This window comes from Phoenix dactylifera, chromosome 11 (assembly GCF_051530095.1).
Source record: "Phoenix dactylifera cultivar Ajwa chromosome 11, Ajwa_hap1_PhDact_Kaust_v1.1, whole genome shotgun sequence".
NCBI classification, from domain to species: Eukaryota; Viridiplantae; Streptophyta; class Magnoliopsida; order Arecales; family Arecaceae; genus Phoenix; species Phoenix dactylifera.
In genome coordinates, this window is record NC_143200.1 from 21149823 (window position 1) to 21290730 (window position 140908).

General features: G+C 41.5%; 10 protein-coding genes across 33 annotated transcripts; 3 read left to right on the plus strand and 7 right to left on the minus strand.

Annotated features, from left to right (window-relative positions):
• Positions 1-7179: 7179 nt before the first annotated feature.
• LOC103711388 (histone H3.2) lies at positions 7180-7780 on the minus strand. The gene has a single exon (XM_008797512.6). It carries the CDS (start codon positions 7778-7780, stop codon positions 7370-7372), a length of 411 nt encoding a protein of 136 aa, XP_008795734.1. The 3' UTR covers positions 7180-7369.
• A 190-nt stretch (positions 7781-7970) lies between these two features.
• LOC103711409 (IRK-interacting protein) lies at positions 7971-13998 on the minus strand. 4 transcript variants are annotated; one of them, XM_088707201.2, is made up of 3 exons: positions 13571-13990; positions 9595-11093; positions 7971-8098 (listed from the first exon to the last, which is right to left on the minus strand). In XM_088707201.2, exons 1-3 carry the CDS (start codon positions 13784-13786, stop codon positions 8053-8055), a joined length of 1761 nt encoding a protein of 586 aa, XP_088563327.2. In that variant the 5' UTR covers positions 13787-13990; the 3' UTR covers positions 7971-8052. The 4 variants fall into 4 exon arrangements, with proteins under 4 accessions (XP_088563327.2, XP_088563326.2, XP_088563328.2 ...); XM_088707200.2 differs by lacking the exon at positions 7971-8098 and adding an exon at positions 8838-9253; XM_088707202.2 differs by lacking the exon at positions 7971-8098 and adding an exon at positions 8846-8998.
• Positions 13999-19222: 5224 nt separating this feature from the next.
• On the minus strand, positions 19223-26224 carry JMJD5 (2-oxoglutarate (2OG) and Fe(II)-dependent oxygenase superfamily protein). Of its 4 annotated transcripts, none has more exons than XM_008797514.6 (7): positions 25671-26224; positions 24747-24956; positions 23416-23547; positions 23167-23310; positions 20086-20178; positions 19706-19796; positions 19223-19620 (listed from the first exon to the last, which is right to left on the minus strand). In XM_008797514.6, exons 1-7 carry the CDS (start codon positions 26163-26165, stop codon positions 19610-19612), a joined length of 1176 nt encoding a protein of 391 aa, XP_008795736.3. In that variant the 5' UTR covers positions 26166-26224; the 3' UTR covers positions 19223-19609. The 4 variants fall into 4 exon arrangements, with proteins under 4 accessions (XP_008795736.3, XP_008795738.3, XP_008795735.3 ...); XM_008797516.5 differs by having other exon boundaries at positions 19729-19796; positions 25671-26223; XM_008797513.5 differs by lacking the exon at positions 19706-19796 and having other exon boundaries at positions 25671-26223.
• Positions 26225-33302: 7078 nt separating this feature from the next.
• LOC103711390 (clustered mitochondria protein-like) lies at positions 33303-62161 on the plus strand. 6 transcript variants are annotated; one of them, XM_088707217.2, is made up of 31 exons: positions 33330-33523; positions 34210-34474; positions 38478-38539; positions 38656-38785; positions 40663-40852; positions 40947-41078; positions 41308-41455; positions 41952-42145; positions 42221-42322; positions 43411-43546; positions 43739-43867; positions 44664-44818; positions 44902-45077; positions 46262-46366; positions 47352-47470; positions 49857-49965; positions 50051-50143; positions 51029-51163; positions 51286-51456; positions 51536-51622; positions 52344-52478; positions 55339-55494; positions 56388-56456; positions 57230-57388; positions 57585-57641; positions 57724-57764; positions 58774-58893; positions 58989-59298; positions 59387-59494; positions 60370-60441; positions 61175-62161. In XM_088707217.2, the coding sequence occupies exons 4-31, from the start codon at positions 38693-38695 to the stop codon at positions 61628-61630; spliced, it is 3957 nt and encodes a 1318-aa protein (XP_088563343.2). In that variant the 5' UTR covers positions 33330-33523; positions 34210-34474; positions 38478-38539; positions 38656-38692; the 3' UTR covers positions 61631-62161. The 6 variants fall into 6 exon arrangements, with proteins under 6 accessions (XP_008795739.4, XP_088563341.2, XP_088563343.2 ...); XM_088707218.2 differs by having other exon boundaries at positions 33426-33523; positions 34219-34474; XM_008797517.5 differs by lacking the exon at positions 38656-38785 and having other exon boundaries at positions 33303-33523.
• Positions 62162-63623: 1462 nt separating this feature from the next.
• On the plus strand, positions 63624-67527 carry LOC103711391 (FT-interacting protein 1). The gene has a single exon (XM_017843860.5). The coding sequence runs from the start codon at positions 64158-64160 to the stop codon at positions 67236-67238; it is 3081 nt and encodes a 1026-aa protein (XP_017699349.4). The 5' UTR covers positions 63624-64157; the 3' UTR covers positions 67239-67527.
• A 761-nt stretch (positions 67528-68288) lies between these two features.
• Positions 68289-72940, minus strand: LOC103711393 (large ribosomal subunit protein eL6-like). Its single transcript, XM_088707220.2, has 4 exons — positions 72461-72940; positions 72280-72386; positions 68732-68913; positions 68289-68647 (listed from the first exon to the last, which is right to left on the minus strand). Exons 1-4 carry the CDS (start codon positions 72712-72714, stop codon positions 68492-68494), a joined length of 699 nt encoding a protein of 232 aa, XP_088563346.2. The 5' UTR covers positions 72715-72940; the 3' UTR covers positions 68289-68491.
• A 1225-nt stretch (positions 72941-74165) lies between these two features.
• Positions 74166-82034, minus strand: LOC103711394 (ribosome biogenesis protein BRX1 homolog 1-like). 5 transcript variants are annotated; one of them, XM_008797522.6, is made up of 9 exons: positions 81868-82034; positions 81195-81381; positions 80960-81101; positions 80460-80538; positions 80112-80236; positions 77542-77643; positions 76407-76475; positions 76220-76318; positions 74166-74452 (listed from the first exon to the last, which is right to left on the minus strand). In XM_008797522.6, the coding sequence occupies exons 2-9, from the start codon at positions 81374-81376 to the stop codon at positions 74321-74323; spliced, it is 930 nt and encodes a 309-aa protein (XP_008795744.3). In that variant the 5' UTR covers positions 81377-81381; positions 81868-82034; the 3' UTR covers positions 74166-74320. The 5 variants fall into 5 exon arrangements, with proteins under 5 accessions (XP_008795744.3, XP_008795743.3, XP_017699361.3 ...); XM_008797521.5 differs by having other exon boundaries at positions 81195-81387; positions 81868-82014; XM_017843872.3 differs by having other exon boundaries at positions 81195-81409; positions 81868-82003.
• A 3170-nt stretch (positions 82035-85204) lies between these two features.
• On the minus strand, positions 85205-91704 carry LOC103711410 (bZIP transcription factor TGA10). 8 transcript variants are annotated; one of them, XM_026806327.4, is made up of 11 exons: positions 91173-91704; positions 90348-90445; positions 89499-89551; positions 89245-89379; positions 88968-89033; positions 88787-88846; positions 88540-88617; positions 88334-88406; positions 87967-88238; positions 86703-86942; positions 85205-85940 (listed from the first exon to the last, which is right to left on the minus strand). In XM_026806327.4, exons 1-11 carry the CDS (start codon positions 91268-91270, stop codon positions 85794-85796), a joined length of 1320 nt encoding a protein of 439 aa, XP_026662128.4. In that variant the 5' UTR covers positions 91271-91704; the 3' UTR covers positions 85205-85793. The 8 variants fall into 8 exon arrangements, with proteins under 8 accessions (XP_026662128.4, XP_088563347.2, XP_088563349.2 ...); XM_088707221.2 differs by having other exon boundaries at positions 90348-90448; positions 91173-91542; XM_088707223.2 differs by having other exon boundaries at positions 88968-89030; positions 91173-91464.
• An 18488-nt stretch (positions 91705-110192) lies between these two features.
• LOC103698146 (uncharacterized) lies at positions 110193-125402 on the plus strand. 2 transcript variants are annotated; one of them, XR_015971325.1, is made up of 10 exons: positions 110196-110817; positions 111790-111930; positions 115523-115945; positions 120097-120201; positions 121878-122018; positions 122981-123184; positions 123501-123593; positions 123838-123949; positions 124788-124882; positions 125162-125402. XR_015971325.1 is itself a non-coding variant. In XM_039118031.2 (9 exons), the coding sequence occupies exons 1-9, from the start codon at positions 110350-110352 to the stop codon at positions 124829-124831; spliced, it is 1731 nt and encodes a 576-aa protein (XP_038973959.2). In that variant the 5' UTR covers positions 110193-110349; the 3' UTR covers positions 124832-125130. The 2 variants fall into 2 exon arrangements, 1 of the variants encoding a protein (XP_038973959.2); XM_039118031.2 differs by lacking the exon at positions 125162-125402 and having other exon boundaries at positions 110193-110817; positions 124788-125130.
• A 1041-nt stretch (positions 125403-126443) lies between these two features.
• LOC103711396 (Thioredoxin superfamily protein) lies at positions 126444-129834 on the minus strand. Its single transcript, XM_008797525.6, has 2 exons — positions 129580-129834; positions 126444-126866 (listed from the first exon to the last, which is right to left on the minus strand). The coding sequence occupies exons 1-2, from the start codon at positions 129722-129724 to the stop codon at positions 126613-126615; spliced, it is 399 nt and encodes a 132-aa protein (XP_008795747.1). The 5' UTR covers positions 129725-129834; the 3' UTR covers positions 126444-126612.
• Positions 129835-140908: the final 11074 nt, after the last annotated feature.

Here is a 140908-nt window from a genome sequence, read left to right on the forward strand (position 1 = left end):
GTCGACCGTAGAGAACCAGACTCCCTCGACCTCGGGAAGGCGCCGTGAGGGGTGGAAAGGGTGGCTCCACCCGGGGCGCCACAAAGTGGACCCCCGGGAGCGGTCGACGATCCCCGATCCCCGAAGCGAGCGATCCCTCGACTAAGGTCGGGATGCCCCGAGGGTCGACCGTAGAGAACCGGACTCCCTCGACCTCGGGAAGCGTCGCCGGTCGGTAGAGCGTGCCCAGACCAGCCGACCTGACGAACGATCCCTCGACTAAGGTCGGGATGCCCCGAGGGTCGACCGTAGAGAACCAGACTCCCTCGACCTCGGAAAGGCGCCATGAGGGGTGGAAAGGCTGGCTCCACCCGGGGCGCCACAAAGTGGACCCCCGGGAGCGGTCGACGATCCCCGATCCCCGAAGCGAGCGATCCCTCGACTAAGGTCGGGATGCCCCGAGGGTCGACCGTAGAGAACCAGACTCCCTCGACCTCGGGAAGCGTTGCCGGTCGGTAGAGCGTGCCCAGACCAGCCGACCTGACGAACGATCCCTCGACTAGGGTCGGGATGCCCCGAGGGTCGACCGTAGAGAACCAGACTCCCTCGACCTCGGGAAGGCGCCGTGAGGGGTGGAAAGGGTGGCTCCACCCGGGGCGCCACAAAGTGGACCCCCGGGAGCGGTCGACGATCCCCGATCCCCGAAGCGAGCGATCCCTCGACTAAGGTCGGGATGCCCCGAGGGTCGACCGTAGAGAACCGGACTCCCTCGACTTCGGGAAGCGTCGCCGGTCGGTAGAGCGTGCCCAGACCAGCCGACCTGACGAACGATCCCTCGACTAAGGTCGGGATGCCCCGAGGGTCGACCGTAAAGAACCAGACTCCCTCGACCTCGGGAAGGCGCCATGAGGGGTGGAAAGGGTGGCTCCACCCGGGGCGCCGCAAAGTGGACCCCCGGGAGCGGTCGACGATCCCCGATCCCCGAAGCGAACGATCCCTCGACTAAGGTCGGGATGCCCCGAGGGTCGACCGTAGCGAACCAGACTCCCTCGATCTCGGGAAGCGCCGCCGGTCGGTAGAGCGTGCCCAGACCAGCCGACCTGACGAACGATCCCTCGACTAAGGTCGGGATGCCCCGAGGGTCGACCGTAGAGAACCAGACTCCCTCGACCTCGGAAGGTATCACAGGTCAGCAAAGCGTCCACGAACCCGCCGACCTGACGTGAGATCCCTCGACCAAGGTTGAGGCGCTCCGAGGTCCGACCATAGGGTCTTAAGCCCCCTCGATCTCAAAAAGGGCTACAAATCAACAGAGCCTCCCCAGATCCTCTCAACTCCGGCAGGAGTCGCCGGGTCCATGGGAAGCCCGAGCCCCTTTTACAAGTCAAAAATGACTCCGGAGGTCGACGAGGAAGGGAAGCGACCTACTCCACCATGCGAAGCATGACCCCGAGAATGCAAGAGGTACACCCAACTAGACGCCCTCCTTGTCAAATTTTATCTACATATTGCCGAGCGGGATCTCGTCCAATGTTGGAGTCTTATTTTGCCCCAAAGCCGGGCTTCTTCGCTGGGTCGGCTTAAGACCGACCTCCCAACTTCATTATGCCTGCTCTGTTCGTCAAGTCTCCGCAATCCGTACTAAGGCTTCATAAAGTAGGGCCCAACTCGGCTCTTCTAAGTAAACTCCGACGTCCAGCTGAGAAAGTGGTCCCGGCCACGAATGTACCAGCCAAGCACAGGTACCAAGGCAATCTTTGGGAATCCCAGCCTTGTTCACCGAAATCTCGGCAGGGTCCGAGAACGATAACTATGAAAACCTTCGGCAATAACTTGTTTATTAGCCCGCGCTCCCTATGAGAGGTTCGGAGTTGAGTTCGGAAACCCGACTAAACTCCCCGAATAGCGGCACGAATAGACCTATTCCGGTCCCACTTGAAGGGCTAAGGCCCGACCTCGGTGCCTTAAGATTTTCCTAAAGGCCAAACGTGGCAACTCCCACGACTCTAAGATCCGAGTTATAGGACTTAGAGAAATTTTCTAGAAACCTAAGCTCAGAGCTCTCTTTGGTCGAGACGACTGGAATCCGAGAAGGCTAAGATATAGCCAGGAAAAAGGGCAGCTTCGTTAAGCAGCCCAAAGATTAAAATGTGAAGTTAGAGGTCGTCGAGGCGGTTAGCTAAGGTTCTAGCCTCATCCACGACAACAGAGGGAAAGATGAACACAGAATGACAAAAACATTTCTTCATTAACAAAGGGCCGGAAGGCCAATTACAAAATTGGAAGTCGGCCACTCAAGGGCCGACCCCGGATACAATGAAAAAGAAAAGAAAAATATGCTAAGTCCTAAGCGGCGGAAGCCACATCCGGGGGGTCATCCGGCACATTGATGACCTCATGATCTTCCTCCGGAACAGGCTCGGGGCCGGGAGCAGGAGCTTCGGGCGCCGCCTCCGGGACAGCGTCGATCTCGGCCGCCGGAGCCGCCTCCATGACACCGTCCGCCTCAACTACCCCCGTCGAAGGCTCGGCGGGGTCCTGCTCGTATATTCCCGCCTCGGACGTCAGGATGGCAGGAAGGGCTTGCACGTCGGACCCCCAGCCCCGGTCCTCCCTCGGACGGACCGTCGAGAAGTCGTACTGAGGGCAGTACCGGTGCACCTGCTCCCGGAAGTTCTCGAAGCCTCGAAGGAAACCGTCGACCGTCTCCTCCTCCAACATGTCGCGGAACTCTTGCGACTCTTTGAAGAGTTCCACAGCATGCTCGGCTCGTTCGAGGGCCCTCCTCTCCCGGGCCTCAAGTTGCCCGAGTCGGAGGCGGAAGACCCCCTCCTCATACTCGAGGGCCGCGACCCTGGCCTGGACCTCCCCTAAGCGCGCCTCCGTGCCGCGCATGGTTGCCCTGGTCAGGGCATGAGCCGCCTTCTCCTCCTCGAGCGCCCCCACCATGGCAAGGCGCTCAGCCTCGGTGGCTGTCCACCGAGCCTCGGCCGCGGCCAACGCCGCCTCCAGCTCGGCGACTCTTTTCTTGGCCGGCTCCAGTTGCTGGCCGAGCTGTTGAACTTCTTCCCGATACCCATGGGCGATGAACGCCATGGTGTCGAGCTCGAGAATATGCTGAAAAGAAAGAAACGAGGGTATTGTGAGTTGAAAAGCACATATGTACGCTAAAAACTCGGGAAAATTAAGAAGGAAGCTTACACGGGCGGTGTTGCAGTAAGCACTGCCGACGACTTCCTCCAGCGAAATACCCCGGAACACGGCCCGGTCCGCTGGAAGCACCGCACGCCGCAACATGGAGCGTGCGACCTCGGCATCTTGAAAGGCCGAGCGCTCCTCGGGAATAGAAGAGTCCGGCTCGACCGACTCTTCTCGGAAAGCCCGGGAAGAGCTCGGCACGATCGAACCCGAGGTCCCGGAGCCGCTTGCCTTGGTGCCTCGGGTAAGCCCGGGTCCTGGCTGCTGCGGCCGGACCACGGACGGCTCCCCCCGCTGGGCAAGGGGGGTAGGGCAAGGAGGGGCCGACGGGCCCGCATCACCAACAACCCGCTCCCGCCTCGGGTCGGCTGCAGGGGCCCCCGCCTCGGGGCCACTCGTCCCGGCCGACGAAGAAGCACCGTCCGTCCTCGCCCTCTTCCGAGGCTGGGGCGCAGCACCCCCGGCCTCGGCCTCTCGCCTCCTCAGGCGAGAGAAAAGTGATGTGTTGCTGGTCGGCATGCGTGGAATATCTGAAATCAAGAATTTTGTTAAGAGTCAGACCAGTGACCGTAAAGACGGAGACAAGAAATAAATAAATAGAATAATGCAACCGCCCTTACCCTCGGGGCGCGCCGAGCTCAGACCCACGCTCGCCAGGGCGTCCTCCCGCAGGAGCTCGGTCAGGTCGTTGCCCCTCCCGAGGGCTCGCAAAGAGTCCAGGGTCCTCAGCTCCCTCTCCGTGGGCTCGGAGAGTTTGTTGAGGGCCTTCAGCCGAGGGTGTCCCCACCTTGGCTCGAACCCCCAAGGCGCCGCAGACGCCAGAAAGAAAAACTTCCTCTTCCACTCGTGAATCGAAGAAGGGGCGCCCCGGAAGAGTGACATACCGCCCCGAAAGGCGAAATATAACCACCCTACGTCCGCCGGGTTTTTCTTTAACAGAAAACACCGGCGAAAAAGGCCTACCGAAATCGGGATCCCGTGCCCGAGGCACAGGGATAAAAACCCGATTATGGTCCTCCATGAGTTCGGAGCCAACTGCGCCGGGACGAGCTGGTACTCGGCCAGCAAGTTGCTCACGAACTCATGGGCGGGAAAACGCAGGCCCGCCCAAAGTGTCTCGCGGTAAACCGCGATCCGACCTGGGGGCGGCTGCGTCACCCTGTCTTCCGGCCCTGCGGTTTCAAGGCGAAACCCGGGCTGGAAGAAGAAACGGGAGCGGATTAACTCCAGCTCCTCTTCCGACAGACTCGACCCAACCTCTTCGAGACCGGAACCCATTCTCACGGAAGAGTGGAGCAAAAGTTAAGAGTAGAAAATGGAAGTTGACGAGGAGGAGAAAAGAGGAAACCCTAGTGAAAACAGGAAGAAAACCTACTGGACATTGCCGGAAATCGCTCCGGGCACCACCAGCAAGATTCAGCTGAGGGAGGAAACAGGGGGGAAAGACGACGAAAATAAGAGGCAGCCAAACAAGACCTTTAGGGCAGACTCGTGGGGTTTATATAGACCCCCCTGACGGCTCAGATCGACGGGGTCGGTTCCCATCCTCCCGACCGGGTTGCGCCACGTGTCGACCTCGGAAGCCGAGGCACCGTATTCACTCCGGTTTGATAAATCGGATACGAAATCGAAGCGTTGTCCCATCGGATCTCGGGGCCTCATCATGGGTCCACAGAATCAAATCGTCTTGAGGAACGAGCGGACGTAACCCCCGCTCCCCTCGTTTAATAAGATCTGGGACACGTGGAGCCCCGATGAGGCCTCCACTTCTTCGGAATTATGATCCAGTAACATGAAATCGAAAGCGTCCGACCTCGGGTCGCGCCGCGTGTCCGTTTCAAACCCCGTAACGGCACACTCATTAATGAGCCAGAAACGTCGATTACGGAATCGAGACACCGCCTCGACGAGCTCGAGGTCCCCCATCATTAATCCGCCGTAAAATGATCCTGGCGATTCAAGAAGCATGATAATACGAGCTCCATCATTAGCTCACCGAATAAAGCAGCCTCGAGACGCCAAAGGGCGCATATCTCACCATGAAAGCTCCGGAAAGCACAAGGGGGCGGGCGAGACCTTCCCCCCAACCTTAGTGACAGACTTTACTTCCCACGTCCGAGCCCCACAAGCCGCTCGAACTCGGAAGTCGGGGGGTAGTGTTGGGGGGAATAAAGTTTCCCCCCAAATGACATAAATGCCCCTAAGAAGCCGTACAACCTCCGACCCCGGACAGCCGAAGTCAGCGTCCGACCTCGGAACGCTCGACCACAAGACGACCGACCCCGAAACCTCCGACCTAAGAGAAACCCCGATGTCCGAGGACCGTACTCTAACACCCCTCCGGCATTTATTGCGCATGGCCGCTGTAATCTTCCGGCACACTCAACAATAAATGCGGATCTCCGGCTTACTCCACCATTAATGCGGATCTCCGGCTTACTCCACCATTAATGCGGATCTCCGACTTACTCCACAATAAATGCGCATGGCTCCTGACATCTACGGATCCCCAGCTCTCCACGGCAAATCGACCCAGCAGGGTCTAGTCGACTATGATAAGTCTCTGATCTCGGCCATACCGCCGACATCAGTGCAATGATTCGCCTGACCGAGCGCCGACCTGAACAACATGCCAAGCCGTACTACGGCCTCGCCCTGTTACATCACAGGTAAACCGACCCCCGCATATAAAAGGGAGCCTTGGCCTTTCAAGAGGGAATTGGAACATTCATACACCCAAAAATCACTGTTTATCTCCTTCTCCCCACTATTTGCCCCCTCCCTGACTTGAGCGTCGGAGGGCCGGCGCCGGAGAACCCGGCCACCGGTTCGTGTGCAGGCACCCGGACGGAGGACGCCGCCAGCCAACGGATCGCCGCCCCGCTGCGAGGACCTGCTGTTCCTTCTCTCCGACCGCCCCGGACGGAGGACGCCGCCCGCCGACAGACCGCCGCCCCGCCGTGAGGACTAACAGTCGCTCCCTCTCCTCAACCGAAGATTGCCCCCGGGTCCAATTTCCAGCAACATAATTAATGCTTACACATCTGGTTGATGCAATAGGTGAAAACATGTGATGGATAGTTCTAATTTTATTAATTAATTAGCAGTTTTACTTAAATAAATTGATAAATTTACTTAATTAATATACTCCCCACTTTCATGAATATCACATATAACAACATTTGAGGAGAGGATCAAACTCATGGTGTCTTTGAAAATAAACTTGTTGAAACAACGTAATGTTTGAGGGTAGGAGGGCCATCTTGAGGGCTGTTGTTGAGCGGGCTCTCCATCAGACTGTGGAGGTCATTGAGTCGACTGTGTTGGATTCATCGGTGATGGTTAGGGACATCTAAGACCCCTCTTTGCTTCCATAGCGCCTAAGTTTATTTTCGTCTCTTGGAAGCTCCCATCCTTTAGCTATCTTAAGGTGAATTTTGATGAAATCCTGCTTGCCAGTAGAGATTGGACAAGTGTGGCATTTGTCATCAGATACCATGGTGCTAGGTTGATTGTTGCGGGAGGACGTCATTCCACTGAGGCCTCGATGTTTGGGGCAAAGCTCAAGGTTGTCTGGGAGAGGCTATCTTATGCGTGACATATGATGGAGGTTGACAGGATCATTCTGAAGGGTGATTCCATTGTTTTGATTGAAAACCTTCAGTCGGAGAGATAGAAGAAGATGGAACATCTGCTACTGTACAACATGCATCAGATGATACGGAAATATCGGGCCATCTAGGTCAAACACGTTCTTCGGAAGACAAACCAAGCTACTAATTGAGTCGCCTCCTTCACTGCTCACCATTTCGAAGAGTTTTTATAGATCCAACAATTCTTAGTTCCTCCTGTCTTTTGTAGCCTCCTAATTAGTGATGTAGCTAGCTGTACTCATATGAGAGCCCGTTTAAGCAGCCGACCCACCTAAAAAAAAAAGAAAAACAACATAGAACCAATCTTTTGGAAAAGCAAATGTGATTTGGGTAGTAACAAGAAGATGAATGCCATATGAACCCAATTTTTCATGGAAAGCCTCGTCTCACCCCTAGACAAAGCGGAGGGGCTAAAACGAAAAAGAAAAAACAAGAAAGAGAAAAAAGAAAATCTCGTCCGAAATAGAACACATGGATCGGACGGCACTCCATCCATTCCCCATTCATTCATTCATCAAAGACAAGCGATCTCAGAATATCTAGGCGCGCTCGCCGCGGATGCGACGGGCGAGCTGCATGTCCTTGGGCATGATGGTGACACGCTTGGCGTGGATGGCGCAGAGGTTGGTGTCCTCAAAGAGACCTACCAAATAGGCCTCGGCGGCCTCCTGAAGGGCGGCGACGGCGGAGCTCTGAAAGCGGAGGTCAGTCTTGAAGTCCTGGGCAATCTCGCGGACGAGGCGCTGGAAGGGGAGTTTCCGGATGAGGAGCTCCGTGCTCTTCTGGTACTTGCGGATCTCTCGCAGAGCCACAGTCCCTGGCCGGAACCTGTGCGGCTTCTTCACTCCTCCCGTCGCCGGCGCCGACTTCCGGGCCGCCTTCGTCGCAAGCTGCTTCCGCGGCGCCTTCCCGCCCGTCGACTTCCGCGCCGTCTGCTTCGTCCGTGCCATCTCAAAGTATCTCTGTCTCGACCTCGATCGAAGATAAAAGCTGAGATTGAAGAGAACTAAGTGCAGGAAGAAAGGGGAATGGGGATTTGGTCAGGGTTTCTTCAATTGCTATGCAGGAGAGAGGAAGGGAATGGGGCTTTATTTGCAGCGCTCGGCGAGGGAGAAATTAAAAAGAGGACTGGAAGCGGGAATTTTGCCGATCACCTTTTCGGGCAGCTGGGTTTCGAGTTTGGGAATGGTTTCTGTACGTCCGATTCAGGTAAATTGACGGACTACATTTGTTCTAGCGAGAGCACGCGGATCGCGATCCGGGTTCCGCTGTATGACACGTGGTCGGGAAGAAGAACCTTTTAGAATCAACACGGAAATTCATATCTTTATCATACACAATTACATACAAGTGATAGAATAATAGCGGCATTGGTGCACGTTCTTTACACCATGACACGGGGATTAAAAATATTATTATATATATATATGATTAAGTTTACTATTATCATGCTATAATAGAAAAGTAAACGATTCATCTGCAATTCTAATTGTAAGATTTGACACCTTTTTTTTATAGTTCCACCACGTCTGCATTCATAATTGTATTCATTTAAGTAGTTTTAGATATATATACTTCGGTTGCGAGATTTGTAAGTGTAACAATAACATGTCCAGTTGCAGATAAATAAACAATTTCTTAGACCGTTCCCTTAATTAATTTTTTGTTGCACAATAAGCAATGAACCTTAAGGATGGTCAAGCACATTAATGGCAGCATCATAGATATATATCTCATATTAATAAATAAACTTTAATGATGGCTAAGCACATATATTAATACCAGCATCACATGATAAATAGAAAACTTTGTACAATATATATATATATATATATATATAGAGAGAGAGAGAGAGAGAGAGAGAGAGAGAGAGTAGCAATTGGGTAGTTATTCCTCCCGTCAACGAATGTCAAGGTAAAAAGAGGCAGGGTTTCATTGGAGGAGGCTTAATGCTAGAATAACCATATGAACACAGCTCTTCTACAATCCATGTGAGGAATCCGACCAACAACATACATACGTTTCAATTAGTCATACCACTGTACTTCTTTTACTTTTCCTAGTGCTGGTTGTCATCCTCTGTGTTACTTGTCCCACCATTTTCATTCCTTTCATTTCACTAGCAAGTTGAAATCTCAGGGCTTTTATAATAGAAGAACATTGGTCACCTGTTTGTCAAAAAAGTTGCTCAAATTTGTTTTAGAGGTTTCATAATTTGCCACCAATTAAAATATGGTTTTGTAAACTTTCGTTAAGCATCAATTTCATTTGAATAACTTAATTTAGAGCAACATCCATGTCACCAGTAAATAATACCAGATGACTTGCATAATATTTTAACAATGGCTTTCTACTGTAACGTGAAAAAAAATTATTGTACTTTCCTCAGTAAATGGATCCCCCTGCTCATTTGTCTGATAAACCTGCAAACATGCCAGCTCTAAATCTTAGGGGTTTCATCAACATAGGAAGTAGTAGACACAAGGTACTTTCAGTTGCTCAGTTTGATCATCAGCTAAATCATTAACAGTTTGCCCTAAATTTTAGTAGAATCAGTCACACAAAGCAAAATCCTACTGAACATATTATCTTGTTCATATTCATTTCAACTGGTACACGAAATGCTCTTTAACATTAGTCAAATGAAAATTACAATCTTCCCTCACTGAGATGAGAGGCTGATTCAGATATGACAGTCTGTTAAAAGCCTAAATTTACTATAAAAAAAAGCATCAGAATGAATGGTTATGCTACAGATCTGTACCTGCACAGAACTCTGCATCTGAGAACCTTCTCCTGAACATAAAATCCTGGCATTACCATGATCTTGACTTGAGCTGGGGCTCGTGCTCTGTGCCGGTCAAAGAGGATATCCTCCATATAAAGGTGATCAAAACTTCTATTCTCCCCAACCCGCAAGATCGCCAGGGGTGGGCTGAAGGAGAAGGCCAGCAGATGAAGCAACCAAATGCACTTGGCAGCAACAAAGAATGACTGGAGCAGCTGTTCAGGCCATGGCCTTGACCAATTCAGTATAGAAATGATGCAACTCATTTTTTGATCACAGAACTTGCTGAATTCTTCACTGTAGTACTTAGTTCCCTTCTGCAAGACCTCATTCCAGCTCAAGTTCCGCAGCGCAACAAAAGCTGAGAAGTTCTCCTGGTGATCTTGCTGGGGATCCAGAAATTTTCGTGATCCATTCTTCTGGAACACACAGTTCTCAAAGTCCTCATATAGGGATTGATTTATGAGAGCTTCCAAATGATACAGTACTCCTTTTGAGTACTTATTGCTTAATGTCACATGATGAGGTTGGAGAAGCAAGTTTAGCTTCTCCATCAGATCACTATCAGTTTCTTCAATCTGGTGGATGAGTGTCTTGCAGAGTTGTTTGACAGAGAGCCTTGCTTCGGATACTATCTGTAAGAAACCTTCTACCATTACTTCAAGACTGACAGGAATTAAATTGTCTCTGCTGCCACTGATGGATTTTGCTCTCTTTGACAAATTTGGCACGCCCAGAACCTGAGTGTCCTTTGCTTGTACTGCCTGTTTTAGAGCCTTCTTCATCTCTTCACAGTATGTTTCTAAGCTTGCTAGCTTCTGTCTCAGTTCTCCTAAAGAAGATTTCATCTCTGCAACTTCTGCCAATGCAGCATCCCTTTTCTCATTGGCCTCAAGCAGCTCTTTCTTCAATGACACGAGGGAAAACAACCCCCAGTCTTTTAAACACTGGGACATATCCTCAGATTCTATCATGTTTGGGGACATCTCTGACTTGGTTTTCTTCTTAGATTTGGGAAACAACCATGAAAGTATTGGCCCTCTCTGCTTTCTATGCAACTGTATGGACGGCTGTGTGTCAGGCACCGGTGCTGTGCTAGTAATGTTCTTATGGTTCTTGCGATCATTTTCAGATTCCCTGTTGCTAGTAGCAGGCTTGCATGTATTGGATGTTGCAACGGTTTTGAATTCTCCTGAACTGGTTCTCCTACTCGCAGATTTATCAGCTCCAGGAGCAATTTGCAGAAGGGACATGTGGTTTAAATATGGGCTTCCGTTGGATAAATAGTTATTCGAAGAGCAAATATGTTGTTCGCTGTTTGAGGAAGAAAATTTATTTACACTTTTATTATCGGAGGAAATGGCTTCATCATCTCTGTCTTCTCCTCCCAGCACAATTCCGCTCCAGATTTCTGATAAGCTTTGGTTCTCTGGACAAATGTAGTGATTCCCAGGTAAGGTTTCTGCTTCATAACTCTGCAAGAAAAAATAAATCACAAAGCCGTCTTTACAAACCCAATAAATAAATAAATATACTACTTAGGAGATACTTCTTCTATCCGCGTAGATTTTAATAATGAATGATATCTCTCCATTAGAATCTGTAAAACTTAATATTTTGTCTGCTGACAATATTACTCATTGGGAAGTTCAATTATTGACAGCTCTAGTAATATAAAGATCTCAGAATCCACAGCAACATAATCTCACCGAGAATTCTACTTAAAGACTAAACCGGAAAATGATATTTCAATGGATATTTTGCTCAACTACTATCTTCCAGTAAAAATGAAATGTTGACAAAATATATAGAGATCTTTGTTTTTCACTGCACCATGCTCATTGTTCTAATAATAGTCATTCAATTGCCAAGACAGTGTAGTTAGAAAATATTAAAAACGCATAGGCATACAAAACTATGCAGCCGTACTGGACAAATATCAGAAGCTGATGCCAAGCCTTAACAAACAAAGAAGTGAACCCATGTCACCACCACTGCCCAACAAAAATGATTAGGACTACCCCGTCACCCATGAAAAAGCAGCAAGAGTAAGGGAAGCTGAAATCCTGAAAGAGCTTAGCTCTTTCGACTTATCAATCCCATTCTTTCTATTCAACATTTAGAAAATTTTGTTTCAAACACAGATAACATCGACGCAATATGCAAGGCCAATTCAATATGGATAAATCAACAGAACAAAAAAATACATTTCACTAATAAAACTAACAGCTTTGGCAATTAATCTTCATTATAAATATTCAAGCGCCACAAACACATGCACAGAAGAGCAAGAACCAAGTTGAAAGCAATGTCCAAGCCTTCAATATTTCTGGGTACATATAGGAGCTAAAAGTTAGTATAAATCTTTACTTTGAGAATGCAGTTTTCAAAGGAGTACTGATAGCCCTTGATGAAATTTTAGGTTCTAGAATTACCAATAAGAACACTCAATTAGGCCAAGTAGAGCCACTTCATAAAGATTTATAACTAGAGGGCTTTACTCACAAGAAGGCTAGGGTAATCTGCTTGGGCCGGCACAACCCTATTCCACGAGGAAAATTAACAAATATGTGCACCATTGAGATTCATGAGGAATGATCTCGCCCATATGCTTGGACAGTTCAACAATTGATTCAGCTTTTCTGAGTTATTGAGGGATCTAAATGATGGTAGTCAGCTCGGAGTAATGGCTTACAATGAACAAGTCCTGATTTTTATAAAATTTGGCTAATATTTAAATCATATTATTATCTGAAAACACCCAGGAAGGGGATGGAAAAATGAGGGAAAAAAACATTCTAACAAGGTTGAGGACCAAGCAGAAGCAAATGTAGAGAATGCTAGGAAGTTAGTACCCGCCTTATTAGAAAGTGGACATTATGTTTAAGTCTAATCAGGATACCCAAATTTTCCAAGAAAGAAAAGTCTAGCATGGTTGTTTATGAGAGCAAGGTACAAAATCGAGCATTGTTTTCTCACAGTTTTGTGCAAACCGTCCTTGCCAGTTGCCACTAAGAAGGTAAGCTTCATAAAGGAAGAGAATGAAGAAAAAAAGAAAAGGGGTATTAGTGGGTTTTTAGAAGAGAAAATCACCATACATAAGAAGAACTATGGAGAAGCATCAGAAAAGTAGGGTCCTTTTATTTGTATGGAAGAAAATAAACAACCGGGTGGTTAATTTATACTTGCGGATTGCTTTCCATAACTGAATCATCTCCTTCTTGTTGATCATGGGTGTAGTCCTCTTTTCATAGCACACAAATCAAAAGTTTCCTACTTGCGTTCGTTTTTCTTTACATAGAGCAAGCTTCTTTATAATCTTCTTCAAATCTCGTCTTACAAGTTGCATAAAGGATACCAAAAACAACAGAGACATCTAGAGGTTTTATTAAAAAAAAAAAAAGCAGCTTGGATAAACATAGAACTACTTAACACTTCATGAAAGATGCCACAAATACCCATCTCACAAAAGTGCCAAAGGCAGCTATAACACACTCGAGAACACATGATGAATGCGAAGGTATCAATTGAAGGAACCAAAACACCGTAGTAACATGCACCCGTTGAATTAAAATATATATCAGTTTAAAGAGCCTGAGGAACTCTATTTATATAGATTACGAACTATCCACGAACCTTACATGAAATTCCAATGCCAAACCAAGATAACCAAATAAAAAGAGAAATTCCACTGCACCACAACATCAGAAATCCATCAAAATCCAGAGAATGACTAAGAAACACACCTCCACCCAATCATAAAGACATAAACCAACACTATGAACCCATCAAACTCAACCGAAAAAAAAAGAGATTCATGCAATAATATCCACCAAAAACTACCTTTCTGGAAAACCAACTTTCTCAGCTCAAAACCAAAATAACGCACAGAAAAAAGAAGAAGAAGAAGAAGAAGATGGGAACAACTTGAGCAAGAGCCGCAAGAACTCACCGGCGCGAAGACGGGGTAATCGTCGGCGGAGCATTGGTTAGGACCCCTGGAAAGAGAAGGGGAAGCGCCAGGCTGGAGCCTCTGGACGGCGGGGCTGCCGCCGCTTCCCTGGAGCAGCGCCGCATGGAGGGCCCTGAGCTCGACGGCCTTGGCCATGGCGGCCTGGACGTCACGCCTCTGGATCCCCTGCGCCTGCGTAGCAGTAGAAGAAGCCATGGAGCTCGGAAGCGCTCGGAGGGTGGGGATTGAGCTCCAGAGGCGATACTAGTTTGACCATATCCGTAGAAACTACCTGGGAGCCAGAGAAAATGAGAGAGAGTGTGCGTACGTGTTGGGATTCTGGAAATCTAAGGTCTGCGGTAAAAGGGTAAGACCCCCAAGAGGCGGGGTGACGAGTGGAGAGTGAAAGCAGCTGCCTTTTTTTAGTGCCCAATGGAATGAATGGCAGCAATATAATAGCATGGAGCATGCCTTGTGAGGCGTCACTTTGGTCAGAATTACTCCAAAGCCTTTGCTATCTACTTATCAGCATATAATTATTTGGATTTTTCAAATTTTAATTATAGTTGTAATGTTAATAAAAATGATAAAAAGTTGAGTACCTCTCTCTCTCTCTCTCTCTCTCTGTCCCTCTCTTCTTGTGTTTTTGTTGTTGTTGTTGTTGTTGAGAAGGTTCCTTTATTTTGAGATGAGAAGACACCGACTCTATTTATTGTTTGGATTAGATTATGTAAGCATTAGGTGTGGAGGACCTTTGATTAGATTAATGTAAACTGCACATGACAAGTGGATATCAATTTCATCTTTATTCAAATGATGAGAATGAACTTGATTAATGATGCAATTAGTCCTTGAGATGGACAGCATTATTAGCTTTTGCCAGGCTGCTGTTTGTTTTAGCTGCTAACAGGATGGATCTTATGTTAGAAAATATGGTGGATATTATTGCTAACCAACCACGCAATAAGCTCTAAATTGGAGCTTTGGTTCTCGTAATGGACAAAATTATTAGTACGTGACAGAGTTTCAATTTTCTACTATATTATATTATATATATATATATATATTGTAGCAATATGCAAGATGGATTTTATGCAAGAAAAGGTTGAAGATATCATGATCAACCAACTAAACTATAGGCCCTAAATTAAATTTTGTGTGTTTCAATTGTTGAACAGCTAGCTTTGATGGATTAGAGGACCTTTTGGCTTATTATGCTAATAATGCACTCCATTTCATGAGTAGCAGAGTAGCCTTTTCCCAAGAAAGAGGCCAAGAGGCAAGAAGATGGTGATTCCCTTGGAGTTCTGTCTGCACGCGAATGTTAAAAACCGTCTCTTGAAAGGCCAAAACATAAAAAACTAGCTTCATGCGGCCAGCAAGAGCAAAGTCTTGCTTCCTGGCTGTACAGGTGTTATTTAATCAAGAATTTAAGTGGTATCAAGCATCATTCTAGAAAAGAAAGAATTCTGGGTTCATGTGCAAGAATTAGAATATTTAGAAAATCAGGCATAGTTTGAATCACATCATACTTGAGATATCTGAATAACACTTAAATTCTCAAGAAAAAAAACTAGATGTCTTAGAATCTGGGAACTTCAAAAAAAAGGTTCTATAAGAACAGAGTGTTTCAAAACAAATAGTTCTAAATCTCGAGAAAGTAGAGAAGGAAATGATTCAAAACCTAAATTTAGCATATCAAATTCTTGGCTTTAGTAACATTGTCCACTGGATGGTAAAGAGGAATAGATGCCATCAGGGGAATGCATACGTTTCTCATGCACAATTAAGCTTCTCCAGGAAAGCGAAGGATAATAATTTTAATGGAATATACAAAAGAAAATTAAGAAGCCACTGTAACTATCCATTTCTGATATTTGTGCATGTTCTCCTAATATTTGCTTCTATATGTATAATGTTATCACAATCATTTTCAATCAGTATTATTATTATTTTAACATTAAAATCTTAAAAGCATGAAGGGATTATAATGTAATGTTGGCATATTTTTCTAGTATACGCGGTCCTAGCACCCACTATTCTATGACATTGAGCTTGGTACCGGCCCAGTCTCTGAGAGCAATTTGGTCTGATAAAAGCATGGCCAAAAGGTAAAAGCCGAAGTGTGGATGAAGGTGAGGAAGATGGAAAAACTCTTACTTTTGGCCCCTTGGCCCCCTCCACATAGGTCACCTTTTCTCTTCAAAGATTGTTTTATTCTGTCCATATGGATGGTAATTTATGATCTGACCCGTCAATTCGACCCATAAACGACTCGCTTTAAGGAGGTTTGAATTTGAGATAAACGAGTTTAGATCGTAAATGGGTTAATCCGTCTAAATCTATATATCAAATAGGTTGGGTTCAGATTTAAATCTTTAACCCATTTCACCCATTTTGACCTTTTTTAATAATTAGGTCCAGTTATGATCCGACCTGTTTAACCTGTTTAAAACCTGTTTAATTTTTTTTAAAACCTGTTTGAAACTTACTTAATCTGTTTTTGATCTGTTTAACCCGATCCGCTTAATCTATTCAATCTATTTAAATCTATTTGATCCGTCTAACCCATTTAATCTGTTTAATAAATAGATTATGTGGGTCGGATCAAGTTATCTGTTTAATAAATAGGTCGAATCTAGATTTAAAATTTTAATCTATTTAATAAATAGATTAGGTTTGGGTTAATAAATTTTTGATCTGACTCGTATCCAATCCAATCTATATAAAAAATTCATCCGATCCTATTGCCACCCTTATCTGTCTTAGAAATTTTTTTGAAAGAGCAGGCCTTGTTTTGGGGAGGAGGCCATTATATTATTTAGGAAGGTGGGGTTTGCTTTATTCCCCCGCTGTCATGAGATCTAATGAAGGGCGTGGTTGTCGGAGGGAGTTGGGGAGAGTACAGTGGCGAATTAGTGTTCCAATAACCGCTTTTCCCTTTTTTATAGGTAAGGTTTCGTTGCACGGCCAACCACCCAATACGACGCACTGCCAACCTCCGCATGAATGGAAAGATCCAATTTTTATCAGGTTTCCTCCACATTAAACCTAAGGAACACTTATGTATATTTTCGCAGCCACCGAACACCCAAGCCTATTAGGAATCTGGGAATATACACCTTGAAAATTTCATTCAGAAACGTATAAATTTTGCATAGAAATAATTACATCGCAGATAGGTAATTAACCCAGATAACAAATGAGTTACTAGAAATAAATGACACACAGTGGTTGAGAGACATTCATTTTCTTAATAAATGACAGCACTTCTAACAGCAGAACCTACGTAAAAGTGCAGGACTCACAGCAAAACCCTCCCATTTGCTTTCCTGTTTCTCGCCAATTGCCATCATGTGCTCCTCTTAACTTTTTGTTCTTCTCGGTATATGAGGGATAAGGTTTTCGGTACACTAGCCTTTGTTTGGATCCTTCAATGGCCTTTGTGGTTGTAACTCAATGGCTGTCTTTCAAGCTTCTTAATTCTTATCACCACCTTGGATGGATACAGAGAACAAAAGCATACAAGGACATATTGGCATGGACCTCAAAAGAGGAATCAATGGGCTCCCAGAAAGAGCCAACTACTACCCATCCGAGCCCTCCAATTTTAAAGAACCAGAAAAGTTTACTGAACTTAGATGGATCGCTTTACTTTATTCACTGGAAGGCATGACACCTGGTACAGACATCTCTCAAGACCATGCAGGATTAAGCAAGCACACAGAGCATGACAAATTTGATGCTCTGGTTGCAAATTTAGGAGAAGTCGTTGCTAACACATACAAAATTCATATTTTTTTGGAAAAAGAGAAACTAGATAAAGATAAATATAGGAAAGTTAATTCAATTATTGGACACACTTTTGCTAGTTCTTACACAAAATAATGGTCGTTGGCGTATTTTCATTAAATGAAGGCTCCCTTAAAAAAATTTAACTACTGCATTCTTACTTGGTTAAGGTTTGTGACTAAGCTTGTCTGCACAAACTAAAAGCTAACTATGGATGCTCAAAGTGAGGTTACTAACCCAAGCTAACCTTGTTATATTTGCGGATTGCTTCATTTTTTTTTGTTGGTAATGGGTAACTTTAATTAGCACAGCACATCTTGGAAACTTATGCAAGTGGGATCCACAAACATGGGTCACTCCCTCTGCCCCGAAGGTGGTAGTACTTTGGCCCTTCAAAGCTGAAGTGAGACTGAGGAAAGAAGCAGGGGATCGAAGAGTTTGTACCCATGAGGATGGCAACAAGGCTTGCAAAGAATTACCTCTACTCCTGTGCACTTGCTTCTCCTAGCTCTCTAGCTTGGATCCTTCCATATGCCCGTTTGAGATAACAAAATATGGTGATCGGACAATTTTAGAAAACTTCCTTTCAATAACAAATAATGATGATGGTGATGATAGTAATAGTTATAATAAGAATACTAAGAAAGGAGCTTTAAGGTACTATAAAACAGGGGAAGGTCATTCCTACCCCAAAAAATAACGAGTGGTCCCTCCTATCGTGAAAAACAGCCCAAATTAACAGACTCGTAAAATTTCTTTTCCTGAAGAAAGAGTGTATGATCCTTAATCAGCAAGTGAGTTAGTAGATTTAGTTGCTAATTATTTTACTAACCGATTACAAGTGGCCATGGTGCAAGGAACACCAGCATGATAGTTTAATACGTAAATAGTCAACTAGGAAATGAAAAAAATAAGATCGAATCAAACACGGATTGAGCGGGTCAACAAAAGTCACAGGTCGAGCCAATGGATGGAGGGGTCGATGAATGGGTTGAAATAAGGCAACGGCCCAAGTGCGTGACCAAAAATGGCCCATCTTGGGCCAGAGTGTTAAAAGAGTTCATGGCACGTCTCATGAAGTAGGAATGCATAGATCAGTTCTTACTCACTAGCAAATCCTTGCTCTCAAATTGAATTCTACATTGAACAAAAACTAAAGAGGCAGACCAGGAAGGCTACGTTTCATAAAACCAGAGTACCTTCTTCAGTTCCCACCACTCAAAGTTATATATATATATATAAAAAGAGAGAATCCATCTCCAGATCGTTGCTCTTCCCGAGTAGAAGTGAAGAGGGCTAATGCAATTCATATTAGTGGAGGAAGTAAAGAGAGGCGTCGGCCAGTTTAAAAGGAACAATAGACCCTGCTGTGATGATAGTCACCTTTGGTTTTCTTGGATGTTTCACTTCTTCTGTTGCAGGCCAATGTAGCTGTTCTTTTGCGATCTCCGTTAGCTGCTTCTCCAACCATCTTTTTTACTTGTTTGGCTGTAAACTAGCAGTTTCCTTCTTCCGTTCTTTGCTTCAATTTAGACTGATTTTATAATTGTTGGGGGGAGTGCAAGAATATTTCTGAACAAAACGACTTCACCTGAATGACTGCACATTAACGAACAACAGCACGCACTAACGGCTGGTCTATACTTTGTTTTTAAAAACAACTACCGGACGCAAATAATTTTTTTCTCATATCTAGTGAAGATAAATTTCTCTTGTCGGATGTATGGATTTTTTTTTCTCCCGTCAGATGCATCGTTCATCTTAGTAAATAAGTTTGAAATGGGTTAATGCAGATTGAACTGGTTAAAGGAAGCAATTCTCTTGCCTTGGTAAGTCACGGCAACAAAGCTTCGCCAAATGTTAGCAGAGTAGAAGAAATATTTGATTACGAGAAAGTTTGCTATGGTATATTTTCTTTGATCAGTAGACAAAAACAACCATGTACAAGAGAACATGACATTTTCTGTGATGATGGATCGCAAATAGTGGGTAGAATGACGTTTTAAATTTCTTTCATTGGATGTCCAATACCCATAAGACAAACGGTATGGAAAATTATAGGACTACTACTGTAAACCCTTTGATGGCCCTGTAGCACTCCACCAAAAACTAACAGAGAAGCTCGGGGAAAGCGACCTCACGTAATGCCACCACTTGGGTGGAATGTAGAGCATATCACCTTCCTCTAAGATACAATCCATGAAGTCCAGATCTTCTACCTTAGGAAACTCTTTCACGTCAATGTTGTCAAGGTCTACCTGCAAGTATAATTTCATCAGAAATCAGAACACTATAAAAAAACTTGGAAACAATCTTTAGATATGGTATATAAACTGATTTTACAAAGAGATGAGAGCAGTCTGCACATCATAAGTAATGTTTGATGGGGAAAAAATCTTCGAAAGATAGTCCTCAGAATAGTGCCGAGTTCAAACTACACAAGCATCAAACACTATATATCAGCACTACTAACACAGTTCTTATCTGAAAAATACAAAAACTAGATTTTGCCTGTTCGTATCTATGTTAACACATGTAAATGCTTCATCTGTATTGGAGCAGTAGAGCATTGTGCACTGGAAATGTTCACAATGGAACAAAGCCATGCCCCCTATTGGGTTTCAAAGACAAAAATCATATGGGGATAACTGCCATTCTTGTTTGAAGATCAACACCATCATCCCTGGTTCTTTCTAAGAGATTCTAAGAGAAATTGCATGTACCTGGCTGGAATTGCTCAGCATGGACTCACTATGAGGGTACAAGTCCTCCGAAACCGAATCTGGATAGAGTCTTATGTACTTTCTGCCAACAACCTATAAATATATCAGGAAAAAAAAGAGAATAATAAGCCTCGTGACTGTTGATGTGCCTACCTTCCAACAATTTATATGAAGAGAAAATACAAAAACACAAATCAGATTGCCCACATGTTACCTCTTTAAGGGCTTCGGGGGTTAGTTGCACCAGCACAAATTATGATCTAACAATTCGTAGCACCTTTAGATCAGATTTTTGTTAACATGTTAGGAACTGAGATAAAGCTCACATGGGCTCGGTATTTCTTGATCAGCTAGTTGCGTGGATGGACTGAGACATGTCTTAGGCTATGATGACCATTATGCTTGGATTACCAATTTATGAAATTTTGAACTGCATGCTATGAAAACATGTGTTTGACAACTTTCATCTAAACTTATGACGAGCATTGCCAATCAAATTATCCAGGATAGAATTTTGGTGGGATTAACTCAGATGTTGCCGTTCAAACTGACCAGAACAAATCCACTATACAATATGTATACTGAATTTTCAAGGGATCCATAAATTGTCGTATAGTCTTGAGGTACTACTTGACCATTAACATAGAGGATTAATTGTCACTGAATTATTCTTGGAGAAATTTTTTAAAGGATGTTGCTAAAAATTTAGTGGATGTCACCTACTTGTGGGGCTCTCAACTATGCATTACACATGCATCATTTCAAGGGAATGTACACAATGCAAGGGACCAAGATGGGAATCTCTTCCCAAAATATATTAATCCAAATGTCTCCTTCCAAGATAAGGACATGATGATAAACTCTTTTGGACATTAAGGAGGTCCTACGATGTCTAAACCTGTGCTTTGTTCTTGCTAGACATTGTGAACTTGGCAAGAGGAAGAGAAGCTAAAGGAAGATTTTTAAAAAAGAAAGAGAAAAAGAAAGAAGAGCGAGAGTGATAATCGAATAAGAAAAAGTTCTAAAGATACAAAATGAATAGTGAAAGAGAAGAAAACAATTGAAAAAGAATGTGGAAGCAAAAGAAAACGAGGAAGGAGACAAGGGACTACTGAAAGATGATTTTATGATAAACATGCAAGTGTAAGTGAAAAACCACTCTTTCTTTTCCTTTGCTAACAAGCCACGGCTTGGTTTCAGCTTCATTTGCACATAACATTGATGATTACCAGTAGTCAAAATATAAATTTAAAAATAGCATTTTATATTATATACAACTGTGAGCATAGCCAGCGCCCCAGTTGAAACACCAGGGCATCACTTGCTCATATTAAATAGGCAGCCGCAGCAGGTTAATCATTTGTGGTAAAAATACATCTCAATGGCAACTCCATCCGCAATCTATAGAATGCTCGACAACTCAGTAGCAAACCTAAGCAACCCTCTGGCAAGACACCAGACATGCTGTACCTTCTCCAACACAAACCAGATTATCAAAAGGATCCATACTAAAGAGTGTAATTTTTTGAAATTCCTTTTACACAAATGATCAGAATAAACTAGCAAATGCTTGACAGAATATTTCAAAGTAGTTTGCTGCATACACAACATCGTTTTGGATCCGATCACAGAACATAGTTCCATTTGGTTGATGAAAGACAAAAAGCATCTTTCTACTGGATTCACAGGAACAAAGGCTTTATATAATTTTTTTATAGCAAGTATCAAATATAAAATATCATTCTAATTCAGGAAAAATTTAAAAAACAAAAACACAGAGGGCATGTCTAGCACCCTCATAAGAACATAAACAATGTTGTCATAATCATTCTCAAGTATTGGCATGTGAGCTTGGGGAAAAATGATGCAATGAGACCCTCAAAGAGATTCTACAGAGCTTAGATGTTGAACTTCAGGAGAATCATGGATAAGAATGATTGGCTTACAAGTGTTGCAAGAACTGTGAACACTGAAAGCAAATCAGAATTGAAAAAATTATGGAAGCAAATCCATGGTAGAAACATGTGCATCAGATTTCCTACATTTGCAATGCTCTTGGGTGCTACAAAATTGCAAGTCTTCAGTTAGAAGAACCTTTGCAACTCTTCAGTTAGATGAACCAGCGCAAAGGCTATAGTTTTGTTATACTTTAACAGCTGGAAAAAACAATCAGCACCTAATTTGAGGCTAATATGAATGATGCAGAGGCATATAACCAAAAAATGTCCATATTTACAAAGTCTTAATTATGGTAGTTGGCGACAATATGGAGATGGACTAGAAGAAATATAAGCAAGAAATGATAATAGAATGAATATACCTGAACATCAACTTATTACTTTCCATGATGAGTCATGCAATAACTTGTTGTATAGCAAATGCATATTTTTGGCCTCCCTAATGGGAAAAACTCTGTTTCCAACTTCCAATTCAAATCTAGGGTGGTAAGCAAAACATATGGCTGAACCAAGAGTTTCATATAGCATACATTAGTAACCTAAAGCTTGCAATATTTGAAGCGTGATTTCCAATGAGAACAATAGAAAAGGATTGATCAAGTCGATCCCAATTCCCAAACAGACGAGATCCACGTTGCTTTTGCAACGGTCACAGTAAACAAAAGCATATGCAAATCCCAGCTTCCTTAAGTGAATTCTAAATGTTCCTTAATAAAAAAAATCATAAATTAGAGTTGAATTCAGAATGAATGCAATAGAAATGAGGGAGATGCCTTCTGCATTATTGTGCACAAATGTGTGATCCTGTGCCTTTCCATCAAGAATCACGATGATAAAGATCATTTCACTGTTACTGCTGTCTAAAATTCTACACAATGCAAGATTAATGATCATGACTCAGGAAATCATTTTTATTTGACAATTTACTAAATCTAGAAGAAGGTTGCATGTACTAGGAAGAACCCTTTATAAAAGTAAAAAAGAAAATTTTCAATGGAATCACTCTAATGGCAATAAGTACCAGGAGCAATCTATTGGGTCTAACAATATAAATATAAAGCATTTAAAGTTATAACATTGTCAAATATCAGCTACCATGTTTAGCATGGTTCTCTCAATATACCTGTGCAAAAAGATTATGGTGTGGATCATGGTGCAGTGGTGTCACTGTTCCAAGTGGACCAAACCAAGCATTTAGAGACTGGAGTTCCCCGCCACCAGCAAAACAGTAGTCTGGAATCATTATGTCATTGTGCAGCTCTTGTATCTAAAATTAAATAGTTAGTAGTGACAAAAATAAAAAATCACCATTTTACTACTATATAATCCTAACATGGTGCAGAAATTTAGCATTAGAACATGACTAAGAAACCTGATCGAATAAGGGATGCTGAGCTAGGTATGTCAGGTTGGCAGGACTGTCAGCAGACCAGATCCTCTCAAGAAACTGAGAGAAGGTGATTAGCTCTTGCTTCCACTCAGAGCAGAGATAGTTCTTTCCAACCTGAAAATGTTATCAACTTTACCAGACTTCAGCTCAAATATTAAACATAAGCCAAAAGCAATTCCCTTTCAAGTAAGAAGCATGAAACCTGAATGAACAAGCAAACGAGAGCATGCATGCAGACAAATGCATACAGATATAAGCATCAAAATAAAGTAGCACTTAGTCAACGGAACAAATGTAAAATAGAACAGAGAGAGGTACATATAAATTTTAACTGATATATCTTCCCATGTATCAACCAGATAAAGATTACCTAATGAAGAAAACTTGTTGATTAGTTATATTACCGCATTACCAAAACCAAGTTGAAAAACCTCAGACTTGTTTGATTGTTTGACTCAGGCTATTCAGAGTTGGACAAGTCATGATTATTTTATGAACTATTGAAAACATAAAGAAATTTTCCAAATATCATATAAAAAATGCTATCATGTAAGTATTTATGTTTTTGATTCAACTGAAGAATATGTAGAACCCAAACTAAGACAAAACACTTATGATTTATCTAAAAGCATGCGTGCATACATGCATGTATGTATTTATACATATATAACCTCATATCACAAAACAATCATCTTAGCTACCTTTAAAAATCAATAATTTGAGGGTAAATAGTTCACTTTTGATCTGCCAACAACAACACATTCCAAAGTTCGTTATCTCTAAAAAACATAGTATCATAATTCATAAGACTTAATAAATTTATGAAAACCAAAGAGTGAAGGATGTAAAATTACTAATATCTTAAACAGGTACATTTGAATAAAACCACAAAGACTAATATCCAAAAGCATGAGCCCTAAAATATAAACACAATATCCATTGGAGAGGTCACATCAAAATCTGCATTTTTATCCACATCATGCTTGATTTGATTGATTACATCAGTTTCACACACCAAGTGATTGGTCCAAGATAACTGAGTCATGAGTCAACTTGGTGGATTTCCCAACTTTGTCTTCAATCATAAGCCTTGCTTATTGGATATGATGATAGGTTTTATTTTTGTCAACAAAGAGCATTTGCTTGAGGAAAGGTGCATAGATCATGTTCACAAATTCTGTGTTTAAGTTCAGAATTCTCAAGTATATAGATCCAACATAAACAACTGATCGACAATAAGCAACTTGCTCTCCAAATATCATGCCACGATGTGTGAAGATCAAATATCACCTACAAAGAGAAAGGCTATTCACCTCAACAGGGATAGTTCGATCTCCTGCAATCCTTTTCAAATACTCAAGGTCTTTCCATTTTGTCCTTGCAGGCCAATGATCAATGTAGCCACTGATTATAACCGGAGAATCACGTAAAAAATAATCACGTACAAATGTCTCCAAAGAAAGGGATGACCGTTTCTCGATTATTTTGCAGGATAATGATCTGCTTGGCAGAACTCGAAGCACCTACAAGATGAGAATCAATAGACAATAGCATAAACTCATTTACTTTCCAATCTGTTCTGCATCATCTATAAAATAATAAAAGCGCAAGAAGGTTCTTGAGTTAACTAATAGTACAGAACTTTAAAATTGTACATGTAAAATCTAATTGTTTTGATATAAAAGATTGCCAATATTGAAATTTAACGAAATGGATTGGCCATTAAATAAAACACAAATTCACGATGATGATAATATAATAAGCCAATTTTAAATCCGCAAACCCAGAATTATTTTTTAAAAAATCCAACTCTACAAAGATATAAAACTAAAGAACTTGCATTTCAATGAAATTGCACAAATGGTAGGATAATTCATAAATACTTCACATGCTTGTAAATAAATCTGGAAATTGCAACAAGAAAGCAAGCAAACAAACAAATAAATAAATGCCAGGGCTATATCATATTCAAGCAATGGCCTATCTAAGCTTGATGAGCTCAGTTGTACGGTCGAGATCGACCATGTCCAAACAAATTAGACAAGGAGGAGCATTAGGTAACAAATCAAGATTAAATTTCCAGCGTAAGTATAACGCTAATCTAAACCCTATCAGTCTATCAGTCCCACCAAAAGTTCATTACAATCGCATTGCAATGAATTCTTCCCAATAAATTAAAGATAATAGTAATAAATGAAAAATACAAATCTACTCGGAAAAGAAATACAAATCTAAACCTCTGTCAAGTTCCAGTTCTTGGAGAACTCCTCCTTCCACCTCTCCACAGAATCCCCACCGTCGGATCCATCAACCTCCCCTTCGCCCATCCTCGCCATGATTCTCTCCACCGCGGCGTGGAGGTCGCAGCGGAGGAGCGAGCCGCCCATGATCAGCCCCATGTCGAGCGCCCGGAGGGCCTCCCGGCGATCGCCGGCGCCGGCCCGGAGCTCCGCCACCTGGAGGCAAGCCATGGCGTACGCGTCCCGCCATGCAGGGACGACCTCGTGCCAAGGCCCGGAGTGGAGCTGCTCCCACGCCATCTCCTTTGCCGCTTCCGCCGCCCGGAGGTCCCCGCCGGCCGCCAGCTCCGCCGAGCTCACGTACGCGAAACCCCCCTCCACCGTTATTTTCCGCAGCAGCGCCGCCCGTGTCTCCTCGTCCACCACCACCGTCATCGCCTCCTCCGCCGCCCGCGGGGCCGCGTCGGCGCCGCCACCGGGTTCGCCTCCCATGGGGCGCGAGCCGGAAACGGATTTGGAATCACGAGCTCCGGACTAGAAATCTTCAAAAAGAGCAGACGAAGATCTTTTAGACCAAGGAACTAGAGTGTCCCGTTACCTCCCTTTAAGTTACCTCCTTCGGTAACGGGTATTTAATCAATCCCATGGTCCTAGTTCTGAGACGCAGGCCGGTATTCAACTTAGAATACGCCGCTAGTCCGACCGGTGGTGACGGTAGTCGCATTCGTGGGTATGGGAAGAGTTGAAGACCTGTTGACGTGGGGTCGCGTTTCCAACCCGAGCTCGCTGGTGTCTTATCTACATGGTGGGTGAGAAAGTTGCGGTCACCTCCCAGTCAAACGGGCCCCGTGCACTAATACTAGATTACTATCCGTCCACATATGTGACATGTGGAAGCGGTAAGCATTATGGTGGTGCTCGGAATTTTACCACGTCGCGGTTTTGGGGCCCGATCCGGTTCAGCTTTTGGGAGTCCGAGTTCCGGCGGGGGTCACACCAAAGTCTACAGAAGATGGCAATCAATGTACGATTAAAGCTCATATATATGAAACGCTTGATTATTGCAAAAGGTTTTGCACGTCGCATTAATGTTCACGTGACTCGGGGGGCACCCTGGCACTTTTCATGTATATATGATACTTCTGCGACCTTAAATGCTTGAGTGCTTAAATCTGACACTTTGTTAATTAACAACTCGTGATGTTGCTTAGATTTGTTTGAAGGGAGTACAGATAAGTACCGCGCTTTGGAGTAATGGGCCCCATGACCGTCAAGGTATCTAGCTAGGGCATCATTATGCAGCCTTGCAAATTTTCTCAAGAAACATCGTGGGCTTGTTTGATTCGCGTGAACAGAAGGAAAAAAAAAAGTGGTCCAAAAAATAATGAGATGCCTCTTATTTGGTTGGAATTTTTAAAGAAGAAAGAAGAAAAAGTTATATTTCTATGGAAATATGATTCTCACATTTCATGAGAAAGTTTTTTTCATTAGAAATATGGAAAAGTTACTTTCCCATGAGACGAAAATCACTCCATTTTTACTTTTTTCTAAAAAATCCCTTTAGCATTAAAAAAGCATTAAAGAGTCATTAAAAATTTAATTTTTGTTAAGGGCATAATAGGAATTATACATAACTTTTCTAGAAAAGTGGATGGCCAACCAAACATAAGCACTTTGAAAATTTGTCACTTTCTCATAGTCAACCAAATATTCCAAAAATACTTTCCTAGGCATTCTCTTCCTAGGAATTTGTTTTCCAGAAATCATATTCCTAGGAGGGAAAATGCTTCCCGCGAACCAAACGAGCCCCGCAGGTTTTTTGAGAGCCTCCATCCCCGACTACCTCAAAATGAACTTTTTTTTTTTTTGTTAAAAACGGCAGTTCATATAACTCTAATTTGAGTACATCCAGCCATATCAAAAGAAAGTAAAGATAACAACGGAGTGGGACTATCAGCTGCTGAAGTCCAAAGAAACTCTCCGGAATGCCTAGCTACGTAAGAGGCGACCCAGTCAGCAGCTCTGTTCGCCTCCCGATACACATGTGTAGCATGAGAATCACCCATCTCCTGAACCAGCCTTCTAATCTCAAAATGAACTTTGACTATCATATTTTAACAAGCAAATATAGTAGAGACGAAATTGGTAATCCGAGACTACATCTCCAGGCTAGTTGTGGCAGACCGGCAATGCATTTGTAATATGATTATTATTGGAGTCGAGCTTAGGGCAACATAAGAGAAGATCACTTATGCGATGAGTGTCTTAGGGCCTGACTACATTATCTTGGAGGCAGGCTCTACTATGGTGATTGATTGGAATCGGCAGGATGAGCGACAAGACGATGGCCATCCATTACTTAGAGACACTTGGAGATTGGTGTCCGAATGTCGTCCTATCCAGATTGCTCATGTTTATCTAAAAGTGAATAGGGTTGCCGACTGGGTCGCCTCCTTTACTGCTCATCACTCAGGAGAGGTCCTGTGGACAGTGTCCGACCCTACCCCTTCACCCCTATGTTACCTCATTTTTCTTGACTCCACTGGTAGTACTCATGCTAGTTGACATGAACTACTGTTGTACCAAAAAAAATTAGTTAATTATTAAAAAAATAGTACATTCCATAGTGATTTATATTTAATTGAACATCTATTTTTGTAAAAAAATTATGTGAAATATAATTTATATTTTTAATAATAAAAAAAGATCTTGATTTGATGACTTGAGGGTAGTTTTTGAAGAAAAAAAAAATCAATTCCTAACCAGTAAAAAAGTAGTTTTCTATGTTTTCCATAAATTTTTTGTTTCTATGAAGCATGAAAATTTTATTATCATAAAAATACTATTTTTTTAAAAAAAAATCTAATTAAATAAATAAATTATTTTTTTGTTGACCATATTTTTTTTCTTTTTTTGGGTTAACCAACTACATAGCCACAAGTATCCCTCTTATAAGTCATAAACAACCTCACGTGAATAAGTTTGAAAAATACCATTTTAACGCTATGCCACATCTGGCGTGCTACATCTTGTTGACATGACATTAGCATATTTGCCTTCTATGATCTTTGATTATCAAAAAAAAAAACAACCTATGAACTCACAACATAAAATTAATAGGTTGCTTCCATAATACTTATTTATTCTAATAATTATGCTCTTACTAGGCTTTTTTCGTGTATGCTGTCCCCGGCTAAGTTAGAGATCCATATAACACATCAAAAAAAAAAGTTAAGTGTTTAGAGCGGTACAAAGATCACAATAAAAAGGCAGTCTCGTTGAACATGCTTCAGAGTTCAAGTTTACTGGTTGAATAGAGATTTTGTAGAAAGAAACAAGCTTCTATTGATGCACAAATTTTGTCCGACTATGGAAGTCTAGAGAGCACCAGTCAATTCACGGAGAGATGTTGATCTGCAAACAAAAAGAAGAAAAAGACTTGTTGAATTGGCTTTGGCCGGACCCTCCGATACCTAAGTCGGGAAGGGCTTTCAAATAATAATAGAAAAATAGAAAATATAAGAGAAAAAATCAATGTAGAATATTGCTTTCTTCTTGTTGGCCTTCTCGCCCTGGCCTTTTCACCTTGATCTTCTTAGGTTGGTCGTCTCACCTCGGCCTTTTTACTTCAGCTTTATCAAGTTGGCCTTCTCACCTTGGCCTTTTCACCTCTATCTTTTCTCCTCGGCTTTCTCAAGTCAGCCTTCTCATCTTGGCCTTCTTATATCGGCCTTCTGGTTCTAAATAACCTTTTGGTCAACTTTGGGAGCTCGACCTCATTCTCCTCGCTTCAACCTCGGCCTTCTCATCTCGGCCTCGATCTTCACCTCGGCCATAGCCTTCTCACCTTAGGTCCTTAGCTACAACCGTCTTAGGTAGGCCTTCTCAAGTCGGCCTTCTCACCCCAGCCTTTTGATGTTGGTCGGCCTTCTTGTCAACTTTAGGAGCTCTACCTCAAGCTCCTCGCCTCGGCCTCGGTCTCCTCACCTAAGCCACGAGCGTCACCTTAGCCTTCTCATCTCGGCCTCGGCCTCGGTATTCACTTTGGCCTTAGAGTTCACCTCAGCATTGGTTTTCGCCTCGATCTTAGTCTTCACCTCAGCCTTTCTCCTCGGCTACAGTTTCTCACCTCGACCTTGGAAGCTCATAGACCTATTGACCTGCCAAAAAAGAAGAGCAAAATAATGGATGAAGGCTTGAGAGCCTCACACCATGAGAGCTTTGAGCTATAAGTGCCTTTGACTATGAGAGCTTCTAGCTAATAAAACTCCTCTCTTTGGGAACACTTAGCCTTATTTATATAGGCATGAGAGCAAGGATCCGTTACAATTGAAGGCAAAAATTAAGAGATAAGCCATAACTCCTCTACGAGCCATAACGATTCATCCTTATGAGCCATAACCATCCATCCATTTTGGATTCTCTTAATTTTAAAGTTGTAACCACTTAGAATTCAAATCTTTTCAAACTTGCCTGCCATGTGTCCATTCACAATAGGGAGGCAGTTTTATACCATATCACCTCCCATTGCAGCTGATACAAGCTGCTCGGATGGCATTCTTTTAATAAGGGGCATCAAACCATATGTAGCAATCTGCACCTTGTGACTAGAAGGAATATTCTTTTTTTTCCTAACATATTGCACCTAGAAAAAACCAAATCTTTTCTGAGACTAGACATGCTATTTCTAACCCTTGACCATCTACCCACTTTATCCCACCTGGGATGGCATTTGGATTAGACCTATTGAGTTAGATATAGGTTGGGTCGGATGTAGGTTAGGCCAAAAAGTTGGTCAAGCCATGCTCGACTTGTTCATCCAATATTTTAAAAATTCAAATTTGAACCTAAACCTTTTTTATTAAATTGATATCTTGATCCGACCCGCATAGCCCATTTATTTAATGGGTTAAATAATGTTAAACATGTTAAATATGTTAAGTAATTTTTTTTTGGTACAGTAAGGGATGCTAGGAGAATTAAGAGCAAATAGAGCAACAATCCATGTAACCAAATTGAGCCAAGATGTCAAATTCAGTAGGAAGACTTAAATATGCAATGAAGTCACAATTTAGATACCTCTCAGCTAGCCAATCTACTAGGGCCCTAGCTTCTCTAAATGTATGCAATATTTGGAAGGAAGCCGGCCTCGACATAATAACCTAAGTATCTTGAAGAAGTGGATGCAAAGAACCTAAAAAAACATCATTTCTAATCCTGTTGATGACAACGGGGGAGTTGCCTTCCAAGACACTCATCGTGCGCTTTAGAATATAAAAAACAATTGGAATATCCTTCCAAATAGCCTGTAGTCTAGCAAATGCAGCCATAGTAACTGGAAAAACTCTAGCCCCTACATGAATGTCACGCCAAGATGATCCTTAAAAATGAAACCAACCCTTGCAAGTCCTTCATTAAGTGGGCTTTTAATAGATTAAATAGGTAGAAATAGGGTAAACAAGTTAAACTTGTCGTGTTAAATAGATTTGAAATGGGTTAAATAGGTTTGCTAGAACGTGACTTAATTATTAAATGGGTCAAAAAATATTAACTAGGTTGAAGGTCTAAATTTGAACCTAACCTGTTTAATAAATAGGTCAAAGCAGGTTGACACATTTATCAATTAGAACTCATTTATACCAAACCCAAATATGCTTAAAGTGGGTCCATTATGGACCAACTTGAAGGGCCAATTCATAAGTTTTTGTCCTTAACTCCAATAAGGCGGAGGTTGTAGGATGGATCAAGCTACTCCTTGGCAAACCAAAACTTAGTATAATGGGGCGTTGAAGCAAGGGTTGACATCTACCAAAGAGAACTCCTCATCCCATGTCTAAAGTGGCAAAGATCGTATTTTTGAATCACATTTGGTTTAAAAGGACCTTACATCCCATTCACCTTTCAGCATGGGCGAGATATAAACAGGTTTGAGGCCACGCATAGCCATGTGGGCGCCACAAATTACACAGACCATTTTTGAAAAAAAAGTAAATTATAAAAATCTCCAAAGAGATTAGGGATAAATTATACTTGTATTCAATAATATGAAAAATCTATGTTTACCTTTTTGAGATTTCTTTTTCTCCAATACTTCAAGTCTTCAACCATAACCTAATAGAATGTTAGTTAAACTGTTAACTTTTTATAGGACCCAAATGCCATATCTGGAAAAAAATAAAAATATCCAAAATAACCTTACAAAAACCTTCTTGAGGTTTACGTTTATTATACTTACACCAGCATGTTGTAAAAACCTATACTTACACCCATTTAAATTGGCAGTGTTAGTAAAACTGCTTATCTATTATAAAAAGTCAAAATTATCTCTATAAGAAAATAAGGCTCCTCTTTTACTTTACAACTCTTGAAACTCTTCAAAGTATTACATCTTTAAGAGTTTTCTTCTCTTGGAGATTAAGCGACTAAAGTTTTTTTCCCACTTTGCCAATCCACACGAGCGTTCCTTTATGACGAGCGACCAATGATAAGCTTTCTTCCGAACCGATATCCGATGACAAGCATCTTTTCCAATCAGCCTTTGTTCTTTATAATCAGATTTTATTCTCGCTTTTTCACTCACCACATCATAAAGATCGGAGATGCTTGTATATTATTTGCTGATTTTGAGTTTTACTTGTCAAATACTGTAGACATGATTTTTTAATATTGTTGCTGCGAGTAAGAATTCCTATATCTACATAGCTCTGGCAACTTATCATCAAAAAGATCTAAATCAATACATACATGAAAACTCTTCGTTTTGGAGGGTGCATCAATTGCGGTTCCATAGCTTGGTTTGGACTTTGGACAAGCTGGCTCAAGTGATAAAACTCTTGGTGTTAATTTCTTGCAACAGAAAATTTTAAAGGTATCAACTTATTTGAGAAATCTAAATTGCTTTTTTCTTTGTATATGACTATTTTCTAATAACTTATTGAGATCAAGTTCAAAAGCTTTCTTGGTTGATCTTCTCTTTGAATTGATATTATATCACTTAAGGCTAGTTTGGTCATTTTTTATATTTTTTATGAACGTGGCATTTAGGTCCCATTTAAGTTAATAGTTTGGCTAACATTCTGCTAAGTTATGGGTTAAAGTGTTAGATAAAAACAAATTTCATGGATAAGCGTAGATTTTTCAAACTATTGGATGCAAGTATAATTTATCTCTAATTGTAGAGGTTTTTTGTAATTTACTTATCACATACGAGTAATTTTGACTTTTTATATGATGTAAGTGAATACCATTAATTTAATTGGATAAAAGTATATATTCAATAAATTAGTGGGTATAAGTATAATAAAAGTAAACCTGAGAAAGATTTATATAATTTATTTTTTAAAAAAAAATCAAAGTTTTCCTTGCTCTGCAAGGGGCGAATCATGGAATGCAGGAAGGCCAAACATATTCTCCATGGTGTTTCCTGTTCCTTGCGGACAAGCAAATCCCCGGCACAAATATTTTACAGTAGTTTAAAGTAAAAACCAAATTGGAGGAAGTTGATTCATCCGGGCCAATGGCATCTCAGCCCTCAGGACCCAATGAAGCGCTAATATGCCAAAACCCAACCAAAACCCTAACTAGTAAGTATCGCACACTTATATATCATCACACATTTTTGTATCTTTTAATCCCCTCACCATACATCAAAAAGTCAGCCGAAAATAAAAACAATCTCCGGTCATCTCCCTGTCCGTGTGAACTTTTTTCCAAAAAATATATAAAAGGGAATAAAGGCCTATTTCCAAGAACGCCTTCCAAGGAGAAGGGCTCCAATCATCATCTCCTTGGGCGCCGCCGTCTCCTCCTCATTGCTGTCTCTCCCTCAACGCCTGTTCACTTTCTCTCAGGTTTTTCTCTACCATTTCCCTCCCAATCTCGCTCCCTCGGCGCTCTTTAATTTTCCGCTACGTCCTGTAGTTCTCTTGCGCCTCCCCGTCCGAAGAACTCGATTGATTTCATCCGCTCCGGATCGTCTTGTCGTTGAGGTTTCGATCATAATGATGTTTTGAATTTATTATTTTTTTTAAATTTTAATTTGGTGTTAAAGTCGCGTTCTATGCGGACCAGAAAGCAGCAAGCAGTTATTATCAATGCGCAGTTTGAGCTTCTTTTTTGATGAAAAGAGCGTTGGTTTTAGTGAGCAACATATTTTTTTTAGGTTTAGGGTTTTTCTCCCGCTGATGGAATTTATTTATCTGTTGTTCTTTTATCTTTGTTTTTACGTTGACTGTTGGGTGTTTGACATGGGGAAGGATGATGAGTAAGGATGCCATTTCTAGCATATTTGAATGAATAAAAGTGTATAATTTTGTCATTTTAAGAAAATGTTTTTTGTTTTTATACTAATTTACGGTAGTTTTAGTTTTCAAAACACAAAAAGTGCTGTGCCGACTGATTAGTACTGCTCGCTGGATATTACTTGTCTTCTATCTAGTACATTAAACTTGTAGTAAAAGGATATTTCGTTAAGTAATGTGGTAGGGGTAACTATATTTCTTTTGAGGATACGCTGATTTATTATTACTGGCTTAAGGATCAAAAGATGGCTGGAAAATCTAACAAGGCCAAAAACAAGGGGAGGGCCTTCAAGTCCAATCTTGCTGATTCTTGGGAATCAGAATCAAAGCCACTTGATTCATCTCCATCCTTGAATGGTGGTGCTCGTGCTGTGGTAGCATCTAACGGTGATGCCAATGGGGTTGGAGACACAAGCAGTAAGTCTCCTGCAGCAAATGGGGTTATCAGTGATAAGGTAGAGATGGAAAATCTTTCGGCAACAACATCCAAGCAGGCTGAAGGTGAACTCTCTGTTCTTCATTTGATGTTATGTTACCCTCAGGCTGTTTATTTTACAGCTAAAAGACGAGTCCATTTCATGCTTGTTTGCTGTGTAACTTGTTATTGTTCATGGCCCAATTGACCGAAAAGAATACTGGAACTTTGAGATCTTACAATCAAATCCTGGTTACTCATTAAGAGAAAATTTGTTTTGATTTTCTAGCTAGGATTTTGTGCTTCAAAGTGGTTTTGTTGATCTTTTAATCTCTATGTATCTTGAACTTATTAATACATATAATTGTGCAAGGGAGGTCGACTCTCAACAGTGGCTTTTGTCTTTTCTTTTGATTCTACGATCTCTAAGGTCCTTTCACCCTGTGTAAAGAATATTGAATCGTGACTTTCTAATGTTCTGTTCATTGTCATGTAGATGACCATAGGGTTTGGGTGAGATTCATTGTTACTATATGTGTATGCATGACATGTAGACTGATATGCTGTCTAATATTCTGTTTTGAGCTCCTGAACTGCTGTACCATGGTGAAGGCAAACTAAACTCTCTGGGCTCGTTTGGTTCGCGGGAAGCATTTTTTCTCTTAGGAATATGATTTCTGGGAAGCAGAGGATGCCTAGGAAAGTACTTTTGGCATGTTTGGTTGACCATGGGAAAGTGACAAATTTCCAAAGTGCTTATGTTTGGTTGACCATCCACTTTCCTAGGAAAGTTATGTATAATCCCTATTATACCCTTAATAAAAATTAGATCTTTAATGCCTCTTTAATGCTTCTTTAATACTGAAGGGCCTTTTTGGGAAAAAATAAAAATGGAGTGATTCCCGCCTCATGGGAAAGACTTTCCCATGAAATGTGGGAATCATATTCCCATGGGAATATAATTTTTCCATCTCTCTTCTTTGAAAACTCCAACCAAACAAGAGGCATCTCATTACTTTCCCGTTGACCACATTTTTCCTTCTTCTTTTCCCGCGAACCGAACGAGCCCTCAATTGCTCAGTGTCATGTTGCCCTGCGGACAACCATCGAACTTATTACTAATCAGTGAATGGGGAAATCTGTCCTAAAGTGTCAGCTAATAAATGTTCTTTCAAAAGCATACATATTCTAGCAACAATCATAAAACAACTTTCCATTTTGGCCAACTCCTTTTTAAGTACTGTTTCAATCGATACATCTATATCTCGTGTTTAGGTAATGCTATCATCAGCTTTCCATATTTTATAAATTTGTTATCCTAGAAGAATTTCAAGAGGTAATCCATTGACCACATCTACTAAAGTGCTGACAGATTGGCGGTTCAGCTTGCAAAATAAGGAGAAATTGGCCTTTTTTTACTTGAATCTTTCCTTTCATGTCAGAAAAATATGCCTGGAATTTAAATATTCCCCTTGTGAACCCTGTGGAGCCCTTCCCTTTTCCTTTTTTCTACCTTTCATGATCTTCTCAACCCATCTTTCTTTCATGTATTCTTTAACTCATTGTTTTGAAGGTCTGATTGATGAGGAAACATAGGTGTGTAGGTGCTTGATGGTATGTGTAGTTTTACCAAGTCCACCAAATAAGTTTCATCTGTTGAGGTTCAACTTTTGAAGTTTCAGTTTAATTTCAAAAAAGATAAAAAATATCATAAAATTTTAAAAATAAAAAAGTGTTTACAGTTTTGAGACAGACAAATATTATAATTTAAAAAGAATAACGAAAAGCCATTTTTACATCATTTTATTGTGCGACATGTCATTAATTATTTGAGGACAATCTGTTTGAGATTTGATCTCTAGGATAGCTAATTCTGTCGACAATAATTCAATAAACTTATCTCTCTCTCTCTCTCTATATATATATATGTATTATTTGATGTCAAAATGCACCTAATTCTTCTCAAATTCTAATTAAGTTTGACTCTTTATAAGTGTTTCAAAAATCAAGAAAAACATGTATAAAAGGCAAAATAGCTTTACAATTTGCCCATACATATATACACATCCGCACATACATATATACTCATCCATATATATATATATATACACACACACATATACACATGTATGATTGCAAGTATGCAGTCCCTTAGTTTTGGAGTGGTTCCAGCCAAAGCCAAAACATCTTGGTTACTGAGTTTTGGTCGAAACATCAAATTCATCACTATACTTTCCTATTTTTGCAATCCCAAAGACGCATTTCCATAAATAGGATCCATCTATTGTCCAGAATCCTCAATTCTGAATGCCCATTACTTATTGGGCAAAAAATGTATAGGAAAGAGGCCTTCAAAATGTAGTATTTTGGATTTATTGGTACTTTAACTATTTAGATCCTCTATTTGGAATGCCCACGATCAATATCCGATTAGTAAAATTGAGATTTTAATCCTATTAGAAGGATGTTAGTTGAACTCTCTCTCTCTCTATATATATATGTATGCGTGTTCGCATGCATATGTGTTTGCTAGTAGAAAAGTTTCTTGTATGTTGGGTTTAGTAATCTCCATGGATGCAACTTGGCATTTGTTGAAAATGGTTTGAAAAAGAAGGAAAGTAGCTGTTGAGGTTGCACAGAAGTGGAAAAGAAGGAAAATCCAAAGGTCTAGCTGTTGAGAAAGAAGATAGAAAATGCTAAAAGATGATCAGAAAGTGAGAAAAAGGAAAACCTAAAACTAATTTTTATTTCATTTCTGATTTTCTGGTTAAAAAGGTCCCAGGTTTTGCATTTCTAATCACTTTGTTTAAATCCTACTTTCTATTGAGAACTTAATATAAACAAGAACTTCCCATAATGGCCAATGCTTTATCCTCCTAAGAACACTCAGGAAACATGAAAAATCTATATACCCCCTGAATAAACATGGAACATACTCATTTTTGGCACTTTTTGTCCTTGAAACCCTTCATTTTTCCTTCATTTCCTTTTCGTTGGCTCCTCTTATTGTAACTTAATATTAGACCATAACTAGAAGGTTCACAACCTTAACCATCATACCATGTTCCAACTCCTAACTATTGCTGTCTACTTTCTTAGTCCTTATTTGCCCAGCATTCCTATTTAAAGCTAGATTTAACTGTTATTTCACGCTTTCTCATATCCTCTCACAATTTTAGTCTGTGTTAGCTCTCGTCTTTTCCTCCTACATCGACAAAAATTGAAATACTTTCCTACTGGAACCCCCTCAAATCTTTGTTGGACATATCCATACCATCTCGTTTGAGTCTCTATTATTTTAACTTGTGCAACTCCCACTCCTTTGATAAACTTGTTTCTCACTTTCTCACTTCAGCCTTTTGTTTTCACATCCAACTCAACATTTTTCTAGTACATTTAATTTATTTTCTTGGATCCACTTTATTGTGCAATAATTTCAACCACACAACATGGCATGCATTATTTCTATTTCATAGAATTTTCCTTCAAGACGCCAAAGTATGCATTGATCACATAGTACACTAGAAATACCCCTCCATATCATCCAGTCAGCTCCAACTTTTTTACGTGTTTTCATTATCACCCCATTATTTTCATGATAACTTTTCTCCCCATGTTTTTGTAGATAAACACAAAAAAAAGCCTTATGGATGAGACAAGAATAAATAAGGCAAGATTTGTTCGTTGCCATCATAGTCCTTTGTTCACTTTGCTGTAATAACTTTTTTATCTACTAACAATCATAACTATGGGCTATCATATTTGTGGGTTTGCTACTGATTTTTCTGACTGTATTGGAAAAGTCAGTAGCTTCATTATAACAGCAAAGTTTATGATCCATTTGAATTTTCCATGCATAGATTGGAACTCCTGGTTGGGTTCCTTTCACTTGTTGGTTTGTTTTTTATGCACTTTTTTCTACTAATCATCTTTACTAATGGCAATTCTAATATGATATCGGCTTTGGATCAGCTTAATGTGATTTAGGGGCATTTAAAAACTGGCCATCTCTCTCTCTCTCTCTCTCTCATGAACCAATCAAAATTCGAGCTAGCAATTTTAAGAAACTGTGCGCTTTTTGGTGGGCAGGTGAGATTCATCTTTACCCTGTTTCTGTGAAGACACAATCTGGGGAAAAGCTAGAGTTGCAGGTAAGTTGTTCATAAACAAATATGGGATGTATTTTTAGGCAATGGGAGTCTTCTTTTGTGTTTTTTTTTAAAAATTTTTAGTGCGCTAGACTGATGAGGTGGCCCTTCCTCCATAGCCTTAAACCCCTTAACCTTGATGATGGTGAGGTTCACATGTATTGGGCGCAACCACGAAGGGATGTCACCAGCAGGCTAGCTGGCACCTTCAGTGAAAGGGGACATGTAGCTATCAAGAATTTGCTTCTAGTAAGAGCAATCCAATGGTTCTGTCCCATGCATTTTATGAGGCACATATATGCACACTTGCGTATGCTTGTTTCATATGCAGAGGTCCATCTTCACATGTCTGCAGGCATACATAACTTTTTTTAGCAATTTATTAATGGAAGTTTAGGTTTGTTGTTTTTGTGAGCGTTCAAAGATTCTTTATACATTTTCTAGTGTTCTATCTTTTGAATTAGTTCACACGCAGTTACTTTTGTACTTTGCTTTTTCATGTGGAATTTTAGTGGCTGTTTTCTTTTTTTGTTAGTTATTTTTACTTTTCCTGATGATCTGTAAATCATTGGGGAAACTGGCATCTGTCTACAATAGAATTTACTCGAGCTCATGCTAGCTTGGTGCGAGAAATCACCATGCTCCCTTAATATTTATAAAGCCTATTATCAGTGACTGGGGTATTGAAAGGTGAAATCATGCCACTTTCTTGAGTGTATACAGAAGTTTAATACAGTATAGCAATGTATAGGGAGATAATAATTGTTTTTGTTTGTAAAATGGTATCATGCCCTGTATGTTTTTCAAAAAAATCAAACACCATGAGAAAATAGTAATTTGTTGAGGTCTGCCATATGAGTTGGGTCTACTTCTAGTAATGCATATGATAAAAGGCACGCAGCCACTGTTGAGGGACCTAAGGGATTTCTTTTTCTAGATTCAGGACTCATGATTTGGAGGTCTACATACATCTATACAATCTTCTATTGCTTTATCCTGGTTGGGCAACAATCTAACTTTTTAATGCAAAAGAAATTTAGATATCCAAGTATCCAATAATTCAGTAGTGTTGTCACTTTGCATGGGCATTTTTCCTTTTTGTCTTCGTTGTTGCTGATGAAGCTTTGCTTAGCATTAATTTTACAGATTAATAGAGAAGTAAAATCAATTGAAGAGGCAAGAACATTTAGCCTATATCATGCAGATGCTGCTTTCCACATGTCTTACCTGTGAGAGAGGGTTTGCATATTGATTGATTGATTTGTCATTATAACAGTGGGCTGATCCGCAACAGAAACAGTTTAAAGAAAATCAAGAGAGAACTTACCTGTTTTCATCTGATTTGCAGATTGCATTGGAAAAGAGCAAATAACTGCAGAGTTTTAGTGCAGCAAGATAAAGACATAATAAGAATATTTCTGACATACCAAAGTAGACAGAAGAGAGAATGTAATAAATAATTTGTTGTTTATATTAAAAATTGATGAAGATAGAAGAAGCTGGGAACTGCTCCTACTCATTTCTTAGTTGAATAGCTCAAATCTTTAAAAGTAGTCCTTTGGCCATGAAATTCCAAAAGATGACTAATCTTCAAAACTAGTCCTTTGGCCATGAATTCCAAAAAATGACTAGCTGTGCCAGCTGGCTGGCAACCAACTCACTGACAAAGCTGTTACGAAGTTTTCCTAAATCATGCAACGTGACTGTTAAAAACCTGGTCTCCTTGAGCTTGCTTGATTAGAATGGTGCCATCAGGTGGCAACCATGCTCAGTTCCACTCGCCTCCTTTGCTACTCAACACTTGGGAGAGGTCCTTTGGACATGTTTTGTAGCCCCCCTCCACCCTTACGCCATCTCCTTTCTCTTGATTCTGTTGGTTGTACTCACACTAGAGTTGTGCGAGTAGCCATTGTACCAAAAAAACAAAAAAGGGTTACTTTATACTAGTTTGTTTCTTTGTGTGTGGTTCATACTTTATAACTTCTTTAGTTGTACTTTGAAATAACATTATCTACTGATGTTTGTCTTTGATGCGCTTCAACAATTGAAGTATTCTAAAGCTTCTTTTATCCTTGCCCATTAAATTTGCACCTCTACAAATTCTAATTTTGATTTTGGATGTGCAGCTAAGTCCAGGAGATTCTGTGATGGATATCAGACAGTTCCTTCTTGATGCTCCAGAGACCTGTTTCTTTACTTGCTATGATTTAATTCTACATACTAAAGATGGTTCGGTTCATCATTTAGAGGATTACAATGAAATTTCTGAAGTTGCAGATATTACTGCTGGTGGTTGCACCTTAGAGATGGTTGCTGGTTTGTGCACCTTATTTACTAAGTTTCTTTTATCTGTTCAGCTTTTTGGTTGTATCAGTAGTAATCAGGTGGCATTATGTCTGTGTTTTTGCAGCATTATATGATGAAAGATCCATTAGGTCACATGTACGCCGTGCCCGAGAATTGCTCTCTCTTTCAACTCCTCATGTCTCATTATCAACATTGTTAGCTTTGCAGCACAAAACTGCACCACAAAAAGTTTCAGGTTTCTATCTGCCAAGTGCAATGTTTTCAACCTCATGCATGTTGTCTCTGTAGTTAGCTATTATGATAAACTAAAAGTCCATCATTTGGATTACAGTTTCATATCGTTTTCTGCCTTTTTTAACTTAATTGCATCTTTCACATGGGGTGAATTTCCTTGAAGCTGGAGTAGATGCAGTTTTACCATCATTTCTTATCGCCTTTTTACTGTTCTTCTCATTGTTATACAGATGTGAAAACAAAAACTCCGGATGGGTTAGGTTTCATGGAGGATTTTATGGGTTCCCTCCACAATTTGGTGACACCAATACCTCATGAGATCAAATGTGTGGAAAGCATTGTATTTTCTTCTTTCAACTCTCCTCCAACTTACAGAAAGTAAATCCTTTCTCCTTAGTTCTTTTTTCTATGCTTCTATCTTTATCTGTGTAATGTTCCCTTCACAAATTTTAACCCACTTACAATACAATATTTAGTAGATTGGTTTGTATAATCGAAAACTTTCTTCTGAAGTTCACTATGTTTAACCTTCCGTCCAACTATATCTTGGAAACTAGGAGTTCTCTGGAAAAATAGAAGAACAAACCGGTTGTCTACCCCTTTATAAATAATTTCCTTCGTTATGGCCTCTTTTTCTGAATCAGTATGTCATTATTTACCTACACAAAAAAAGATTTACCACTATGACCGCATCTTCTTACGTACTGTGTCTAAAGGCATTGCACATCATTGGCTACATTTTTCTGTTTGAACATCCTTTGATCTTTAGAAATTTAACCATTACAAAAGTTACAAAGTAAACAGCAGTCACTTTTTTAGCACATTGTGTTAGGAAGGAGTATAGCTAATTAATTTTGTTCCTTTTCTTTTTCAGGCTAGTTGGAGATCTGATCTATATTGATGTAGTAACATTAGAAGGAAATAAGTTTTGCATCACAGGGACGACAAAAGCTTTTTATGTGAACTCTAGCACAGGGAGTATATTGGATCCAAGACCATTAAAGCCTGCTTATGAAGCAAGTACCCTAATTGGTCTATTGCAAAAAATCAGCTCCAAGTTCAAGAAAGGTGGACAAGTTTTTTGTAACAACAACAGTTTTGATATTTTGTGCGTAACTCTAACAAATGGATATATGTTTGAAGGTTTTCGTGAAATTTTGGACCAGAAAGCTTCTGCACATCCTTTTGAAACCGTCCAATCCCTGTTGCCACCAAATTCATGGTTGGGGCACTATCCCATTCCTGGTATAAATGGCAGCTGACCTTTGTACTCTTTATGTTGAGATTTTTGTCTTAACTTCTTTCTTGGTTTTTCTTGCATTAGAAGATGCACTGCTCTTCAAATTTAAGTTCAACTTTCTCGGGACATTATCTTACAGATTATTACTTTCCTTTATTTCATGAAACTCTCTTTTTTCTAAGATTTTTTTTTTTGGGAAAATTCCTCCGTAGTTGTTCCTAAAATTCCATTCATGAAATTATATAGCTGCAAACGACATACAAGGGGTCTGTGTTTGCTGTAACTGAAAACAGTAAGTGTTTAGTCTCTTAAGGTCCACTGGCTTTAAAAGAAGGCTAGTCACTGCTCTCAAGATATGAGTTTTGTTCTACAGGCTTCTTGCACATATATAATAATTTTTATTGCTGGGACCAGATCTGACTCATGGTCTGTGTCCATGTTTAAAACCATGTTGGTGCTCTTCCAATTATCCTGCATGCTGCTTTGGATCCTTTTCAGACACATAATGCCATTTTGTTCCCTTGGCACTTGCAATGATTTGTTGTATAAGATGATCATCAGTTCATATTATAGCAAACGTAGTTGCTTGCAAGTGCAAAATTGCGGGTGCACTACATCTCATGTGGTACATTGTAGGTCTGTATACACGCTCTATGTGATGACTTATGGTATAGATGTTGTCAGAAAAATAACTTGATTAAAGTTAGATTCTGTAATTTTAATTATTTTTTGCAATTTTTTTTTTCATCAGTTTTGTTCAAACAAGATAATATGAGCAAACATTTGGCTGCATACCCAGATTTCCATGGTAAATGTGCTGTATCGCTGAAAGATACGTTATAATACATAACAAAAGGGTATATCTTCAAATCTTTGTAATTGTTGATTAATATATATGCAATCATTCTATAGTATGATATTTCACTGATACTTTTGGTCCAACTAACGTTACTTTGTATTTTCAGAAAATATATTGTTTTCATCTGGGTTAAAGTATCATTCAGAATTTAGATGCCCGTTATGCTGTAAAGTGTGTCTGTGCTTTTACGATCCATAAATGCTTTCACAACCTGCATCTTTTCAATGTTTGCAGATCATAAACGGGATGCAGCCAGAGCAGAGGATGCCTTTGCTCTTTCTTATGGAAGTGAATTAATTGGCATGCAGAGAGACTGGAATGAGGAATTACAATCCTGTCGGGAATTTCCTCACAATACTTCTCAAGAGAGGTGTATATATTCATATGCTTGATGCAGATCATCCACTGAACTGCGTTTTTAACCCTTTTTTCAATTCCTTTTCTTTCAATTGCAGCAGCTGCAGTTGTTCCTTCTAACATATATATTTTGTTTTCATTTAATCACATAAGAAGCTATTAAAAAGAGCTTTCTGCATTGCTTACAGAGATCATTTTGTTGTAGGATACTGCATGGCAGGGCTCTTTATAAAGTGACATGCGATTTCGTTGATGCAGCAATTAAAGGAGCAATCGGTGTCATCAACAGATGTATACCCCCTATTAATCCAACTGATCCAGAATGTTTCCATATGTGAGTGAACCCAGAGAAGTTTGTCTCATCATTGTCCTTGTAATTAGATTTCTAGCATCTTTTTGGTACAATCATATACCCTGGTAGAAATAACTTTGGAAACTTGACTAAGTAGATGGAGCTTCTGTGCATTATATTTAGTTGATCAGGGTGAATGAACTTTCTTACTGTAGTCAATTCTTGGCTCATAATTCCTCTTTTTTCTTTCTCCTGTTTTTTTTTGAGTGGTGTGCTTCCAATATGTGCCACTCTTCCACAGCATGGTCTATAGATTCTTTGACGCTGCTGTTGAAAAGTCTGCAGCCTTCTTACATATTCGCCAATATCTACTGACTAATAAAATATGTAATTTATAATGATTATACACATGTACATGTAGGCATGCACGCTCAACACTTGCATGGACACATGGACAGAGAGGAAGACACATGCATGTATATGCAGGTATATGTACATATATACATAAATACAGATAGACAGACAGGCAAATAGAGAGAAAGCAAATCAACAGAGAGATGTGTTTGTGTACATGTGTGATATACAGATGGGTAGCATGTTTGTGTTTATTATGTGTACTTCTGCTGACTGTTCGAAATATTTATTTAATTGCAACTGATTCTTTTATGCATACCATGCTTTGACCTTTGTCTTTATCTCCAGCTCCATTAGGCATGCCTTGTGGCTGCATAGAATTGTACATGCATAATAGGCAACCATTTAATTAACCATTAGTATTCCAATTTTCTGTGGAAATCTAGTGCTTTTTTAATTAACCATCCTTTCTATCTTCTCACAGGTATGTACACAATAACATATTCTTTAGTTTTGCTGTGGATGCTGACCTTGGGCAGATATCAAAAGATCAAGGCTCGAGTAGTAAGTTAAATTCTTGGCATTTTGTTGACAACTGCAATGATGCGGCCTCACCTGATTTGTTGGCAAAGGCATCAGGTAATACGTTCCGCAGGACCTGTGGTGACTCCAGTTATGCTTGTCCATGAGCCTAAACACTGATCAATTTCAAAATGTTTCAGATAATACTTCTGATGCATCTGCTGAGACACAGATTTCTGACAATGAACAAGCTACATATGCTTCTGCAAATAATGACTTGAAAGGAACTAAAGCTTACCAGGAAGCTGATGTTCCTGGACTTTATAATCTTGCCATGGCTATAATTGATTACAGAGGTTACAGAGTGGTAGCACAGGTGCATCATAGAGATCCTTTTTTCCCTAACATCTTATATTACAATGGCCCTTGATGAGGTTTTTTGGGAAGTGTGCTTTTTCTGATTGTGTGTGTATATATATATATATATTCAAGTTTTAACTGCTCCATTGTATGATTGCATGCACCAATTTTTGTTGTCTGGTATTCTTTCACTATTGATGCTTTCTTAAATAAATTATGAATTAGTGGTTCAACATAATGGCTAGATTTATATTTCTTGTCATATCATATTCAGATACTCTGTATTCTTCTCAGGTATCAGCTAATCTTTCTTGAGTCTAAAAATCTTCACTTTCCTTTTTCAAGTATGCGTTAGTAGTTGTTTTCGAAAATGGGGAGTTTCAAACTTCTTATAACCTTATATAACCACACTTTCAAAATTTAAAAAGAGAAATTGCAACTTCCTTTTTTCTATGGGACCAAAACATAAGATACATCCAGAAAAGAGGCAAGAACGATGATAAAATTGGGGGAGAAGTGCAAGGGGTTAGGCACTAGGATATGCTTGTGGGGGCAGATGCAGGAGTGCATCGTAGGAAGAATGTAAAGGATAAGAAGTTGCCTCAGTGGATGGCTTTATCTATGTTCTCTTATGCCATCCTTTTGTGTGTATGAGTAGGCTAAGCTTGGCTATGTGAGGGGATGCAAACTTTTGATTTTATCCTCTACTTCTGAAAGACTTAAGAGTGTCTTTCATGATAATTTTTTTCCTTTTTCTTTTTGATTAAACACATCATTTTTAATATTGATAAATGCAAATTTTCATTTTGATCCTATAATTAAACAAGAGGGTGGGTCTTAGTGCAATGGTAAGCTTGCTTCATTATGACCTGGGTGTTACAGGTTCGAAACACGGAAACATACTCTCCGCATGCGGGGGTTAGGCTGCATACATTTGACCCTCCTCAGATCTAGCAATCACGGGTACTCGTGCATTGAAATGCCCTTTTTTATCCTATAACTAAACAAACTTATTCCTTTTACATTTTATAATGCTAAACTTTTTTCCCTTTTATTTCTGAAGCTGTTGTATTATTCTCCCAATTTTTATCCTTCTCAACCTAACATAACTTTAGGCAATGTATTTCTATGATACCTTTTTATGTATCATCGCGGGCTTCAGCTTTTCGATTAGTCACTGCATTCATATTCAATTTGCAGAGCATTATCCCTGGCATCCTTCAAGGAGATAAATCTGATTCCCTTCTATATGGTTCTGTTGACAATGGCAAGAAAATTTGCTGGGATGAATCATTTCATTCCAAGGTGAGTCACTTGCTCTAATTTTATAGAATCTCCTTTTATGCTTTTGTATGTCACTATCTGTAATGGTTTGACTCTTTTTTCCATTAGAAAACATCAAAATCTTGTTCGGCTTATGAACTTTGGTTTATCATAACTTTCAATTTTTGAAGTCTGTTAATCTTTGGAGGTGCTTCATTATCAAAATTGTTTTAGGTCGATTATAATTTATCCAATATATGCTCCTCTATAGTTGATGTGAATTTTCTTGATTGTCTTAGCAACATTTCTCTGGATTTCATTTGATTGTTTTACTGTATGTGGATGGTGAACCATGTTCAAAATTTTTCTATGCTTTTATCTTACTGATTTCTTGTGAGAAGGTTATTATAAGCACCTTTATAGCTGGAGGCACTTTCTATATTTCAACATGGAGGTGCTTATTGGTTTGTTTAGGATGGCTATCAAGATGTGTGCAGTAGCTACAATTGATATAACAATGACCACCTTATATAGCTGCAATGGCCATGACAGCGATCACTTTATCCAGTTAGTATGGAGTTTTCTTTAGTTCCAGTGGCTGCAAGATGGACGAGTACTTTTCTGGGCAAATTTGAGAGTTAATTGTTGGGCTTTCAATATGGTAGACATGTACGCCGCATTGGACAGGCCGTGGTTTGAGCAACAAATTGAAGCCTATGGCCAGGCCTGCATGACACTCTCTAATCTAGGATGAAGAAAATGGGCTAGGTGCAAACTTATCATGGATCTCCTGTTCAATATTTTGTTAAATAGAAAAAGTTGTACTTGATTTAATAGATGATATTTAAACTTAGCAAGAAAATTAATTCCTGCATGATTTGAATCTAATATGTTGTGATATGATAGTGACATCTAAGACTTGTTTGAGATTTTATTTTTCTTATTTTTTGAGATGACATTTGCTGCTTTTTTTATCAGATGTCACTATTTCATTAGCTTCTTCTTTTTCTTCTTCTTATATTGATAGGTAGTAGAGGTTGCTAAGCGCCTTCATTTGAAGGAACATGCTGTTCTGGATGGTTCTGGCAATGTTGTCAAAATAGCTGCTCCAGTGGAATGCAAGGGTATCATTGGCAGCGATAACAGGTGACATAGATGGCTTTTTTAATATTTTTTTCTTCATTTTATTAATCATTTTACTAGTGTAATTTTCAAAGTTTGCTTGTAAAAGATGCTGACGAGCCAGGTTATGTAACTATGACATGATTATCGATTTTTTCTTTCAAAAGCTGAAAATGATCGATCAGTTTTAACCATTTTCATTCGGGTTCGAGCAATACGATGTGGTAAATGTTTTCTCTGGAGAAGCAATATTATTATTAGGTTAGCATAACTTGAAAATGAATGTGCTGTATATTCAGGATTGCTAAAGTTTTGTTGATAACTAATAAGAGCTGGTAAGCAGATAATGACCAATCAGAACATGCTTTTTCAGTGCATGTGTTCCTGCAAGCATGTGCTATTTTGTGCATGCCATGTGTTATGGTGTGTAACTGTATGGAAGTTGGTGAGGCCTTGAAAATTTAAGTTTTATGGTGTAATTTTGCCTGAACAGTTTTCATTTTTCAGGGACAGCTTATGCTGATATAGTTGTGAACTCGAAACTAATTTATGGATCTTGGTTTTATTAGATCTTGGGCTGTCTCTTTGCTTTTCAAATGGTGTTTTCTTCTCTTTGTCGAGTCTTTACCTATTTTGCATGCATGCTTATGTGCATGTTCCCTTTGGCTCCAGACTCAGATAGGAGTTGGCCTGCCCTTCACTGTCTCGTGCTAGTTATAATAAGCAGCTTTCAGTTCTAGTTCTATCAATAATCCGTAACTGGAATATTGTATTCTATGGGTCTACTTTATAAGCTATTTTTCTGTGTGGAACACTCCTCCAATATGTTTCTGCAGAAAAGTGTGGCTGGAATTTTGCAGGAGTGTTCTTTTTCATGGGCAGATTGATGCTGACAGATTCAATTAGGCTAGAATGCTTCTGAGTTCTCTCAAACAATCATGTGTTCCTTTCTCAGTCTGATCAATATGATCTGTAAAATTATAAGTACTTGAATCAGTTTTTGAGTCTTGCTATGGGGCCCCATACTGATACCCTACAAGTAGGATACAATGCATTACAGGCGCCACTTTACTAGCACATGGTTCGCTGTTGGCACAATACCTGTGCTGAGCCTTCCTACCATACTAGTTCTGCACCGCATCATTGTGGTATACCCTGTGCTGCCTGGTAGGCTGGTACAGAGCAGTGCTTAATCGCTGCTTGGAACCCTTTTTGGACTAGACTAATAGCAATAGTTATGAGTTTTCAGGTCTTATTGGAATTATTTCATTATTTTTCTTCATACAAAAATAAAATGTTGATAGAATTATACTTGCAAAAACCTTTTCATATTACATCTTATATGGATGTTCCTAATTAGATGCTTGAACTAGTTTGCTAAATGGTTATTTTTCCTTATGCTTTAAAATCGAAAAATAAATATTGTACTTTGTCAAGTATGGCACCTTTTAATGTATGATCTCGTGCTTTTTTTGACCCTTTATTTTTCTTGACAAAATCTTGTGGTATATATAGAAATGCTGCACTTTGTTGGAGCATTTAAAGGAAGATAATATCAACTTTATGAATCCTTTTTCACTTTTGTTTATTTATAGTTCCATACTAAACTAGATGTTGAAGTTCCATTTTTTTCCGGCATTAGTGTTCTTGTTGCTTTCTTGTTCTTGCATATCCTTTGCTTGCTTCTTGTTGTGATTCAGAATAACCTTGCTTTTTAACATGATTTTAGGTGTTGTATAACTGAAAATAGGAGAATAGCACACAAATGCTATTTTTCTGATAAAGGAGCAAGAAGTGACTGGAAAAAGAGAAAGCAATACTGTAAACATAAAATCAAAATGGAGTAGCTACTTCATTAACGTCAGTGCATAAAATACCAACTCTATTAATAGAGATAAATGTTGCTGGGGTGGTTAAACAGTTTATGACAAGTCCTTAATTTCTGTTCTTTCCAATCTTAGGCAAGATGGCTTGTTAAAAAAGCAGGTCTTTATCTTAACAAGCTTTAATAGTTACTTGAATGAATAACTTGATAAGATTTTAGAGGCTTATGGGAATGAGTCTTCCTATTTGATCACGAATTGTGTTTGTAGAGTCAGATCATACATTTTCTCTAGAAGCCTCTTTCAACCTGAGCCTTACAGAGTGCCAAAATTTAGTCTTGTTTGAAGCTTTCCTCACTGCAGATAAGGAAAACCGTAACTGCATCTGCAACAAAATTTCAGCTGACTCTGCAAACTTCTTTTATGCTTTTTCCATGAGGACTATCATGGAGTCGAATTCACAATCAGTATACCACCATTCTTATAGGAAATTAGTCAAGTAATACTCACTGGATTAGTATGTAAGAGCAGAATTGCAGCTTCTTTCTTACTCCTTTTTTATTTTTGTTATTTCCTGTTACACTCAGGCACTATGTTTTGGACTTAATGAGGGTGACTCCTCGTGATGCAAATTGTACGGGACCTGCACACCGATTTTGTGTCTTGAGGCCAGAACTTGTTGCTTCCTTTTGTGAGGTATGCATATATTCAATATTCTATGACCCTTTTCAGAATGAAACTCTGACTGTTTTCTAATTTACCATGCTTTCATGTGAGATAGGCTGAAGCTGCACAGAGCTCACACTCTAGACCTAAAATTGCAGGAGAGGCCACAGAGACACCTAATTCTCAAAATTGTAGTTCTCATGTGATGGTGAGTACTGAAAATGGGGCAATTTACAGTAAAATAAAATGTTGATCATATTCCAATTGAATTTAAAGTTATCATTTGCCCTGCCATATTTGTAAGCTGGCATGCTGCGTTATCTGGAGTTCTGGATGCTTGCGTCCAGCTCCTAGAATCTGTGTCGGATACATATCCAAGTTGGATACACATCAAACACTTGGCTACGTATGAAGATTTTTTTTAGTTTCAGGTTTTAGATGTTGGTAGAGAGTTGGCTCCAACAATTAATTTGATCCATTATAATAATTCTTAAAGTGAGATTTTGTTCTTTTTCAGAGGTTCGTTAAGAATGTAATGTCAAAATAATTTTACAAATTATCATTTTTTCCAAAATCCTTAAGCTAACCTGGAAGTCTGGACAAGAAACATGTATATTGCAAGACCCTATTACATAATATCTTTTTATATGATAGTTAAATGTATATATTTTAGTTAAAATTATTTTTTTCTATGTATCCCATATCTCTTTTTTCTCTTTTTGGTGAGTCAGACACTTGGACATGTGTCCATGTCCATGCACACTGCTAGCCTGAGCTTGTATTCTATTCTGCTTCTCTTTGGTGCTTATTTACATACAAGTATTTATTTTGATTGAAGCCATAAAAGGAGGGGTCATTTGTCACTCCCGATAGAGCTTAATATTTTTCATGCTGTGACATGCGGCACTTTTTGTCCACCTCTCTGTTGAGGTAACTATTATAAGAAGTTGAAGGAAAAAGTTCTGCAACATGAATCTAGGACTTCCGTTACACTATAATAAGTTTATGCCAGATTATGTAATATAATTTTATGTCAAAACAAAAGAAAAACATTTAGCTCTGGTATTCACTCTGAAACTTTTGCCTCTGCTAGGAAACACCTGTAGAAGCGCAGACAAAAGCTAGTGAAGATTGTGCTTCTGCACCTTCTGAAGCTCAGACACCGGGCAAAGATATACTTCTGAATCCAAATGTCTTTACCGAGTTCAAGCTGGCAGGTAGTCAGGAGGTAAACTCTATATAATTGACAATGCAATATGAATTTCAATTTCAATTATTTATTTATTTATCTTGTATGAATGCAATTTTTAATATATATTTCTTCTCATCTCCTTTCCTTTTGATTATTAGGATATTGCTGCAGATGAAACAATTGTGAGGAAGGCTGCTTCATATCTTATAGATGTGGTTCTTCCAAAGTTTGTTCAAGACCTTTGCTCCCTTGACGTCTCACCCTTGGATGGCCAGTCATTAACTGATGCACTACATGCTCATGGAGTAAATGTTCGCTATCTTGGAAGGGTAAGTTTTGCTTGATTTATGGTTTGGATTACTGGTCCTCTCCAGCAGTCAATGTACTGAATCTCATTTTATTTCTCAGATTACTGACATGATCAAACATTTACCTTACTTATGGGATATATGTTCCGGTGAGATTACTGTTAGGTCAGCAAAACATATTTTAAAGGTAACCATTCTTTCCATCATAGCTGATTTAATATGTTTTCTAACTCCTATAACCAAAAGGAATTATGTCATGTTTCAATTCTGTGGAACATCGTGCATACAATACCTCTGAGAAGGTAGTCATAGTGAGTTGAATACACTATCTATGGTGGACGTGCTTTTAGAGTGAACAAGTGTTTGAGCACTTTTGGTGATTTGGAACAACATGAACTAATCATATATACAACTAGTTAGTCAAGAATAGCAAAATAGTTATAATCAGAAGTCAGAACTCTCTCTGGGATTATCTGTAAAAAAAAAAATACCTTGAACTTAGATCTAAGCTTTTTAAACTTACTTGGTGATATAGAGTCAACTAACTTTTAATTTGGAAATAAACTAATTATGATATATAGTATCCTTAGTCTGTAAAGCTGTAATCTCTTTTTAGTGGACAGTTGAAATGTTTGTATACAAACTAGTGGCATCTTAAATACCTGATACTCCATTTAGTTTGAGTGCACGAGCTTGATTGTCCAGCAATAACCAGCTGTACTTCCCTCAATCAATCTATGAGTATTGACTAGTTATAGGTCTCCTACCTAAAATGAATTTGTTTATTTTGAAATCTCGTAGTATATGTAGAATCATGTAAGACAATCCTTGAGAATCTGTTTCACAAAAATATTGTGCTAATTAACTTGTATGCCATCTGGTTAATAGTTTTTTCTGCTATCTTGCAGGATATACTACGGGAATCACAGGATCATGATCTCAGGCCAGCAATTGCACATTTCTTCAATTGTTTTGTGGGAAATGTTTCACATGTTGGCACAAAGGGCAGCACTAACAATACACAGTCGAAAATCCGAAAAAAGGTATGGAATCTTCCCCCCCTTCTCTCTCATGTATCTCTTGTTGTAGGACTTACTTTTTAAGCTCTCATACCCCTCATTTTCAAGCATGCATGTGCAGCTCTTATCTGTTTGTGCATGTTGGACATAGGTTTACTTATAATTTTATTTGCTTGTTTATATGCAAATATTTTACTTTTTGGTTATGAATATGAAGCAAAATTTTGAAGTTTGATTCTGTATAAAGTTGTTGAGGAAGCATTGCTAAATTATCCAGGAAATCATAATGCGTATATGTTAGCTGCATGATTGAGGCAACTGCAACAGAGATTTTTCATTTTCTTGTCTGTTGATTAAACTGTACTGAACCGCTTATTTTTCCTGAGTATAATTGAAATTTCTTGTTGAAATGGAGCTTCAAACAGGGAAAAAAGGGTCTTCGCAATGAAACTAAGAATGTAAGGGAATATATTCTAAATCTGTAATGCACTTTGCTCTTAACTAGTCACTCTATTTAGTGTAGTGAAAACCTAGAAGAGGATAAGGGTTGGAGTAGGACAAGGCATCCTAGTGTAGACATAGGAAACACTAATGCTTTGTTTGGTTGCAGATAAAATTGAAGAAAGGAAAATGCTTCAAAAAAAGGTACAAAAAAGAAAAGTGATTCAAGAATTTTCTTTTGTTGATTGAAATGAGAATATTGCAGAAGAAAAAACAAAGAAAAGTAAATAGTATATTGATGACTTGATCAAATAGCCTTTATTTATTTTCTTTCAATACAGCCAGCTAACACACAGAAAAAAAACTAAATTTTGGAGAGAAATTTTGAGACTTTTTTTTTCCCCTTATTTCCGCTTCCTGAATCTTCTTTTCATTGCTGAAAGGTGGAAGGAAAATTCTCTTATAATTAACATTCTCTACTCTTATTCTATCAGCAATTACCTAAGTTTTGAAGACCAAAACTAAAAGCCTATAAGGTGATAAGCGAAACCAGGCTGAAAATGCTAGGTTGAAGAAAACAAGCCAAAAATTTAAAACCTTGAAGCAGTTAATGTTAAATACAGCAGAAAAAGGGGAAAAAATTACTGCTGTCTTAGCTGATCTTGGCCTATGATTGTCAGCTGAAACTTGCTTATGTTGTAGAAATTCTCATCTAAATTTTGTAAAGGTGTCTCCTGCCAATTGTTTCAATTAACAGCTATCAAATGAAATTGTAAATATTGTAATCTATTAAAATTCACTATTTTTCTCTAAAACCAGCACCTCTCGTTGTATATAGATGCGAGGTCAGCTCAATGCTAATGGATTTTTAATTTCTTTTAGCTTTTTTAGCCTCATGTTGACTTAATTTAGAATCTCTATTTTTTTATAAAAAAGAAAATTACAGGACAATATAGCTTAATTAACATGAACAGACACATAAACTCTGAAAGGGCTTAGGTGGTGATAAGGAGGCTACCTCTAAATAACTTTAAGTTTTTTGAGAAAGGAGTACTATCTAGTTCATGGTAGCCTCCAAATCATCACTGTATGAAACTTATACCTAACTCTTTTCAGAACAACCCAGGGCATGAGTTTTTAGTTCAGAAGAATCATTACTTTAGCATCTCTAGGACTATCATATAAAGACAAACTAGGGCCTTATGGAAATCTAGAAGCTGGAATGCTTGTAGACTCAGATTCAGGTGTAAAATGTGAGAGCACCTAGGAAGCATCTTTACAAATAATCCTGGTGGCTGTACAATAATAAAAATTGATGAAAAGAACATATGCAGAAAAAGGTTATAATCTGCATTAGTCAGAACCATCCTATATAATTAAGTTTTGTAATTTTTAAAAATAGTAGTATATTTGGCATTTTAAGATTTTAAGTTCTTTTTTCTCCATATATTAGATCTACAAAATTGTTGTCTGCACTATAACATCTAACCTTGTAGCATTTTTTGCTCCAAAATGCCAAACCCCTCATCTCATGTTTGTGATCCCTGGAAAAGCAAATATCTCCTAAATCCACCACCACTTATTGGTAAAAAGTGCTACCACAAGTCCATGACTATGTCTAGACCAATAAAAGTACAGATGTTGTAGTGATGCTTTATCACTCAACTTTGGAATATTGTTATTAACTGCATATAAAAAGTCATTTTTTCACTAAAGTTATACCCTAAAAGTTTTATTGAGTTAGCTATTTTACTTTTGGAAGAGGGTTTCTTCTCCCATATCATTTGCTTGGTTTACAATCTCACTGGAGTCCATTTATCATTTGCTTGGTTTACAATCTCAATGGTGACCATTGCCTCCAGTTTTAGCATAAATTCAGTAGCAGGGCTGGTTCTTGAGAACGTGGATTGTTATTTTCTCCTACAGATTTTCCTTTGATTATGATCTTGAAAGAGTCCATTACCTCCAGGTTTAGAATGTATTTGCTGGCCTGATGGTTCTTAAAAGCATGAAGTGTTAAATTAAGAATCAAACCTGTCCTGGCCTTGGTTACTGTTTCTGCCCCTGCCCGCATTCATTATTACCTCTTCTTTGTTCCCTAGATTTGTTTTTGGTCCTGGCTTATAAAGGATTTGCCTGCCATATCTAAAGGGGAAGTATCAGGAGAAGAAATATTATGTGTCCTCTCTAATAATCTAATCAAACAAATCAATATAATGCTAGTTTAACCCCTTCACATGCAGCCCAATCACATGGATATCTGTGATTCTGAGTCCAGCTTGCTACTCCTAGTTATGGCACCGCAATTTTCAATTCATTATTTATGCTTCTCCCGCAACTTATGTGGACGTTTTAAATTCACAGATTAAAAGAATAGTACTTTGACTTTAGAATGTTCTGCTGATTGTTCAGTTTCCATTTCACCTTCATACTATTTTGCCAGGGCCAAGAGAGCCATCAATCTCCACTTAAGTCTGGAAAGGGGCAAATGAGGTGGAGTCATGGAGCATCATCTACAAAAGGTCACTCAGCACATTTGCTCTGGACCTCTGAAGGACTGTGGTCTTACATTCAGGAATTTGCTAGATTCAAATATCAGGTGCCATTATTGAATTGCTGCTCTCAATTTTTTCAAGGTGGTCAGGCAGTCCCTAGTTGGCAGTGTCATTTATTGCTTAGAAACTGCCAAGATGATTAGGTGGACCACCTAGTGAAATAAGCAGTCCATTTGAAAAAAAGGACAAAAAAAACACAAAAGGTCATGATATAACACAAATAATTTTATTTTTTTAGTTATACATACAAAAACCTAATAAACTACTATAGCATAGTGGGGGATAAAATTAATCAAATCCAAGTGAGCATTTCATTATTGCACGAGTCTACCAAGTCAAATATAAGTGTGATAAGATAGCAAAAGCAAGTTCTTCAACAGCAGAGAAACAGAGGAAAAACTGAAAAAAGAAAAAAGGACAAAAAAGGGAAAAAAGATGAAAAGGATAAAAGGAAGAAGTAAAATAGAGAAAACATAGAAAAAACTGAGGTTAGAAGAGGAATGAGAGGACTAATGGTGAAGTAATAGAAGGAAAAAAGGGGAATGAAGAACTAGAATAATAGGGGAAAAAAGTAAGATCATTTGAAAGAGAAAGACAGGGGAGAGAGATTGTATTGTATGGTGAGACGAGGGATTATAAATTAGGAAAGTTATGACATATAGAATATCATTTTTCACTCCCGTATAACTTTCTAAGTTACAAACATTCAAAACTGATAGAAAGGGGGAAGTGTGTAATGTAAAGAAGGGTTAAACTGTTAAAGTAATATTTATGTATGTTGCCTAATTGCAAATTGCCTATGCAGTTCAGCCATTTTAGGCACCTAGCTGGACCACCCAGACACCGAAGCAGCGATTTTGAGAACCTTGGCTTCTCTGTTCAAATTTTTAAACAACCAACATAATTCTGTGCCCTGAAATAGTTTTCTTTGATCTAGTTTGAATTACCAGATGATGCAAGGATACAAGTAAAAAAGGTTGCAGTCATTCGTAATTTGTGCCAAAAGGTAAATGCTATTATTGTCAGCTTTTTTCTTACCATTCGCCAGTAATAATTCATGTCCATTTGAAACCACATTGTAATTTTATGCAGTATGATTGGAATTCTCAATTAGCTTTCGATGTTTATTATTTTTAGGGCACCTTATGCTAATTTCATGCAAACTTACCATTGTTACCTGCACTTCTACGTTTTTAGTTAATAGACTAGGATGTTTACACAACTCATGATAATCCTTGACACTTAAAATCATCAGATCTTGATGTTATCACTATCATATCTCAACCTTTAGCACTTCTATATGAAACTTGTTAGATGTATTATAACATTTAGCAAGGAATTGATCTTACTGATTATTCATTGTATGCATACATCCATGCACACAAACATCTATAAAGATATTGATGTTTCCTTGTCAAATTCTTGAAGATCCTGTCTTGGATTTTTTAGAACACTTCGATACTTTTGAGACTTGTATTATGCATCTCAATACTGCAGGATGTCAGATAACATTTTTTATTTTTTAATCCAGGTTTTAAAATATGCAATAAAAACCATGTTTTAGTTCTTCCTGCTAATTATCTCGTATACATATGTAGGTTAGTGCTTAACACTGTGTACTAAAATTGACTGAGAGTTGTGGTACATGTTAATTATGCCTGTTTTGCATGGTTTGTTTGATAGTACTGTCATGATGCTCTTCTTTCAACATTGATTTTGAAGTTTTTAGAATTTTGCAGTGGCAGAGCCCATGTTTCATGCATACTCTCTTTGTGACAGGTAGGAATAACAATTGCTGCACGCAAATTTGATCTTGATTCTTCAGCACCATTTCAAACCTCGGATATTCTAAATCTCCAACCAGTTGTGAAGCATTCAGTTCCAGTGTGCTCAGAAGCAAGGAATCTCATGGAAGCAGGGAAAGCCCGACTGGCTGAGGTACGTTAGATGAATTTTTTTGAAGACTTTTTGTTATCTTATAGTATGTTCTTGCAAGAGTTCTTTTAAGTGTGAGTCGTGCATGCCTGTTGATTATCTTATATGAACTTAGCTGATTTATGTGAGCAATTTTTTTTTGGGTATATAATTTCTAGTTTGCAGATGCAGTATGTAATATGATGCTCCCATGTTTCAGGGATTGCTAAATGAAGCCTATATCCTTTTTTCTGAAGCATTTTCTTTGCTTCAACAAGTAGGCTGTTTTCCATTCCTGTTACTTTTATTTGGATTTCTCTTCTGGAGTTTTTTCTAACTTTGTCAGCCATGGTTTGCAGATTACAGGTCCTATGCACCCGGATGTTGCTAACTGCTGTCGGTATGATCCTAATCTTTTTTAATCTGTCTTGAGAAAATATTGCCTATCTAGCATCTATCATTACGACATTTACATTATACGCGCACATACATGAATATGTATGTGACATGCTTATCGATCTGTCAGTGACCTATAGACAAGTGCATTAAAAATGGCACATCTTCTAAATGTTGGAGAGTGCCTATTAGATGAAAAGGATTGTGTTCATGAAACAAAGTTATCAGAATGCAACATGTGCATCATAAATTTCCTGCTACCAAGTGGTCATATAGTGTCTATGTCAGATGTCACTATTTTGGGCAAGGTCTGCAATCTCAGTACCAGGTATCGAATTAGTACCTTATCGGTTCGGTACAGTACGATATGGTATGCTCTTGTACCGAAATAGCTGTTTAATCATTTTTCTCAATTTTTATATCGGCATGCCTCAATACAGTTGGCATGCTTCAGTACGACCTAGTATGCACCTTGGTACGCACCTTGATATGCCTCGGTACAAATCGGTATGCCTCAATATGGGGCTGGTACCGACTCGAAGTTAAGTTTTGTACCAGTTTTCTTCTGGTACGGTGTGGTACACCCCATACCGAGCGGTATGGCAACCTATGGTTTTAGGTCTATGATCAACATCATCTGCTAGTGATATAATATCTTTATTTTGGATACCCAAATTTTACTATCATGAACTTGTTATAAGAGAAATACTCCATGTACCTAATGTAAAGCAACAAGCAACGGATTGAGCGCGCAAGGCGCGAAAGAACAAGCAACGGCTTTCGCCGTTGCGCGTTAGCGCAGCCGTTTTGAAGCTGGTAATTGTGAAGTATTTACTATTTCCCTTGTAGTTCGTTGAGGTGTAGTAGTAAAAATGGGCTTTTCTCTCTCGAGTCCTGAGCTGTTATTGAGGTTTCTTTTCTTATTAAAGTGCTCCGTAAGATGGATAAGACATTTGCTCATGATTATTTCCATAACTTCCTGTTCTTCATATCATGTGTTTCTTGTTTTTCAGCTATCTTGCGATGGTTCTATATCATGCTGGCGACATGGAAGGAGCCATAGTGCAGCAGCACAAAGAACTAATAATAAACGAGCGCTGTCTCGGTCTAGATCATCCTGATACTGCACACAGGCACAGATTTATTCTTTCACTGCTTATTGTCCTAACTAATGACATCTTTTAAATCCACTTCGACTCAGCTGCTGTAACCTTACGTTGTTCTACAGCTACGGAAACATGGCTCTGTTCTACCATGGCCTCAATCAGACTGAACTTGCTCTGCAGCATATGTCTCGAACATTGCTCCTGCTAAGTTTGTCATCAGGCCCTGATCATCCTGACGTTGCAGCAACTTTCATAAATGTTGCTATGATGTACCAGGATATTGGGAATATGAATATTGCACTCCGTTATTTGCAAGAAGCACTAAAAAAGAATGAGCGCCTTCTTGGTCCTGAGCATACTCAAACTGCTGTGTGTTACCATGCTCTTGCCATTGCATTTAACTGTATGGGTGCCTATAAACTTTCTATTCAGGCACGTATGTTGAATCTTAAAGCACTAGTTCTTGGACAAATTAAGGATATGATTTGTTTATGATACTGATTGTTTCTTCTTATGGCAGCACGAAAAGAAAACTTACGACATACTTGTCAAGAAACTTGGAGAGGAGGATTCAAGAACAAAAGATTCAGAAAATTGGATAAAGACATTTAAATTGCGTGAGCAGCAGGTATATTCAAGTTTCAGTACTTTGAAGCATAGTCACAAAAACTGGGCTGTGCATTAAATCAGGAAGAGGACAATACTGTTATCTAATTCTAATGTTATGTGGGATAAGTTGGCAGCTGCAAACTCTGTTATTGGACCAGTACAATTGTACAAATGTTAAGTGTTATATTATGTGGAAACAAATCGAATAGCTACTGAACAAAAGGGGAGAAGAGAATTTAAAAAATAAACAATTTTTAAGAAATAAATTATTGATAGAATGATTTGTGGACCATTCGCATTTTCACTGGAGAAAGTTTTTTTGTGATAAATCAGAAGACTGACACTCAATGAAACAATTAAAGAGGAAACCGAAAATGTATCAACTGAGTGTATTACCTGTGGTTCAGGGGCAATGCGTGTGTTCAATAACACTCTAATGCTTTTCTATTCCGATATCATCTTTTAACTTGGATGGGTAGGTGATATTTTAGCATTTTATCATTAAGAATGTGCGACTCTTTTTTACTTGTTCCTGAAGATAAGCCACGTTTGGTTACAAGAATAGATAGATATTGTTTACTTGTAAGATCATTCTAATCTGTTTCTCTTTTTCTTTCTCCCTTGCAACATGGTGTTAAGCATTACAATTTTCTCAGATATTCAGGCTCTTGCCTTTTTATTTTTGGAGATTTTCATGGTAGCACCATTAGAATCTGTTCAAGATAATGTAAAGAGAACAGTGTCATACATTTTAGCTCTATAGATAGGTTATGAAACTTTTCCCTTTTAGAAATACTTTTTAAATTTTTGCCAATATCTTGTAGGTTGAGTTACCAATGAGAACATGGTTGTATTACTCTAATTGGTGTTTTTCATTAAATTACTTTGGGCCAGGCAAGTGCACAGAAACAAAAGGGGCAGGTGGTGAATACGGCTTCTGCCTTGAAGGCTATTGATATTTTGAAGGTATGTCCAAACTCATCTTTATGAAGTTTATGTGTGTGTGGATTTGCTTTAATATTAAACTTTAGTTTTTGTTAGTTCCTGTTAAATCGTTTGACTGTGCACTGTTTTCCCTGGTATGGTGTGGAGCAAATCACATTGCACATGATTAATCTTTACGTTTGATCATTTGGGAGACAGTCATAGGATTTGGGAAATGTCATAGGAGTTTGTTTCTCCAGTGTTGCAGGGCTGAAACCCAAAAATGATCATAGAATTCCGACAAAGTTTTAAAATTTCATAGCACAGGTGCATGGGTGGATTTACTTCTTCTAGGCCATAGTTGCACAATATGGCCACAAAGTAGATAGGCTTTTTTTTTTTTTTTTTTTTTTTTTCTAGCAACAGATGTTTGCTTTTGTTTGTGGTTATGAGTGTATCTAAACCAGTAGAAAGTTGGCCAATCATGCATTTCAAGATGTTTTGATCAGGATTAAGCTGGTTGGATGTTGGTAACTATATTAGAAGACTCGTATGAAATTTGAAAGCCTTTCCCTCTTCATAATAAGCAACAGCATGATCCATGATTTAGACCCTGCACTGCAGTCTCTGCTGTTACTCTAGCATTTCTTCTGAGAGGTCATAAATGTAGCTTCAATGTACTAGTCATGTCTCCTGTTATATTCGGTCCATATCAGGATAGGCACAACATGATTCTGATAACATGCTGCAGCAGGCTAACCCTGATCTTTTACAGGCATTCCAGGCTGTGGCTGGGGGGTCTGGAAATGCCAGCGCATCATCAGTCAACAAATCCCTTAATGCAGCTATAATTGGTGAGGCCCTGCCTCGGGGAAGGAGTGTTGATGAACGAGCAGCTCGAGCAGCAGCAGAAATCCGAAAGAAAGCTGAAGCTAGAGGTCTCCTTGTACGCCAGAATGGTGTCCCTGTCCAAGCTCTTCCCCCACTGAGTCAACTCCTTGACATCATTAACACTGGGGCTGCTGCATCTGAAGCTCAACCAAATGCCCAGGCAAATGAACCCAATGGGGAGGCGAGCAATAGCTCCACCTTAAATGCTACTTCAGTTGGAACAAAGGATACCAATGGGTCAGCTGAGAACAATGAAGATCGAGCTCCTGTTGGTTTAGGAACGTCTTTAGGTTCATTGGATGCAAAAAAGCAAAAATCAAAACCACAGGCTACAGCTTGAGGAAGGAAATGATGGCGTTTTTATCAGTTAGGCTATATAGCCTGCAGTTTTGGACATGGATGTGATTTTTAAGGACCACAGAACATTTTATGCTTCATTGGGGGTAAATTGATGATAATAAGTTAACATTCTCATTCAGTCATGAAGATTTTTATAGGATGACATCAGCTGGAATCATGAAGATCCAGATAGATGCTGAAGTTTGTTCAATTGATGTTCTCATGAATTACTCGTTTGGATGCTCTAGATTCTAGCAAAGATTCAACCTCCAGTTGACAGTATGGACTCACCTTGGGTTTCATTTCCAATAAGTGGTTGCTTAGACATTTGAATCAAGAACGGCAGATGCGGCAACCAGACAAGCTTCTCTTCATACAGGTCGTTATTACTTTCTAAATGATGTATTTTGCACAATATGTCAGAAGAGCATGGCCAGCAGGGTCTTGTAACTTGTAAAATATGGGACATAGGCCAGTTCATGAATCCTAAAAATATTTATTTTGGAAATGCGACATTCGAGTGCTATTATTAGTCGCTTTTTATTTGCGTTACTTTTTTTTTTGTTTTAATATTGCTAAGATGGTGAGCTTTTAACCCAGTAGTCTTTCTCCTAAATATGTTGGTATAATGCTCATTTTAGTGAATCTAATGAATTCATTCATAGTGAGTATTACCCAGTGTCAGCTGTAAAAATAAATTTACTAGCATTAGCGGTCCTTGAATGAATACCTGGTCATGGCCTTACTAAACGCTGAAGCCATGGAATAATCATAGGACAGCTATAATTGAGAATCCACTCCCTACATGTTTAAAGTGGCGTAGAGAATCAATTCCAACTTGGAAAGATAGCCAAGATCTTGGTCGGCGGTAAAGAATAAAACAATCGTTTCGGTGGGCTAGGATGGAGTGGAAAGGGGATGCCAATCTGGTTATCAACCCTCCAAACTGGCCATTCCAATATATATATATATATAAAAAGAGATAGTGATTGTACTTTATTTCAAGTGGTCAGCAAGTTCCCGCTGTGAAACCTCCCCTTCTTTGGAGGAAAAAAAAATATTTTGTCAAATGTCTTTGTATGTCTTTCTGGCAAAGGAGGCGAGGCAACACAAGTTGAGAACTTCATCTCACAGCTGTTGAATTTGCCTCAGAAAATTGGTTGCCAGATGCTTCTATGCGTTCATCAGCTAATCTCTGCACAACCAGCTATTGCTTTCTTGACATTTATAGATCACTTTTTATTAGATGACTAGTATCATTCCTTGCTTCTCCATATCAGCTGATCCACCCTAGATCAGCTTTTGTTAGTATCTACTAAGTTGTGCATAAGGTGCATAGAAGTAACGTGACAATCTCTTTGAGTTAACTAAAACTTTCGTATCCTTCAAAAACTTTTCACTAGCTTGAATCATTCTCTGGACTGTTCCCAGAAATTTGGATTATTGTTCATGATATCATTCTTTTCTGAACTCTGAACCTTTTCTCCTCCTAGCATTCCTCCCTTTTATTTTCCCACCAAAACCTCGTCCCTCTCCGGTCTTCCACCCTAGGAAACCAAGAAGAGGGATCATATATGTAATGATAATAGTAGTGATTGTTTTTCTTAGACCCATTATTTAAATAACTAGAAAAAAAACTTTTTAGTTCATTCAGAAAAGAGTTATCATTGTCAATGTCAAAAATTTGATTTTCAATATCAAAACATACCGAAAAACTATCACTGTTAACATCCCTACCTAAAAAAGTGTCATCAGATATCAAACTCTAAACTTCTCAAATTGAACATCAGGAACAGGTGGTACCCAGGAAATGCGGTAGCAGGAGCGCAAGCAAGTGTTTAATTGAAACAAGGAGAATAAAGCTCCCAGGAAAGCATCTTAGGCTAAAGTCCCCCCGTGCCCTAAAAGCCTCTGGGTTCAGCTTTAGCTTTTGAAACGCCCTCCGCTTTACACTACTATTTCGGCCCCACGCTTTGCTTTTCCCCCCCGGCTTTGCTGGCCGAAGAAGGAAGGGATACGAAGATTAACACCGAGAGACCCCTTTAAGCCGCCCAACCAAATTGACCTACCTCTCCTTGTCCTACCCATCGCGACCACAAGGCTTTCTTGCAGTTCCCTCGTCTAAACAAGGCCCAACATGCAACCCAACATGGTCAGTTTTCTCCAAACAAAACTCAGTTCCGTCCATGACTCATCCGGTTCCATGACAGACTTGGCTAAGGCACCGCCACCGACCCATCATGATCACATCTTTATTCCCTCCACTTTCGCCTTTTAAATATAGCTTCAGGTTCTTCCCTCTTTGGATCCTTTAGTCCCTTGCTCACAAAGACGTAGCTTCTCCATGAATGAAGTCCGCTTCCTTCCCCCTTGAAGGCAGAGCCTGCCATCTTGAGTCACTGAAAGAAAGGAGAAGGCAGCACAACTTTGCGTCACAATTGGGCTTGAGATTGCTTGCAAGGTGGCCGGCCACTTTCGCTTCCTCGCCGGCAAGAGAAGCCGAGAAACTTGGCTGAGGGCGGAGGAACATGAAGCTGGTGGTAGAGGTGGTGGATGCCCGTGATCTTATGCCCAAGGACGGCGAGGGGTCGGCAAGCGCATTCGTTGAGGTGGACTTTGGCAACCAGCTCATCCGAACCAGAACCATCCCCAAGGATCTCAACCCCGTGTGGAACCAGAAGCTCTCCTTCTACCTCGACGATCCTGAAATCCTCTCGAAACAGAGCATCGAGGTCTGCATCTACAACGACCGGAAGACCTTCCCCGGTCGCAACTTCCTCGGGAAGGTAAGAATTCACGGCTCGAATATTGTTAGAAAAGGCGAGGAAATCCTCCAGAGATTCCCACTAGAGAAGAAGTGGTTCCTCTCCTCAGTCAAAGGCGACATCGCCTTGAAGCTCTACATCTCTCCAGAGCCTAAAACTCCACCACCACTTCCATCTCCCCCTCCTTCCACCGATACAACTGAAACATCGACCGCCACTTCTACTGCCGAGAGCCCCCCTGTAGTTGAAAGCAATTCTACTACTACTAAAACCCCTGCCTCTTCTCCCGCTGAAGAGGAAGCGGAGGTGATCAAAGAGCCAGTTGAAGTAAAAGTAGAGACCATCCGCCACATCAACAAGCATCAGGTCTCGCCACAGGCGGGGAAATCAATCGAGCAGCAGAGCCCAGCAGCCGTGCCTGTGCCGATCATGACGTACCACCAGGTTCAACATGGCCAGGCCCAGCCGAGCCGGGGAGAGGAGTACAAGCTCAAGGACACCACCCCCCAGCTCGGCGAGCGATGGCCTGCAGGGGCCCATGGGAGGGGTGGCGCGTGGATGACGAGCCTCTACGGCGACAAGTTCACGAGCACCTACGACCTCGTCGAGCAGATGTACTACCTCTACGTGCGCGTCGTCAAGGCCAAGGACCTCCCCCCCAACGCCTTGACCGGAAGCTGCGACCCGTACGCGGAGGTGAAGCTCGGCAACTACCGGGGCACCACCAAACACTACGAGAAGAGGACCCATCCTGAATGGAACCAGGTGTTCGCTTTCTCCAAGGAGCGAATCCAGTCGACGGTCCTCGAAGTGTTTGTCAAGGATAGGGAGATGGTGGCGAGGGACGACTATGTCGGGAAGGTGGTGTTTGATCTGAACGAAGTGCCGACGAGAGTCCCGCCGGACAGTCCCTTAGCCCCGCAGTGGTACCGGCTGGAGGACCGCCGGGGGGAAGTCAAGGTGAGGGGGGAGATCATGCTCGCTGTGTGGATGGGGACGCAGGCCGACGAGGCCTTCCCGGAGGCGTGGCACGCCGACGCTGCCTCGGTGCAAGGCGAGGGAGTGTTCAACATCCGGTCGAAGGTCTACGTCTCCCCAAAGCTCTGGTACCTCAGAGTGAATGTCATCGAAGCTCAGGACGTGCAGCCGACCGAGAAAGGCCGGTACCCGGATGCGTTCGTCAAGGCCCAGGTCGGCAACCAGGTGCTCAAGACTCGAGTCTGCAGCACGCGAACCTTGAATCCCATGTGGAATGAGGACCTGGTGTTCGTCGCGGCCGAGCCCTTCGAGGAGCACCTGGTGCTCACCGTCGAGGACCGGGTGCAGCCGACGAAAGACGAGTTGCTCGGGAGGATTGCGCTGCCGATGTCACTGTTCGAGAAGCGGCTGGACCACCGGCCGGTGCACTCGCGGTGGTTCAATCTGGAGAGGTTCGGCTTCGGCGCGCTCGAAGGCCAGCAGCGGAAGGAGCTCAGGTTCTCGACCAGGGTCCACCTGCGCGTCTGCCTCGAGGGAGCCTACCACGTCATGGACGAGTCCACCATGTACATCAGCGACACCCGCCCCACCGCCCGCCAGCTCTGGAAGCAGCCCATCGGAATCCTGGAGGTCGGCATTCTCAGCGCCCAAGGTCTAGCTCCGATGAAGGCCAAGGATGGCAGGGGCACCACCGACGCCTACTGCGTTGCGAAATATGGCCAGAAATGGGTTCGGACTCGAACGATCATCGACTCCTTCAATCCCAAATGGAACGAGCAGTACACGTGGGAGGTCTTCGACCCCTGCACCGTGATCACGCTTGGAGTGTTCGACAACTGCCATCTCGGCGGCAATGACAAGCCTGCCGGAGCTGGGCCGCCCAAAGACATGAGAATCGGCAAGGTGAGGATTCGGCTCTCGACGCTCGAAATGGATCGGATATACACGCATGCGTACCCGCTCATCGTTCTCCAGCCGTCGGGGGTGAAGAAGATGGGGGAGCTGCAGCTGGCGCTGCGCTTCACCTGCCTCTCTCTCGCCAACGTAATCTACCTCTACGGCCACCCTCTTCTGCCCAAGATGCATTACATCCATCCATTCACTGTGAGCCAGGTCGACAACCTGCGGTACCAAGCGATGAGCATCGTGGCGGCGAGGCTCGGCCGGGCAGAGCCGCCGCTGAGGAAGGAGGTGGTCGAGTACATGCTGGACGCGGACTCCCACATGTGGAGCATGAGGAGGAGCAAGGCCAACTTCTTCCGGATCATGTCGCTGCTCTCGGGTTCCATTGCTATGTGCCGCTGGTTCGACGATGTTTGCCACTGGAAGAATCCGATCACGACCATACTCGTCCATGTCCTGTTCGTGATACTCATCTGTTATCCCGAGCTCATCCTCCCGACGATGTTCCTGTACATGTTTATGATCGGGCTGTGGAATTACAGGTTCAGGCCGAGGCACCCGCCGCACATGGACACGAAGCTTTCCTGGGCGGAGGCCACGCACCCGGACGAGCTCGACGAGGAGTTCGACACATTTCCCACGACGAAGCCCCATGATTTGGTCCGGATGAGGTATGACAGGCTTCGGAGCGTGGCAGGGAGGATACAGACGGTGGTGGGGGACATGGCGACGCAGGGCGAGAGGTTTCAGTCCCTCTTGAGTTGGAGGGACCCAAGGGCAACCTGCCTCTTTGTGATGTTCTGCCTAATTGCAGCTGTGGCGCTGTACGTGACCCCATTCAGGGTCATAGCACTGGTGGCAGGACTGTACACGCTGCGCCACCCCCGGTTCAGGAGCAAGCTGCCCTCGGTGCCGAGCAATTTCTTCAAGAGACTGCCATCCCGGATTGATAGCATGCTTTGAAAGGACGTTAGCTGCCGCCATGGAGGAACCTGTTTAGGGGGAAGATCTAGCCCTCTCCAAAGTGCTCTAATTTTGGTATTTGTTGAACTATACTGGTATATGTATTTTATTTTATTTTTTTGACATCTTTCTTTTAAGTGGTGTAATGATTACGAAGTTCAGCTTTTCCTCTTGTTTTTATTTTGGATGGTGAGTTGAGAGTCTATCGTATAACTTCCAAGTCCTCCCGTGATGTAATAACGTAATGTTTCGTTTTCCTTTTCAATATGTACTCGCGTTCTTCTTCGAACTTCCCTCTGGCTTTCTGAGAAAAACTGTCAGTAGATTGATCATATAGTGATTTGCGTCACAGGTAATGATGCACTACAATCAAAAATAGAAGGTCGCTTAGGTAGAAGATAGGCCAATATTTGAAGATGTTTGGATGAAGGGGAAAAGTAAAGGAACTAGCAGCCGGTACAGCTCGATGAGACTTCCAGAGAAAGTATGAGCGATAAAAATATTCTAATAAAAAGGGGATTCTCCTTCCACCATTTAATCGTACTTGAGGTAAAGAAAGCAGAGGTGCCATACTTTTAAAAGTTAGTAGTGCTCGGAGAAGATTAAAGTTACATGAATTGCGCACATATACGTGCCGTCACTTTTGAAATCAAGGAAAGTTATATTCTCCTGACCGCATCACACAACATTGTGTAGGATTAGGCTGCTGAACTTTATTCCCACAAATTTGGCAAAAACAACTCCGTGATCAGATTCCAAACCAAAAATATTCTTAGTGCTGAACAAAAAAACTATTGCAAGAGACTATTAACTTCTTTAAAGCCACATATTTATTGAGAGGCAAATACTATAGCTGACTGAGTGGCCTCATTTGTGGCGCATCACTTTAAGGTTTTCTCTGAATGAATCGGGCTGATGTTCTCTACTCACTACACCAGCTTTTTTTTCTGATTTTATTGAATGTACTCATATGAGCATTCTATGAAGACCCTGTGTACCAAAAAAAACCCATAAACTCATTCTCAAAGGTAAAAAATAACACACCCTACACCAAAAAAAAAAGGAGTCAATCTATTAATAATTCAGATTTATCTAAATAGTCCAACCAACCAAATACGGCCTCATGAATAACAAACCAAACATAAACCAAAAATCAAGTTCACTTCCTCACATCCAAAACTGAAAGAAACCGCCTATATTGAAGCTTGAATAGCACTTCAAAGGGAAGCTACTCAAATGCTTTCATTGCCATTTTAGAAAACAAGCTCATGTGGTTTCATGCCTGCCCTAAGAGAAAATCTAGCGCCTAAATATGCCTTCAAGTCTGGAACAGCTTCAATGGCTTTGATCAATTGGGCATCCACGAACTTCTGATCATCTTTCTTCTCCTGAGGGAGTGCCTTGGTTACCTACATTATTTTAAGAATTATACGATCAGCAATGGGGCACATATAAATGTCATCAGCCAGAATCTGTGATCAATAGCAACAGACCTCTTTTTCTGTATCAAAAAATTCACTTTCACTCTTGTTTGTCTTCTTCTTATTTTCCTTTGTGAAATATTTGTCATCAAATTTCTCAACATCAACCCCAGAAATATCAATCTTGGTGGATGTTCCAATCACATAAGCCTGATTCACACGACGCAGAGGAACTCCATTTATCTTGAAGGGCCCTGCAGCAGCATAACATTACAAGAAGCAATTCCAAGAAACAAAATTGGTGGAGACAAGTAAATCAACTATCAGAAAAAGGAATAAGGAAAAATACATTAAACAGTTAGATGCAATTGCATACTTGTTTCTGATTTTTTGGCCTACTAACTGAAACAGAATGCCAAAAGGACTATGTTGGTTTCAGCACTGTTTCATCAAATTGAGCATTGGATGAGATACTTGGGATTTTGATCAAAACATATAAAAACAAGACCTAAGCTACAGTTGGCTATAGTCGTGCATTGATAGTTACTGCTACCATCCATAATATGTATCTTTAAAGTCCCTACAAGATTCATAATTTTATTTTTCAAAGACTGAAAATTTCAATATATTTATTATTGTTGCTTTGAAAACACAGGTTACGTTCCAAGATACGATAAAAAGAAATAACATAACAATTGTAGTAATGCCTTCAAAATTATATCATTTATCAATTATCTCAAAAGGACATTTCAACATATTTTATCAACATCAAAGGTACAAAAAGGGAAAAAAACAGATCACCATTACAAAATACATTAGAGAGCAAAGACATAACAGTCAGCATCATTTGTTTTTCCCCCAGTAAAATTTTATATCAATGATCTATCGCAATGTGCTCTGCATCTTGTGCTTAATCCTTCATTATCCTTTTCTGTCATTTTTGTTGTTTTACTTCAATCAGATCAGGCTGAGGTATGGTCAGTTGCTGGTGATAATGTGTGAGGAGCTACGGTACCTTGCATCAGGCAGGTTGATTGGTTCACAACGTCGAACCATTAGCAGGATCAGGTCCATGACCTGCATCAATTGGAAGAAGAGGCTGACGTGAACCATCTCGACTCAACCCGACTTATTATTGCCAACCCTCCTTCCAAATTTGTATTTAGAACACTATAGGTTCACATGAACAGGTCCAGCTCTCTCCCTCATTCTCTTCCATTGTCTTACATGCACCACCATTTTCCACACTCCAGAGTTATGATACGCTGAAATCATGCAAGCAAAAACTTTAGACATGGTTATACACCACAGCTCCCTAGATATGTCTCTTAAAGGCTGGAGAAAATTTCGTAGGATAAAACTATAATTTTCTCATAAAGGCAAAGCAGCTGTGCTTACAGCAACCTTTATTTCCTGTCCCGAAACCTGCTTTTGATTGTAATGATCAAGGTAGAATATCAACTTTTTTTAAGGAAGAAGAGGAAGGGACTTATAGGCAATGAGGGGTTAAAGCAGTCAAACTACAGTTCACTGGAGATCAAATTAACAATTTCTGACCCAGCAAACAAAAAAGTTCAGGCCATGTCACAGGTGCAAAACACTGCTTACAACTATTAGCCGATGAAATGGATGCACCAGCACCATCTTACACAAATCCCACATGATGTAAAGACTAACCATGAAGGACGGAACTAGGGTCAAAATTACCTGCTTGTATAGTCACCATGGATTAATGTTACATTAATCACTCACATAACTGTAAAATGTAAAAGAGAAGATATGACTTACTCCAATATGTAAATTAATTTAATGGACAATTTAATATTTTTAAAATTGGTTATTTACTATTTAGGCATTATAGAGATTTTTGAATAGTGTATTATGTTACATATGCATATTTGAAATAAAGTTGAGAGGTGAATGACGAAACTACAAGCAGCAGCTCTTTAGTTATTTTATTGGAGTTGGATTTACCAACTTCACCAATATACCAGATAGTGCAATTATTTTAGAAAGGGATCCTGACAAAAATATTCCGAATGTGGGATCAGAAACTTCTCAGGACACCCTGACCCCAGCTTCCCACACCCAAAAAAAATTATAAGTAGTAGTAGTAATAATAATAATATTAATAATAATATAGCAATAATAATAACAATAATTTAATAGCACTCTTCCGAAACTGACTCATTAGCTACCCAACCAACCAACCAAAACAAACCAATGAACAAGTCTACCACCTACCTCCATCCATAACTCATCGTATGCATTCCTTTGCAGTAATTATATCTAATAAAACCAGAATAAATCCTTTTAAGAAGAACCAAATCAGATGATAAGGGAAAAACAACCTCAGAGTAATGGATAACATTTTAGTACTGTCCTAAAAATATGTTGCATCACCATCTAAAGGGAGATGCTACGGTGCTCTTTTAAATTCCGTACGAGTACCAAAATTCTGTTAAAGCATCACTACTCCTTCCAAAATCAAAGGCGAAAATATAACAGAAAACCAGTTGCTAACCAGTCATCCGTAAATGTTAGATCTGTTGTTTTTTCTCTTGTAATAGTGAAGTATCAAGGTTACTTTTGTTCATTTTATATCCACACCATTCCTTCTTCTTCCTGTTGGGGAGGCCACCAATGAGCCATGCCCATCTGTTCCATGGTTAGACCACGCCAGCCACCATCCACCGATGAGGCCCTTCACGTCGTCGCTACTGCTGCTGGCAAAGCCCTCTATAGCCTCACTCTAGGCAATTTTCTCCACCACCTCCAGCAATCCACATCCAACCTCAAATAAGTTGTAGTAGCTGCTCTCAGCCATCATATTCCACTTCCACAACTGCCTAATGGTACTGCTCGGCCACCTCTGGCTCCACCTCTGACTTCAATCCCCCACCACCATGCAAAAACAGCTTCAAGACTCTGATCCACCACCCCACCTTCCCCCTGAGCGCCCACTCCAGCATCAATACACCAGTTTCAACAGTATCTCTGCCCGGTCCACCCTGCGGCTGCTCTCACCATTCACCTATTACCACAACCCTTGCTGCTCCAATGACACGGATGAAACCGTATAAGATGGAAAAATACATTTTGACTCCTCTCAAATGGATGGCTGGGATTAACAAGTACCATCTCAAAAAAATATCGAAATAGCACCCCACCCCATCTAAATGATGTTCTAATAAAATCGAGATGAATTGCTCAGCAACCATCCCAAATACTTACCATCGCAACTGATAGGATAAATAGAACAAAATATGTTCATTTACCACTGTTAATTCACTCGACTGCACATAATTACTGAGTAGAGCAGGAAAGGAACCCCATGCTACCCAATCATGAATGCGAACTACAACAAAACAAAAGAAAACAGCATGAATCTACGACAAAATTCAATTCATGCAATCGATGCTGCATGATGATTTGCATGAAGCTCCAGATAAAATACCTAACTACTTCTAAACAGGTCAAACATATCCTACACGTCAAAAACAAACAATATCTCCTTTCTAAGGGATAAAAACAAATCTTTAACAAATCAGGAAATAAAGATAAACAGATTCGGAATGCAATACAATAGACCCAAGCTAAACAGAGCTACAAACACTCACCAGTAACGAGGAGCAATCCCGAAGGCAGCTGCTTCAAGAAGACAACTCGCTTCCCCATAAACCTCCCCGCGAGAAGAATCAACACCGTCCCGGGCGTAATGCTCGGCCTGGTCCCCAAATCCAAATAAAACAACCGTTAATTCATATGGAGAAAGAGAGGGCGAGAGGGTTATGGGCGTACCTGAGCTTCGTGGGCTTGGGCTTGCGGCGATTCGGAATGGGGATCTTGACGTCGTCGGTGGGGTAGAACTTTGGGGGCTTCTCGGTGGGCTTGGGCGGCGCCGCCTTGGGCTCGTGGCGGGGTAATGCGCCGCCGTACTTGGCCTTGATCGCCCAGATCCCGCGCTTGTGGTACATCTTCGACCGCGAGTACTTCCCGATCCCCCGGATCAATTCCGGGTTCCTGCTCGTCACTCTGGCCTTCTTCGCCGCCATATCTCTCCTTGACAGCACCACAGGGAGCACGGAGAAGAAGAAATGGACAAGAGGAGGAGGAGGAAATGGGGCGAGGAAAGGGTAAACCGTGGAGCGCTGAATTTATACGGAAGGGAGACAGAGAGCCCGCTGCTGCAAACCCTAATGAATTGATGGAGGTTTTATGCGCTATCTATCATCCGTTGGACGTGCAGATTCGCGCGCCAAGATCTGGACTGCACCAACCGCAAATTTTGGTCCGATATCGAGCTAGCTTTCCATGCTTGTTGGATGACGACCACCGCAGGGTTCAGACGAATGAGATGCACATGCTGTACGACATCCAGAAATGATCCAAATCGAATGCAGGAGTCATGGAAAAGGACGACCGGCTCGACCCAATTAAGCTTGTTCCGACCTGAACAGACTCTAAGGACTTGTTAGATTTACCCGTTAGTGTTTAACAAATAACAATGTTGAGGATTGGGCGAGGTAGGATTGCATATGCTGCACAAATTAATCTAGCGTTCTCTACAATATAATCTGACGAGGTCGGAAGATGAAGCAACCCTAAGAACATATCGAAGTTGTCTCAACCTGATCCAACCAAGCTAAGAAGAACAAAAAAAAATGGGAAGGCAAATGGTACTTCTCCCCGTGCCAACATTGGCGGTACACAAACGAACCACTCTACTAGTCTAACGTGAAAAACAGACTTCTAAAATTAGTTACCTCTTGGTTTCATGTAAAACGGGAAATCTGCACCATTACCTAGGCTTTGCCACAAGAGTCTCTAGCGACAGCATCCCAGAACGCAAAAATATTCATCTGATCATATGCCATCATCCAACCAGGAATCCTTTCTGAGTCATGGTTGACATATCGATTTGATAGCAACTTATAGCTAGCAGTTGGCCCAAAGAATATCATGATTCCAAATTAAACCGGGTGTCATCAATCCTTCAAGAGACGGGCATCTCTCACTCTTCGCGTTGATGAAGAAAGCCAACATAAGTGAAACTTTGAACTCTCTAATAACATTAGACCATATACCAAGCCCAATTTCAAAATATGGTTTGATATTCGATTTATAAACTAGTGTGTCGTAATCAACTAAGTACCATGTACAGATCCCTAAGCGGGCATTCAACAGGCAATTCTAGTGAATCATAATTCAGATACCTCAAACACATCTAAAAAGTTCTGATTTAATATAACAAAGACTAATGCTAATAATCTAACTGAAACTAGCTTATTTTAAAATTGCAAAAGAAACTAGCTTACGAAACACTGCAAGAAACAAAGGCAGAGAACAATTTGCTCAAATAGAAACGCACCGCCGTGGGTGCATTACAGCACCATCAAAAAAAGGCCTCTATGGATAGGGTGGAACCTCTGGCTCTGGTTCTTTAATAGCAAACAAAAAATCAATATTACTTATGTTATATCGAAAAATGGATACCATATTATGATTTCTCACCAACTAAATGCATTCAATTCCTAGTTCAGGAAACATGAATTACAACCTTCACTTTTCTACTCCCAGAACTGAAAAGCAGAAAGATAACCAAAATTCTGTTTTTCATATGCATACATCTTCTATAGGTTAAACATAGGCAGGCAAACTTTATTCCTTCCACATATCTGCAAACTCATCAGGCTCCAAAGGATTCGACATTTCATGCATCTTCCTCCTTGTCTTAGCCTTGACTTTCTTTGCATACTTCCCAGCTTTTTTCCTCTTCTCAAGTGCCCGAATCTGACGCCAAGTTGAAACAGTAAGCGAAAAAACAAACTTCAAAGATCAACAATATTGAGATGGCAAAGTCACCAGAACACAATATAGGAAAATGGATAAAGCAACAGGAGTGTAGTCATTCTGGTACATTCTACCTTCGCAACCATCACCACCACTTCTTAGAAGCAATATAAAATCATAATCAAGATATATCATACACTATAATTGAATGTAATCTGCACAAAGACACATTCTCATATTTCTTGGCATGCAACTGTAGCCTACATGAATAGGAGACTTAGGCAGAGGTGAAAATGATAGCTTTAAGACTTCATGGAGTTGAGACCAACAAATTTCAAGAAAAGCCGGACTCTGCTGGAGTTGCAAAGGATGATTTTCACAATAACCTAATGTATAATTGCAAAAAGGGCTTGGATGGAGGAACATGTCTATCTTGTGAGGCCTTGGGCACGAGGGGCGAAATCCCAGGTGAGAAAACAAGTCGTGCATTGCCCACAGAGTGGTTCGCATCAGGTTGGACATGAAAAACTGAACTCCTTGCAAGGACAGGTCACACCTTTTTCTAGAAGCATCCTTACAGTAACAGTGCTATCAGGAATACATAGCATAAGTAGATACAGAAAAAATTTCTTAAAGAACAACATAATCATGATAGGAATCCTGCAGATGGGAAAAAGTTTACTTGTTCTCACAGGAAATATCAGCTGGCAATTAATACCATGCGAAACCTTATGGAAGATCAGATTCATGATTATATAACTAGACCATTTTAACACCATATCAATCTTCCATTTGAGGAAGGCACAGTCACCATCTGGCTTATCATTAAGCAGAGGATTTTTTTTTAATTAAAAAAAAAAGAAAAACCCCTCAAAACATCACTAACAATCTCTATCATCCTCTTAAAAAATATATAAAGGGCCTTAAAACCATATGATCAGCCATCGCTTCCAATTGACTAGATTTTTTTTTATCAAAACAGTGAATTGAGAAGAATCCTACAATGAACCTAGAAAATTCATGAAATATTAGCAGTAAATATCAAAGCAAATTAAAACAAAGATTTATTTGGCAACACCTCTGCAAATTCTATTTCAGAAAACCCCTTACACAAAAAGGTCTCTGCCATGCCTTCTGTAAGGGGCACAAAATGTTAAACGAATATCAAATTGAAAAACCATATATGCAATATTTGAGAAGCAGGTCTTACTAGAGTTACACATAACGAATATCAAATTGAAAAACCATATATGCAATATTTGAGAAGCAGGTCTTACTAGAGTTACACATATAATCTTGCTAAGTTGCTGTATTGTTTGATTATGAGATGAACAAAGAAAGTTTCATATAGAACCACATTATAATTCAGGCTTGTCAGGCATAAACTCAAGGTGAATCCTGATCTATATATAGTGAAAAATAAGTCTTTTGTTTTGATTTAAGCTGGAATTATTTCACTAGTAAAGGAAGAGTGCTCATAAGAAAACTGGTTCAAACGGATAGGTCCTAACCAGTCTCCAAAGCCTGATTAGAGCTTCCTGACGAGTGAATTTGTGCAAACAAATACAGTTCTGGTTTCGGTCAAATGAAATGTTACAATTTTGAACCAAACGCCAGTCAAATGTTTACATGCTTATTTCTATTGTAGGTATTTTCTTTCTGCTTATTTTTAGTTTAAAACATTTTAGATGAAATAACAAATACTAGCTAAAACTTTGAATCGTGTAAAAAGGCATATCTAAACACAGAGAAAAAGATGACAGCTACCTGGTTAGGTGATACATAAAACGGGTTCTCATACAATGTTGGGCCACCAAAACTGCCACCAAATATCTTGATTGGATTCAAACAAAATCTTGGACCAACCTATTTGCATCCAACTCCACGTTATCAGAGAACCAATATTCATGTCAAGACATATGCCTTACAAACTTGAGAAAAAACTACTGGATACCTCTACGAGCGTCATTTTGTCTAAACCTCCTCTGTCCACTTTATCTGTTTCATTGTGCGGAACAGAAATCTGCATGGCCATCAGACTTTAGTAAGGTTTGAAAATATAATATATACCTATATTGATAAAATTCTGGAAAACAATTTTATAGTTCAAAAGCTGCATTTTGATGCCCTTTAAAGCATAGTCATCCAGGACTTGTACATTAAACTTGAACATCGGATATAATCCTCAATCCAACTTCAGGCATATGACTTGTAACTATGCCATGCCTCTTTAGTTTTTCCAGTAAATTCATTGTAACTAACATGTGCAGGTTAAAACAACATGAAAATATCAACATGGGTTGTAAAATTTTACACCATCCCTAGCCAAAAAGAACCAGGAACCATACCTTCAAAGTCGTGCAATGGATCAGTAAAATTCCATATCTTCATGGTTCAAAAGCTTTTGACCACAAATAGTTATCCAGAGTATCACAATAATTATAGTAGTATCCATATCTAGGTTTAAGAACAGAGCTAGGCCTCCTCCCAGGAGGAAAGTACCAAAGCACAAATGGAACATGTGGCTTCGATTTTCAATTTTAAGAGTTCAGTAGTCATGACTTTTCAGCCCAGGGTACCGCACCCACAACAAAATTTCTCTGCAGACTTGCTTCCACAACTTCCTAAGCACTTTCATACTCTAATTTTTTTGGGGAGCTCCACTTGATTGCATTTGCACCAAAGCTAGATTCAAGCAGCAGGTTTGGGGGGTCGGTCCAAGGTCAAATAAATCTGCTGGTAATGTTAACAGGGCTGTGGGGGTGTGTGCGCCCTTGCATCGAACACTGAAACTCAATATCTGAATAGCTCAGATGGAGGCCTTAAGCAATAATGAAGCCATTAGACATAACAATTGCATGCACACACTGGATCTTGTTTCATACAAAATTAAGCATTGCATGTCATAGATGCCACCACTTGGCATTCAGCTTAACAATTGGATCCTAATTCACAAATTATCCGAAAACAGATTAATTGAATGGTGTTTTCACGTAAACAAAACTTTTATCTTGCTGACAAAGAATCTGCTTACTTGGATAACAATTCATATGCAACTAATCATAAGTGTCATTGTAAGACCACATCACCTGATAATTTCGAAACCATATGTGATCGTCGACGATTGAAAAAACAAGGACATGGTCATGGAAAGGTTTAGCTTTTCTGTGATCTTTTGGTGTTCCAAATATCTGCAGTTAGAAATAAAGGCATCAGCATATTTGCAGCAAAACAATGTTACCAATGCACACAAGGAAACAGACTTTTCTACAGGGGCCACTAGCATCGGCTACAGAATGCATCAGTACATATGCAGCAAAATAATCTCATCGATGCACATATGGAAAGAAACTCTTCTACAAGGGCCATAGCATCAGCTGCAGAGTCATACAGATACTAAAATTGCTAGAAATATCATAATCCAATCAAAATGTCATCTGAACTTTAATGAGATCATGAGACAACTATTAACATGCCACCTCTAGTCTAAGCGATGTTTGATATGGTTATCCTTGTAGTCTATATTAAATATGTATTATATAACTATGATGTGTTCCGTATATTGTTTATCGATGTATTTTTATTCTTACATGAGTCTATACTTCGCAGAATGGGGTAACTTGTGCAGTGGCGGGATTTTTGAAGTGTATATATCAGGTTGCTCTTGCTAGTCGGTTATATTTTTTTAAAAAAAACCACTCTAAATCTTACTCCTTATGTTTCATGACTCCTAGAAAATGAACATAGAAATATCCAACAAAGGAAAATTGGGGCTCATCAGAAAGTTGGGATGCAGATATTTTTATCACATGTTTGCACATACAACAAAAAAGAAGATCATTAAGGTTACAACCCATCATGTCTTTCACATATTTGAGGGAAACATTGTTCTCACAATAAACATTCTCTTTTAATGAGGCCCTGCCAACCGCACAATGGTTTTCTTTGTACATTGTGCTTTTCAATTTCAAAGCAAAATACTTCTATGTCTCACTCAAAAAACGTCGATGGAGTATTCAACTGGTCCCTTTCACATATTTCTAAAGGGGATCACACATAAGGTAGAAATTCTTTTTCTCCAATAAAATGTCACAACTAAACCTATACAGGGTCACAACAGATTGGAAGATCTCTTTATGTGTTTCAATAGTAACCTTCTGTCATTCCCCAGTTATCACTTGGTAAGCAAGCAAAGTGTCTTAACAGGCATAGTCTCTCATTTTCTTGCTCCAAGCTCATCATAATCAAATCCTAACCACTCCAAACCGAATAGTTAAAGGATGTTAATTTGTTATGTACTCCTTTGTTTATAGTTTCTCCATTGAACCTTTAACCTCTAATGAAGTCAACTCAAGATTCGAGTAATGAATTTCCATTCTTATTTCCATAATTTTGTTGCATGTTTGAATAGGTGGGCAACTAACATGGATCCCAAAGGAATTATCGTTTCTCAATAGTCTGGTTTCCTCTCGCTATTGCTAAGTCTAAATGTGACAAAAAGTCCTTGCCATGCACAATTATGTTTTCTTGATTCTTGAGCATTTCAGTATCAGTTTGGCGACGTTCATCATTCATCCAGATGTGTAACAACTAAATCTCATGTATAGAGTGCGAGTGCCAACCAGGCAGACCAAGCCCAATTAAGGTTGCAATGCAACCAATAGTGCAGTTTTCCCACATTTAACAGGCATCCTAAAGTCTAAAAATTAAGGAAAAAAAGAGTCCACTTCAACATGCAGAATTTAGAAAAGATCACCTTTATCTACTCCAACAAGACTAAACTTCCTTTTTTAGAACTCCCAGGTAAAGAAAAGATTAAAAGAACAAACTTATTCATGAGGCTGAATCCTGATGGCTTCTTCAACTTCTGGAACATTTCTCTTCCAAATGTTTGTTGGTAGTACTTGAGATAACAAAACCATAAAACATTTTCACTGGTCCCTTTTCACCAAATCAAACATTAGTTCATCCTATTTTAAATTCATGGTTTTTCTACAAGTCAATCGGTAGTTCTGTTTCATTGTAAACCATTGGCATATCTGACATCTGATAGTGGCAAATATGAATACCAAAAACAAAAAAAAAAGGGTTACACAAACAGAAAAATAATGAAGATGCCTTGGACATGCAAAATGTCAAAAGGAGCGGCCACAATTTTATTTTGAAATGACAAACTATAATTACACAATGCTAGATAGCTGCACCACTAAGTTGAGATACAACATAAAACTTCAAAAAGAAAATCAGCAACATATGTATTTCTAGTAAATGATTTCTAATTCCTTGCCACATATAGATAGGTGCTTCAAGTTTTGATTTAATCCAATTAAACTATATTTTTCAGGGGTCAATCTGTTCGATATACCTATCCGAGTTGTACACATATTTCAAAATTATATTTTTTTAAAAAAAAAAACTAGTAAGTGATAACTTTTATTGGGTAAAATGATTTTTCACACAATTGGTGTTTATGCCTTGTTTTCTATGTAGATAGAGAGTGTTCAATAAAGTGAATGTTTTCATTTTTTTTTATAGATCCCATTGCATGCCTGATCTAAAAATGTTTGCTCAAAATGAGATTATGGATTCAACTTATACACGATTTCTGAAATTACAATTTCAGCCATCACACATAGTAAGAATGAAAAACCAAGCATACCTGCATTATGATCTCCTTTAGAAGCTTCCAGTGAGGTTCTTTATCAAAATTTGTTGAAAATGTTAAGATTGGGCGAGATCCTTTTAAGTGATTTCCAGTCAGCTTCAATTCCTCCATTGTGTGTACTATAAAGAATGAAATAAACATGCTTAATCAAGGCATGAATATATGATGGTTGCGGAGCATCCAGACAACACAGAATTTTCCTTAGTTCTTATTTATGATCAAAAGAAGATACTTTCAGCTGATACAGAAGTTAAAATGGTAATTGAGAAATCTACATCATGTTGCATATATCTTAGGCATAGTATGCAGAAGAACACGATGTAAGCGATTGAAAGTAGTTACCAGCATTGACCAAGAATTTCACAGATGGTCCGCCTGGGGACTTGGCCATCCAGAGGTAAAGATCCTTCTGCTTTCTGCACTGATGTACAGGTATAATACAAGGAATGAACAACAAATAAATCACATTTATGGTTGCATTTAAGTAATTAAAAAATAAAGTGATGACAGTGTAGAACTATCAGATGTAACAAAACCACTTAAGATTGTAGACTTAGAAAGTGAATATAGCATCTAGCCATGTTAGGGGTAAAAATAGGAAAGAAACAAAAAGAAAAAGTTTCTCTTTTATTAATTTAAGAAAGAATCATAATGCATCCACCATTTATATGGAAGCTTAGAGCCTTGATCTCAACCACTTCCAGCTGCTAACCTCATGGTTGCTGAATTTAATTACAAAAGAGGGCCACACTATGGTGATATTCACAAAAGCACGCACATTAACCTTCAATATAATTAGTTAGGTAGGCAAGTAATATGCGATAAAAAGATTTAGCCTGTACCTCAAAAAACAAGCAGCTGGAGCAGTTCCTGAGCTCAACCAACTCATTAAGGGTAGCTCCTTTGCTCTCTTTAGATTCAACCTTGCTATCTTTCTTGCAGTGAGGAAGAAAAGACACCACATTCAACATCAGATGTCGATACCTACCAATACAAATTAAACCATATTCAAACAAAACATACAGAAAAAGAAGTACTTTTCAAAAGTTAGGCATCGGTATAGTTATAATAGACTACCTATAAGTAATTCGCCGTGAGCATGTGACTAGAACCTTCTCTTTGTTTCTAAAGACTGGAGAATCTCTCTGCTTCTCAACTTCCCCCTCCTTCCATCCCACAAGAGTCCGTTGGGGTCTCGCTGGGGCGATTTCCTTCTTTGGAGCTTCTGAAGCCTCCTCATGCTTTCGCTTCTTCCCCATTCCCACTAATTCTGACATGAATTCTTACCATTACTAAATTGAAGCAGGAAAAAAGGGTAAAAATCTATTGCTTCAAAGAATTACATCTCTCACTTCATAAAAATTAGTAGCTTGGACGGATTTTCAATTGTAAGATTACCGAGCAATTAGTACAATATCCTAGGAAAACCAGATTTTATTACAATAAACACGGGGAGAGATTTATAGAGCAGGAGAGCTTAGAGATAAGAGAAAAAAAGACAATAATTGTGTTACTATATATCGTTGCTAAACAAAACCCTAAAAATCTCATTTTGAATTAAAAAACGACCTTTATTCATCAATTTGAGAGGAAACTTAAAACATCTTAGTGCGTTAATCGATCAAGAACCTATAAATATTCATTCAATCGTAAAAAAGTAGATTAAAAGGCGAGAATCGAGGAAGATGGCCGGCTGGGATACAAAACCAAGAGAAGGAGAACAAGAAAACCCTAGAAGATCAGGGATTACCTGAGAACGAGCCCTTAAGGGACTAGGGTTTCTCGAGCAGGAGAGGGAGAAGAAGAGAGCGGAGGACGCCGCCGTCCTATTTGATCAATCGGGATTTCGGGAAGTGGTTGGAGGGAGCTTAGGAATGGGGCGAGCCACGGGTGGATCAGGGGTTAGGGTTTTGGGTTGGGGTTCGTGAAGGGATGCCAACGGGTTGGGTTTAGCTCCGCCTTACTGTATCCGTATCCGATCCGCACTTATTGCCTATAATCTGGACCCGCATCCGCACGCATTGACGATCCAATAAGAGTAGAAGAAAGAGCGAGAACTGGTATTTTTCCTTTTCTTTTTTGTTTTTGTTTTTTGTTATTACAAATTACAAATTACAAATCAATGAAGCAATTGCAAGGCTCCGTCACCTGGCTTTGCCGGTAGATATCCTTTGAAACGGAAAGGGAGATGGGCTGCACAAATTAGGGTTCATGGACATCCAATTTTTTAAGATTTTTTATTATTATTTTTAGTTTCTTTTCCTGGCTGTAGATGGTACACTGTACAAATAAGTTCAAGTTGGGGACTAATCTAAGACGGAGTCCAAGGACAGACCTAAAATTTTCAATTCCTCCGTGATGTGCAGGTGAACTCAAATTTGGGATATAGAGACGACAAGGGGAAGAAAATAGAGTTAGAACATGGATGGGTTGGACCAAGTTGAATGCCTCGGCCCTAATATAACCCTATCCAATCTCAAGTTGAGATTTCTCTAATCCGACTAGATCTTGAGGTTGTGCTTCTATGGATCGATAAGATAAAAAGATGGAGTGTAGGGCTAAGATTAGGAGAAGGGTTTAATTTAATGATGGAGAGGAATTGTGGACGGAGAATATGACTGACTCATCAGTTTTTTTAAATCTTATATTGATGTTCTTGCAATCTAACTACTTTGTAAACCCGTCGAAGATTGAAAATTTGACTTTTGTGGCGGTTCAAGAGGAAGCTAACTATGAATCCAAGGTCTACAAAGCTAAAGGTGGAATTAAGAGATCTTATAAATATGTTAACAAGTGTCTCTTCTATGTCTTGGTATCTTGAGCAATATGCATCCAAAACTCAAATATAAGAGTATAATAATAAAATATATTATAATTTTAAGTTGCTTGTGGCAGTCTAGTTGTGATGTATACTATAGGATCCTTACATAAACATTGGTTTTCTTTTTTCTCAAAAATAGAAGAATAGGAGTGGGGTTTTAGGCAAATCCTTGCATGTTCATAAATAGAAAATCAGCATATATAGAGATAAGTTACATATGGTCGCTTATCCTATTATTTTTGCTACGTTTATCATCCTCTTCCATTTTATGCCTGTTTTTATATAAAAAGTTATTTAAGGATACTGACATAAACATAATCTTACCTTCTTTATTTTAACATTTATCGATTTTTAAGCATATAAATAATTTTTGAGCTTTTGGTGAAACTTCTATATTTCCCCTCCAACTTATAATTTTCTAAATCTAGTTGGATTCTAATGCTAAAAAAGTGACTAATTATGCGGGGACGATGTTTTCAAATTGTCTTGTGAACCCCATTATGCACCTTTTCTTTGTATGTCAATGGAGAGAAAATAAAGAACCGAAGTCAATTCATCCAAGTCATTTAAAAGACTTTGTGCACCATCTAGCTACCTCCATATTTATATTATAATCTATCGATCATATTATAACGAACTCGGAACCGATTAACAACTCCTATTCTATTAAATATTAGTTCATATATAGTCCTCCTTATTCTCAATTGATAACAACCCATTTTTTAAAAAAAACCATAGTAACTACTTAGGCCTTACCTCGTCAATCAAAAACCACTTTTCTATGCCTTCACAATATTAATTATATGCCTTGATTAGTCTGAACGAAATATCCCCTAAGTTCAACTTTTCCAATAACAAAGGCCTATTGCAAATATTTGCTTGTAAGAGGTATGTATATATGCATATAAATTTCAATAAAGAAGAAAAATAATGTATGATGATAGTGCAGAACAATTTGCATAACTAAGTTGTCTAAATGATTTGACTGCAGTAGAAAGACAAATTAACATACCAGATTATCAACATCCAATTAGCTCGCAGTACATTAAAATTGCGAAAGCTTGCTTCTGGGTGTGACATAGATAACATTTGATGCAAAATGAATTTTTGTATTACTACATACAAGCTTTTTCCTTTTTTTTTTGTAAAAATATATGGGCTGATGAGACAATCCGAATAAAAAGATGATGGCCAGAGCGGGGTGGAAGTGTGTACTTCAACCACAGCACTTGGCAATTAATGGTAGGTTCCTATATGCTGAATTCAGAATAAATACACGTACATACATATATAAAATAAATAGTGAAAAATACTAGATTTTGAGCAAATTAATTTAATCATCCATCACCAGATTTGGAATATTGGATGATCAAAACATCATGCAAACTTGAAAGTATCACCAATCGTGACATTGTGAAAAGAATGTCATTTCATGCATAATATTGGAACTTGCACGGCAAGTTAATACTCGTGTTAATATTTTATCCTCTCAGAACATGCACACGCTACCTCTTTTCAACCGGGTTTAATTAGATGGGATTGTAGGGGATGACCAAGAACAAGCTCATGCTGATGTTTGTGCAACCCATCAACTTCGTAAACACATTGATTTGACTGAAAAATTGACTCTCCTGCAAGGATTCAAGATAGTGCTCTAGATATGGATCCAAGGCCTCCAAAGCTGAAGATTGAATGAGAATAAATAAATGCTCTATGTCTTTGTATCTTTAGCAGTATATCTTCTTTTGTACATAAACCGTTTCATCAATAAAATTTTTCGAGAAGTGTCTCAGTTTCTCCATTTCAGCTCAAAAAAGCAATACATATCCAAAGTACGTATAAGAGGAAAGTAATGGAGTATATCGTAGCTTTTTCTTATGAAAAACTAGCAGACGACTGTATACAGGATTCTTATGTGAATATGGGTTTGTGGTCAAACCACATGCTATAATCACAGTTCACTTTGTAACTGTTTCATATGTAAGATAACAAAGCCTAGCTTTGAGCTTTTTCAGGGGAAAAAAAAGAAAGAGACAAGGCCTTTATTCCACTAACAAAATCTGAAAATTAGTAGCACGAGAGTACAAGATTCACCAAGTAATTGATCTCAAACCTCGGTGTTCTTGTAGTTTGTAGCCTAGGTTGAACATGAAGCCTTTCAGTAGTAAATATTAGCCAGTAAAGAGTATTTCTCCCAGAAAATCACGTCTAGCTAAAAAGGCCACCGGCCTTCTTGCATGAAAAATAAAAGCAAACAAGGAATAGATGACCATAGCAAATAACTAGAAGCATAAAGTACAAGCTAAATAAAGTGTGCCGAGCCAAAGTTCAATACAAAACCCCCTCTCTGACACCTTCAGTGAGTAATCCAAAAACATGCAGGGTAGGATAGCCACGCGGTGACGTGTTTACAAGTGGACCCACCCATCCCTTCTCTCCGTGCTCACACCTAGTAGTCTTGCTTTTTCTTTAATTCTCCTTCCTGAAGTTCTCCTAGGATCTTCTCACCTCCCTCCTCTTTCTCCTCCCTCCATCAACCAAGTCAGGAAAGATTGCCCCAGTCTCTACTTCCCCACAAATCACCCTCATGATAAGGTAAGCTAAGAAATAACGCAAGCAGATGGGTGAAGCCTAGGCCACATCTCATCGATTCAGTGTATCTATATATTATATATATATCTGTACATCTCTGGAAGAGTCAAATGTATCCCTCTACTCCTCCATAGAATCCCATTCAATACCAAGGAAAGAGATGGAGGTGGCCTGCATGCACGTACACCACTATAACCTTATTCCTGATCTCTCCTTTTTGATTTTTTTCTCTCTGTGTTGAACTTCTAGTGTTCAGAGAATCACTACTGTCTTGGTCGAGATAGCCACAGGGAGCTCAGCGCACGGAGCCGATGGAAGTACTCTGCGATGGCCAACAAGCATCTGGCCATTTGACGGGTCGTCAAAATCTGGTGAAGCCGGTGGAAGGTCTGCTGCCTCAGATTATCTGCCTGTAAGCATGCATTTTCTTAGAATTAATATCAACCTCATCCTCCCCATGTCGCTATTGGAAATATAAATGCCTTAATTTGTGAAGAAAATGAGGAACGATGTTGAAAATTTTGTTCATTTGGCGAGGTGGAGTTTTATGCAATGGCGTCTTTCTCCTTGAGATGGGAGTATCGCCACTAGAAACAAAAGGTCACACGTACGACTTCGCATGTTAAGGAGGACGGATATGGTGATGAGCTCATACAAGCCAAAGAAGGCACAGGCAGCACAGCTTCACCATTCCAATCCAGCGAAGTCCTTGCGTGTGTATTTGCCTAGTTATATATTTATAACCAACTAAAGAGTGTGGTTGTACCAGTTTTGCTGAAAACTATACTTTTATTAAGTTGCCAGACTAACTCCTAACCTATTTTACTAAGTTATCCCCACAACAACTCCGATGACAGTGACTTTAAATAACTAGGAAACTTAGTACGAGCTTCTCTCAGTACTCAAATCTCGTACCCTCTGTCTCTCACCTTCTTCTAGAGGTCGTGAGTCTGGGTCTCGTGACACGTGGATTACACATATTGTTCAACAAATTATAAATAATAATACATTAGTAATAGTCTAATGATGGTTTTGATGTTGATGAGATAAATTAAGTGGCATCTGCGGTTGTATTATAGAATGACCGCTGTTTATGTACATTCTAATTACCTCAATTTCAATTATGGGATTAGTTATTCAAAAAAAAGGAAGGTATTAGTGATGGGGCTTACTTGTCGAACAAAACCCTCAAGGGAGGTAAGCTTGTTCATGGCAATGGCCATTTGGCCCATGTAGTGAGCCATATTGGAAGGGCAGCTCAGCGCATCAGAGGTTACGATATCCGACAGAGACTGGTTAAGGGCTTCAAGCCCTTGGCTCAACGCTTCCTCCGTCTCCTGCGCCGACTGTTGCAGACCACATACCCCCAATATCTGTTGCTCTGTTAGGGGCTCAAGGTGGCTCAAGAGCATCTAAACACCAATATATTTTAAGCACATAAGAAAGAGCTAAATAAGTAGGTATTCGTTGTACAATACCATGCATGCAATAATACCATACAATAATAACAAAAAAAAACAAACAGATAAGACCTTCCAGCAGCTTGCATTTTCTTATTGAAAATGATAGTGGTTGCACTTTTATCAGTGGATATTTCAATAAACCACAGGAAATTGTCAGCTTTACTACACATAGAAATGCGTGAAAAGAATAGGTGTCATATATCTATTTATTATGTAGAGAACAAAGGCAAATCTGTAAATGAGAGGATGGAGAAGTTAAGGGATCCATGCATGCTTTCACGGCTCAACAGTTGGTTTTATTTCTGGTTTTATTCCTTCTCTCCTTCCATGTAGAAACCAACACCACTTACTTTGTAGAATATATGAAGGCAAGGCCACAGCTCCACCAGTTATATACCTCCAACTCCTCCACATCAATACTCGATGACATGCATGAGGTTCATGTCAAAATCTTTTATAAAACTAAATTGCTCCCGGAATCACAAATTAATTTAGAGGAAAAACACAATCCTTCAACTATTCTTATAGCCATATCTAAATATTGGCACCAATTATATATATATTTCAAACTTTTGAAATTTTGTGAACTTTTAAAAAGTAAATTACCTATGATTGCAATAACTGGTTGCATGCTGTCCTTCATCCCCATATTAATGGGTATGAACGACTCATCTTTTGATCATGATGAGAACAGAAATAATTGGTAGTTAGTCAATGGAGCAGATCTACTTGGTCTTACCATTTCCGACCAATTCAAGCCTTTGAAACCATACATGGGCAGTAACATTGTTTTGTTAAACCCCTGGCCTTGCATTTGCTTTTGGGACTTAATTAGATGTCTACAGTGGCAGCCGAACTACAACTCCTATTGCATCAAATCGTGTCCACACCGGTGCCAAGGACATATATCCATGCAGAACTGGGAACATGCAAAGGGATATATAATACGAATTAGGGTTAGGGTTTGGAGAACCTTGATGAGCTCGGAGGGGCGGAAGCCGCCCATCCACATGAAGCAGCGCTCGGCAGGGGTCTTCCACATGCCGGCGATGAGGTGGAAGACGTCGGACTTGATAACTATGCTCTTGAGGTTCATCATCTCGTCATAGTGGACCAGGCAGTTCTCCACAAACAATCGGAGCTCATTCTCCGGTAGGTGCTCTTGCACTGCAGCCTGGAGCTCGCACATCCGCCGGTGGTGCTCCTCAAGCCACCTCGCAAACTCCATGTCAAACATCGCCACATCTGAAAACAGATGACTCATTATAACATAAAAAACCGAACATTTATAATACCATACTATATGTTCATATGTAAATTTTGGTCATGTTTGATGATGCCTGGGCTTAGTGAGCTGATGCTGGGTGGGAAACCTTGGTCCCCAAGGAGTGCTCCACCACCGAAGAACGAACCCTGGTTATGAAAAAATATATATGACTGTTATCGAAAGATAACGAGCATATATAACGTAAAACCGAAGGGGAAAGAAATGGCGTTATGATTCAAGCTCAAATGGAAGTGTCTCAGTGTATATAGAACTTCACACCTGAGCTCTTGCCCTCTGGAGCTCTTGTTCTATCTGAGTCAGCCTGATTCTACTGTTCTCGAGTTGTTGGACGTAAGCCTGTTGAGGGAATAGAGATTAGATGAGACTTTTCTGTGTGGTTAGTTGTTTCCCGGGACAAGTAAAAGCCAAACTAAAAAAACATAAAGGGTGGCTTAAGGGGTGGCTTAGATGGCAGTTTTCTTCTCCTTTATGCTATATTCTTTCGTTTTTCTTTTACTTGACTGACCTTCTTCCTTAGCCTGCTTTTCCTGGCCGCCTCCCTATTCTGAGCAAGCCTTCTCAGTGTCTGCCCACAGGTAAATCAAACAGATAATATGACGGAGCAGAAACCTACTCTACCTTGGGAAAGAAACAACTTAGAAAGCTCCAGATGATAGATAGCTCTCTTTCATGCAGATGCAACTTACCTTAGGATCTGGTGTCCTGGGCTCTCCTTGTTCTGAAATAGATGTGCCCTTTCTGTTCCCTTCCTTCTATCCATATGAAAGAATAACGGTGACCAACATATTAAGTGGAAAACCCACCCTGGGTTCTCTCAAGTAGTTGTAAAAATGACTATTCCAATCGTTGAAGTGAAAAGATATGGCTTCAATGTTATCTTTGGGTTAGCCGTTCTTCTTTTTTTTTTCGGTTTTGTTTTGGGGAGGGGGGGGGGGGGGGGGGTGCGGGAAGATAGTGTTTCACCTTCACTACTGCTTTAGTATCCTTCCCAGGGTCAGGCAAAGCTGGGGGATCGCTTCTTGGGTTGCCCAACTCCATGATTTGATCTGATGACTTCTTAGAACCACTGCTTGTTGGAGAAACGAAACTAATACCGCCCTATAAAAAACAAAGAAGCATATGAGAAGATCATGTGAACTAGATCAGCTCATCAAATACTCCAACAAAAAAGTATCGACGAACAAACAAGGAGAAGGTCGTGTGTTGAGTCCCCGTACCCTTATAGATGGCTCTACATGCATAGGCTGAGAAGGGAAAATGTTCAGAGTCTCTGCATACATGAAGCCCTGCAAGCATTAAATCCCCCGAAGGTGCACCTCAAAACATCCCACCAGAAGACCATAAATAGAGAACAATCTCCCTCGGGGAAATATAGGCACCGCCTTTTAATTCCACAGACAATCATGACCGTAAAGTAGAATCTTTCAGATATAATACACAGCACTGTGTTCGTGTGTGTGTGTGTGTGTGTGTGTGTGAGTGAGAGCGAGAGAGAGAGAGAGAGAAAGGAGAAGCAAAAGATGCATGAGATATATATGAGCCACAGCTAGGCCTTCATATTTTTCCATGCACTTGTGCTTTCTGCCATTCATTAAAAAAAAAAGTAAAGAATTTGCTCAAAAAAAAAGTATAGAGAAATAGAACAATAGAAGGGTGAATAAAGAGAGAACAAATGGGAAGGAAAGGGGGACAGAAATCTAGTCTTACCCTCTTCAGTGCAGGAATTTGCAAGGAAATCATGAGTAGTTTGTTATATGACATAGTCTTAAAAAAAAAAAAAAAATACTTTTATTTGTTTTCCAAAAATTCGAGTTTCTAATCCTATCAACCAAAATCTGGTCAAATATGCAGGACAGCAAGATCTGTTTGCCATGATCTTCTCATGACCCCAAAAAGCTTTTCTTGAAGGGAATCTCTACAGCTATCTCATATTCCCCCTCTCCCCTACAAATCTATAGACCTTGTGAAATGATAACCTTTTGGATTCCCATTGAAATCAACATAGGAGATGAGGCCCAAAGAGGACAGAATTAAAAGACAAGAAAGAATAATTGGAGAGGACTCACGTCTTTGTTCTTGAGCTGATGAGGGATCCTGCCAATTAAGATACATGGACAAGTCTTGGTCCAGCTCCCCCAAGTCATAGGCTCCAGTTTCCTTGCTTCTGCTATCATATCAAGAAAAGAATCCAAACAAAAAATGAAGTCAAAATCAAAACTTTTTTCTATGAAACAGCCATGAAAGCTAACTTTGCAGTTAATTTACACCACAAATGAACCAACTATGCTGTAAGAATACAAATTCCAACTCTGGAATTTAGCTTTCCTCCACTCTAATCACATGAAATAGAATCCGAGGCACGAGCATCTCAACTCAACGAAAATTCCTAGACATGAGTCTTTCACTACTCTATTTGTTACCAATCCTTCATTTCTTCCCTTCCGAAAAAGACATCTAAGCTGGTTTAATTTACAACAAATCAAAACAAGATTCCCTAAGAAAATGAAATCCAAATCAAAACCTGACACCAAAGCAACCTTTGTACCCTAAAAGAACCAACTTTCTTTCAAAGAAGAAAATATATCTGCATAAATTTTAGTTATCTTCCACTTTTATCGCATGGAATAAAATCCAAAACTTTGTCAACCTTAATTCAAAACTACAATCCTACCACGAGTCTTCCTCTGCTCCATTTCTAACCAATCCTAAGCTTATTTTGAGTCATAAAATAAACCTCTTTCGCCTGAAAATATCAGATTCTAAGACATGCTTCTTGCTCTCTCTACTCCACCTCTTTGTCTCTCATCAAACTAAATGAACTAAAACGAATTCAAAGCCATGTGATCTCTCTTCTCATGATAATTAATTCTACCATCTCAAGCGTTAATTACATGGAGTTTCCATGCGTCGAAGAGGAGGGCTGGATCAAGCCAAAGGATATATGCTGCTCTTGCCGCTGCCTCTGGCTCGAATTCCCTTTATTGGCCATCAAATTCCTCCGATTCTCTCCCTTCTCTCTATCTCCTTCTTTCTCTTTCTCCCTCTTCCACCAGCATCAAGAGACTCCATTAATGGCGCAACCAACTTCTGTTTTTTCCCATTGGCGATCTCCGCAGCAAAGCCATATAAAAAAGCCGACTTTTTCTTTCTCAGTTCTCTTCCTTCTGACCGAAAGCACGCCTTGAGACGTTGGACGAAGCCGAGTTCCAGATAAGGCGGGTTGTGAGATGCGGTAAAATGACCGCCCAACCTAACGCCTGCACGAGGACAAGAACAGCAGTAGACCAATTGAAACCTACCGCTCGGAGAAGGTGGATGCCGCTTACGCTGGTGACCCGAACACGGGCGGCGGTTTTCCGAGACCGGGTTTGGGTGCCTTCGTGGGCATCAGACTAGATCGCCCTTGTCTGTCTCTCCAGCCGCGGTTTCTGTGGGCATTAACTTGGTCGCATCAAAGGTAGGCGTGAGGCTCATAGAAAAGAATTCTGATTTTAGCTGAATTTTCATTGCAGATCACGTTTATTTGAAGTCTATGACTGATGGGCCTTATTTGGAAAGTTTTTGTAGGAAATTTAGAAGTTTAAGGGCTATAAATTCTTCTGTTGCTTTTTCAACATGTTCTTTGATGATGGTGATGCCAGCATTGCTCAAGAGCTAGTTCTAAATTGTTGAACCTTAGTTGGAAGTATGACAATAGCATCTTTAACTGATGTATGAGATTTGTAGTGGTTGAGAGTGGAATTGGGAGAGTCATGAATTGAGACAATCTAAAGATTTGACCGTTGCAAATCTAGCCAAGATGTCAATAGCCATGTTCATGCTAACTCTATATTTGAACAAAATGATCATTAACATCATACGCCAAAGAACATCTTGCTTCGACTGAGAATAGCAAGGTTTCGCAACAACAGAAGTGCTAAAGAGAAGGTTGAATGAGGTGTATATGCTTTGTTCTCGGTAATATGAGATCAATTTATATATTGATTCTAGCACAACTTAATTGTTTAGCTCTCTAGCATTTTAAGCAAGGATATAACATTTCCTGAAAAAAGAAAAATAAAACATAAGAATTGGAAAGCAATTCACTAGGTCTTATATAATCAATAAAGATACATTAGAGGGATAAGAAGATTTCTTTTAACCAAAAAAGAAGGATGAGAAGATTGAAGGAAACAACTCTTTCATCGGACTTTAGTCAACAATGATGAGAGTTCATAATAACTCTAAGTGCAATACAGAAATAATCTAGTTAAGAAGTATCTCAACAATGTGGTCATAAAAGTTCAAATTCATTCAAATGTAACCACAAATACCATGATCAGTTTGTGGTCATCCCTAATAGATTTGTGCTACAATGTTCCTTAGTTTATATAAATTATGGACCGAGTCCATTGTGATACTATTTGTATTAATTTAGGATCTCATCCAAAATAGTTAGCCGGAAGATATTATTTGAATTTCTTAATTCTGTATAAGTACTCAAGATCTATCCAGTGAATAATCGATATGGGACTAAACAAATGTTTGCACGGCTCCTCATAGCTGGCGTACAATATAGTTGGTATGGTTGGGTACAAAGTGGAAGCCTAAATAGTTGATATTGCAACAATCAAATATCACGTGCCCAAAATCACAAGAAGACATCAGGTTCGTTCGGTCATTTTAAGAAAGCTCTAATTCGGTCAATGCAAGCTTGTAAGTCCGGGCACCGCCATGATGCGAGCATGACGCTAGAATAACCGGTCGCAGCCACGTGCACAGGTGTTGCGACCTGGTTCCCACTCGACTGTTTAAAAAGTTGGGACGTTTAGAAGTGGGCCCCCACAATCTGAGAACCGTACAAAAACCTTCACGCAAACGGACGGCTGCGATCTCCCGATGCCCACTACCCGTCCCATCGTTATAAACGTCCATGCACCCAAACGTAGACCCCAGAAAGCGACCTCATCTCCACATTGATCCCACTCTTTACCTCCGTGCTTCGTCCGTGCACGTGGGGCCCGGATGGCTTGAATTTGGGTGCGGCGCAGGACTGGCTTTTGGGGTTCGCGTAACATTGGGCTCGGCTAAGGCGGCGGGTCCACCCGACCGGCTTTACCTCGTGTCCGTTTCTCCGGCGCCTTAGCATCCAGGGTGCGGACCCTCTTGCCGATTCGTACCCCTTATTTTATACTCCACCTGCACGCAAAGTTGGCTATGCGACACTGCCTTTGAATAACAACCATGGTTTAAAATAACCGGGATTTATGGTGTTGACAATGCCACGGCTTTACCAGGCCTCGCTATGTAGTATAATATGTATAACAGGCATTTAAATAACAATTGTTAGTTATTTGTAATTGTTAAGTGGTCATTATAAATTATCGATTATGTTCATTTTTTAATCTCTTCATAGTTGATAAATTCAATTCCTTGTTATTCATATTTTAGTTAAATTTGTGTATAGGTTTATTAATCCAAAGAATAATCAATAACATGCGAATAGGGGTTGAATGAAATAACAATATTGTTTGACGTAATTATCTGTTGTAATAGCTAATAACGACCGTTACGCATAAAATTCATTATATTATTCTGGATGTAGTTAAAGGGAGGCTAAGTAAACACATGTTGTTAATTTTTAACTAATATTTTGTTTAACATTATAATAAAAATGAACATACTAAGGGTTTGGTATAACGAAAAAATGCCAACTTTGTTTATATTACACCTTGTTTATATAATGACATTTATTTCAGCGCCTATTACCTGCATCCGCATTCGGATCCGCTATGGATCGAGTAAAACCTACCCTATTGGGATCGGGTCAAGTTGGTTATCTAATGATGCAGAGTAAATTGCCACCTTCAACATTTTTCATTTGAGAGTATATTCAATAGAGCTTATATGATAGGTACAATGATGGCATTAGCCAAATTGCAATTAGCTATTCTTTTGAAATTTGTAATTGTAGAGAGAGGGCAAGTAAATTTTACGTGTTGGAGTGGCTAATAAAACTGAATGTGCTTTGCTCTAAAGAATATCACCGTGCTAGATGGGTATTATCTCAAGGGTCGTGTGGGACCCAAATAAACCCTTCTCCCAAGAAAGAGAGAGAGAATTGAAAGATTGAATACTATCAACACTTGATTAAATACAAAACATGTGTAGGCATTTCTAACCCGAGATAGGGATAGTGTGAGCTTCCAATATGATGTTTTTAGATCTCCTTTTTACGCTCACATTATACAAACAACCTGCAGAACATCAAGATGAAAACATTATGTTTGAGTAAGATTTATTGATCATGGCTGTAGCATGTTGGGGTCACCTTTCCTAATGAGAGGTCTCTAAATATTAATAAAATAAGAAAAGTTTGATCATTTACTGAATTAAGGAATTTGGTAGTTGACTTTAGTTCATAACTTGCATGGATGGGATAACAAATTAATTGATTTACTTTTGAGATGTAGTAGTTTTTCCAATTAATTTTTATCTCTCAAGACACTTATTTTCAAGGATCCATGAATTCTCTTCCAATTCAACAAACTATAGATGTCATAAGTTTGATAAAAAGAATCACTAGACTCGATATAAACTACTCTGACGACTACAAAGACTTGATAAGTTTTTTTTTTCGAAAGCGAGATCCGTCATATTGAGAAGTTGAATCACACAACAAACTTCTAAATGTTTTAATTTGTTTGAATGATATCCAATTAAAGTTGTTTTTTTTTTTTTTGGAATTTGGATAACATTTCAACCTCTATAATGTAACATCACCCCTTAAGAGTGCAATACACTAAGCGATTAGTCAAACTTTATCATTTGGAGCATGAGACAAGCTAGTTAAAGATGAAATTTTTTTTCGAGAATAACTTTGACCAAATATATCTCCTATTACCGAAAGAATTAGATGAAGCAATTAAAGATAAAGTTGATGTAAAAGCCAAAATCTAACTTCTGAACGGTTCTATTTGTTGTATCATCTTTTAATTAGATTATGAATCCGATTTAAATTGTGCAAGGATAAACCTTACTAGTATAAATAAAAGCTTTGTACATAACTCGATTTTTGTTATCCATTGATAAAATAGAAGAAGACCTAGATCTTACTTTCACTAATTTTTTTTATTTTTTAATTTTTTAAAGATTTGAGTTGAGCAGATTGAAGAAATTTCTTCCTTCTTATTAATCCGATCAAAAGCCATAATGTTTCTTAATGACTTGTGATCAAAGTTTATGTTGCCAGAAAAAAAATATTCATTACTTTGTTTTCAAACCTAACCATTTGCATCATTTTTTAAAAATTTTCTACGTTTAGCTCTTGCAAATCCTTCATTACTCTATGTACACTATTTAGTATTTATCCTGAATACTATGTATCATGTTGGTTTATATTACTTAGTTCTTAAATTGGCAGCTTCAATATTGCTATCAAGATTGACCACGCAAGCAATATTTATAATTTTAGAGCTACGGCTCGGACATGGTTATAAACATCAAGCATGCAAAAGAAAAATCTACAATCATTTCGTTTTCATTTATGAAGTCCAATTGATTAAGAGTCTAATGGTATTAGACCATCCTAAGTAGAAGATACAAGTGTAAAGGAGTTAATTCATAAATAAAATTCACTTAAAATAGATTGATTCCTTTTGCCATCTTTGTTTCTTCGCCTGTTGACATCAAGAGGAAATCTAAAAAGGTGGAAAAGGATTTCCCTAGGTATAGGCTTTCCTATTTGGTTATTTGTCTTGGTCTTGGATATTGACTCTCTATATGTAATATATATAGGTGGAAGAAATCTGGCAACAACATCACATTTTCAACTCCCCCTTATTCAAATCCAGTGTCAATATCAAAGGAGTTCCACCATATGCGTATACAAAGGAGTAAGATAGGAGGAGTGTAGCTTTCTATCCTTGTGGTTTGGCCTACAAACCATCCTTTTTTTTTTTTTTTTTGCTGAAAGCAGGTGATCATACACAACGTGTATGAATACACCCAATAAGGTCAAAATACACTAGCTCACGGAGTGCCAATGGCAACTCCGCCTCCCCCACCCAAAGGGTGTACCCTGAATGGTAAGCCGCAAAGGCAGCCACCCAATCGGCCGCCCCATTGGCTTCTCTGAATACATGTTTGGCCTCAACGGCCACCCCAGCCCCACACATCATCCTAATGTCCCGAGTCAAGGGGTGGTCTATGCCCACCCCCCTCAACCCCTGCTGGATCCACCCGATAACTGTGGCCGAATCGCCCTCCAAGACAACCGAGCCGGCCCCCAGTACCTGCCTCGCATATCGAAGACCCGCCCAAGCAGCTCGTAGCTCTGCCCCGGGGACCGAAATGCCGAACAACTGACAGCCACCTGCTGCCACCACTCTGGAGTGCGGGCCTCGTATCACAAAACCCGCACCACCCTGCGCACCTCCATCCTGTACAGATCCGTCGAAGTTGACCTTGAGGAAACTCGGGGGTGGGAGCTCCCAGGTGAAATACACCATCTGAGACGCTGCCGAAGCAGAGAGGGAACCCCAGGTGTCCCAAGCTATCGAAGGTCTATCGGAAGAGGGTCTGATCTCCAATGCCTGTGCTCGCGCGAACTCCGCTACAAACCTCGGTGACACCCTGCGCTCGCCGAGGGTGCGGGCGTTCCGGGCCAACCAGATCTGGAGAGCTGTGCAGGTCGCTCTAATGGCCTCCCGACATGTCTGAGGGCAGGCTAACCACTGCTGTATCATCTGTAAAAACTGGAGCCTCCCGCTCCAAACCTCTCGCGGGATCCCTGCCTACTGCCATGCCGACCTCGCCCACGTACACTGGAAGAGCACGTGGTCAACCGACTCGTCAACACTGCATGTACCGCACTCCGCTGGGATCCCCCAACCTCGCCTGCTCAGCACTGCTCTCGTCGGAAGGCGATCCCACGCCACCTTCCATAGGAATAGTGCTACTCTCGGGTGAAGCCCCGACCTCCAGATCCAGGTGCAATCCCGTCCCGGCTCATGCTCTCGCTGGATAACCCGGGAAAGATCTCCCAGTCTAATGCTGGACCGGCAAGAAGTGCCCCAAATCCTGACATCTGGCCCCCCACATCCAGGCACCGGGATGGACCGGATCCTCTCAGCTAGGTGTCCTCCGAACAGCTGTCGTAGCCTGTCGTCATCCCACCCAGGCTCTCCCGGGACGAGAAGATCGGAGACCCGCAGCCCCTCTACTGCCTCAACATCGACCGTGGTCGGCCACCCCCTCAGTGGAACTGAATCAATCCATGGGTCCGTCATCACATCAATACTCCGCCCATCGCCTATCAGCCACCTGGTATTTGCGGACACCATCGGAAGGTACCTCGCAATCTCACGCCACATGAAGGAAACTCGCCGCCCTCTCCATGCCACCCCTGAGCCCTCGCGGCCATATCTGGCTGCCATCACCTGACTCCACAACCCATGTGGCTCTAATAGAAACCGAGCTGCATGCTGAGCGATGAAGGCCTCACGCCGCTCCAACAGGGACTGCACCCCGAGACCGCCCTCACTGGTAGGTCGGCAAACATGCTCCCAGGCCACCAAATGCACCCCGCGACCTCCGCCATGTGACCCCCACAGGAAGCACCGCAGCAATCGCTCGACTCTCAGCAAGATCGTCTTTGGAACCACGGTGTTGGCCATGAGATATACTGGCATGGACCCCAACACCGATCTGATCAGAGTCAGTCTCCCCATCATGGATAAGGAGGCCGCTCTCCATCCCTCCAGCCTGCTCTCTACCCGCTGCACCAGGCTGGAGCACTCTGCCACCCGTAGTCTGCGACCTATGATGGGGACTCCCAGGTAGGTCAGTGTCTCCTCCTGCTCAGGTATCTGCAAAATCCCTCGGATCTCCTGTCTGACCCTACTCTCCGTGCTCGGGCTGAAGTGAACAGCTGACTTCTGGAAGTTAACTCTCTGGCCCGACGCCGCGCAATAATCCGCTACCACCCTACGAAGGACCCGTGCATCGGAGACCCGCGCCCTGGCCAACAAAAGACAATCGTCAGCGAAAAATAAGTGAGATAGAGGACTAGCCCCCGGGGCGGGGACGTAGGCCTCCAAGTCCCTGCGAGCACTCACCCTCTGCAAATCACAAGACAAAATGTCAGCACAAATAATAAATAAATAAGGTGATAGAGGGCATCCCTGACGCAGCCCCATAGTGGACTCGAAGAAAGGTGACGGTGTGCCGTTGACCAAAATAGAGAACTTTGGCCTCCTGACACACCCCAGAACCCAATCAATCCACCGCCTGTGGAACCCATACGCCTCCAGTGCCTGCTGAAGAAAACTCCATCTAACCCTGTCATAAGCTCTCTCCATATCCAGCTTAATAGCCATCAAGCTGCGTCGCTTCGATGCTCGCTGAAGATCCCACATCATCTCCTGGGCTAACAGAACATTATGGGAAATATTTCTGCCAGCTATAAACGCCCCCTGCTCCTGGCTGATAATGCCAGGCAGAAGGGGCTTCATTCGTCCGACCATTATTCTTGCCACAACCTTATACAAGGTTGTGCACAAGCTGATGGGCCTAAAGTGACTGGGCTCTGCTGCCTCCTGATGCTTCGGGATGAGCGTGATGAAAGTAGCCTTCCAATCCCCTGGCATCATCGCCTGAGAGAAGAAACACTGAACGGCCTCTACTATCGCTATCCGAATGATACCCCAATACCGTCGGAAGAAAAAAGGGGGGAAACCATCCGGTCCCGGGGCCTTGTCTGGAGCCAAGGCCCAGACCGCCTCCTGAACCTCCTGAGCCGACACCGGTCGGACCAGGCCTGCATTCTCTTCATCCTTGATTCGCGCATCCACCCTCAAGGGGTGGATGCTATCGCCGGAGTCCTCGTCCTCCGTCCATCTGGCACGGAAGAAATCCAGCAGGGTCTGTCGGATGGCAGGCTCACCTTCCACCCGATGTCCTGACCCATCTCGCAGTGAGTGGATCATGCTCCGCTGCCTCCGGATAGCCGTCGTCCGGTGGAAGAAGCTGGTATTACGGTCCCCCTCATGCACGCAGTCTCAACCCCCTCAACTCTCCGAAAGATATCGCCCACCACCTCGCGATTCCATCGCCGGAGGCGCCTCCTAGCCAATTCTAGTTTGCGTGATATCTGGTGCATAGCATCCCCCCGCACTGGAGTACGCCAAGCATCGCGGACGATATCCCAAGACTGCGGGTACGATAGCCAAACCTTCTCAAAGCGGAAGGGGCTATGATGACAAGGTCCCGATGATGTAGAAATCAAGAGGGGGCAATGGTCCGAGGCGATCCGAGGTAAGTGACTAACCCTGCAGGTGGGAAAGCGGAGGATCCAGTCCGGAGACGCAAAGGCCCTATCTAGACGCTCCCAAACCCTCGCAGTGCCGAGCTGATTATTGCACCAAGTAAACTGAGGTCCGGAAAAACCTAAGTCCACCAGGCCAACACGCGATACAAAGTCGCGAAACTCCCTCCTGTCCGCTCTATCCATGTAGGCAGCCCCACCCCTCTTGTCACTCGATCTTAGAATGCAGTTAAAGTCCCCAACTACAACTGTCGGGACACCCTGGGCAGTGAGACTGGTAATCTCTCGCCAGAGAACTCTCCTGATCCTGTAGTCCGTGCTCGCGTACACCCCACACAGTACCCATGGGGCGGTGTCTGGTGCCGATACAATCATAATCACCTGTTGGGGGCAGTTGTGGAAGACATCACAAGTCGCCACCCCTCGCCTCCACAGGACCAGAATACCTCCCGACAGCCCCTGGGACTCAACTGCATATGTCTCCCAGTCCCTCCCCAAGCGCCGTCTCAGACGTGCAAGCCCCTCACCAGATAGCCTGGTCTCACTCAGAAAGCAGATCTCCGGACAGTGAACTTGCACTAACCGTTTGAAGGAAGACATGAAGGACGGCTTGGCCGCCCCCCTACAATTCCAGGCGAGGATCCTCATGGATCACAGTCCACATAGTCGGCCTCAGACCCGTCCTCCCCCTGGATCGCCGAGCCAGCCTCAAGCACGCTACCTGGGCCCACCACGAGCTCATCAGGTATGACCTGCATGACTGCCGCCCTGACGCGCTGTATCACAGTCGAGTGGTCGGTATCCCCTCCAGACGTCAGTGGCACGACCTGACACCCCTCCGGGGGCGGCACGGGGTGGTCCCCCGTCCCACTCCCACTGGAGGTGGCCACTCCCTGCTCTCCCTCGACCAGAGGCAGAGGGCCGAACCGAAAAACTCCATCCGGCTCAGTGCCCATCTGCATGTCCCAAGGCCGTGCCTCACGCGTCACATCCGATGTGAGGAGGGCGTGGCTGTCGTGCACGGGAGGCCCAGGCACCAAATCACTCCCCCCACAAGGAGGGCTGTACCGGAAAGGCCCTACCAGTCCCTCGCTCTGGCCCTGCAGATCGAGATCATCCTGACTCCCCAGACCCGGATGTGACTGGGCCTCTCGACCTGCACCCTCCTGGCCCAATGGACAAGGCGTGGGAAGGGCCTTAAGGCCCAAGTCCTCTTTCCCATGGTCAGACCGCGCGGCCAGAAAAGGCTGGCCGCACGCCTCCTCGCACGGGCCCAGCGGAGCCTGGGCCCTCGCGACCACAGTCACCAGCGCGCCCTGCGCAGGTCCGGGCGCGATCTCAGCGCCCGGCGCGACCCCAGTGGGTGGCGCGCCAGTAGCGCGAGGCCCGGTAGATGGCGCGCCAGCGGCGCGGGGCGCGCCGATAGCCAGGGCCGCGCCAGCGGCTTGCGTCCCCGCCGGCCCGCGACCCCGGCGCCCGGGCCTGTGGGCCCGGGTACGCTGGGCTCCTCGGCCCTCAATTTTGTGGGCCTGATGGGCCTCTTGTCCGACAACCCCAAGTGGGCCAAGGCCCGCCGGCGGCCTGGGCCACTTTTGGGCATTGGCCTGGGCCGTATCCGCCCGGCTGGGCTCCGGAACGGCCCGAACCGGGGCCTTGCCGGGTCGCCGACTCGGTTCCGGGTCCCCTGACTCGGCCAGGGTCTCGATGGCCGAGTTCGCCCGGAGGGGGCCGAAGGGAGGCTCCGGGTGCCCCTCCCCCCCAACGGTCAGTGGCGACCGGCGGCGAGCCACCTTCGCTGGCTTCTGCCAGCCGTCGGTGTCCGCCGGAGACACCGGCGTGGGTGTGCGACCTGCCGGAGATAGCGGCCGATTCGAGGACGACCCGGGTCCCGGCTGTGGCTCGGTCGTCTCTCCCGGCCGCGGCGGCCGATTCTCCCGCGGGAGTTTCTGCCGCGACGCCACCATCCAGGGGCCGTAGATCGGACCCTGGATCTCCACCCCATCGTCCGGAGGCGGTTGAGCAGGCCCGCCCTCCCCCGGATCCACCTCCGCAGAGGCCGTACCCCCCCCCCCCCCCCCCCCCGCACGAGCAGTCGCCGGAAATCGGCACGCCACGGCCTCGTGCCCCATCCGCCAGTGTGAAAACATAATTGGATTAGGTATCTTTAAATACATCTGCAAAAAAAAAATTCCAAAGACCAATTGGTTTCCGTAGACTTTGATCGTACCTCTCTAGAACAATCAAGGGCAGCTATATCTTCCCCAACCACTCCTCTCAGTTGGATAGAAACCAACCTGAAAATGATAGATGGCAAGAATAAGCCAAAGTATCCTCCTAACCACGATGGATCCAAAGAAGCACATCTGTTTGAACGATATACAATTAATTATTTGATATGCTTATCACTATACGTTAATAGGCATTGACTTAGAAAATGAAGATGATAAAGAAAAGATTAGAAAGGATTAGGTTGTCGACCTCTAATTTATTACTAATTTTTTTTCAAAATCCAATAATTCATCTTGAGAAGTTCATGCCAAAATACAAGTGTAACTGTTGATTCTTCCGAATGCCTAATGTCTCAACCCTAGGTTGGCAAGCTCTCATCATATAACAAGCTTCATTTTTTTTTTGTTTTTTTGGTCAAAACGACATTTCATTTCGTGATATACCTCTAATGTGAGTACAATCTACCATATCAAGTGAAAGTAAATAGTGCAATGGGTGTGGGATACATTCTAGGTTTGTACAGATAACCTTCGCGGAATGTCGGGTAACATAAGAGACGACTCAGTCTGCTGCATCGTTCGCCTTCCGATACACACGAGCTATCTGACAGAAGGTCGACTTTCACACCAATCTACGTTTGTTCCGCATCAACGGATGGTCATCTTCATACCTGTCCACTTTTTAGAAACTTTATTTTTTCAAACTTCGCCCTGATAAAAGGTAGAGCATGAGACGTTGTTATGCATTTTTGCTGAAAAAACCCTAGAGGCGCGGACTCTGAGAACGCAGACTGGCATCCACTAGTGTGACACAGGTATCGAGCCAATGCCAAGCCAAGTTGTCCTACGAGCCAAAAATGGGACGATGGACTCATGGACCTAGGCCTGGGGATCTTTCTTGTCACCAAGGGGACATTGGGGGATGAGAAATTTCCATAAATAGAATATTCCAGCTTACGGTGGCTGCCACGATGACAGCATCTTATGCCGAGATTGGCCCATATGCTTGTTTATGGCTCTCAATGAGGCTTTCCAAATATGGTAATATTTGTGTTCTTTTTTTTTTTTGCTAAAGTATATTTGTGTTCTTCTTGGCAGCTCCGGGCTTCGTTCAGTGTGACTTCAAACTTCCTCCACCTTCGTTTTGACCACCATGCTTAGCCCGTATATCAATTCCACCACAATCTTAGCCTTTCTCTAACTCATTTGTAGCCCCGCATTTGGCCTGGCCATAAAAAAATTGCTGTCGCGCCCTAGTCAGTTACTGAAGAGTTTTGTCTAGTGATTGTGTGGCCCCACATTTGTCCTGCCCATCATGGAAAATATAACACGTAGGTACGAGAGTATTGTGAATGTCTGGGCCTATCTGTCATGTCCCATAATGAGTTAATGACTAATCTATCCATCATCACGTGCATAAAACTCGTTTTGGCACGGTCCAAAATTCCATCCAAAAAAAATTAGTTAAAAAATATTTTCTAAGTTTTTTGATCTTACATCAGCGTCCAAAATCTATTCGACGTGGATCAAATACACATCCAAAAATATCCTCATACACTCCTTCTGTTTAAGCCTCAGCATTTTTGCAACTATGATTGGCATATTGCCAGTCTCAATGGATATTTGCTGTAATATGCCATGATAGGTCATAGACTGGATCCACTCCGATACCATTTGTCACAAATCAAAGATCTCATTCCAAAAAATTAGTCGGAATATATTATTTAGGTTTTTTTGATACTATATAAGTTTTTAAGATCTATTTGGTGTATATCCAATGTGAGACTAAATATACGCCTGCACAAAATCTCACATAAATTCGATTCTAATACCATTTATCATAATCTAAGATCTCATCTAAAAAAATAACCGAAAGATATTATTTAGATCAATTGACTCTACTTAACTATTCAAAAACTACCTAGCATGTAGCTGATGAAGAACTGAACATATGCATGCATGCATGGATCCTCACATATTTGGTTGGTGGAAAGAATTTTTCCTCCAAATATTTTTTTCGGAAAGCTATAGTTTGGATATATAATGATTGAAAAAATAATTTTTATATATTTGATTGATCATAAAAAAATTATACATCTCAAAGTGGTTTGTATTTGATTGAACATCTATTTTTCTAAGAAATATACGTAAAATTCTTAATATATTTTTAATAAAGAGAAAGACTTTACTTTATTCTATCAACTTGAAGGTATATTTTTTAAAAAAATTTACTCCAACTCCAAATAAATAGAAAAGTGGCTTTTTTATCGCCAATATGGATTCTTCTTTTTTTTTTAAATAAAATATATGAATCTTATTTTTATGACAAAATAACTTTTCGGCCCCTCTCCTTTTTAAAAAATTTCAATCAAACATCCCAACACTTTCTTCCTTTCCGTTCCTTTGAACCAAACGAGTCCATGGTAGCATTAGTCTCAGTCCATCTCTCTCTCTCTCTCTCTCTCGGATTAAACAAACTTAAACAAAATGTGCTGAAGTACAGAATCCTTTTGAAAGGCTTTCTGTGGGTCACTCCAAGGGCCAGCCCATGCAGCACATTAAAGCTCTTCGATCTCTTCTTCAAGCCACTACTGTTCTAGAACAATGTTCCCCTTCTTTTCCTTTTTCTAAGAACTGGAAAACTGCTACGAAAAAAGAAAGCAAACCAGAGATATAAAATCCTCAAATAATCCACAGTTTAATATAAAAACCAATAGCTTTCAAAGTTAAAAATTCAATGAATATTCATAACCATAAACTTCAACATCTAGCTGTGAAGGAAATTCATTACATACCTGAGACATAAACATAAGGACAACAGCAATTGAATATAAACAAAACTTTGTATGTATTGAAAGAAGACAAAATGAAAAGAGAAAAAAAAATTAAGGTCAAGGGAAATGGGGGATGGGGCGCCGGTTGTGGTGAATGGGGTCAGGGCCGGTGGGGACTTGCCTTGCCGACTCCTTGCCTATTGGTGTCATAATGTTTGAGCCCACTTGGTCCCTTCCCTTGCCCTTGCTATGCTCTTCTCCACCCTATATTTTTACCCAAAGATAGTTCATATAGATTTATCAGTAAAACATAATTTGGTGCATTTAGTTATATGAAAAAATAAAAAAAGGAGCCTTTTCAGATAGGGTATGGAGCCTATGCAATACTAATAAAAAAAAAAATGCAATATGCATCATTTTTACTCCTTGTTTATTTTTTTAATATTTACCTTGAAGATGTTTGATATCGTTACCATCTTTTCATCCAGTAAACCTGCCATGAAAGATAAACATGTTTAAAAAAGGATTCAGAACACATACACGCAGAGAAACAGAGAGAGAGAGAGAGAGTACCAGGACGAGAAGCAATAACGAGGAGAGGGGGTGGCAAAAGTGCCACTGATGTGATGAGGGAGACGATAAAGAACCAGGTAGCAACCGCCATGTAGAAGAAGATGAGAAGAAGAAGCAGAAGAAGAAGAAGGAAGGAGAAGTGCTCTGTCCCATGGCATTAGGCTCCCTTGCTTTGAGAGCGTTGTCATCGCACGAGCGAACGAGTTGGCGGGAAGCGCGTCACAGCTGGCGACGTATTAGAAACCGTTGGCACGTACGGTGTGGCCGCATGGCGCTGTACGTAATCGAAACCACGGTCCAACGGGCTCAGGTAAACAGCCCTGGTTTTTGGCGGAAATTACAATGGATACCCAACATTTTGGACGTTAGCTATTTTTATCCCGTTGTGCCTTCTTGTTGACAAAAATAACCCTATTCAGTTGGGTAATCACTGTCTCCTTTTGAAGAGACTCAAGAGATGATGGTGGACACTTTGGTCATTCTGAATAAATTTGAACATTGAAGGGCGTTTCCGTAATTTCAAGACTGGACTCAGGAGGTGGGCGTCAGAACAGGAAACTTGCAGGGGCGGGGTAGTTCTATATACACCCCCCCTATTGCTCAGGACACTCCCAAAAACCAAAAAAAAATACCCAAACTAACCTTTAGTGTAATTACCATATTGCCCTTGAAATTTTCTCAGTACACCCCCCTTCCTCCTCCTCCGTTTCGTTTTGAAAAGAAAAAAAAAACCCCCCCTCAAACCCCCCTTAAACCCCTCGATCCATTTACATCGTTTAGGCGATCTTTGAAGGAGATTTAAGCCCCATTCGAAGCATGGACAAGCAACTAGTGATTTGGGACGAAGAATCGGCCGCAAAGGTACGTGTTCCACCTTGTTTCGAAATTTTTTTTTTCCCGGTTCGTGCTCCGTTCGGCACTGGATCGCCGAACAAAAGGCTTCTGTTCGGTTGAGGGTTGCCGAACAGAAGCCTTCTGTTCGGCTGAACAGTGCCGAACAGAAGCCTTCTGTTCGGCAACCCTCAACCGAACAGATCTGTTCGGCTGCACAGTGCCGAACAGAAGGCTTCTGTCCGGCACTGTTCAGCCGAACAGAAGCCTTTTGTTCGGCGATCCAGTGCCGAACGGAGCACGAACCGTGAAAAAAAAAAATTTCGGGAGAAGCCGGCGAGGTGGTTCCGGGAGAAGCCGGCGAGGTGGTCGGAGATCGGGAGAATGCCGGCGACGAGAGGGAGAAGGGGGAACGGGGGGGTTTTGGGCGTTGGCGAGGTGTTTTGGAGGGGAAGAGCGGGGTGGGGGGGGTTTGGGGGGTGTAGAGAGCAATTTAGGTGAGGGGGTGGGGAGGGTGGGGGGTAATTTAGGAATTTTTAATTTTTTAGGGGTGTCCTTAGCAAATGGGGGGGTGTAGAGAGTATTTAATTTTTTTTTAATTTTTGGGGGGTGTCCTGAGCAATAGGGGGGGTGTATATAGAACCACCCTGCAGGGCGTCGTCCTGCGATTATGAAATTACCAAAACAGCCCTCCTCGTCATCCTTGGATTGTCAGCGTGGCGCCATCCCGGCGTGCAGGTAAGATGGCGCTTTCTAGGATTATGGAAAAACCTAAAATTAGCTATAGGATCAAGATATTTTACATTTTGAGTTTGTAAACTCTAATTTCATATCCTTCTTATCATCCAGTCCCCTAATTCAAATGGACAAACTTTGGTGATGCTTTGCATACCATATGTATTTACAGAGGATAAAACATACAAAATTTACAAATATTAACGTATAGTTATTTGGTGTAGGTTGCTAATCAAACCTAACTTGATTTAGAATTTAGAATTGCATGCTTAGTTGGCCTGATTTATAGTTACAATTATGTAATAACAATTTTAAATAGAAATTAAGCGGTCCGTTCTTTCATATCTAAAGATCATTGGAATCGGTGACTATTGAATGTAGGCAGTTTTTAGCATAGAGGTGCAATTTAAGTTAAGCTCAACCTGAACCCACTCGCCTAACTTACTCATTGAATATAATTGCATTAAGGTTTTATAAAATTGGGCTAACGTTGAGATCAAAATTCTCAAGGCCACCTCAAATTCAAATGGATTAGAATTGACCTTCAATGCAGCCCAAACCTAACCCAACTTGAGCTAATCTGATAACCCTACCTAGCCCGATACATATAGGTAAAAAAATAATGCATATTTATGTTTTATATAGATTCCCTATATATTTATATAATTATATATTTGGTCTTCTTGAATTATATTTAAAATGTATCGTTAAACTTTGTCAATGATTGAAACCTCAATTCAACAAATATTGATTCAGCAAAAAATGTCTCAAAACCTTCCTTCTTGGATTTAATCCAATTAACACGGCACAACCCAACTAACTAAGCTAGCTCGACTTGACTAACTTGATCCAGCGTAAATTTTGCTTAAGATTATGTTGGTTGGGTAAAAGAAATTCCCACTTGAGACTACATTCCTAAAGGCTATGTTCGATTAGGGTTTCTTCATACCCAACCGAAACTACTTGAGTTGTAGCCACACCTAGGGCCGAAGACTCATGGTCTAGAACCTCAAGTTGTTGGGAGAAAACTAACCTAGGCTAATAAACCTATGTGGCACCCTTTTGATTAATCAATATAGGACTATGATAATTTCTCTCACTCAACTCATGACTTCCTCGTCGTAATTAGCTCATACTCAAGAGAGAGAGCCCATTTATGACTCGGATCCTCTTTGACCATACCGGATCCTCCTCAACCTTGTTATCCCTCAATGAGGGGCCAAAATTACTAATAAAGATAGTGACACATAATACATTTGATTCCGATATCACTTGTTATGGACTCACAGCTCAAAAACTTAAGCTATTAGGAGGAGGACCAACCTAGGCTCGTAAACTCTTGTGGCACTCCTTTGATTCGTCATTGTGGGACCATGACACTAGGTTTCCTTGTGCTTCTACTTAACCTGATAATTTTCTCATATTGATGGTCAGAAATCCTTGCGGCTTTTCCTCCACACCTCTCTCTCTCTCATGATCGGGTCAAAGTATTTTGGCTTTGCATAAATAACTATGTCGAACAATGTTGTACTTGATGAAAACTATCATATAGCAAAACAAGTTGTTGAGAATATATGATATAATCAACCACAATCACTTAATAGATATTAACTGAAAGAAATATCCTTTATCACACATATAGAGAAAAACTGCCTAGGTACTACAGAAAAATACATCTTTTCCGACTTTTTTTATGACTTTTACTGACGTTTATAAGCGTCGGTTAAAGTTCGGCTGATGCTAAACAAAGTGTCGCAGAAGCGTCGACGGCGATACCTGAGTGGAAAAATTTTTTTCCGATGGTTTTGGAAAGCGTCGTAAAAGATCAGTTTTTAGCGATGCTTTCTAGCGATGCTTAAAAGCATCGCTAAAAGCCTCAAAGCCGACGATTATAAGCGTCGGCTTTAGTCTTTAATTTTTTTAAAAAAAATTATTTTCTTCAGCATCCCCATTCCTTCTTACATCAGAGATCCACCTAGTCGTTTGGCTCAACATCAACGATATCAGCCCCAGCAACATCAACTCTTTGAATTTTTTTTTCCGAAGACAGGGACAAACACCTAGGCATCGGTAAACAAAACTAAGGAGGAAATCAAGAACTCTAAGAAAGGATAGAACCAAAATTTCGTAGATCAAGTCAACGAAATCACCTTGCCACCATTCAGACCAGTTTGCACAACAGGCTTTTCACATGCATTACTCTCAGGCAACGATTTCCTTCAAGAAAACATGTGATAATTAAGGCAAAGGGACGATAACCATGCATATAAAACTTTATTAAAGAAAGAAAAGAAAAAAAAATACCGAGAGGCGGCCATCAAGACCTTTCTTGAATCCTTCCTGCGAACAAAATGCAGAAGCCAGAGCTACTACTCTTATAAGATGGTCAATTAAAAAAGAAGAAAAGAGGGGCGGAGAAAAACAATATACCTCGATGATTCAAAACCTGATTCACAGGACTCAGCCTTTGTCTTTTCCTTTCCAGAGTATATCTTGAAATATTTCGCTATTACTTGAGGGAAAAAAGAAGAAAAAGTGAAAGCAAAAGGAAAAAAAATGATGTAATGATCAAAAGATTGCTGAGAGAAAGCACGAGGCAAAAAATAAGAAAAGGAGAAGGAGAAGCAAGATTTGTACTGTTCTTGGAGGGCTTGGGATCTTTAAGGATTCGAGTTCGAGTGGCCATGGCTGCTTTGCCCTAGATCACATGAGAAGTGGTGAGAGTGGCGATGGTTTAAGGGTTTCAGGGGAGGGAAGATATTAGGAGGCGGTGGATTGATGTCGATGCTGGACAGAGGAGGAGAGGAGAGGAAAAGTTTATAAGAACTAGGGCATCAATTGAGAAGGGGCTGATATTTAAATGGATTTGGCCTCCGACGACACTTATAAGCATCGTTGTAGGTCGAACCTTTAGACGACGCTTAAATTTCAAAGCTTTACCAACGTTTTTTAGAAGCGTGGCAAAGTTTGGCGATGAACCAAAATTTTCCGACGCTTCTTCCTAGCGTCGGAAAAAAAGTGTCGGAAAATTTCTTCTTGCTTATAGTGAGGGATGTTATTTAATTAGAACTGCTTGACCAAGGATGCTGTTAAAACTGACTTTGCCTCTTTTTGGAAGGGCCCAACATCAATGGCAGCAGAGCCGGCTCATTGGTGAAAAGGATGAGATTTGTGATTGCAAAATATAATAATATATATTTTTTATTTAACACACATCGTTGCAACAAGTTCAAGTAGTTGAATAAATGGACGTGGCTTCCGGCTGGTGGCTCCATCAAAATCGCTATTGGCAGGTTCACGTAAACCCCCCGCAAGGAGAGAGAGAGAGAGAGAGATACAGAGGGGATAATTGCACAGAAGGGTAAAAGCGATAAATTCGTATATGTCAAGGATATAAATGCAAATGATCGCCCAAAAGTTTAATAAGGATACAATATAAATGCAAATATCTGTAAGCGATAAGCCGCTGGTAAGGTGTTATTTGCAAAAAGCTTAAATAATTATCTTCTGCAATCCCGTTTCGCTTGACTCCGATATCATTCGCGCTGAGATCTGCGCGCCCTCGTACTTTCCTCCCAGGCCTCTGACCCCGAGTAAAGAAGGCGAAGAAAGCGAAGCGGGGATGGGCGACGAGAGACCCGACCCCTCGACCCCCACCATCCCTCCTCCGCCCTCCGCAGGCGCCCCTCTCCTCCTCCGCCCCCGCCGTGAGCCCTTCGAGTATGGTCTCCTCCCCATCCCCAAGCTCATCTTCTCCGACGGAACCCTAACCCTCGGCACCCTCCGCGACAAGCTCCTCGGCTTGTCCTCTCCCTGCCCCGGCAGCGTCGATGCCCTGGCCCTCGCCGAGGCCCTCCAGATCTCGGCAGACCTCGCCCGGCTCGTCCTCGACACCCTTGCTTCCGTTCTCCCTTCCGGTACCCAAGACCCCGCCGGAACGGCCGACGTCTATGACCTCGTTCTCTTCCTCTACATCCAGTCCTACAAGCGCCTCCTCCCCAAGGCGCACAAGGATTCCGCCGCCGTCGCCGATGTCTGGCCCTCCACCTCAGCCTTCGATGGGTATTTCTCTGCTCTCTTGCCGATCCAGGTAGAGGCTTTTCTTTCACTTGCTGCTTATTTCTCTCTCTCTTCTTTCTTTCAAAGTTCTAATGCCTGATTTGAAATCAATCCGTATTTTCCTGGAATTAGTCTAGCATGACATCATATAGAGTTGCTTGCGGCAAAATTCGGAGTATGAAAGAATAAAAGAGGAACTTTAGCTGGAATGCCTTTCATTTGGTGTCCGAGCATGCGATGGAACTGCCTTTTGATTCATGACGTTTCGGTGGGATTGCTAACGTCATACTGAATATTTCATGCATGCGACTGATGGATACTTTCCCGAAGCTTGTTGCCATTTATTAGAGTTGCTATTGTGGGAAACATTGGAAACTGAAACAAGATCAAGCTTTAAATGGAAAGGGACATTGTAATGCATGGAATTGATTGGGAAATTCTCCCATTGAAACACGTATTGGTGAACAATGTTTGTGCTGATATTTGAAACCTGGTGCATGGTGTTGATGTGCACAGCAAGTAGCTTTGTCATAGATAGAAGCATGCGTGATCTGTTGAGCATGTACCGAAGTAGTATATATTTGAAATTGCTGTTAATCTACTAGTCAATGTAGATGTGCCGTTTGAGTTTTGAAATGAATGGACAGATATGTGGCATTTCCTGGATGAGGCTGACTATGTCTAGCAAATTACATCTTCAATTGAGGTTGACGAAGTGGTTTTGTTATTTTTTGTGCTGAACATAAATGTAGAGATGCTTTCGGTGTGTATTACTCTGTTTCCTTTGGATGGAGGAGCTTCCGATATCTTACCTTATAAGAAAAAATTCAAAAATTTGGAGGTCAAAAGTGGACCCTGCACTCATCATTTTAAAATTAATCATCATGTTGATTATACATGCTCTATGCTTTGACACTTAAATCATGTTAATGTTACATATGTTTACCGCGTATTCATGCTCTAGAGGTTTTAGTGATTTAAGATAGTGTTTTTTTAAGTGCAGCTCGTACGTAGTAATAGTCGGCGTTCTATGCATTCACAAGCTGATGAAGAGGCACATCAGTTGTCTTATCTGCAGAAGCATATGGCCAACATACTCAATCTTTTGGCTGAATCTGTTGAAGGCGAGGGTGATGAGTCTATGGTGGGTATACAGCTACAACTTTAGTCCAGAACCATGCTTTTGTAATTTTAGTCAGTATTATTTGCAACCTTTGTCTGCATTATTTTCTTTCAGTATTTCTTTTGTTTTCTTAGAAATAAAGAAATATACCATTTTTAATGATTGCATTATATAATATATGCTTCAGCAACCAGATGATTTAGTAATTTCTGTCTCTCTCCTGCAGTCTAAGTCGGCTACAAGCATTATTGATTGTTACATTTCATAAGTTTTCTAATATTATAATCTTAAGAAGCAAGGAATCTATATCTGCTTATAATGGTTAGAAAAATTCGCTAATGATAATGAATATTTTGAATGTTGTGATGGAAAAACTGCCAATTAGTAGCTGTAATCAACGCTTGATGTAGGTCATATGTGATGTTTCATTTGGAGTGTTAGGATTTCAGGAGAAGGGATATAACAAGCACTTCGTGATTGACAACTCTAGTGATAAAAATATCTCGTGAAGAACCAAAGTGGACTTTGAGTAATCTGGATAATGCTTGATTTTTAGGGTGTTATAAATTTTAGATTGTTTGAATCATTTATTTAACTTAGATGCATGGCACATATCAATTTTGATGCACCAAAATTAATTTATCTTTCCATCTGGCAATTCCCATTCCCCTTGCTCATGTCTTCACCTCTTTGCTGAACTTGAGCTCCTTTGGGTGCCATGGTTTTGTTCCTTGGCCATCCTTTTCTCAACCCTCACCATTCATGGGTTGGGCATCCCGCTTGGCCTACCTGAGCCCAAAGTCTTCTTGGTGGGCTCAGGCCAAAGATTTTAGGCCCGTAGAGTTGGGTCAGACCTAGAAAATAGGCCAGTTTAATAAATGGGTCAAGCTCGGGCTTGGGGATTAAGCTAGCCCAAGACTGATGTGGCCTTTTTTTAATTTTTTCTTGTGCTATTTGTTTATGTTTGATGCATTTATAGACTTAATCGACAATTATTGTTGATATGTAAACTTAATGGGACAATAAACATATTGGAGGTTGTTGGTAATATTTAATTATTCATATTTTGCTTCTTTTTTTCAGAATTTTTTTAAAGCTTTTCTTAGTATTTTTTAGTACCTTTTAGAAAACAAAAAATGATCATGAAGCCTTAAGCTTGGGCATGGAAGGTAGGCTCGAAGGCTGGCTGGGCCTGGACCTAAGAAAATTGTGTTGACATTTAGGCAAAGCTCGGCCCAGCCCAGCCCAGCACGGCTCATGAATAAGTCTAGCTGCAACATTAATTTGCTACATATACGAGGGCATCATAGGTAGTTGATGGCACTTGCCACCTATTTGTTGCCTTGTAGCTTATGGAGGTGAGGGATATTTTGTTCTCAATCACTATAGATCAAGGTCCGCCATACCGGTACCGGTGGCCGGCCGGACCGGTACGTACCGGCCGGTACCGCGAGCCACAGCTTTTTTTTTTGTTTGAGGGCCACTTCTTCCTTAAAACCACGCGCGAGGCGCTGTGGTTCCGAAAAAAAAAACCGTACCGGTGCGAACCGGCCGGTTCGCACCGGTACGAGGCCGGTACCGACCGGTACGGGCTCCGTACCGGCCGGTTCGGAGATGAAAATCGAAAAATATCGGTTTTCATCTGTTTCCGGTACCGGTCAAGGACCGGACCGGTACGTACCGGCCCGTACCTACTGGCTAGTACGTACCGGCCCGTACCGGCCCATACCGGCCGGTACGGGCCGGTACGGCATTCCTTGCTATAGATATCCAAGGAGAACCACAAAGTCTCTACTTGCCTTGAATCTTCAAACTCAGTCGTGGGCTTTCAAAAAAGTTTTCTGGTTGTGCTTGGGCTTGGCCTAGTAATCATGATTAGGGCTTACTATATCTGTGAGATTACTCTGAGTAGTTTACTTCAAGATAGGGCAGGCTATACTGGAGCATGGCTTGTTAATAGCCCTATGTAGTGGCCATCCCTAAGGAATTCAAGGAGCTTGTTTCCATATTGGAGCTCACACAATGTTGTCTATCTTTTAGAGGAGGATGTCATGAGAATTTATAGTTGGAGTGTTAGAACCAAGGTTCGCCGTCTCGGTACTAGACCCTGTATCGGTGCCACACTAGCACAGTGTCGGTATAGTAGGGTACGTAATTTTTTTGGCATACCGAATGTCGGTACGCCACCGTACCAAATATCGGTGCTAAACCGGTACGGTATGTTCCGTACCGTCCGGTTTGGACCGGTACGACATACCATGGTTAGAACCAATTCCACTATGAAGTAATATCACCTAGCTATAGATGGAGATCTGTGATTTATCCTCAAAAGGTGCAAATGTTGCATGACTGGTGGGCCATGTTAAAATATTTACCACGGCAGCCATCTAAAAAGAGATCATAGTGAATACTATAAGGTTACCAACAGTGAGGATTATTTACTCCTGTTTTGCTCTACCTCATGAGTTCTAGGGAAACATATAGGTGGCTACTTGGCCTTATCCTAGTTCTCTGGTTAGGCAAGGGGTTAGTAGGCACAACATTGAAATGTGTCCTACTTCCCCATTTCATTTTTTGAGGGCATTCTATCTCTGCTATGCAGGTGGGGATTGCTTGAGTGCTCCTTTTACTCTGCATTTCCTCTTTTTGATCTCCTCATACTACTTTGGCAACTGGCAAGGAAAGATGCATTCTTCATATTTTTTTCTCTTATTTGTACACATGTTAATCTAAAAGTTCCATGAGGATATTGACTTATCTAATATCATTATGTTAGAAATGTTTAACAATCTAACATGGCATTGTTTCCTTATTTTGAATGCTGGAAATAATAGTGTCATTCCAATTGATCAGATGGCAATAATCATTCATATTAATTTGATTGTTAAACTGTCAATGTTTCAATTAAGATCTAGTGACTGATTAGTTCATTTTGCCTTGCTGATTTGGGGAGATGTGGGACCACTAGCAAGGATAAGAATTATTACACTACAGGGATAACCGACAATTTGATATGCTTAACCAGAAATTCCATTGACTAATACTTTGCACTCATATAGCCTATGCAGCCTAGGAATGAAAAGTGACATGACGTTACATGTACCACATGATATGTATTACAAAGCAACTAAATAGTAAAATTGTGGATTGGGTTAGATCAGTCATTAAACTGATCATAAAATTCAAAATTTGGTATTTCCCCAAGGAAATACCATGATATATTACATGCTAAGTCCAAATTACATATGCTAAAATTTGGATGAATTTGAAGCGCTTAACTGGTTCATTTAATATCTGAGTATATGTTACATAAATTTCGGTGCAGCATAAACACCAGAATCCAGTAATAAATTAAAAATGCTGGGAATAGATGTGATGAAATCCATATAATTAATTCCCAATATCGCTGTGCATCTTCATTTTGCCTTCTTAGACTTTATATAGTATTGAATAACAATTGACAATGTTTAACAATTTAGTCTCCTGACATCCTACAATCATTTAATGGTACCTATGGAAAACTGGACTTTCTGCATTCTATAGCCCACATGTTATAGTTATTTAAAAGGTCATTGTTGGCTTCTGAATTACATTTTGTTCCAATTGCCTGTAGGTTTTAACATCAGAAAGGTTTGAACACCTTGGTTTCCTCATTCAAATTTGTGAGAAGGGTGGTGAAGAAATACCATTGAGACAGGCACCTCCATTCTTTTCAAATTCAGATCCGGACATGCCTGCTGTTCCTGTGTCTGCTGTGCAAGTTCATGACTGGCTTTTACAGAATATAGCTGCTTCATTGGAGCATACTGCTGAGAAAGTACCAGTTAAAGAAAATGGCCCAGTTAACACCTCAGATCTAGATGTGTCTATGACTGATGCCTGCATGAGTCATGCAAGGACCCAAAGCAGCAGCTCACTGAGTGGAACCACCGTGCATAACAATGCCACATATTCAAGGAGCCAGACTTTTGTGGAGGGCTTCTCTAAAGCTTCTGTAGTGAAGCAGGCATGTGATATTAAGGGCCACTCTGTTAAGGTGAGAGTGAAATATACAAAGATTTTAATGTTGGAAGTAGGCATTTGATCCAGGAATCTCTTAGTCCTTCTGTGCAAGTTATGATGCCCCCCTGTTTACATTTTAATCTGTTGAACTTTGCCATGGTTGGACTATATAGTGTTGGCATGTGGTATTACTGACATGCTTTCTACTAGGAAGAACTTTTTTTTTTTTGAAAAAAACAGGGGCCTCAAATTTTATAGTGAGTGCTAACAATCTCATCCTATTTTTAATTAATTTTACGTAAACAATAATCACAATAATCCATTTACTTATGAAACTACATTTTTTTTTAATGGGGTGTGGTTGGTCCGACAATAACAGGATATCAAGAATCATTTCCAACTTACATCAGGTTTATAAATTGTTTTGCAAGAAAGTAAAGACCCATTTCTCACTTAAAATGTTCCGAGCTATTTCTTGCTTCTAGTTTAACTTGATGGTTTCATAGAAGAATTCATGAATTGCTGTTTGTTCGTCATATTATAGTGATCATTAAAATACAAAACTCAGCATGGTAGAACAAAAGAAGAGAAAATCAATTGGAATCCTTCTCAGTTGTCGAATCTTTAGTTAAATACACCATTCTCAAATCTCGTGACTCTAATGCTCTCTAGCTTGCAAAAATTTTTTTGGTGGAGACTCTGGGACAAGGTCTGCCGTGTCGGTACTGGAGCTCATACCAGTTGGTTAGTAGCATGGTTCGGTATGCCCCCGTGCTGTTCCATGTGGGCCCGTATCGACACAACAGAGAGGGCGAGGGAGCGGGAGAGGGAGAACGGAAGAGAGGAAGAGAGAGAGGGGGAGTAAGGGAGATGGAGGGAGGGCTATCGGAGGCCTTCGGAGGGTGCTAGAGGGCCGGAGCAGGGGCTTTGCCCTCCGAATCCTGTTTCGTTCGAAATAAGGGTCCGTCGGGGTTTCTTTTTTTATTTAAAAAATTTTAAGTGAAATTGGCAAACTCCTTGCCGGATTTCACTTAAAAATTTCAAAAAAAAAGAGCCCAGACGGACCCTTGTTTTGAATGAAACAGGGGTCTGGAGAGTGGAGCCCTTGTTCTGGCCCTTCGACGCTCCTCCGACACCCTTTGGAGGCCTCCGGCGGCCCTCCCTCCCTCTCCCTGTCCTTTCCTCCTCCTCCTCTGTCTCTTCCTCTCTTTTCTTCTCCCTCTTCCCCGACCTGTCGGTTTACCATTTTGCATACTGGAACCATCTTGGTCCGTTGCCGGTACGGCTTGGTATGCCTCAAACTGGGCGGTTTGGGATGGATCTGTATTCCTTGCTCTGAGGAGTAAAGACAGAAACCTACCTTGACACGACATTAACCCTTTCCAACCCTCATTGCAGGATACACATTATATTGGTTGGTATCCAACATGACATACCAACGAGTCAATGTATTATGCAAACCATGTATCATTTTAATAGCCTTTTGGCTCCTTGTTAGTTGGGCCTGTATCAGATACTTTAGTCGGTTTGCTAGGAGAGTTTGTCTATGGAAAGGACTTAGCAAGAAATATTGAAGTTAAAATATAGAAGTTTATAAAGCTTTATTTAGAAAGTATTGAACTTATAGAGAGAGTTCAGTTGGTTAGCTGGTCATTCCATTACATGCTTTCAAGTTACAAACTCTATACCTTGTATTAGTCTAGTGGCTTTAGGATCATCCATAAAACAAAATATAATCAATTATGATTTCAACTAATCCTATGTAAAAGAAAAGGTTCTTGAAGGCGTTTCAATTCTATATTTTTATTCAAAGATGAATCTTTAGTCAATTAAAGATTTTCTTAACCATTAGTTCTTGATTGAAGAATAAGATAACTGAAAACTTGCAGATTTGGGACCTTTTCCTTTCATCCAACTTGCATGAGACTGTCAGTACTGAAACAAATGATGGAAAGAAAAAAGAAATCCTCAGGGATTTTGTCTTGCAGTGCATAACCGTCCCAACAATTAAGAATATCAATCTACAGCATGTCTTAAACTTCTTATGAGCAATTTCTGCTCTTAAAGAATTTATACATGTGGGTGGATTGCCATTGTCATTTGGTGCAAAGGCTTTCCCCTCATCCCCTGCATCAGAAATTGAAATATCAAATGCTATATGCAAGAAAGTTTGATGCTTTGTAATGTGGTGCTCTCAGTTTTGTTTGTGACCATAGATTAAAAGCTGGTATATTCATCAACAGAATGAAGAAACCTTGTTTAATTGGGTCTGAGAACTACATGCAACTTTAATTATGTTGACCAGTCATTCTTTACTATGATATTAAGCAGTTCATTGATAATTTTCTCACATTTATAAGGACAGAACATATCCATAAAATTGTGCTATCTAGTTGCAACCATGCATTCGATTTAATTGATCAATATTTGTTTGTTGTCATTGCCTTTTGACTGAAGTACGTAATTGCTGGCATTCATTGATTTGATTCAGATTGAACCACATAGATTATAGTATACTGCATGGTGAAAATTGTTAAAATTCTTGAGAGAAAGAAAGAACACCTTGAGGGAAAGTTATTATTTATTGCTTGCCAACTCCCTCGCCCAACTTCTCTTCTTTTTTTAGGAAAGTTCGAGGTGCATTTCCAATTTTATTGTCAAGTTGATTCTTCATATTTGAATAGCATGCATATTTCGGTTGCAAATTAATGCTGGTTATTGTCTTCATTTCTAGCTCAAGAGAGTTTTGCAATTTATAACTTAAGAAGGGTGTCTGTTGAAGCAAATTGGTTGTCTTCTTAATTACGATGATGATATTGTATACTTATGAAAAAACAGAAAAGGAATGAGCATACATTTCTTTTGAAATCTATAGAGATGATAATAGTAAGAAAGTATGATAATGTGAAACAAAATAGCAATGCCAGTTTGTTACAAAGAAAGTATGATAATAGTCCTCTTGTTGGTATTGATGACAACCATTCTGCTGCCATAAAAATATGAAATACAGGAAAAAAAAATCTGGATGCCAGTTTTGAGATGCATATTGATAATTGACTGCTAAAGATTAGCACGCCTTATATATAAAAATACAATCTTCCATAACAAAGAAATGAAAAAAAAAATAAACAAAGATTTAAGGAACAATACAACTGCCCAAGCAAGAACAAAATAACTGTCATAGGTTCCAAGTGGCAAAAGTAAGTTTCTAGTTCCTAACTAGGACCTGCCATCATCCTGATAAAGCCAATATTATATAATTGTTAAGTCTTTGCTTCATCGTGGATCAAGTGCTTCTCTCTTTCCACACCTACCTTTAAACAACATGGAGGATGATGGGCAGTAGCTCGTACTTATTCACACAAATGTATATACCTTTTCTGTGGGGAGAAAAGAAATGATGCGGCATCATTACTTCTTGTTGGCTTGGAGTCTGGCTTCTCTATTTAAAAAGTCATGAGTTCTTTTTGAGATGATTCAACTGAAAGATCTTGTCAACTGAAGCTAATGCAATTTTTTTGTTTTGATGGTTTAAGTGGATCTCAAATTTTACTTGGACCACTTTTTTTGATTTGTTAGAAAGCCACAGACATAGAGGCCTTGCTAGGTCCAATTCTAATTCTCCTTTTAGGTTTATCATAACTCATCCAGGAAAAAAGAAGAGTTGCCTTGTCTAATTTAAACTTAAAAAGGAAGGTTATGTTAACCAACACATGATCCATCAGAGAACGTTTCATGGTCGGTTCCTAATTAATGCCAACTCTCTTAAGTCTTAACTTTCTCGACTTCAAAAATCAAGCAAATTCCTTTTGGAAACTATTTTACTATTTTTCAATTCCTTTTGCAATAGTTTCTTCTTTCTGTAAGATTGTAAGTTACAATAAGTAGTCATTAATTACTTACCTATCTCACTTTTAGAGACACCAGGACTAATATGAGAAATTTGATTTTTCCTTCAAATTGACACTGAAAAGGTTGGTAATGTTATGACGATTTTATTCCTGCAATAGGTGCATAATGATACATATCAACTGCTATTCTGCATATCCTATAATTCATTCTTAGTATCATGTTGTTGTATTTACCCATGTAGTTAATTAATTGAAATTACCAAAGCTATTATCGAGCTAGACATTTAAAGTTCATTACAAAAATTTCCCCATAGATTTATTTGTTGCACTGCAGGTCTTGAATTGCCATGACTCAGTAATTTATGTACTCTCACCTCTGAAGTATGCTACAGTTTATGGATGTTCTGATACAACTATTGTTCTAGGAGCTATTGGTAAGGTATGCATGATGCTATTATGATTTCACTCTCAAGCTGCTTAGTACCTCCATCATTGTAGGAAATACAATCAAAACCAAGGTTCTACATGCCGGACCATGCCGGCCAGATGGGATGTACTTTGCACAGTACTGGTAGGGAATTGGTACTTGGTACACCCTCCATGCCAAGTATTGGTACCAAGAAATGTATCATACCAAGTGTTGGTACCAAGAGAAGGACTACCAAATTTGGGTACGGGTTGTACCGGTACCAAAACCAGTACTTGAAACCTTGACCAGAACAATTGTAATATCTATTTCATTTTATTTTGGCATTGAATTGATGTATAGAATTTCTCTGCTCATGATTAAAATGTCTATACGGTATCGTTGAATGTTTCATAGTTTCATGCTGTACAAGGTTGTTGGTCTGGTTTTAGTTCATGATGCAGTCATTCTATATTATCCTGCGCTTGCTTATTAAACTGTTATATTCCAGCTTGTTCATGAAATATAAGTCTAGCTCTTAGTTTCAACTTATTGGAGACCTTAAGAGATTGTTAACCTACAAATTTAAAAATTTTAGTAGCCAAGATCCACAATCTCGGTACTGGGTATCATATTGGTACCTTATCAGTTTAGTACGGTATGGTACAGTATGCACTCTGTACCAAAATAGCTTTTTAACTATTTATCTCGGTATGCCTCGATACAGGTTGGTACACTTCGGTATGGATTGGTACACATCTTGCTACACCTCGGTACGGGGTGGTACAGGGCTTGTACTGACTTGGTAGTGCTGTTACATAGAGGAAGAACTATTATTAGAATATACTGATAAGCTTTTATTGCAACAATTCAATTGGAAGTTCAGATGATGTACAAGGCATCGTAATTACAAATAGTAAATATAAGGTTATTAGTCCATATGAACTTTTAATATACAAGAAATGCGAAAGTTTCTAAGCCCCTCAAACAGTCAATGTTTGCATAATGAGCGGCTGCAGAATCAATTAGTCAATAATGGATATCTGTCCCATTTTATATGTCACTTTCTGCAGAGTAATCTCATCCCCCCTCCCTCTTTTTTTGACCATGGGGATGAAACCACAATAGTTTAGGTTGCAACATATGAAACTTTATTTGTATAAACTAATAAATGCTTACATGCTTTTGGATTTGGTTATCAGCTTGAGAAATCAAAATCAAATCATTTCTGTTGAAAGTTCAGACCATCTTTAGTAGTGTCCATGGTGCCATGCAACAAAAATGTGATCTTTCTAGTATATTGTACTACAAGGCTCTAACATAGCTAATAATGGGAATGGAAAGAAACTAGAAGAGCAATCCTTGTTCACTACGTTTTAAATGTATATATTTGGAGCCAATATCTGTTCTTCTTAGGGTCTGGCTGCCAAGATGAAAGTGAAACATTTTTAAAGATGGATTATGTGTTCATGTTGTTTACTGGCAAACAACATCTGGGTTCCGGAGTTTGGAGAATGTTGGAAATGTCATCTCAGTAGATTTTCCATGCTATTGACATTGGTGATTTTGGTATTTGTAGTTATAGATTGCTATGACTTTTATGCATAGAAGAGCAAATATTGAAGGCTAAAGTTAGAGACAGTTGCACCGCATATCTGCTGTACTTGCTTGCTGTGAATGTCATAATTACGATTTTTACATGTTCACAGGCTGTGAGAGTGGAGCATTGTGAAAGGGTACAAGTCATTACAGCTGCAAAACGCATTTGCATTGCAAATTGTCGTGAATGTGTGTTTTTCTTGGGGGTTAATCAGCAACCTCTTATTCTAGGAGATAATCATAAATTACAAGTGAGTTGGTGCTTTAACTTTCAGTTCAATATCCTTCTAGTGTAGATTTGAAGTTGTAACTCAAGATCATGCATATGGTTTGTGTAAATTCTGTTAGTGGTCTGGCATGTGCTTGGAATTTTGATTTCATGTTGTTGTTAGTTTAAATATACGAGAATACTGATAATTTGGAAGTTATAACAACTTCACCGATCAGGCCTAAACTAATTCCTCTCTTGAAATTGTGAAAGCAATAATGTGGGGAAGTGGGTCATATAAAAGAGTATCATAAAATCATTCTTTTGTACTCTCTACCTTCTACTGAAAGCAATCTCTACAGAAAAAGTTGGTTCTAGGGTTATTGTCTTGGTACTAGGTAGTTAAAGAATTGGGTGCATAAATAACCAAAACTTAGGTCATTACATCATCTTCAGCCAGTGATAAAACATGCTCTCCGTTTCAATGTGAAATGACTTCCACAGGGGCTCAGTCATTGGTCTTCTAGTTTATCAATAACACCTGATTCTCCTCACCTAGATCCACTCCAACCTACCACATCTGGAGTCCTTGTAAACCATCTTTTGCATTTTAATTTCTCTTGCATATTTCAACAAACTTCCTCATCCTTCTGTTCTGTTTATCCAAATGATGCTCCACCAAACTACAATCATTTATGTATGAGCTGGAGAGATAGAGATTAAAAACATCTAAAGCCTCCAGAGAGTTACACTGTTAAAGAATGGGGTGACATATTGCTTTGGTTACCACTACAATATCTTTGGATCAATGCTGCAAATCCATTCCCAGAATCCCCCCTCCACTTCAACATGGATCTTAAATAAACAGTGATTCTGTTTAAATTTTTACAGTTTAGACCATGTATGACCATGTATGACTTGATTCTCTTTAAACTGTAAACATCTGTATATGGACTCATCTAATTTGTCTTTAAAACTAATATCTTATCTTTTTTCTTTCAACAGGTGGCCTCCTACAATACCTTTTATTCGCAGCTGGAGGAACACATGGCCCAAGTTGGCATTGATGCAACTATCAATAGATGGAATGAACCCCTTGTGTTGGGCATGGTTGATCCTCATGATTCACTTTCTCATCCTGCAGGAGTCTGTGATGTCCAAGCTGAGTCTGCTACATGTCTTGACCCTGATCAGTTCTCAGATTTTCTGGTATGCATCATCATTTTGTTTGGTTGCTCTATGGATGTGAAGTTGTCAGGTGTTATGTCATCCTCTGCCCCTAGGATAACATATTTTCTTTCATGAATTATTCGTCTTTGGACATGTCTCTCAGTAGGCAATAATTAATATTTTCTTCTTGACTCTTAGATTTGCTTGTGCTGCACAAAATGTTTTGTTCTCTTACTTCCACTTGGATATCTAAGTTTTATTATAACTGGATAAATTGAACTTGCTTGTGCATTCTTCTGTCATTGGTATCTGTCGCAGGACTAGATGTTTGACCTTTCATACCTTCTTATTGCAGATTCCTAAATGGTTTGGAGTTGAATCACCAGGGTCCACAAAATACAATCCATTTCCATTGCCCGAGATTTATAAGGCGTCCGAGAAGAAAAATGTATGTGGCCTAATCCTAGAAGGCTACCAACTTATATTGCCGCTATGCATTGGCTTTTATTTGTATTATGTAATATATGATCTTGTATATATGTATGTATGTACAACATGTTCTTTATGACTTGATTTCATATAACCTGTTACAGCACTCTTGCTTTGCATTTTGTTTAGAGTCTGTGTTATGTATAAATATTGGTCTTGAGTCTGATCCATCGAAATATTCTATATGGATGGTTCTTTTCCAGAATTCAATTGTGTGCGACATCCAACAAGCTATAAGGGACGCACAACTTGAGGAGAGCAGGAAACGGGAAATGGCATGTGCTCTTCATGTTCATTTTAAGGACTGGCTCTATGGTAACTTACTCTGCCTTTTGCCTTCTATACAAGTTTGATGTTTTGTATCTAGATCACTCACGCATCACATCAATTGAAATAGATGATATTCTAGAGATAATATTCATTATCTCATGAGAATAAAAGACTTACATGTTTGTTAGTAAGATTTTGCAGCAACTTGACTGGGTACATACATAATTTATTATAACTCATATGTTCTAATTCATTTTCTCCTACATACCTAGCTTGGATACCAAAAACACCAAAATAACGTTCGCATTCAGACCATAGCTTATGCATTTTGCAGCAACAGCTGGAATCCAGATGCCTCTCACTTCTGGTTTCATTTTGTTTTCATTGGAAGTACATGATGCCTTCATTTGTCCAAAGCTAATATGTTCATTAAAGACATTTATTTAGCTATCCAACGGTAGCAACCATTTTATACATCTTTTTTTGTTTTTGAGAAAACATGTTATGCAACAAATTCATGTATGCCCTTTCCACAACAAAAAGGAACGCAACATCACACTGGAATCTTCAGATGACATTTTACCTTTCAACTGTTGCATATAAGGATTTTCCTGATGGTCATTAATGAATGACAACTAGAAGGATGCAATCTTGTATTAACTCAGAATCAAGCCCAGTGCAACAGTTTGATTTAGCTTCAACCTGAGAAGTTGGCACTTGTATCCAAGGAGAGCCAGATGGCCTTGCTTTTGTACCATTCGGTTCTCAAATTAATTGCTGATATATGTTAAGGAACCTATGTGAATGTGATCATTTGAATTCTGTGCTTCATTACAAACTGAAACAAGAAAAGTTTTACTGAAGTCCGTGTTTCTAATGGCAGCTTCTGGGAACATCCGCCAGCTCTATTGTCTACAGGGTGATTGAGCTGGTGAGCATTTATTACAAAGAAATTGTGTCTACAGGGTGACCGAGCAGGTGAGAATTTGTTTCAACGGCATGTTGCTGCTGCTCAGCATTTTGTAAAGTGGGAAAAAGAAAATGAGTCTCCATCTCTCCCACCTTTTTCTCTGCCATTTTTGATATTTTGTTTGTTAAATTCACTACGTTTTTTTGGAGGATTGTCTCTACCGTATGATCAGATATGGGTCATGATATGGCACTCAAGTTATAACATGATTGCTTGAGAAAGCAGTCCGAGTATATCACTGCATCTCCTTTTTACATGTTTGCATTCTCCTTGATTGTTGTGGTCAGGTGGTGGCGTTTTGTTTAATGGCCATGTTTTTATGATGGCTGATGTAGTCCGATGATGTTTGAGTGAAGATGCCTGTATGAGGATGAGCAGGTAGCTATACTGTGTCGATCCGTTCCATATCAGGCTATAAAACTTGATGTTGAGACATTAGTTTTTTTTGTATATTCGTTTGCATATTTTTCACCCCACCTATTAACGTTTGCACTAAATCATTTATATCAATCTTTCTCCTTTCCATTATGAAGGACTAAATCTCATATATGGTCCTTAAAACATGATTTCTCTCCCAACTTATTTATGACCGCATATTGATCAAGTTTCATACATCTCCATCATATATGTTCATTAAATATGACAAATTCTTTTTGAGAGTTATCCTCAACAATTATAACAACCCATCTGTTATGTTATGGTTTATAAATAAATCCATCTCTTAAGCATCTCATATATTTCGCTCGAGACCACAGAAGACATCAACATCCCTCATATTTTGTAGGCTTTGATGGGATGGCAGGTGATTGTTGCAAGGGAGGCGGTTTTGATTTTTTTTCCTACTAGACAATCATTGTACGTCATGGCTGTCGCACATAATTTGCTATTTCAACACAACTAGATGCCGCACTGTCCGGCGGCCGACCGCAGTCGTGTGGGCTTGTAACTCGAATGGGGGCTATGAGATGACCCTGACTTGTTTAAAGGTGCCCAAGCTAAAACGTAGTTTTAAAAAAAAGACTTACAAAGGATAAAAGGAAATCAATGACTCAAAATGGTATTGGGTTGAAACCATCAATTACTAAAAACTTTTATCTTTTTCCTGTTTATATAGTTATATCTTCAATCCGGAGGATTGTATCCCTAATGGGTATCTTCTTAACTCTAAGCATGTACCTTGGCAGAGCTATCAAGATCCATTAAAAGAATCATGTGATTTACGCATGAAAGGACCATAAAAAAAGCCACATCAAACGAGTCAGAGCCAGGATGGAACCTGGCTCTGCGGAAGTAGATTGAAAGGAAAACTCGTGCTAACTACCACAAATGTAGATAGGATTCTATTCATTCTCTTTCAAATAGCCTGAAACCAGACAATGATCGCTACTAATGAACAACAAATCACATCAGTACCTAATCTACTTGGAGTTTTCCCAGAAACACATCAGAGTATAAAATTCTTAAACAGTTTTTCTATTAATCTGAAAAAGCTCGAGAATCCAAACGTACATAACATAAAATTTCTTGCATGCTAACTTAAGTTTATTGCCTACCAACACAACTGCAAGCTGTGAAATATTATTCATCATAGCTTTTGCATTAATCTGAAAGATCTTGAGTATCCAAAGATACAAAACAAAAATTCTTGCATGCCAACTTGGTAGGTTTATTGTCTACCATCACAAATTCAAGCTGTGAAATAGAGCAGTACGAAAACAGTCATTGCTGGAGAATAAGATCAATTGCTAGCTAAAAGGGCATCAATTTTGTTTCCAACATGAGCCTCATGGTCTTCCAGGCGTCCAATGATCGCTTCATTCTCCCATCGAATGAGGGTTGGAACCCCACTGAGCTTGAATCTTGGGTCGACTCTCCATGGGTGGCTAGGATTTCTCCATGTACCTTTATCTCCAACATATCCTCTCAGGAGTGCCACATCGCTTTGCGAAGCTTCTAGTTTTTCATATATTACAGGCTCTGCCACATTGCAATCTGCAAAATTAAAGAGAGTATCATTTTCGTGGGCAAAGTCTTCATTCTTTCAGTTATGAAAACAGGAATATCTGATCCAATATTACAGTCGGGAAGGAAAAGTCCTGCTCATATATTACATGCATACAGAGTAAGACAGTTGTAGTGGCACCATTTTGACATCTCAAAAACAACACATATTGCTGAGCTATCAGAGTTTCAGATCCAACGACGGACGTACAAGCAAACTGCGTCCTCTTCAAATTATATCTCATACAATCAAGGTTAGAGAGTCCTTATAGCCATGCGTATGAACAAATCACAATGCATCAAGTGCAAAAGATGGTAACAGAAGAAGCGTAAAGAACACTGATCTATTCTTTCTGTTTGGTAATGACATAACATAAGAAGGTTAGAAAGCCACCAGAGTTCGCAGGCCATGATACTTCTCCTAGATGCTACACTCCTCAAGGGCCCATTTTGCAAAAGGAATACATTCCATGTCAGATAGGGCAACTAAAACATTCAGTAGATAAGAAGCAATTTTTGTGATAATAATTTGTCTCAAATGCAAACAAGCATTTGAGGTACTGTTCCATCGAACCCATTGAAAGCAATAATTTGAAAGAAATATTAAGTATGAGAATGCAGTCATGACCTATGCTCATGAATTAAAGCATCAAATATCAGTATCTCAGATGAGTTCAAATTAAGACAGCAATGATGACAAGTGCTGCTTTAGTGGCAGAGCTAATATCCTCTTTCTCCTTCATGTCCAATCCCTTCTGAAAATGTTATCAAACAGGCATTTGCAGCATTTGGAAATTCAAGTCCAATTAAAGCACACTATATCTGTTTATAGTCTCTTGTAGACAAATCTGAAGTAGTGATACAAGTCAATAACTACAAATTTTCTCAATAAATAGTCCGAAGAAGATGCAAAAGATCTGGTCGATTTCAATTTATCGTCTCTTTCTCTCTCTCATGCACTCCTGTGGAAAATCATGATCAAGGTGATTATTTTTAAATTGTCCTATTTTACCATGCATCCACCTCTTCAAAATTCTAGATAATCCATTATATGTGGCTAGGCCCTTGTTCTCTAAAACTCGGCAAAATCACTTTACACTTTAGTCTTGAAGGTATAGGGTGTTTGCATAACATCTATGGGGTAGAGGCAACCCTCCATTTTATCCACATTGCTCTAAATAACAGATCCAACTATGAAGGAGTTACATACCAACTAATCTATGGTTGTCCATTTGATCTAGACTTAAATTTTTATTTCATTCTTATCAAAAAGGACTAGTCATGACTCAGGAATTTTGGCTCCTTCCCAACGAAAGCCATAGACAAAGATCTTCAACAGTGAAGAAGCTGCAAGGCGTCAGATAGAGAGGGACAGAGAAAGAGGTCAGCAACTTAAATTAATGTTACCACCAAAGCGATGGTAACCCAAAACCACCTCCTAGATGGTAGTTGCGAGTGGCAAGTGATGTGGGTAGTATTTCAAAGCTTTACTAAAGGTTCTTTAGAAAAGGAATGACAAAATGGTAATTGAAAATCCCATCTTCTTTACCATGAAGCATGCAAAATTTCATCACCATATCCCTTGGACCATAACTTATGCAAAATATCCAAATCTTCCAATAGGAGGAGCATAGAAATTCGTGCATGTTAAACTGGTACCTCCATCTGTAAGTTATAAAAGGACTGCAAGGAAAGTCACCCTCAGCTTCAAAACTCTAAAAACAAGTGTCGTTATTCTTGAATGACATAGCCGTTGGAATCCCAGCTCTGAATTGAAGCTTATCAGAATTCTTCACTGATGGCAGCAAATCATGCAGTCACTTCACACCTCCAAACAATTCTGCACCAGTCCATCTTGTTCTAAAGAAATAAGAAAAATAATGATTCAAGAAATCAAGCTTGTGGTTGTAGGGGTGCACTACAATCCACTAAATCACAAATCCCTCTATAATCAAAACTTTGAGGATCGACAATTATCAACGTTTATTGCAAAAAAACGTAAATAAAAGTTGTTTCATATGCAATATTATATTCCTCACTGGATATATAAATATGAATAGCTCTCTCACAAACAACTCAAACTATTGCTTTCATTCTAAAATTTAAATCATATCATATTTCATATCAGACGATATACAAACTTCTTTCAGATAACGAAAACCTAAAGTCATTTCGGGCATCAAAAGTTTACACCGACTTATGACATGCCTTCCTTGAAATCAAATAAAGAATCATTTTCCACTGAATACTGGCAATGCCCTCCCTCTTATATCATGAATCTTTATAAAAATTTTAGAATATATTATACATCGCATTTATTCAATTAATCCACGTTGCGCTTTACAACAATTTGCACACAGTCATAAAAAGACAACTACTAGCCCATGTGATATAATGTTCAAGCAAAATGTAACAAGGAAACTCCTACCAAGCGACTAACCTTACGATTTCGATTTTTAAACAAAAACAAATACCGAGCGTGCCACTGCCTATATTAAAACACCCATCAAACCACAAAAGGAGGAAGAATAAAAAAAATACGGAACGAGCAAAGGCGGTGCCAAATCACAGATCGATTATCCCTTATCATCGATTATTTCCATTGCGAAAAACCTCCCCTTTCTTGCAAAACAACAAAAAAAAATACTGAGATTGACGGATTAAAATGGCTAGATAAAGGGGGAATTTGGGGGAAAGAGAGTACCAGGGCACCAGCTAAGGGAGGTGGAGGGGTCTTTGTTCGCTAAGAAGAGCAGAAATTTTAGTTGATTCTGGGAGTTCTCCGATTTGAATCGCTCGAAAACTTCCTCAAAATCCGAGACGGTCGCATCGACGGTTTTGAGAGGCATCGTTTCCTTCCCTGTTGCTCTTCTATACTCGCTCTCTCTCTCTCTCCCTCCCTCTGGGTCTCGAAACGAGAAAGACCGATGGCCGCCAGGAATGATCAAAAGGAACCCGGCCACTTCCCAGCGAATACCGGTTACTCACGTAGGTTTCACCTTGCTTGGCGCGAATCCACCGTTGGATCCTTCGCTGGTCGCTTTGAGATATGTGCATCCGGATGAACGAGTTTGGAGCGCTTTGAGAGGCGTGCGCTGGATGATCCAACGGTGGATTCGGGCGAAGGAAGGAAGATGAATCGTTCTTTCGCGAGAAAGATACATCCTACGGTTAGCCAAGGTTCCACAACGCCGCCCAATCACACGGAAAATTTGAATTGGACTTGCACCCAAATGGATATATAACCCATTCCCTCGGAGAAACCAATGGCGAACACATGCTATGTGCCCAACCAAAAAGAACGAATAGCCATTGTTGCTGGAAATTGGACCCGGGGGCCGCCGCGAAGCCGGGGGAGGAGGAGCTCCGCCGCCTGAGAGGGCGGACGGCGGTGTGCCGGCCGACTGTGTCCTCCGTGGGGATGAGAGAGCGGAGTGAGAGGGCGGACGGCGGGGCGCCGGTCGGCCGCGTCCTCCGCTGGGGGGTGGAAGAGAGTAAAGAGGGGTGGTGCGTCCAGTCCTGTCCTGTCCTGCAAAAAAGCCGGTGGCCGGGCTCCCCGGCGCCGGCCCTCCGATGCTTAAGTCAGAGGGGGAATATGTGGAGAGAGCAGGCAGGAGAGCATTTGGATAAGATAAAGAAGATGAAGAGGATCATGTCCTCCCTTGGGTCTGTGCTGTTTACTTGTGTTCCGGTCCCCCTCTCTTCTTTCCTCCCCGGGTCCCTTTTATAGAGGAATTTTATGTTGCCCGGGAGGTGACAGGGAGTTTGTTCTCTTTTGCAATAATTGGGCACGATTTGGCCCATTAATGGCGTAGTGGAAGATAAGGCCGACTCAGACCGGAATCAGGGAGTTGTCACGGTCGATCGGACCTATTGGAGTGGTTGAACCGCCGGCCGTGGTAGGTCCGGGGTCCATGGATGGTAAGCGCATTTATTACCGAATGAAACGGCGGTCAGGGAGAGCCATACATGATGAGAGCACAAAAGTGCAATCGTCAGACTATTTTAATTAGTATTTTAGCTAATCATTAATAATAAAATTAACTAATTAACGTGGTATTTGTGTTTGAGTGCAGTAATCCAAGAAACCAATTAACATTAGGATTGAGCCCAATGCCCGGCAGCCCGAGCTCAAGTCATCTTCCAGGGCCTGCCTGACTTCATCCCGCGATACAACACAACATCGCGAACATCTCCGTGTCCGCATCCAATGATCCAGATCAGATCCCTCCCAGCAAGGAAAATCCCAGGAGCGGTCCCATGGCATCCCTTCCAAATCAACCGCGATCATTCCACATCAGATCCCCCTCCCAGCAAGACAGATTTCCTTGCATCCGTGCCAGGCCATCTACATCTTCAGTGCCCCAGCCACGGATCACCATCCAGATCAGCTCCCTCCGCATCAAGCCGGTACGTGCGTTCCTCCGTGATTCCTCCCAGCTCCAGCCAGGATCCAAGCCGCAGTGCATCACCGCTTTCCCCTTCCTCCCGAGATCCAGGCTCTCCCTAATTCGTGATTCGCCCTCGATCCCGCTTCCGTGATCCAAGCATCGCGTCCGGCACATCCAAAGAAGGAATCCCGAACCGGATTCCTTCCGTAATCGACTCCTCCCCGCCTTCCTTCCGCGACAGCATCACGCCCGAGCCGGATTCGGAATCCCTCTTCCGTGATTCCGCGATCCCGCACCGCGTCCGCGCCCCCCTTCCGTGATTCCATTTCAAGTGACCCTGCGGCTATAAGAGGAGAAGAAGGAGGAGGAGGAGGGGGAGCTTGGGGGTGGTGGTGGCTGGTTGGTCGAAGGAAGAAGAAGGAGTTTGGCTCCTTCGGTTTGTCCAGAAAAACAGGGGAAGAGGCGGACGTGGGAGAAAGAGAAAAAAAAAAAAACATTGCTCTGTTTTCAACTTCATTGAAAACAGAGCATTGAAATTTTTTTTTTAGTTTTTCGGTTTGAGTTTTTTTTATTTATTTAAGAGAGCAATGTACTTTCTTTTTTCTGTTTTAGTTGTACTTTAGTTGAAAGTTTTTATTGAGGAGTACATTTTGAGTTTGAAAGCATATTGTTCTTATTTTTAGTTTTATTTTAGGTTTTGTTTGGAGTTTTAATTTTTGAGAGTTTATTTGGGTAGAAAGTATATTTATTCTACAATTTTAATTTCTGTTCTGCAATCCATTAAATCCTCTTTCATGCAATCTATATTTCAGTCTACAATTTTCCTAATACTGTTTTCATCCAGTTTAATTTTTGCCAAAGCTTTTCTTTGATTAGTTAAAAATATAAATGCTCTTTAAATCTAAGTACATGTCTTCTAGTTAATTTCAATTAAAAATAATTCTCTAATAGACTAGAGAATCATTCCACATCCTCAAAATAATGTTTTTCTTCCATCATTCAAAAGTCAATTTTGAATCCGAGTGAACGTTTTAATTTTTATGCAACTCCAATCGCCTCCCTGTGGATCGACCTCTTACGACCACTATTCTTCGGGTAGAACAGGTAAGAGTAGAATTTAAATTTAAACTTTGTCCATCGGTTCTAACAACGATCTGTCTAGCATATTTTTAGGTAGACAGGAATCGGACGAACAATACGCTTTGATGGTTCAGTGATCCGGAGATCGTCTCAAGCCGTGTTCATTAAATGACTGAGCGCATCGGAGACTTGAGGGGGTCTCATGCATTAATGGCAGGTCGTGCCAAATACCAGCGGAGATCTTATGCCTTGACGGCTTGGAGATAGCGGCAGGTTGTAGTGGAGTTGTCAAGTCCCTCAGGGGGTTAGGCATGAGTTGAACGTTTGGTCATGGCAATCGGCTCGGCAGGAGTGCCGAGCCGAGCTGGTCGCCCAATGGGGCGCCCTGTGGCGGGGTCGCTTCTAATGCTTCTGGTAGGCGCCCTTTGGTCGAGCGCCTTCTAGCCGAGCGCCTTTATTTCGCGCTCCTTCTTTTCTGGTCAGCGCCCTCTAATCGAGCGCTTTTCTGGTCGGCGTCCTCTGGTCGGCTCTTTCTAGCCGAGCATCCCTACTTGGTCGTTGGTTGGTCCGAGCGCCTCTTGGCGCTCCGGTCGGCACTCTTGGGCCGAGCATCTTTTCGGATCGGCGCTCTCTAGCCGAGCACCCCTCTGGTTGGTGCTCTCTGGTCGGCACTCTTTGGTCGAGCGTCTTTCCGGTTGGCGCTTCTTGGCCGAGCGCCTCCGTGGCAGTATGACTTGGGGATTTCCCCCCAACACTACCCCCCGACTTCCGTGTTCCAGTTGGCTACCAGCTGGAGCGCGGGAAGTAGCTTCAGTTGGGCCGTACGAATTCTGAAAATTTTAATTTATTGCGCATTTCGAATTATTGGACGCTTCGAGATGCCTTTAATAGGCGGCGTCTCTTCTTTCCCGAAAATCCTCATTATTGGGACACCTCTTGCGAGGCGTTCTCGCGCCGTGGGCTCATGATGGGGCCGCACGATCCGATGGGTCGCTTCGGCGTTCGAAGCGTTAGCCCTAATTAAATGCGTCGTTCTGTCTTTTGGACTGACACGTGTGGTCATCTTAACGGGGTACGGCTTTTCTTTTTGCCGATCGGGGCCGTTGGGGAGGTTTATATAAACTCTCCCCTGGCCCTTCGTCCCCTTCCTATTGCCTTCTGCTTCCAACTTTTCTTCCCCCAGCTTTTCACAGTCCGAAATTCTTTTCTCCGGCGTATTCCCCAGGTCGTCCTTTTTTCTTTCTTAATCCCTTTCTTCCTTTACAATGGGTTCTCTCCCCAGTGAGGTCGAGTCTACCATGAGCGCCCTGGAGGTCGAAATGACCGAAGAGTGGTTTTTCCCTCTTCACGGGTTCCGCTTGGAGCCCGCCAGGCGAAGGGATCGGATAACCGATCCTCCGGTAGGCCGGGTCGGAGTGCATCTGGAATCGCTCTGGGCCGGCCTCCGATTTCCTCTTCACGGCTTCGTGAATGAGTTGCTGACGGTGTGCCAGTTGGTTCCGGCGCAACTCACTCCGAATGCCTGGAGGACAGTGGTCGGTTTCCTATCGCTGTGCTTACTGCAGGGGATTCCGACCTCTGTCAACGTTTTCCGGCGACTTTTTATCTTTAAGTCGAATCCGGGAGATGGAGAGTGGCTGTATATCGCCCTTCGGGCGGGTCGGCCACTTTTTCATGGTGCCCCCTCATCCATTCATGGTTGGAAGGAGAAATTCTTCTTCCTTGGTTCTGCACAGTCCTGGGGGTTTGACCCCAGGTGGGGACCGGCTCAGCTCAAGTCCATCAACAAACCCCCCAGACTTTCTCCACGTGAGCAGGGGATCCTCGACGCCATCCGCAGCCTTGGGGACGGCATCTTACTGAACGGCCTCATATGTGAGGACGCTTTGGTGAACGTGGGCTTGAGCTCGGCGCGTCCCCACGGTAAGAGTAATTACAAGGTGTATTTATTTCCTTACTGTTCTAATGTTCTAATCCTTTTTGCCCTTGCAGATATCGCAAAGATGGTGATGAAAAGTGAAGTCCTCTACGCTCGCTTCCAGAAGAGGGCAGCCGAGCTCTCGGGCGAGCCCACTAAGCCGAGAAAGAAACCGAAGGTCTCGGCGACCCCAGCGCCCCCGGCGCCAGCAGTGACCGAGGCGGGTCCTTCTCGCCCCACGCACTCCGAGGCGGGGCCTTCTCGCCCCGCGCACCCCGGTGCTGGTCAGAGGGAGGGCACGGATTCTAGGGGCTCGGGCTCCCGGGGAGCTTCAGCAGTGCTCCCATGCCCGGTGCCCCTGGCACAAGTTCCTGGTCGGCAGGACGCTCCAGTTGCCGACCAAGGAAGGAGTCCTGCGGGTCCCGCGCCTGCGCACCCCGCCTCCGTCGTGCGGCAGTCAGATCGGCCGCTTGTCCGACCCCAGCCCCCTAGCTCCGAGCCGGGGAGCAGTCACGGAGCCTCGGGGTCGGCTCCGCCTAGGCCAGCCGATGCTGGCCTTCCGGGCCCATCGGGCTCGGAGGAGCGAGTGCCTCTGGCACTCAACTGGTCGGTGTTCGAGGGCGATTCAGCCCTCGAAAACCCTCGAGTGGCGCGCGAAGTTTTTCGGGTCGCGCTGCTCCCGGCCGACCGGGCCCTGATACAGTCCATGAGCTATAATGCTTTCATGGACTCTACCCGCTGCAGCGCCGTCCGGGTATGTAGAATTCATCTGTGTAATCTGTAAAATTTTTACTCGCAGCGCCTTATGTTTTTCTTTTCGTCTCTTTTACAGCATTTGCACGAGAAGGAGATGCTGATGCACATCACCCACGACTACCGGAAGCGGGCCCGGAGGTATCAGCGTGGGTATGACGAGGTCCAGGCGAGGTACCTGGCCGCCGAGGCGAGGTACCAGGCTTCCGAGGCCGAACATCAGGTGCTCCAGGAAAAAGTAGGAGCATCCGAGGAAAGGGTTCGAGCTCTCACCGCCGAGCTCGACGAAGAAAAAGGCGCGCATACGTTGACGAGGTCCGAACTGCGCGCCGCGGAAGCTCGTCTGGCTGCCGCCGAGCTGGCACTGGCCTCCCGCGAGCAGGAGGTGGAGAACGCCCGCCTTCGCCACTTAGAGCTCGAGCGGGGATTGAATAACCTCGAGCGGAAGGCCGCATATCATGAGGCTCGGGAGCTCGAGGCCCGGGAGCAAGCTCAGAACGCGGTGAGGCTCTTCCGCGAGTCGGAGGAGTTTCACGACCTCCTAGCAGAGGAGGGCGTGAATGGGCTAATCCAAGGCTTCCGGAATTTCCGCAACCAATTGCGGCGGCTCCTCCCGGATTTTGACGTGAACCTGCTTTAACCGGGAGCAGGGGTCGAGAGGGGTGATGCGGCCGAGGCGATCCCCGAGGTCACCAAGGTCGCCTCCGAGGTCGCTCCTGCTGCTGCCGAGGCCGCCGAAGAGGCCCCGACTGGTGAGCCAGCTACTCCTGGTGCTGCTGGAGCCGAAGTAGTCGGGCTCGAGCCTTAATGTAATTTTTGTTATTTTGTAAAGTCGGGATGGCCCCCCATACTTGTAAGGGCCGAATCCGAATTTTTGTACTCAGCCTACGGGCTTTTTGAAATGAATATACTTTTTTGGAAACTCGTCTGTTAATAGTCTAAGTTTCTCTGCTCGGATCCATTTTAGGTTCCAAGGATATGGGCTCTAGGGCCTCAGCTTTACCCGCCACAGGGTTTGGTTTTAGGTTCGGCTTGCCGAGCTCCATTACTCGGCCCTTCGACCAGTGGTAAAGCAACGCTTATGCTCAAAGGATTTGGGCTCGGAGAGTCCTTCTGAGCCTAGCCCAGATTTCGACCAAGCCCTAAAGCGGTTACTGGGACTTAAACTTTCTAGCAAAGTTAGTAAACTTTGGGTCCGAGCCCCACATTGCCGGGGCGGGTCGGATTCTTTTCCAATGAACGGGTTGAATACTCGTCAGCTCGTGACGGGGATTCACCGGGCTTAGTATAATTGTGCTGGTGTCGTGAGTGTTTTCACGCCGAGGCGACTAAAACATTCTACTCGGAGTCCACTCTTTGAGGACGTCGGCAGAGAAATCCAAAATATAATGTAGAAACATTAAATGAATGGGTACCTTGTATCGTGTGCGTCCTTGCGCCGAGGCGACTGAAGACGCTCCTCTGCTCGGGGTCCGTTCTTTGAGGACGTCGGCAGAGATCCAAGAATGGATAAGATAATGTAAAAATATTAAATAAATGGGTACCTTGTACCGTATGCGTCCTTGCGCCGAGGCGATTGAAGACGCTTCTCTGCTCGGACTCCGTTCTTTGGGGACGTCGGCAGAGATCCAAGAATGGATAAGATAATGTAAAAATATTAAATAAATGGGTACCTTGTACCGTATGCGTCCTTGCGCCGAGGCGACTGAAGACGCTTCTCTGCTCGGACTCCGTTCTTTGGGGACGTCGGCAGAGATCCAAGAATGGATAAGATAATAGAGACATTAATGTAGAAACATTAAGTAAATGGGTACCTTGTACCATGTGCGTCCTGGCGCCGAGGCGACTGAAGACGCTTCTCTGCTCGGACTCCGTTCTTTGGGGACGTCGGCAGAGAAAAGTCCAAGAATAGAATAACGTAAAGACATTAAATAAACGGGTACCTGGTACCGTATGCGTCCTTGCGCCGAGGCGACTAAAGACGCTCCTCTGCTCAGGGTCCGTTCTTCGAGGACATCGGCAGAAAAAAGTCCAAGAATAGAATAACGTAAAAGACATTAAATAAACGGGTACCTGGTACCGTATGCGTCCTTGCGCCGAGGCGACTAAAGACGCTCCTCTGCTCGGGGTCCGTTCTTCGAGGACATCGGCAGAGAAAAGTCCAAGAATAGAATAACGTAAAAGACATTAAATAAACGGGTACCTGGTACCGTATGCGTCCTTGCGCCGAGGCGACTAAAGACGCTCCTCTGCTCGGGGTCCGTTCTTCGAGGACATCGGCAGAGAAATTCGGCGATGGAGAACGAGCCGAGCTCGTCGGCTGAAGCCGGCGGACAGCGAGCCGAGCTCGTCTTGGTCAATGAAGACCGCATCCCAACGCATCGGGGCATCCCGATAAACCGGGGCATCTCGACGTCTCGAGGCATCCCGGCCGAGGTCGGGGTAGGAGCACGAGCCGAGCTCGTCCGGTCAGAGAGGACCGCTACTCATAGTCGATGGAGCACGAGCCGAGCTCGTCCGGTCAGAGGACCGCTACTCAGTAGTCGATGGAGCACGAGCCGAGCTCGTCCGGTCAGAGGACCGCTACTCAATAGTCGATGGAGCACGAGCCGAGCTCGTCCGGTCAGAGAGGACCGCTACTCAGTAGTCGATGGAGCACGAGCCGAGCTCGTCCGGTCAGAGGACCGCTACTCAATAGTCGATGGAGCACGAGCCGAGCTCGTCCGGTCAGAGAGGACCGCTACTCAGTAGTCGATGGAGCACGAGCCGAGCTCGTCCGGTCAGAGAGGACCGCTACTCAATTATCGATAGAGCACGAGCCGAGCTCGTCCGGTCAGAGGACCGCTACTCAATAGTCGATGGAGCACGAGCCGAGCTCGTCCGGTCAGAGAGGACCGCTACTCAATAGTCGATGGAGCACGAGCCGAGCTTGTCCGATCAGAGAGGACCGCTACTCAGTAGTCGATGGAGCACGAGCCGAGCTCGTCCGGTCAGAGGACCGCTACTCAATAGTCGATGAAGCACGAGCCGAGCTCGTCCGGTCAGAGAGGACCGCTACTCAGTAGTCGATGGAGCACGAGCCGAGCTCGTCCGGTCAGAGGACCGCTACTCAATAGTCGATGGAGCACGAGCCGAGCTCGTCCGGTCAGAGAGGACCGCTACTCAGTAGTCGATGGAGCACGAGCCGAGCTCGTCCGGTCAGAGAGGACCGCTACTCAATTGTCGATGGAGCACGAGCCGAGCTCGTCCGGTCAGAGGACCGCTACTCAATAGTCGATGGAGCACGAGCCGAGCTCGTCCGGTCAGAGAGGACCGCTACTCAATAGTCGATGGAGCACGAGCCGAGCTCGTCCGATCAGAGAGGACCGCTACTCAGTAGTCGATGGAGCACGAGCCGAGCTCGTCCGGTCAGAGGACCGCTACTCAATAGTCGATGAAGCACGAGCCGAGCTCGTCCGGTCAGAGAGGACCGCTACTCAGTAGTCGATGGAGCACGAGCCGAGCTCGTCCGGTCAGAGGACCGCTACTCAGTAGTCGATGGAGCACGAGCCGAGCTCGTCCGGTCAGAGGATCGCTACTCAATAGTCGATGGAGCACGAGCCGAGCTCGTCCGGTCAGAGAGGACCGCTACTCAATAGTCGATGGAGCACGAGCCGAGCTCGTCCGGTCAGAGAGGACCGCTACTCAGTAGTCGATGGAGCACGAGCCGAGCTCGTCCGGTCAGAGAGGACCGCTACTCAATAGTCGATGGAGCACGAGTCGAGCTCGTCCGGTCACTTAAGACCGCACCCCGACGTCTCGGGCCATCCCGACGAATCAGGGCATCCCGTTGTGGTGGGGCATCCTGACCGTGGTCAGGGTAGAAGAATGAGCCGAGCTCGTTGCCGGTGGAGAGCGCGCCACGAACTCACGAACATCTTCAGGGACCCCGCGTAGGTACTCCATTATCCCGAGGCACCGGGGCATCCCAACCGTGGTCAGGGAAGAATAATCCTGATGGCATGAGATAATCAAGAGAATTGGTGAGCTTGGAATAAGCATGCAAACCATCAGTTTATTGTGAAATGAAATTCATGGAATGAAATTCAATGGTTGAATAATGGGGAACCCCTTAGAGTTCTACTGGTGGTACACGCGGAGATTTTCAGAGCTCCAACTCCGCGGAATGGGAGTCCCGTCTAGGGACTCTAGCTTATAAGTCCCGGGTCGGCGGATGCGCGTGACTCGGTATGGTCCTTCCCAATTCGGGGCCAGCTTCTCCTGCTCAGTTGGTCGGGAGGCTTCAGCTCTTCTGAAGACAAGGTCCCCTGGTCTGAAAGATTTGACTTTGACCCTGGCGTTGTAGTACTGAGCTGTCTTTTGCTGGTACCTTGCCATACGCACTCGGGCGACCTCCCTTGTTTCCTCGATCAGGTCGAGGTTGCCTCTGAGCTGCGAAGAGTTGGAGCTGGCATCGTGGTGCTCGACTCTTGGAGAGGGGAGCCCAATCTCTAGTGGAATGACGGCCTCCGTCCCATATGTTAGGTTGAAGGGGGTCTCGCCGGTGGGGACGCGGAACGTGGTCCGGTAAGCCCACAGGACATTGTATAGGTCTTCGACCCATTGTCCTTTGGATTTGTCGAGCCTGGCTTTGAGACCCTGCAAAATAGTACGGTTTGTTACCTCGGTTTCTCCGTTCGTCTGAGGGTGCGCGACCGAGGTGAAGCGATGGTCAATGCCAAGCTCGGAGCAGAACTCCCTGAAGTGGATGTTGTCGAACTGGCGACCGTTGTCAGAGATAAGGATGCGGGGAAGCCCGAATCTGCAGATAATGGACTTCCAGACGAAATCCCGCATCTTCTGCTCAGTGATCCAGGCGAGGGGCTCAGCTTCCACCCACTTTGTGAAATAGTCGATGGAGACGACCAGGAACTTCCTTTGCCCGGTGGCCAGTAGAAATGGCCCGAGGATGTCAATTCCCTACTGGGCAAAAGGCCAAGGGGAGCTGATAGAAGTCAAGGGAGCCGAGGGCCGGCGCTGAACATTGGTGTTGCTGGAAATTGGACCCGGGGGCCGCCGCGAAGCCGGGGGAGGAGGAGCTCCGCCGCCTGAGAGGGCGGACGGCGGTGCGCCGGCCGACTGCGTCCTCCGTGGGGATGAGAGAGTGGAGTGAGAGGGCGGACGGCGGGGCGCCGGCCGGCCGCGTCCTCCGCTGGGGAGTGGAAGAGAGTAAAGAGGGGTGGTGCGTCCAGTCCTGTCCTGTCCTGCAAAAAAACCGGTGGCCGGTGAAAATGGCCCGAGGATGTCAATTCCCCACTGGGCAAAAGGCCAAGGGGAGCTGATAGAAGTCAAAGGAGCCGAGGGCCGGCGCTGAACATTGGCGTTCCTTTGGCACCGGTCACATCTTTGGACGAAGCCCATAGCATCCTTCTGGAGTGTCGGCCAATAGTATCCTTGGCGTAGAATTTTGTGGGCCAATGCTCGCCCTCCCAGATGGTTTCCACAAATCCCTTCGTGGACTTCGCGCAGGGCATAATTAGCTTCCGTTGGGCGAAGGCATCTGAGGAGGGGAGAGGTGAAGGATCTCCGATAGAGCTTTCCCTCGTATAGTATGTACCGGGTGGCGAGGCGCTTGATTCGGCGAGCCTCTCGTTCATTAGCGGGGAGGGTTTCGTCTTGTAGATAGCTGATGAGTTCATCCATCCAGCTTGGCTCGAACTCGGTGCAGAGGGTCTGCTCGGGCTCGTCTGTGCTGGGCTTTTGGAGATATTCCAGCACTGCCTCTTTGAGAAGCTCGCTCATGCGAGAGGACGCCAGCTTTGATAGCTGGTCGGCCCTGAGATTCTCCGACCTGGCAACATGTTGAATATGAAAGGACTCCAAGGTCGAGACGAGATCCCGTACCTTCTGAA

Excerpts from the sequence above, each read along its gene's own strand:
- LOC103711394 (XM_017843872.3), bottom strand. The coding sequence starts at position 81,394 with ATGTCAGAATTAGTGGGAATGGGGAAGAAGCGAAAGCATGAGGAGGCT. Across the intron at positions 76,319-76,406 it reads ACAAAATGACGCTCGTAGAG|GTTGGTCCAAGATTTTGTTT; the intron begins GTATCCAGTAGT and ends GGATGCAAATAG. Across the intron at positions 74,453-76,219 it reads TTTATGTATCACCTAACCAG|ATTCGGGCACTTGAGAAGAG; the intron begins GTAGCTGTCATC and ends ACTTGGCGTCAG.
- LOC103698146 (XM_039118031.2), top strand. The coding sequence starts at position 110,350 with ATGGGCGACGAGAGACCCGACCCCTCGACCCCCACCATCCCTCCTCCG. Across the intron at positions 111,931-115,522 it reads GCGAGGGTGATGAGTCTATG|GTTTTAACATCAGAAAGGTT; the intron begins GTGGGTATACAG and ends AATTGCCTGTAG. Across the intron at positions 120,202-121,877 it reads TTCTAGGAGCTATTGGTAAG|GCTGTGAGAGTGGAGCATTG; the intron begins GTATGCATGATG and ends ACATGTTCACAG.
- LOC103711393 (XM_088707220.2), bottom strand. The coding sequence starts at position 72,714 with ATGGCGGCGAAGAAGGCCAGAGTGACGAGCAGGAACCCGGAATTGATC. Across the intron at positions 68,914-72,279 it reads GGGATTGCTCCTCGTTACTG|GGCCCTTCAAGATAAATGGA; the intron begins GTGAGTGTTTGT and ends ATGCTGCTGCAG. Across the intron at positions 68,648-68,731 it reads TTTTTGATACAGAAAAAGAG|GTAACCAAGGCACTCCCTCA; the intron begins GTCTGTTGCTAT and ends AAAATAATGTAG.
- LOC103711396 (XM_008797525.6), bottom strand. The coding sequence starts at position 129,724 with ATGCCTCTCAAAACCGTCGATGCGACCGTCTCGGATTTTGAGGAAGTT. Across the intron at positions 126,867-129,579 it reads CTCCCTTAGCTGGTGCCCTG|ATTGCAATGTGGCAGAGCCT; the intron begins GTACTCTCTTTC and ends TTAATTTTGCAG.
- LOC103711410 (XM_088707221.2), bottom strand. The coding sequence starts at position 91,270 with ATGGCCAATAAAGGGAATTCGAGCCAGAGGCAGCGGCAAGAGCAGCAT. Across the intron at positions 88,239-88,333 it reads CATCAGCTCACTAAGCCCAG|ATGTGGCGATGTTTGACATG; the intron begins GCATCATCAAAC and ends ATCTGTTTTCAG. Across the intron at positions 86,943-87,966 it reads GCCCCTCCGAGCTCATCAAG|ATGCTCTTGAGCCACCTTGA; the intron begins GTTCTCCAAACC and ends ATTGGTGTTTAG.
- JMJD5 (XM_008797513.5), bottom strand. The coding sequence starts at position 26,165 with ATGGGAGGCGAACCCGGTGGCGGCGCCGACGCGGCCCCGCGGGCGGCG. Across the intron at positions 23,548-24,746 it reads ATCGAACTATCCCTGTTGAG|GTTGGAAAGAACTATCTCTG; the intron begins GTGAATAGCCTT and ends TAACATTTTCAG. Across the intron at positions 20,179-23,166 it reads ACCATAATCTTTTTGCACAG|GTTGTTGGCAGAAAGTACAT; the intron begins GTATATTGAGAG and ends ATATATTTATAG.
- LOC103711388 (XM_008797512.6), bottom strand. The coding sequence starts at position 7,780 with ATGGCACGGACGAAGCAGACGGCGCGGAAGTCGACGGGCGGGAAGGCG.
- LOC103711391 (XM_017843860.5), top strand. The coding sequence starts at position 64,158 with ATGAAGCTGGTGGTAGAGGTGGTGGATGCCCGTGATCTTATGCCCAAG.
- LOC103711409 (XM_088707200.2), bottom strand. The coding sequence starts at position 13,786 with ATGGCTTCTTCTACTGCTACGCAGGCGCAGGGGATCCAGAGGCGTGAC. Across the intron at positions 11,094-13,570 it reads ATTACCCCGTCTTCGCGCCG|AGTTATGAAGCAGAAACCTT; the intron begins GTGAGTTCTTGC and ends TTTTTCTTGCAG. Across the intron at positions 9,254-9,594 it reads AGATGCAGAGTTCTGTGCAG|GTTTATCAGACAAATGAGCA; the intron begins GTACAGATCTGT and ends GCATGTTTGCAG.
- LOC103711390 (XM_008797517.5), top strand. The coding sequence starts at position 34,219 with ATGGCTGGAAAATCTAACAAGGCCAAAAACAAGGGGAGGGCCTTCAAG. Across the intron at positions 56,457-57,229 it reads TTCGTAATTTGTGCCAAAAG|GTAGGAATAACAATTGCTGC; the intron begins GTAAATGCTATT and ends TCTTTGTGACAG. Across the intron at positions 57,765-58,773 it reads GATGTTGCTAACTGCTGTCG|CTATCTTGCGATGGTTCTAT; the intron begins GTATGATCCTAA and ends CTTGTTTTTCAG.